Source organism: Echiichthys vipera (assembly GCF_963691815.1).
Source record: "Echiichthys vipera genome assembly, chromosome: 13".
NCBI lineage: Eukaryota > Metazoa > Chordata > Actinopteri > Perciformes > Trachinidae > Echiichthys > Echiichthys vipera.
The window spans coordinates 13,051,691-13,195,869 of record NC_139838.1 but is presented as its reverse complement, the minus strand read 5'-3'; the positions used below and the strand labels follow the sequence as shown (position 1 = coordinate 13,195,869).

General features: G+C 41.0%; 2 protein-coding genes across 2 annotated transcripts; both read left to right on the top strand.

The window, feature by feature from the left end:
- The first annotated feature begins 55,216 nt into the window (after positions 1-55,216).
- On the top strand, positions 55,217-102,048 carry col8a2 (collagen, type VIII, alpha 2). Its single transcript, XM_083925534.1, has 3 exons — positions 55,217-55,918; positions 90,268-90,459; positions 96,745-102,048. The coding sequence occupies exons 2-3, from the start codon at positions 90,297-90,299 to the stop codon at positions 98,646-98,648; spliced, it is 2,067 nt and encodes a 688-aa protein (XP_083781660.1). The 5' UTR covers positions 55,217-55,918; positions 90,268-90,296; the 3' UTR covers positions 98,649-102,048.
- Positions 102,049-103,495: 1,447 nt separating this feature from the next.
- ptp4a2b (protein tyrosine phosphatase 4A2b) lies at positions 103,496-124,462 on the top strand. The gene is made up of 7 exons (XM_083925021.1): positions 103,496-103,622; positions 119,498-119,790; positions 120,128-120,236; positions 120,348-120,440; positions 120,537-120,667; positions 122,199-122,273; positions 123,213-124,462. The coding sequence occupies exons 2-7, from the start codon at positions 119,786-119,788 to the stop codon at positions 123,322-123,324; spliced, it is 525 nt and encodes a 174-aa protein (XP_083781147.1). The 5' UTR covers positions 103,496-103,622; positions 119,498-119,785; the 3' UTR covers positions 123,325-124,462.
- The last annotated feature ends 19,717 nt before the right edge of the window (positions 124,463-144,179 follow it).

Here is a 144,179-nt window from a genome sequence, read left to right as displayed (position 1 = left end):
GAGCACAGGGCTGCCTAGAGGCTGCACACCAGCTGCACAGGACGGGATATCACCGCTTACCACTGCCAAGCATGAACCGACCATGTGTGTGTCACATTAAAATTTTGGAGTGACAAAACACACACCATATAGTGATTAGAGCAAAGTATTTCTGATGACGCATGTCTCCCAAGAAGGTCATCCATCTAACTTTTAAAGCATGATAGCTGAGCTAATATCACAACATTAATCCAGGCAAGCCCAAAGGCTTTATGTCTTCAGCAAGTCATTTATTATACGCTCCTTCAAGCACCTTTCACACTGTTCAATGTTATCATACAGGGGTCTGGATGTCCGATTATGCGGGCTAGGTATTTGAGTCTCTGAGTATGACTTTTCACTTAAAAACCCCTCAAACTGTCACACAGGAAAAGACGGACTGAAATCTGACGGTTGGAGTTTCATGATCAAATTCCCAGAGAGGGAGATGCATGATAGGGCATTATTGCTATCTATATTTTATACTATGTTTAAAATGCCTAATGCTTTTCATTGAAGCTAATATGTTTGTGTTAAGTTCATCACTGATAGGAAATGTTTTATTTTAAAAGTGAAAAAGAAATGCATTTGGGGATATTTCAGTGCACGAAAACATTACAGCTAGGCTAAGAGAAAAAAAAGCAACATCTGAAACACATAGTTGGCTCCTTATATTTCTTAATTTTTATTTGTTAATAAAACAGTGTCAAAGCTGATATCCTATCGTGTACTGTGGTTTACCCGTACAGTCGATGCGTTTACCGTTCACCAGCATGCACCCAGAGGAGAAGAACTGCGTGCACAGGGCGTCTTGGTTCCCACATTTGAAAAATTGAGAACAAACTTGTCATTAGTTTGAATTAATTTGTACCCAACTGTTGTAGTCTAATCCCAAACAATGTTGTAGAATTGATGATGCTCTGTTCATTCATAGTCCTTCTGCTGTCTCTCTTTTAAGCTAGTAAGCTAACAGTTATAGTAATGTTACTAAAAGACAGTTGCATTTTAAAAGGCAGCAAACTTACTTACTTACCTTACTTTATCCACAATTATTTCCTCCACACATTACTTCTCAGATAGTTTGGTATTATGCTTAGCCATTCAGCATTCCTTGCTATTAGTATATTTCTCATTTGTCCAGGTCATTGTTATCCCCAAAGAAATTTAAGTCAAAAGCAACTGGACTTGGCTGTTTGTCTTGGAAGACGTTTCGCCTCTCATCCAAGAGGCTTCATCCGTTAATATACGCATCTGACCAGGCTGGGAATGGTCCAAATGTCTGGTGTGGAGATCCAGGTATTAGTAGCAGGTTTTTAGAGACATTGCATTGAAGCTCACCGCCAGCCACACTTTGCCGCTGCTTGGTGTGTTTTTGGCAATATAACCTGTTGTGCTCATACTCTTTGGATTATAAATTTAAACTGGTCATTGGTCACTGCTCTTTAGCCTTTTGTCATTAATGACAAGGCCAGACAAGTGTTCACATTGGAACTGTAGGTATCATTTTTCATCAGGTGTAGTCTTTTTCCATCCCAATAGGGTTGGAGTCTCTGGTGGTGTATCTGCCCAACTGTAAAGCCTTCAAAGTCTTTCTGTTGTTGCCAAGTTCAAGACCTCTTGTTCACCTGCTGCACAGTGATATTAAGTCCTTGGGTGATGAGAGATTTATGCGTCGGGCCGTATTCATCGAACAGAACAATACAATATGCACAGAGCATGCCTCTTCACTGTTCCATGTGAAGTATAAAGTGCTTAAATATCTTAGCACAGCAAGAGTGATTGTCTGTCATGTTTATTGCCTGTCATTAAAGTACTGTGCTTCCAGGTGTATGCCATTGCAAAATGAGCAAAAAAATAAGGTTTTAACAAGATGCAATGTATTAATAATGCTAACTGTGGGTTTTGAGCAGCCCATTAGCACAAGAGAGGATGTTGTCAATACAGGAAATGTGTTGTACTTGCAAGAAGACACGTATACCTGTGTCTATTAATTGTCCTTCAAATACAGCGCATGCATACTGGGATACATAGTGTATTCTCAAATGGCAATGTTACTGCCAAACATGTGTAGCTGAATGTTTAACTTATGCCTTTCCCATTTCATCGCCCATGTCATTCAATGATGTGGGCTCTGTGCCAAAACGTCGTCATTTTATGGTGATTCATTTGTGATGCTTGTGTCTGTGTGCGTGCATATTGTAGAGGATTTTTCCCTACACGTGTACATATGTGCATCTGCCTTACCTATGTGCCTCCCTGTGTGATTTCGTTACTCATTCAGTGTGGAGGTGCTGAAAGCGCTCTCTGTGGGCCTCATAATGCACAAACCTTTTTCCAATTAGCCGGCCAGGTTGGGCTCAGTGTTGCTTAGATCTACTGTAAATCTGACCCAGACAAAACTAACACTGGGTCCTACTCCAAGGGGACAGATAGAAAGAGGAAGAGGGAGGAAGCTGTCAAAAGCTCTGTAGCATTTTGTTAGATGGTTTCCGGGCCTCTCATGCTACAGGCCAATGTCTGACCCTCTGACTGTCAGCATCCACATCAGTTAGCCAGTTAAAGGACAGTCATATGGTTTCATGCAGGGAAAAATTAAAAAGCCAGACGCATTCTGATCTCTGTGGCCATGTTACAACCATGCACATGTATGCATGCAGCCACAAACAGTCCCACATGCAAATATCAAACTGACTGGGCATGCCTCGTGTCAGCAGACGGGTCTCTTGTTTTCAGTAAACAGTGGGTAGCTAACTTTCACCAAGTGAGATTCTCTTTGTTTGTCTTTCCAGCCACTGTCATCTAGGCACACTGTGGTTTATGTTTCACAGTAATTATGAATCAATTTTGTTGTTAATATGCTTTAAGACCCTGCCATTATTTCCTATTTTCCCTTCTTTAATTCCATGAAAGACTTTCTTTGATTCTGAAATTTAACCATAATCACTTAAACCAAAATTGTACTCTGAAGAAACAAAGGAAAGTGAAACATAATCACTGTTTTCAGAAAACCACATTTGGTTTCTTTTGCACTCGGTATGCAGCACGGACCATGGAGACATTTTAAGTGGACATAAATGCCATTGGAGTGGATGAGACCTGGATGTCCTTTGAGATGTGCTTTGGAAGACAAAAGCTAAGACAAAAACTCCAACTGCAAGAGAGCATCCAACATTCATGTTTTTTCTACTCACTTTAACCTCTCCTTGTCCTTTTCTTACTTGTTGGCAGGTGTGAATGAGTGCAAATAGATGATGCAGTGAGAAAAATGTAGACATGTTTTAGCCAAGATAAAAAGTGATGACACTTGTTTTGAGCAGTACGTGTATCTGGCACGAGTAACCAGTTCATGTTTTTGTCGATGCGGCAGTGAATACAATTTTTTTTCTTCAAAGCCTAATATTCTTACCACACATAGGGATTATAGGGCTTATTGGTACGATTCTTTAACTATTTCCTCACTGATTCCTGTCCAATTCTATGTGTGGAAAAAAGTAGGGTTATGCCGTTTTTCAACTGTTTTATTATGTTTGAGTCTGAACACAATGTGGATGAAATTAGACAATATTTGTACAGCATTCATTTTCATTTAGGTTATCTTCGTCAAAGAAAAAAAATCTGCTTTGCCTGATTGCGTGGCGCTAATGTTATTATAACATAGGACATTTACCCTCGGTCACAGACGTTCTGCTTGACTGGAAACGAGCGGCACTTGTGCGTAGAGTTTCAAATGGCATTCCTGGAATTTAAGCCCATGTTGCGTAGAAAGATGTTTCAGTATATTGCTGGTGTTTCCACCCCTACTTGAAATGATAATTTTACAGACATAACAAGCGGCAACACAAGACTTTTTATTATGATTTGTTCCTTTTTAAATCTGAGAATCAGTTAGTGTTTATGTAAAGGTAACAAACACAATAGTATGAAAAAGTTTGATTATAAAATTACCAACAACAGCACTGTCTTTACCACTTACATGCTATCAGAGTTTAACCATGCTATCAGAGTTTGATCCAGACTGACTACTATTGGATGGATTGCCAGAAATCTTTTAAAGACATTTGCAGACCATAGAGGACATAATCTGTTGACTTTGGTGAACTCTTGACATCATGAGATCCACTTTTATAGTTTTGAATTTGATTTCTTGACAACTTTTTAAAGGATTGCCATGGTATTTGGTTCAAAGCATCTTAAATTGTAATCACTTTGGTGATCTATTGATTTTTTTACTCACATTTTTGTTAATGACGAAGTACCTGCTAAACGTTAGCATGCCAGTACTCTAAACTATGATGGTGATTGAACATTACCTGATGAACATTAGCATGTTAGCATTGTCACTGTAAGTATTTCAGCATGCTGACATTAGCTTTTAGCTCAATACACTGCTGCATGCTTTTAGATGATAAAGACTTAATCTTCTTTCACTGTATCAAGAGCATCTGTTTTTTTGCAGCACTTAACAAAGAGACTCTCTTTTCATTTGTGTTTAAATTAACCCACTAGTTTTACAGAATTTCCCCAGTAGTAGGCAGAATTAAAAATGATCTCACTGATGCTGCCATAGTTTGGAGTTGAAACACTTAATGTACTCCAACACCTGAGGCCAGAGGCAGCAGCCTTCCTGATGGCGACACCTCTACCATGAATGCTCGATCCCCTAGGGTGGACCTGGTAATGGAAGCTCAAAGAGTGGACTGTTCAGAGACACAACCCCCCATTCACGCCCACCACTGGTGCTGCATGGTCTGGTTCAACTTTACAACATGACGGGGGGTCTTAAAAACATGCCCTGTCACTACTCAACCTCAAAAAAATGTCACTGATTTTAACACACACACCCCTGCCCATGGCTCACCACACGTGCCGGGAGAGAGGTGGGGCTGTAGTCTTAGCAGGTTATTTATGATACCATGACATCATCAGACCTGGTGATGGAGTGCTATGTCATGCTTTGCTTGGTTTACCAGCGCTGACTGTATTAGAAATAACACCGGCCCTTGGAGGATGGTGGAGGATATAACTGGAGATTGGCACACAACAGTGAGGAGAGGAAAAAAACATAAAATAATAACCCAGGGGGTGAATGTGTTAGCCCAGTTTTAACAGTGTGAACGCAAATCACATACAGTATACTGCTACACATATAAACAAAGCATCTGGCATCTGGTTTTCGATCAAGAGTTAAGGTTAAGGTTAAAGCATGCAGGGGGGAGGACGTGACACGAATTACATCGCACTGATGGAAACGGTTTGTGGTTTGGTCACAAACAATCTAGTCTCTTGCCGTTCACTGAATTTCTCTGATGCTCCAGAAGTTCACAGATCATGTCGTCTCTCCAAAAATAAATTTTTGTTGCTGTTTGTTTAAATCAACCTTCTTTTTCATCATCGGAGGTTTGTTTTTTCCATCTTGGTCGTGGCGCCATAGAAACGTCATCAACATGCCCCATTCACTCTCTGTGAACACACTAGGGCTGGACCTGAATATTTGATAATTCAGATATTCGTTAATTGGGTAGGTATTCTGCGTTAAATACTTAGATTCGTATATTCGTTTAAAAAAATTCCTTTAGGGGTGGCCGGTGGATGAGTGGTTAGAGCAGTCGCCCCATGTACAGAGGCTGAAGGTACTTGAGGCAGCGGCCATGGGTTCGACCCTGACCTGCATTTCTTATTTGCTGCATGTCTCCCCCTCTCTTTCTCACCCCATTTCCTGTCTGTCCTAGGCTTGAAAAACTGCCCAAAAAATCTTTAAAAAAAAAATGCCTTTAATGAAACCAAAAGACATGTTGCAGCGCAATGTTTCCATTTCAGCTCAGTGTGTCTTTACTGTGTTTTGCTGTCAATTACAGTCACATTTCTCTCCTTACCTCATGACCCGCTACTTTATTAATTCCACTAAAACTCTGCAGCACAGAAGGGAGAAATGTCTGGCTGAGTCGCTTTACAAACAAGCAGTCTGAAGTGTATAGAGGTCTGTGTGTTTACACTGTAGCAGCACAATTTACCATAACTGTAACCGTAACCCAGTTCTCTGTACAAGAAAAACAAAACTGAGAGAGAGAGCACGACCACTGATATTTATGGAAATCTCGAAAATAATAGAATGCTTGTTGTAAGTGGTGCAAGGTGTGGACGCCTTTGAATCGGCAAGGAAAGAATGACAGGCGTAGTGGAGGGTTCCATGAAATGTGAGTCATTCACATTACCACCTCTGTATAGAGTTGTGTACCTCACTTTAAAAAAAGGTACACTGTACCTAAAAATAGGAACAAGTAACATGCTTGGAAAACATCATCTGATATTTCCATTTTCACATTTGGGCACTTATGTAAAGGGTGTGACAGTGAAATGGTCAAAGACACATCACACCACCTGAAGACCTGCCCTCACTACTGGTGTTCTAAAGGCCAAGTGGGCCTGTAACACAAACACAGCCCAAGCAGCCCAGGGAAATTTCTTCCAAGGGTTTGAATTCATATACATCCTCTTTTGTGTAAGTATGTGTTTGTACAATGTGTCCATATTTTTAATATCTCAAATATCTCACATCAACAGAGACCTCTAAATGTTGGAAGGATTGTGGGATGGTAACAATGTTTCCTGTCTAATGTTTCCATGTCAGGACATCCAGAGACTGAGGTGGGAGGAGTGTGGATGTCTGCCGCAGCTGACAGATGAGGTCAATGTAGGAAAAGGAAGTGGGATGCACTTTTTTGACCTGTCAACTGGGCGTAGGAAATGTGAATCGTCATCTGGGGCCTAGTCAGGCCAGGTCAGTCTGTCTGTGTCTCTTGCACCTTACAAAAGCCCATTCACAATCCGAAATTTGCATGAAAGTTAGAGTTTATCAAAACTAAGAAATGTAGAGTAAGAAATTGTGCGACAACGGGACAGCTCTGTCACAGCTAAACTTACGACCTTAAGCATTAATATTATTTAAACTGGAGAGACATCGAAAAAGTCACCAATTGTCATGACATGGGGATTGACTTGCTTTGGGAGCCAGCCTCAGGAGGCCATTTAAGGAACTTCTATTTTTGGCACTTGCACTGGCTTAATTTCAACCCTGGATGTTACCGCTTCGACAAACCGGGATGATTTTTCAAATTTGGACAATGCAGTGAGCCCTATACCATGAATTCATTTGAAACATAGGCCTTTACCGTTTTGCCTTCGGGAGTCGTTGCAAACCTCATTCAGCTAATAATCTGCAATGGAGGATCCCATTTGATTGTGCAAAAGAGGAATTTAACACAGAGTCTGTTGTCAGGTTTATCAATCTAATCTAATTGAGGGTCCTGATTGGTTTCTCTTGACAAAATTTGGTGGGAATGGATCTGTCACACAGACTCCCCAAGGTAATTATGAAGTCAGTGGTGCGAGTTAATAGGCTTCTATTATCCTTGTCTGGATGAGTGAGAGCAGACAAAGCTGTCCTGCAGCGGACGGGAACAAAGGTCATCCCACTGCACATATTACCTAAGCCACTTTTGAGGTGAAACTGGAGAAGACATCCCATGCTGTGGAGGATTTTTAGCTAGCTAGCTAAAGGGATCAGATATAGGACGAAGAAGTAATTTGGCAAAATTGTTTAATGGACGACCCACGCTAGATAGAGGGTGAATTAAATAGTTAAATTAGATGAGGTCTGGTCGTCTCTACGTGTAGAGAAACCACACCAATCCATATAACCATATAATATCCTGCTCCATCCTCATCTCCTGCTCATTCAGCTTCTTGCATAATTTTTACTCCATGGTATTATGTTTTTAACAGTGATAATTCCAATTTACCTTCATGGTTTGACACAGCATAAATCTCTTTCACTGGTGCACCATGCACTTAATGCAGCATAGCAGGCCCAACCCAAACTTACTTTCCTTCATAAACCTCTCCATCCCATTTCCCAGACTATTATGTTTGCATATTTCAATCGCCATGGAGCGCAAGTGAGGGTTGGAGGAGGAAGGCGTGAGAGGGAGGGGGGAGAAGGGAGGAATGAAAAACACAAGGAGGTCAACGAGAGAGACATTTCTTTCGTTCACACCATGTGTTACTGTAAGATATTAATTTCCTCTGCGATTCCTCTCCCTCCCTCCAGCCCTTTGTTTTTCTTCTACATCACTGTCAGTGTGCACTGGCTGAGGTAGTCCAGGTCGCATCAAGTCCACTGGATCTCGTCTCTATCTTGGATCCATCCCTCCAAATCGGTTTCCCAAATTGTGGACCGTGCAGAGTGCAGCTGCGGTAACCCGAGAGCTTTCTGTTGTAGTTCTAAGCTGCCAAAGCCCGTTAAAAATGAGCATGTTTGACTTCTGAGCCTGGTCTTGTGATTGAACTAAAGGGACAATTTTATTTATCAAATTGAATCTAGATGGAGATCTGTTGACTACATGTACGATTTCCAGTTAGGCTTGGATTCAATGTCAGATAACATGGCAGCAACACAATCTGCTAACAGGGCAGTGAAATGTTATTTATTTATGTCAGACAGTAATTAATAGACTTTATAGTAATCAAGGCAAATGGAAAAAAAACAGACTATTCTCCTGCATTTCTGTCTCATTCTTCATCTTATTCTCTTTGTTCATTTCTAACCCTTGGCGTGTACTGCCTCTCCAGTGAGCCTGGAGTTATTATTTAACAGTGCAGTATGGCTCTGACTTAAGACATTCTCATCATAAAACCATAAAAACAAGACTGTGGTTGTACTTCAAAATGCAAAGCTTTCTGGCAGTCAGAGAGCGGATATAAGTCTTTCCATGTGGAGGCGAGGGTTGTTGAGGCTCAAAGTGTCACATGCTTCTATTGCAGCTCTTTGGTTCCCATGCACAGTAGCCAAGGATCCTCATTAAATTGTGTGTTTTGTACTGTCACTAAATGGTTACATCATTGAAACCCATTGAAATAAGGATCAGGATGTTTTTGAAATCCAGCCTGATTCAAATGTAATCCATCTTTGTACCAGATGTACCGTAAATCAGCAGATCAGAGGTCATATAGACACAGGTGTTCACAAACACTCTAATAGTGGTATGTTATGCTGACAGGAAGCTGAACTGTTACTTAGGGTAACCATAAGGTGCCATGCCCTTCTGTCCCGCTAGTGAGCTTTCTTTGTGGTCATTTATGGATGCAGTCTTTTATGTGTGGTTGATGAGACACGTCAACTTTGAGTTCCTAACTCAAACGAACCCTGTAGAGCCCTGGGGTTGTCCAAACAATGTAAATTGTTCAAGCTGAATCTGTTAAACTACTCATCTTCTCATTTTCCTTTTGTAGTTAAAATTTAAATTTTTAGTTCAGTTATCAGTCCTTAATATGTGTTTTTTCATAGCTAAGCAACCATAACAAGGCACATAAGGCTTGTCAAGCTTTGGGTTTTCTCAGAATACCAAAAAGGCATGCATGACTCTGTAGCATAGACCGTATAAAATATGTCCATAGTCTCTATTATGTCACCCTTATGTTTCTTTCTCAGCATTTAAAGCGTTTGGAAGAAGTGAAAGTAATGTATTAAACAGTATATTGATCTGCTGTATCGTAACTATAAGCAACAGTCATTAACATGTTCAGCTAAAGAATTTACTAGGCTAGCTTCAGTAGTAACCAAGCTTTACTTATCATTAACCACTTGTATTAGTTTGCGGGGTTACAAGTTATAAATAAGCCCTGTTCACAACTGGTACTGTGTACTATTTCCCCACTGGGTTGAATCCAGTCCTATGCTATCACAATTTAGGCTAAGGTTAGCTCTTTCCCGCTCTTTATGCAATTTAGGACTTGCGGCTTTAGCTTTAGTTTTTTAGCATGGTATCTTGTATATCCATCAAATGCATACTTAAAATAGCAAAAAAAAAAGGCAGTTCGAGTTTTCAACCAACTCAACCCAAATGTAAGCCCAATTAGCCAACTGATACGTGATACCATTTTCAAGTATAAATCTGCCACTTTTATTATTGCGAACTGCATTCAGTATGTGCTGTTTGGAGAAGCACGTCGTTAATCACAAAAGGGAATTTGTCATCAAACGATACCATCGTATTTTCTGAGGAAGTCACCAAAGTATTGCTGGGATAATATTTTGCCAGGTGCTGAATGTGAACTGGGAGACGTTTATAGAGCTGAGTGCTTTATGGAATCCCTCTTTAGGATCAGAGCAGTAACGCAGAGGTCTACCTGCATAGTGTACCGTAGAGAGAGACACAATGAGAGAAAGGAGAAGATGGAGTAAAGAGGAAAGAACACCAGGTACAGACAGAGACAAATACCCCTGTGTCTGACAGTGACAGTTAAATCCAATACCCTGCAATGCTGCAAATGAGGCCCCGTACTCTTGCTATTTTTTAAAACAATTTGTAAGGGAGATATTTTTGGGTCGAAAGAGCTTCACGCCACAGTGAAGTAGAACTAAAGAGTTCTGCTAAATTCCTGCCTTTGGAATTTGGATTCCTGTGTTTGGAGACATATGCTTTATATACGAGCCTGGTGTGGGCCCACGCACTGCTTTATTTTCTTTTCCAGACACCCACTGCCGTGTAACGTAACTGTGGTCAAAAACTGGGAGAGGTTTCAGCAGTGTCCAGACCCCACCCCAACCGCCAACATCCATGCATGGCGCCTCGCCCCACATGTTCAGCTCGCTCTTATGTGTCCGTGAAAGTGAGAGGCTGAGAGATTCAGGAAAGAGAATAGTAGGATTTAGGCCCTACCAAAGGGCCACCTCGGTGGCTTGGGTTACCTCCACTCATTCTTCCCTCCCCTCTTCCCTCCTTTTTTCCACATGAACAGGAAAACCCTTGCTCTCCCTCCCTCTGAGTAGTGGTGTGTAACTGTGTCTATGACAGAGAGGTTGGTAGAGCCCAATCTGCTTGGCCTTGGAAAAACCACATTCTTGAGTGAACCTTACCTTCAACAAGCTTCCCACAGAGAAACGCATATCAGGGTCGTTCACAACCCCCTCATAAAATCTGCACCCTACTTTCATCTCCATTTTTTTCACGTCTTTCTTTGTTTCTGCGTGTCTTGCTACTATTCTTTCGATCTTGTTTTTCTTAGGGTTTCACCAAGTTTCGCATTCTTTCATTCCTTCTTTCTTTTTCAAACGTGCAAACATGTCAGTGGTAATTCATGTTGATAGCCAGTCCAAATATTTCCACTGTAACTTTAACCGAGAAATCAATGGTAAATCCTTTTAATCGAGCCGTTTGCTGAGGTGGCCACAAAGTCCAGCTTTCCTTGGCTAGTTGGCAACAACCTGTTTAAACATACGCCCATTTTTCTTTTTTGAGTAGAGTTTTGGATTTAACCTCTCAGTCCGCCATTCATCACACCTGATGGGAACAGATAGACTGAATCTGCTTAAGCTGTCAGTCAAGGGTTGGTCTTGGCTGCAAGTGCAGCATGTGTGGGTTGTGTGTATCTACAATGGATCTACAATGTGTCAGTGTGTGTTTGTATTGTGCAGAGGGTTTTAGGTAATGAATGCAGGGATCATCTGGGTCATGAATGTACAGTGATTATGTAGAGCGTGATGTATTTGCAGGGTGTAGGTTTGATGGCCTCTTGATAAGTTAATGTAGTGTGCACCGTATAAACAGTGCGCTTCTATAGTGTATCTTTGTACTGTTTGTAAATAGCATGAACAGATGTTTTCACATCTGCCACCTCTATTGTTAAAGTTTGATTAGATTTAGGCAATTAAAATGATTGTATGCATTATCACTTATAAGGAATGCATCATCATACCATGTTTAAGTACAGTAGCATGAATACATAAAAATTACTACAGGTTGAAAAATGTTTAATGAGGAAACATGCAGTATTACAGTAGCCCATTGTAACTCCATTATATTTTATATGCAGATCAGTCTGGTAACGTGCGGCAGAGAAAATTTGGAGAAGTTTGCCAAACGACAAATCAGTGTTGGTTTTGGGCGGGTCGAAGTGTGACCCAACAAGAAGCGACTGTAAACAACATTGCGGCTTCCAAGGATCAGATGAGTGCAGTTATCGAGCAAGCCACTCGCTAACGCTTTTTTTCTCTTGGATTCTTCTGTTGGAATATGGACTGGGCACATGAAATTGTGCCTTTTATCCGTAAATTTGCGTCACACAAACGGCGAATGTCCTTTACTGACATGTTGTTTACTTTCTGAGCTTTACCTCGATGCTGTTAGCATGTAATGCTCTTCGTTGATCTGATTGGTTGATTTGGCCCGTATGTTGGTGATAGACAGATAGTTTATCCTATCAGCAACCTATATTTGTGCCCCTTCCCAAAAGATCTCGTAACTAGAGTTCCCAGATGGATATGGTAAGCAAATGTTAATTATGCAAATCAATCCATCTGGTGGAGTCAGGTTAGCACTACAGTGCCAGAACAAAAAAAAAATCTTATTCATGTGTCTTTTAAAGTTGCTTTATGTTTCCTTTATATTCATTTATATCTTATATAAAGCACTTTGAATTATCTTGTTGTTGAAAGGTGCTGTACAAATAAACTTGCCTTACTGATTAACGGGCGAGGATGATGATGCTCCAAAAATGTGAATAAACAGTAAATCCATCATGGACACACACACACACACACACACACACACACACACACACACACACACACACACACACACACACACACACACACACACACACACACACACACACACACACACATACACACACACACACACACACGCCTCCTCTTGGTCTGTTCACCCATATGATCCAAATTAAAGAATTATATACTACTTCCACACTGACTGATGACTGTGAGATTTTAGGGAAATCAGAACTGTATCACAGGATACATTTCACGCATACATGAACTTAAATGCAGTTCGACATAAATCATAACCTACCCACCTATTCATTCAACCCCACACAACCACAATCTCTCTTCACATACACACACACACACACACACACACACACACACACACACACACACACACACACACACACACACACACACACACATACACACACACCGCAGTCTGTTCTCATCTGCAGGCCGTCCCGCCCACAGATGTTCCCTCTCAGGGTGATCTCCAGGATTTGGAGAGTGTTTTGAAGCGTTGGGCCAATGATGCGCTCCAAAGCCCTGGAGATTTCTGTGGCGGGTCCTAAAAGAGTATTTGCCCTACCTGCTGAACTTCACAGAGATGCAGAGCTTCTACTGACCACGGAAACTGAAGGGCCAAAAATGTTTGTGTGTATGAGTGGAAAGATGTATCAATTTTCAGTTTTTCTTTTTATTCTCAGGAAATATGTGTAGCACAGCAGTCCTGTGAGCTTTCCTTCTTGAAGTTTGTAGACCTTTTTTATATACAGATTACATGCTGGCAACCTGCCTCTGATACACATGTTTTCTGTTCCTTAATTGGAAAGACTCTACATTGACCCCATTTACATCTTTTTTTCCCCTGATAGCTGATATATTTTGTAGATTCGGTCTCTTAAATGTAAGAGCCAATGGGGAATGTTCTCAATAAAAACCTGAAAAACCATTTGTACACAAATCTGTGTTTGTTTTGGTCTGCTGCACACTTTGAACTTTTTTCACATTTGAATGTTTTTATGAAAATTTCCTGATGAGTGAGCATGACATATGGCAGACTTGTCCTTTATTATTCACTGGAATAATAACATGCAGTTTCAGCGTTATTTGTCATCCTTGCCCCGCGGGCGTTGCATGAAAACATTTAACCAGGCAAAATTAGCACCATATTACCATTTAGTTTTTTTCTGACATTATGTCTAAACATCCAAATGGTTTTCCTTTGATAGATACCACACATAGAAAGAAAAAAATGCTAAGACCATAAAACAAGTCCAGACTCAACACTCTGTCATAAACATTTCACTTAAATTAGGTTCTGGAAGAAAATCCGTGAATGCTTTTCCAATTTATTGCAAGACAGATTATTATCAATTTGTGTTTACTTTGAAGTATTTCATGGTCATTGCACAACAGGCGGAGTCTACAGCCATGCACATCCCACTCATGTCCTCTCAATCACCTTGGAGGACTCTGTAGTGTGCCCGACTCTGACTGCCTGGGTGTGACACTAGTTGACCAGCTTTTCTTCACTGCCAGCATGTCTGCAACAACCCACTCCTGCAGATCCATCCTCCACAATATCAGGAGAATACGCCCATTCTTCAACCAGGATGCATTACAGGTTCTGGTCTAAACCCTTGTCATCTCACAACCACCTTCCTCCTGGCTGGTCTTATGTGCCATCCAACCTCTGCAGCTCATCCAGACTGTAGCAGCCCAAGTGGTATTCAACTTACCCAAGTTCTTCCACACTACTTCACTCCTCCGCACCCTGCACTGACTCCTAGTGGCTGCTCAAATCTGACTTAAGACACCAACCACTGTCATGCTGTGAATGGCCGAGGCCCTTCTTACATCCAGAACATAATCAACCATACACCTCAGCACATCAACTACGTTCTGCTACATCTCTCTGCAATTCATCCAAAACTCAAGATATTTAAGTTTGGACCAAAGTGGTGGACCAGCTGACAAACCAACATTGCCATGCCTATGGCCACATCACCAACATGGCTAAACATAAACAAACTATGGGGCAACAGTGGTAACAAGAACTAACCCGGCCCTCAGTCAGCTCCATCAAGTGTGTTTCGGTTTGACACATGCCCTGATTCTCTATTGAATGCAATACAGACTCCCATGATGGATGATGGTATAAAAACAAGACATGTTTAGCGTCATTGTGATCTTGCTGTATGGTGAAATCTGACCGTGTGGTTTGCTTTAAATCAGAGGCAAGCAGGATATGCTTGTATGCAGCCCCATTTTGGGTTTGCAGAGTCTGCGGTCATTTTGGCTTCCTTGCACACTACATAGAATTGTGAATACAGAGGACATTAATGATTTGATCATTCCTACCATTACCATGGGAAGGGAACAAGAAGTGGTGGTTGTCCAACTGTGGCTGTGGTTTTTACAGAGCCAAACTGGCGCTTAGAGCCTATTCCAGACCTTGATTATACACTGCAAACTCCTTAAGAGGAGCAGAATATTAAGGCAGATAATTGTACTTCAAGCTTTCGGAAATAGAGAGCTCCAGAAACTTGTTTTCTCACAGCTGAAAGCAATAAAATACCTGTGCATTTTCGTTTGGACTTGAAGCGAGGCCGTCACACAATTGAGACGACCTGGGGCATTTTGTTGCCCTGAGCCTTTCAATTTCGCAACTTTTGTTATGTAACTCTTTCTGATTCAGCAGTGCTTACTGCCTATGAAGAATGTACACAACTAAAAGAGAGCTGGATCAGTACCAAGGTTTCAATATGTTTCCATTTTGATCCTCAGAACCCACACTGGAAACACAAGGCTTCGGCCAAGACCATTTTTGAAACAAGCGCATATGAGTGAATGTTACAACTTACAAACACGTTTGTAACATTCGAAATGGAAAAGGAAAGAGCAGATCACTTTAGGACTAACTAATAATGACTATCTTTAAATAGATCAATACATAGGAGGTTCAGGATTTTTTGGTCATGAAAACAACAATATTGGCTGTCAGACTACAACTTCATATTTCTCCACTTTTTTGTGTGTTTTGTGATGGTTGGAGTATATGAAATCTCTACATCAATAATTATTGTTCAAGGACCAATCACTTGATATACATGAGTTATATTCTCTGATTCTACTAAATGCCTTTGTTTCTGTGGTTCCTGAATTTTTCCACTGAGTCGACATAGTGTAACCATCTCTCCAGGCCATGGTGTGTGTGCTTGTGTGCTTTTAAAGGATGAGGATGGGATTCATTGAGGTTTGAAATGGGAAACAGACTAGCAGAGACTCTTCCAGGGGTGATTATATCTGTGGGATAGTCGGGTCCATCCAAATGTGTGTGGCGTCTTTGTCTCTGCATGGCTCCTTAATGCGACCCAGGGGTGCAGAGCTGCATAAGGCTGAAGGGTCCTGCTTCATACCTGTGTCTCTTGATATTCATATTCAAGCCCTTTTCTTCCCATGGAAGGATTTGGTATTCAGTAATGTTTATAATCAGACCTGATATTTACAAGAACGTAATTTTGTATTTTACCATGCTCAGACAAGCCGATAAGATATCAAGAAGCAGTCCAACAGAAACCTCAAAATTATGACAGAAGGATAGAGATTATTTTAGTAATAGTGTGGGTTCCTGGGCATGCCCTTTATTCTGACCCACACTTATGGTAACTTCCTGTCTGATTGCCCACGTGATGGTGGTGGTTCTCGTCTGGATGCTGGTGCCTTCTTTTTGCTTGGAGTTCTGTGGAATTTTTTGTTTTGTTTTCTTGCAGATCAGAAACAGGCCCTGCATACACCCTGGCCCCTATTAGGAACAAATTCATAGACTACTTGGCTTTGATTACTTCAAGATGAGAATTTGTGCCTAATCTCTGTTACCTGTTTATCAGCGTTGCACTAAGACCGCAGAAACAAAAACATGGAGCATTTGTTCAGGAAGAGGTGCGCCTAAGCCGTTATTCTCTTTCAAGTTCCCAAAACCATGAAAGCAACCTTTCCATCCTAATTGACATGACTTGATTACACATGATTAGACATTAAAACAATGAATAATTTAATGTTGTTTAGTGTATGCTGTTTGCAGATGACAGCTGGCTTTTCCAAACAGTTTATTTAAAGTCAGATGGATGCTGACCTTACGCAACGCAAAGAGGGAAATTTTGGCCAATGGGGGAGTAAACAGGTTTTGTTTGAGCGTGTAAATGTTGTTTGTGCAAAATGCTTCCCTGTAGGAAACAAATGTCCCTTTGACTGATTGAGTGGCATGGTGATGTTTTATCTACTAAATGAACCTTTGAAACTTTGCCCACTGTTATACCATGCTGCTAGTCATGCAGAATGCTAATGCCCCTTCAAATACCTCCAGCAACACATTGCCAGTTTTCTTGGATCAACACACGGCTTCTCCCATTAGGATGTTCAGGGCATCGAGTCATAATCTGAACCGCATGTCGGAGTCTTGGTTCTATTCGCTACTATCCTCATTCCTTTTCTCTTTCATTCCAACTTCCTCTTACTCTCTCTTCCTGACCCTGCAGCTGTTTCTGGGAAATAGTTCCTTTGTTTCTTTAATTCTCTTTTTGATCAGAGTGTCTTAATATATTATGTGGTTGAAGAGGTTATGTGATGCTTATCTCCCACCCTCTGAACCTTTACCTTGTCTAAAACCTCCCTCCCACTGGCCAGCAAAGGTGTGTATGTGAATATGTGCACATGTGTATGTTGTGTACTAGGTCTATCCACTCTATTCAGCACATCTGCGCTGCAGCTGAGCACTCCTTCGGGCAACGTCTGCACTGTTTGGTTTTCAACATCTTGTGTGTGTGTGTGTGTGTGTGTGTAGGGATGTGTGTGTGTTTATGTATGCTCTATAAGATAAGACGACCCTGAACAGGATAAGCTATTAAGAAAAAGGATGGATGGATGTCTTTTATGTCTAGGCATATGTGCTTGTGTGCTACACAATCATAATTACAGTGTGTTTGAATGTGTGTATGCCCATCTTGCATATGTAGAACACAGGTGGATGTCACTCCTTTATGAACCCACTCACCCCATACAGCTTCCATACAGCTCCAGGGCCCCGGAGAGCATATATTTTATGAGGTAGCCAAGCTCAGCTAATATGGGGGAACTGTACTGTACATTGCGGACATTGCTGTCTCTTTTATTTTTAGCTCCAGGATCAGAACTAGGTGATGGCTTTCAAAGAACAACTCTCACACGCAGCAGCCTTAAGACTCTCATGCAAAGCTTTGAGTCTTTGGCAGGTATCAGGGCCCGTGTGAGTATTTTTTCTGTATTCAGGTATAAATATTTATCATATGGAGAAACAGAACATAAGAGACTGTTTGTGTTCCCTCCCCTCAGATGATTTGCTTTACTCATGTGTTATGGATTTAGCTTTTGATAACTCAGAATTGTTAACACTTTAAAATCATAGAAGCAGTACAGAGCATGGGGTTTCGCTTTGTGTTTCCCCCCATGTGATGTTCTAAATAAATGCACTAACTATTGGAAGGATCTGGGATTGAGTTTCTAAAATTTGGCTGGTTCATACAAACACACAAGTGCCTTGTTTGCTATGGTCGTTGTGGGATGTTTAAACTTCCTGGCTAAACTGCTGTAATGTTTTGCATATCAACACAATGCGTGATTTTCTGTGATTTGTATCAAGCTTCACACTTTTGTGTTGCCTTGTGAGCAAATGCCAATTTCCTGGCTTCATGTCAGTGCTTACATTACAAGTGTTTGAACAAAACAAAGCTGTAGCAAGTATACACATTTTTAATGTAGCAATCTTTTCGATTTTGGGTAAGTTTAGTATACCAACACGTTCAGTGTAATCCCATGTGGTTTACTGGCCTAGTTGTTGTATTAGTATGATATCTGGGTGGGTGGGCAATACAAATAGTTTATGTCACCTAAATTCCAAAGGTATTTGATCAGCAGGAAGAACAAGTTTGTTAACTGGTACCAATCTTGGATTTGAGTGTTCCCTATTCAAATCACTTAATAACATAGAGGGTAGTGAGGTAAAGGACTACTTATTGCTAATGCTAGCTAGACCCCATCCTCCTAGAAGAACAACTAAATGTGTGGGAGCTGCCAATGACTTGAAAAAGTAGATTGAAAGTAACATTGTTATTGGTGCTATTGTCAGCAAGCTAAGCTAACTAGCTTCCAGTCTCAGAATGGAGGACAAGAGTTAATGTTAAATAGATATTTGTACATAACCAACACTATGTGGTCTTTCCAGTCTTTAGTACAGTTTGACTCCTTTCAGTTGCACACTATACCGCAAACAGATTCAACCTCTTTTGAAGATGAGAAAAATATGGATAATAGCTGCAGCAAAAAGAGTTAAGTAAATTCGAATGGGTTCAACTTTATTGAGAAAATTTTCACGGCTTAGTTGGTATAAACTGCTAAAGACCACTAACAGCTGCAGAACAAAGACAGTCCCTTAGAGCGACATGCCACATTGAGTTAGAAAGAAGTTTAAAACATCATGGAGTCATGGAGAAGGGGCTTTGTACATGCCAGGGCATTTACTACCAGTATACACTGGGCAAATGTTTTTCAGATTTGCAGTGCAGTGTTAAGTGACCTGTCTCGTGTCATGTCATGTAGATCTGTCCACAATCTAACATTTCTTTGCTCCTGTGGCAAAACAAACTGTGTAGCAACGGATGTGGGTAAGATGTAGGTAGAGGGACAAAAGACAGCTGATGGGGAAAACCGTTGTGTATTTCCTGAAATGGTCCCTTACACTTTCCGCATGATGCCTGTGATTAATGGGCAGGGAGCACATTTGATTTGATGTAACCGTGGCAGGGAATGGTGCTTTAATACATTCAAATTGAGATTAATGTTGATGACTTTATGTACATTGCTGAATAGGTGCCCTGCACTACCTCATACTGTAGGGTGGGTGAACTGCTCGCCAAGATTCTGTATGAAATTAAGTGATGTGAATGTGTGTAAATGTTGTATTTCACGATATATTGTGGTGTGGGCTGCATCACAAAATTCATCCATGTATGCTACTCTTAAGTGAAGTATCTGGATTCTACTCTCACATTTGTTAGAAAATATTGTGTCATAACTGTTTGGAGTATTGACATATAATTGACATAAAATTTATTCTCAGCTCTTACTTAAACATGTACAGTATTTCTAAATGGTCCAATCACAGATAGAGTTCTCTATATTTTTCTCTCAACCTTGTATTTGTTTGATCTTTTGAAAACTGTGGGAAATTAAAGATGCATAAGTGAAAATTTTGACCTCTCACTGCAGACACACACACGCAAAGTCTGTGTTGTGTTGATGTTAGCATGCTGCTGAGGTCAAGAAATACATCACTATCAAACCAAAATTTATGACAGAGTGGGTTTACTTTCTTCATATCAGTCAGTCCCAGGTGCCAGGCATTCATCACAATGAATGTCGCAATATCACACACATATGGGCACACAAAACTGTCAACACAGCGAGTGGACAGGAATACTAGACCAAACGAAAAAGGGTCATGCTGGGAACAAAGAAGAAAACAAGCCAACAAAGCAATAAACTGTATATTTTGAGTGTGTTCTGACCACTGGATGATGGATGCTGGCTGCAGTGCTTGTGTTTACTGAGGTATTGAATACTGTTTACGAGCGAGATGAGATCAGAGCACAGGGGTTACCATGGGAGCAGACCGACTATCCGGGGGTCGTGTGATGGATGCCTGGAGCACTCTGTCATCACCAAGTGGCGCTCTCTGCTTTGATTTCCTTTATTAGATCCCTTATGTTTGCTTCTGTGTCTGCGTGCATATGCACATGTATCGGTCGGGGTCGATTCACATCACGGGTGCATGAGTCCTCAGTGATTAATTTAAAAGTGGAATGTTATCCATAAAAGTTGAGTGACATGTTAAGTTTTTTAGTCCCAGCCCTCTGGTTTCCTCGGGCTTTAATCACATAGAGTGTGTGACAGAGTCCAGAGCGGGCCACTCATGACGCACACTGTAGACACACAATGTACTGCATGCTGTGGTTAGTACAATACATGGGCTAAAGTCTTTAATAAGCTCGATAGAGCTGTTTTTGAGTTAGTGCTTTTGTGTTGCCTGGTTCTAAAGGCCGGATATTAATTCATTCCAATGGAATTGCTGCAAAGAGTTCAACTCTGGTGAATTTTGAAATGCAAATTTTGCACTGTTGACGAATTGCAAACCCTGACCTTCATGGAAATGGAGAGAGAACTGGAGAGTCCTAAATTAGCTATTAGCTATTATATCAATTGCATTGCACCATCCGATTTTCTATGAACCTACACTGCAAAAATGCAAGCAATACTAATATCCATTTTCCATGAACAAAACTAACCATAACTTACTGTAACTACATGACTTGAAGTAGTCACTACGATACAAAGCTTTCAGCTTTGCTACAAATGGGCTGTGGAACATCTACAGATTCAACGTCTTGCCTATGGTTGCTGTGTGACGCACGCAATTCCCAGCAAAAAGAGAGAGTGACATTATCTTTCGTCAGTAATATTCAAATCATAACAGCAGGCAAAAAAAAAATAGAAATCTTTATATTTAACTCAAAACACTTCTGTTGACCAAATCTTAACCATTTCTGTCTAAAATAAAAAAATAATAATAATAAAAGAAAGATATCGCAGTGAACATTCTTTGCCAGCATAATTAGCTACACCAAAGGTTTTATTTACCTCAGTTTGCTAAAGCATACTTTAAAACACAAGCTACTCATATCAGTTATAGGGAAGCCTGCAGCTCAAAGCAACGTCACAGTCATACAGCAGATTTTCACAACAGTGGCAACAAGACCCCTATGTTTCCAAATATTTTTACATTCAACATTCATGGTCTTCACCATGAAATATGTCAATTACATCATTCAGATATGTACATTCTTCAGTTACTGGCTGTTACCTCGGCTAACTGCCAACTGGGAGAACAGCAGACGTTCCTCATCAAATTAACAGAGGAGAAGCGTCCCGGCCACAGAGTCATTTTAATTCAGACATTAAGTGAAAGTAGCTATCTACTGTAATTGTCAATCACAAGGCTTTGCCAAAAGACTAAAAACTAAGACTCAAGCTCAGAGGAGGTGTTAGCAAATATTAAGAAGTCTACAAATGTTGCCGTTACAGTAAAAATATAACCACAGTAATATACAGTAAATATAATTTAATTAATGAGGCAGAGGAGAGGAAAGACTATTTCCAAGAATTATCAATAACATGTATTTTCCATCTATTTACTTTCTTCTTTTTTCTCTTTACTTCCATATATTAATATTATTTTTCTGCTTTTCTTATAAGATTCGCCAGTTAGTCAATTTGCATTGAAAAACTAAGTCACTTTGGCTTTTATCACAACTAATGAGGTCACTTTTGCCTCCAGAGCAGTTTCGCCTCGGAAATGTTTGTATAACTAAATGTCCAATCTGCTGTTTGCGCCTGAGTGCAGACAGGATATTTTGATAGGCCCACTTTCACAAACAGGAAGCATTTTAACCCAAGCGACAGTGCAGTTTATTTTGATTATGATTTGTTCAGACCTCCACAACATTTCTTCCAACAGTATTGTATGCAAATGCAGGATTTATTTTGATACACTTGCTTGCTCCTCCAAGTGATGAAACATTGATGCATGGATCCATTTAATTTGGTGAAGATTGTTTTCCCATGTCAATCAAGCCAAGCAAGAGTTGAAATAAGCACTCTATTTTAAATGTGATATTAAGATAATATATATATATATGTAGATACATGTATATATCTTTATATAATATATTAGTATCAAAATGTCAGCTGTGTTATAAATAAAATTTGTTGTTCCTATAAAATACAGAAAGTCACATGCAACAAAGTGACTTTTTGTGAGACTGCCTAATTGCTTCAAGTCATGCTATTACACCAGTGCATTTTGTGCATGTTTGTGTTCCTGCTCTGCTTTGCCCTGTTGCGGCAAAATTGATTTCCTCAGATTGTCTCATCACACAGCAAGAGCAGGAAGCAGGAAGTGCTTGTTTGCTATGACGTAGCGTGAACGTTATGTTCTGACAAACACTGCTTATTGACACTTGGCAAAGAGCATTGTTAATGTCTTGAGTGGCCTGCGAATGCGCAGACGCATGTGTGTGAATCTGTGCGAGTTGTACTGCCTCCATTAATGCATTGTTTCCTCCGTCTATTTGTCTTCTTACAGACAGGCGGCATACTTTGCACAGGGGGCTCATGGGAGTAAAGCTTCAGAGGTCACAGAGTGCTCATAAAGCACTCTCCTCATTGACCAGTTTATCCAGCTCAGATGTTTCTAAAAAAAACTCTCTAAACTTCTAGATCACCAAATGCTACTAACAAAAAATTAATGAATGAATGTAGGATAAATGACAGGAATAAGTAAAAATTCAACTCATCTGGCTTGGAGAAGCATCACAATTGATCCCAAGAGAGCAGCATTACAGCATTAGTGCTACAGCATTACACATCTGACTGGAGCTGGGTTAAAGAGGCTGTTGTTGGGAAGATGGATGAAGTGTGGGCCCTGACGTCTGCCTCCCTCCCTCCCTCCCAGCAACACTTTCCTATTTATCCCTGGAAGTCACCCATATTTGTCCAATTCACGTTTGCTCTTTGTCAAAAAGGAAAGGAATGATAGGATGAAGGACATGACATAGGCTGTGTGTGTGTGTGTGTGTGTGTGTGACTGTGTGTCTGTGTGTGTCTGTGTGTGTGAGCGTTATGTAACAACAACACTTTGATATCTGCACCCATGAGCCTAACAGAAAGTGGTAGGTACGCTCAAAAACACATGCAGCAGACTGTCAAAAAGTGCCTTTGATTGCAGTAAAGCTGGCTAGTATCATGTACCCCAGTGTGGGTATATGTGAGGTCGACAGTCTAAACTACCCACTGGGGAACAGAGACTTTCTTACCGACCTGTAATCACCTGTCACCCCACGATCCTCTAACTACCTCTGAGGTCACACAAGTGTGCATATGGTTTTTAGTCAGAAGCAAGAGGCAGTAAGACACAGGGGAAGAAAGAAATATTAAAACTCATTTATCATCTAAATGACAAGACGAAAGCATGCAGTGAATTCGTATCAGCTTGTAATTTCTTGCTAGACAGCGGAGTGCAAAGTAACTGAGAGTCTCGAAAAGCATTTGGAATGCATAACAAATGTTTCGGGCGCCAATTTTCAGTGTTTTACATTCCAGACATACAGTGATGAGGGTCATTTGTCTTATGTGGTCATTTGTGTGAGTGCCTGAATGAATATGTGTGCGTAAATGAGCATTGGCGGAGCACATAGGATGGGAAACAAAGCCATTTTGGCCAACCTAGGGATTAGGTATAAATGAGTGTGCTGCGAAAGACAGGAAAAACAAAGTGAAGATAGATAAAGTGAGAGGGTGGAGTGAGGAGGGAAAAATTAAAGGAAAATAAATTGGAGGGTAGAGAGGCAAGTAGAAGTAGAGGAGCAGAATAGGGTGGAAAACAGTGGAAAAAATAAGGAGGGCGGGAGGGAGGGCTGAGGGCCTAGGGAGTGGCAGTGAGGGTCGTTTGAGTTGGAGCGGGAGGAGAAGGGGCTTTTGGGAGGGGAAAGGGAGAGAGGGACACTGTGAAATGTTCGAAAACCTCACAATTGATGGTGTTTGATTTCCACAGTAATTACCATTCCTCTGGCTCCGCGCATTCCCAATCTGGGCCTATCTTATATCCACGCCACATTCCGCAAATGATTAGCTGGCCCACTGCTTCTCCCGGCTGCCCACTGAGCAAGACTGCGAGAAAGACAGTGAGAGTATGGGTTTAGATGTTCCCCATTGAAATAAAAACAGATGAAAAGTTGGAAAAACGCCTTCAAAACTCAGTGGTCAAAGCCATCTTTTAAATCCCCACTGCTACCTTTAAATATTCATGTAATAAACTCACACCGAACACCAAGGTGCTGAGGCTGTCCCTAATTTTATGCCGCATGGTACGTAAGATCCTTATGGTGGCCTTATGTTGAGAAAACGAAAGAGAGGAAAAAGAAAGACAGAGAACACGAGGGCCGCTGTGCCAAGCTTATTTGCACACAGCTCCAACAGCAACCATGCTTAGCTGTGTGGAGAGAACTGGCTCCAGTCGTTAAGAAAACGTCCACATCACTTTTCTCTGTTGACAATTTTTCAGCAAAGGCACAGAGTTGGTTTTTGAGACATACATAGTACATAAAGTTAGGGTGTGAAAGATTTAATGCTTTCACATGCAGAAGAGTAGAGTGTAGATCAGAGGGCCCCCAGACTCCAGAACACCTGGAGGTCTCAGTGGTCCAGCCGCTATCCCATCAGCCCCATCATCAATCACTGTCCAGTTACACAGCAGGAGGCTTCACTGTACGTCCCAGAAGCCTGCGGAGCAATAAAGTTGCCCTCATATTTTCCAATATTACAGGGGGCAGCATGTGAACATTCACATACAGTAAGTGTTGAAGCTTAGTGAGGCTGTTAAATAGACACACACACATGCTGTATATGATGCAGACACAAACAATAACTTGCGCATGGATATATATTAATCGCCCAGGCAGTGTTGAAGGATGTTTTTTTTAATTTGTTGTTTACTCTTGTGGTTTCCAACTGGTGGATCTTGGACTATGGATCAATTATATGTGCGTGGCGAGCATATGGGCCAACTTTCTCGCACTGTTGTCGCATGATCTTTGCCTTGCATGTCCCTTGACTTTAGCAGTTACCTCAGAGTCTCAAATGCTCGTAGCAGACATAGGAGAAGCTCGTTCATCCCGCAGCATTAGTTATTCTTGTCTTAAACTCAGTCAACTTACACCATTCTGCGCACGGGGGCCCCCCATAGTTGTGTGCTCAGCCCCCTGCTCTTCACGATGGTTGTTATTGAATTCCGGAGCAGCCCAACCCCTAAACCCCCCCACCACCCTCAAATGTGCTGCTGTAGAGAGAGTGAGGAGCACCAAATTCCTGGGGGTGTACATCAGTGAGGACCTCTCCTGGACAACCACCACTGCATCACTGGGAGGTACGGGAGTTAGACTGCCTCCAACTGCAAGAGTCAGATAATTGGTGTCCCGCTCCCCTCATTCCTGGACATTTATGGAACCCACCTCACCCGCTAAGCAACCAGCATTGAGGGTGACCCCAGCCACCCCTCACACAACCTCTTCAGCCTCCTGCCATCTGGGAGAAGATACCGGAGCCTCCAAGCCTGTTTCCACCAGACTGGCAAACAGCTTCATCCACCAGGCTGTCAGGAAGCTCAACACTCCCCCCTCTCTCCCTCCCCTCCCCTCTGCCCCCAAGAACTCTAGACTTCGACACCCCCCATCCACCCATCCCTGCCCCCTCCATCAGGAACAGCACTTTCACTTCATCAGTGCCTTTGACTGTACATTTCAATTTCAATTTCAATTTCAATCTATATGGTTTCCTGTATATTGCACATATATTACAGTGTGTCCTTTACATTGCACACTCTCATCTCTTGTTTCTGTTTCTTTTGCACTATTTAGTATCTGTGCTTTCTATTTCTTTTGCACTATTTAGAATTTATGTATTGTATATATTTTATACATTATTATTGCAGCGTGGGGTCGAGAGAAACATATTTTCAATTTTTCTGTATCCGTCACATATTGCAGAAATTGACACTAAAGCTGACTTTGACTTTGACTGAAAAAGGCCTGGCTTGAAAGCCAGGTAGAAATTCTGATCTCAGTTAAGCGGCATGTGATAGTAGTTGCTAGTCCAGTCTCCACTGGGGGCTGCAGGTTTTCATTAAGCGTCACAAAACGCCACGATTTGTCCAGAGATAGGCAAGCAGCTGCCTGGCTGTTTCCATCAGGAGCACTGCATTTCTCCACGCCGGTCAACAAGCCATATTACCCCTCTGCTGTTTTCTGTGTCTGTCTGTTTGTGTAAGTGTATGTGGGTGTGTAGTTGTAGCAGCAGACACAGACAGCCTACATGTACATGTCCATCTCTGTTGCTCTCTGTGTAGACAAGTACGTAATAACACAAAACAGTCACAAACAGCAGTGCCACCAAGCAATTTATAAATAAATATAGTAGATGGGCAAAGCTATTGACCTATTATTGATCTTTTAGCAATATATTATTGATCTAGTTGCTCATGTGAAAATAGGGGTTGAAACTGTAGGAGAACAGCAGGAAGAGGTTTAAGGAAAATCAAAAGGGTTGCCAAGCAGGGGTGCATATTTTATTATTTATCAGAATCATTCATATCATATCTAATATGTATGTCTTATATTCTTTATAGCAGATTATCAGTGTTTTTTCTTAAAAAAGATAGACAATATACCAAAACAATTGATCCAGATCGTAGAGCTCCGCTGAAGATCTGTGGCTGACAGAGGCGGTTCAATATATCACAATATATTTACTCGTAACCCCTTGTATAATGATACGTATTGTATCGCCATGTTTTTGCCCATTCACAGCCCTAGACTCTGTAGTATTTCAGCTTACAAGTTGACAGTGTTATTCAGTCTTTCCTTTTGCCAATACTAAAAGAAATCATTGTGGTAGGAAAATACTTTGCTTTGTTTGTCCTTGAAAGAAATGCCATGTGAATTCTTACATTAAATAACAATGGAAACACATTTAACGAATAAGTAATCACACACCATGTATAACAAAGTGTTTCCTGATGCAGCGAGGTCATTTTTGTCCCTTCTATTTTCTTTTCCAGTCAAAGCACACCTAACTCACATCACATTGTTTTGTTACATGTGTATGTAAAATTGCCTGTACAGTTGCATGGAAACATAATTATAGATTAGTACTGCTACCCAGCCTCTTTAAACATGTCTGTGGTGCCTTTTGGTTGTTGATCATTTCTGACTGAAAAAATGACCAAATATGTTTATTTTACTAAAAGAATTTCACAATAGAACATTTTTCAGTGTGTTTTAACAGGCCCAGTTAAATCCATAGCTGCGGATTCCTGTTTAAATGGGAAATGAGGGATGAAAGCGACAGAGGTTGCTGCTGTTGGAGAACTCTTGGGCAGATTTTCAACATTTCTTCTCCCTGAGACATTGAATATTTGGAGAAGTGACAGTTGTGTATTTGGGTAAGGATGAGAAAATTCGTTTAAGCCAAAATAGAGGAGGGAAAATGAAAGTGAGAAAACAAACAGTGAATTCGGTTGCACACTTCAGTTGTGCAATGATTGCAAATATGAAATACATTTTCCCTCTCGTTCAAGGACAAGCTCACGTTTCCCCCCCTGCCTCCATGTTTCTTTCTTTTATACCTCTTTTATAATCTTTTCTTCCACCTCCTCTCTAGGGAGCTAAGATAAATATTTAGTATTTCCCTGTTCCAAGCTTGTGTCCCAATGTATCACATGCTTTTCCCCCCCGCAAATGGTCACAGGTGTAGCTGTGCAAGGTTTTTCCTCTATGTTTGATCGATATACCCGGAAGAAGCTCGGCGCGATGCCTCGGTCTGGGATAGCACAGGATTTGGGAATTATCTGCTGATGGGTTGCAAAGGGTCTGGTGAAATGCTCCTCAGCAAGAGGCTTTGATCAGGCTTGCCGGGAGAGGACAGGAACGCGCTGACCGAATATGTTTTGACTGGGCCAAGTGAAAAAAGGTTGGCATGGAGTGTTAGAACTGGCACAGCAAAAGAGAAAGTGTTAAACTGAGTTTGTCTGATCCAGGTGTGTCAGCATTTAAGGGACATTTTGGTTTCATACAGTCTGGTTTTTATTTTCCTAGTTGTGGTCATCATTTCTGTCTATAGTAATAACATAACTCACTAAATTACTTGCTAGGTCCTAGGAACGAGGAGACAAAGTATATATATAAAAAAAAGAAATCTGAGAAAACAAATTCGAACAACCTGTCTATTGTACCCTTCCAAGTTGACCATTCATCGAAATAACCCAGTGCCAAGTAGTATTGGATCTTCCTCAGTCAAACGATACATACCTTCGATCCTTTTTGTACCCACATCTAAAATAAAAAACTATTTGTAGGGTTTTGCTCACAGCCAATCACTTGAAGAGTCCTTTTAATTTAAATGTGAAGTGTGATTGTAGCAGCTACAACCCATACAGCCTGTGGTGTGGTGAAGTTGAGTGCAATGTACTTGAGTTGGCAGTTCAACGTGCCGAGATGCTTATATTCACAAAGGGAGTAGAAAAAAAAGTGAAAGTACTGTATTGGCATTGGTATCACTTTAAGGGTACTAGCATTGGTACTTGTATTGCAGTTTTTGAATGATACCAAGCCCAACTTGCCGTAGTTCTGAACCCATAGTTTTCCTGTGCAGTGATGGATTATTAGCAACATTTCAGGTGTGCTTGGTTTTGGTAGTTATATCCTCTTGTTTCCAGAGTGCTGCAGTTATGCTGATGAGGTCAGTATGATCATAAGTGATAGAAACAATGACAAAAAAGTAAGACTTAGGTCATAATTGACCAAAATATTCCTTTAAAGCGGCCGTCATTTCACCCAATTCACAAATAAGCATATTTTCTCACCACACATTTAGATAGTTTGGGTTTTATCGGCTATTGTTTTGAGCTGTCTGCCACTACCTGTGACATAATTTCTGGAAATACAAGTTGCTGCAAGAATTTTTCATAAGCTTGATTCGTTCATCATACTGAGATGGCAGCAGGACTTTCAAAGTGTTTTATTGTTTTGTAATTTGGGTGACATGCCCCTTTAACTTATCCTATACCGTATATACTCAAGAATAAAAAGGCTCTACTTTTAAAGCAGGTGTACTGTATGCCCTTACTCTGGAAGAATGATCTTTATCCCTGTCTGACTCCCAGCATGCAGTAGTATTTTCATTTAGGAAATTGAAATGACATTAGTACAGTGGTAAGCTGTGTATTGCTCTCTTAGGACAGCTTCATCATGGAACTAGACAAAGCTTAAGCAAAAGCCTCTCTCTTTTAGTCATAATACTTGACAGCAGCCACATGAAGGCTGATTAATATGTTTATTTTATCAGACAAACACTGCATTCTTCTGACTCCTCATGCCGTCCCACATTCACCTCCTAATCCTATCTTTTACAAAAACTATCCATCATAGTCCTTCAGGTTTCTTTGCTCCATTCTGAACTATTGCAAGAATGTGTCTGTGTGCTCCCTTTTTAGGAACTGGAAGGAATGCTCCCATCATTCTCTTTCTCCTCTTTTTTTTCCACCACCGTTCATTAACAAAAGAATAAGCAGTGATGAGGTGCATGTCTAGACTTCTGTGCAGCAATAGTAGTCAAAATAAATCTGGGGGAGATGTGCTGGACTAGACGAAGTTGAAAGGTAGACCGATGATTGACTATGAATTGCTCTGTTGTGAAAGGAATGGGCAGTGAGTGAATTGTTGGCGTTGTTGAGACAGCATGGACAGACCTTAGGGGATTCTGGGACGATAAAATAAATTCCCCAGTCATTCATCTGTTTGCTTTTTCTCCAGCAAATAATGTCGTCATACAAACTGGCCCTGTCATCCCCCCATGACTGGACCTTTTTTTCTCTTTCAACTCAAGCCAGTGGAAAACAGTGAACTTAATAAATTACCTTATTTTAAAATGCAGAGAATGAGAGAACAAAAGAGTGAAGGAGAGGACATGAAGGTGAAGAGGGTTCACACATGTGCTATCTGTTCATTTATTTAGCTCTGGAAAGTAGACGTGGAGGGAGAAAGGGAAAGCTTTCCAGGGAGCAACGTGTGTACTTGTTTTATCTGCCAGGTCAAATACAGGGCAGGGGTCAGGTGTATTTGAGTAGCCTCAGGCTGTTCTCACTGAAGTGGGAGAAGGGGAGAGAGATTTAATCTGGGTGTAACGGCACCCTCAGTGATCTTTTATCGCTGGATCTTCCGCCAAAATGTTCGACCTGTAGCCATCAATCAAGGGCTCTCATAGGTAGTCCAGAGGACACAGAGATGTTGAAGAGGAAGGGGAGATAGAGAGGTTGAGTCGCAGTGAAAGCAAAACAGAAAATGTAGTTTCCACAACCATATCCTGTTCTACAGTTGTATAAATAAAGATGCAATATTCACCCTTGTACTGATAGACAGTACTTACTGTAACTGTTCTTCCTTTTCTGTGTTACACTAAGTGTAATCCTCCGCTGTGCTTTGAGCGAGATGCTGTCAATGGCAACAAATTCCAACCTCACCCCCTGCACTCTCCGATCCAATCTTAGCAATTCCTCCACATAGTCAGCATTCTTTGCCCACACTGGCATACCTCATGAACCTTGAGCCTTTGACACAGACAGCTAGGGAAAAAGCCAAAGAGCGGTCACCCAAAGTTGGAAAGACAAGCATGATATTCAACAGGAGCAGGACGTCTGAATGTTTCAACCTAATGGCGCGTTAAAACACAGGTTATACGAGACCCTTGATGCACAGGCTCAGACATATAGGCCACAGACCTCAAATAAAAAGTATAAAATTATGGACATTGTTTCAAAATGATCTAATGCATGATATTTTCTGCCTCTGACCAGGCAGGTATTTGCCATAAGGTTCACAGCTTATATTAGCTACCAGGGCCTATAAAATGTGGAAATGTGGCCTGAGGTGTATTATACCTCCTAAGTGGATACACCTGGCTGAGCATTTGCATGTGTGTGTGTGTGTGTGTGTGTGTGTGTGTGTGTGTGTGTGTGTGTGTGTGTGTGTGTGTGTGTGTGTGTGTGTGTGTGTGTGTGTGTGTGTGTGTGTGTGTGTGTGTGCGCGCGCGTGTGTGTGTGTGTGTGTGTGTGTGTGTGTGTGAGTGCCAATAGTACAGATATTGTGCTTTTCTTCATTTTAGTTGTGTTTGAGCTGCTGGTTGTATGGCCAAGTCACAATGCCAGTTTAGTCTTAGTTTTCACATGTTAACATCCAAAATAATCACTAAGACCAGCACCTAGCCACACTTCATTAAAAGAGCATTATGGCAATAGGTAAACAGAACTTTGTCGAAGTTCACAGGACACTGGTTTACTCAAACTTTCCAATGGAGCAATGTTAAAAACAAATCCTCAGATCTTCTCCAAACAACTGCACAAAGTTGTTTGGAGAAGATCAACAAAACAAGTGCAATATTGAGGGCATAGATACAGGAATACATTCAGAATAAAATCATCTAAATAATAGTAAATGGGGTAACTTAAATTTCTTCACTCCATTATCGTGTTACACAAAGGCCTGAAATACACACATGCACAAAGAGGACATACTGTATATACATGCATTAACTTGAGAGATTATCGGAGAATCAGAGTCCCATGGAATGGTGCCCAGAGCATTTGGGGTTCAATGCCTTGCTCAAGGGCATTTTGGTAGTGTCCAAGAGGTGAACTGGCACCTCTGCACGCTCCAGATTTGGTCTGTACGGGGACTTATACCAGCAAGCCAAGCCAAGTCCCTATGCACTGAGCTATTTAATGGCAAAGTTGCATCTCTCTCTTCCTTTTTTTTCTGTCACCAAAAAATTCTTGAGATAAACAGAATATTTATGTAAAGCAACTTTCATATGTTTTTTGTCCATGTGGGTTCGTGAGAGCTCGCTTTGGGCCATGCGACATAAATGTCATAACATAATGATGTGGACATCGACATGGAAATGTTTGGAACGCAACCACCTCTAAATTGTAGTATGAATGGAACCGTCTGCATGGAACCCTGGAAGTATGTCAGAGCCTTAAGTTATCCAATTCATCTCCCGGTAGCAATGCTGTGATTTTTGCTTCAGTCAGAATGGCAGGTCGCATGACAGGATTGGGCCCAAAATTACTTCCTGCAGTTCCTCATTCCCACACACTCATTATGAAAGAAGGCTCTTTAGAACATTGAAGAAAATGTTCTGAGCATCACAAATTTAAATTTAGTGTGACAAACGATTCTCAACTCAGGGTCCACTTTACGGTGTTCCTCTGGAGTTTTCAGTCACTTTTTATGGCCTTTATCAAAGTTTGTTGAGTTGCCTTTGAAATAGTTGTCATCGCTTGAATGTATAGAACTTGACTAAAGTGGTCGTATATGTATGTATTTATATATGTTGTGCTATAAAATGGGAAAACATTTTACTAGTATTTACTTGGTAGCCTGACAATGGCAGACCAAATGTCAAATGCATGTTAGTCTGGAACCTCTCAGGTCATTATGGATTTCCAAGAGACGTTATCAGCGGTCATACACCAAAATGCCTGTCGACGCAATTGGCTAGAACTACAACCAATCTGAGCAACAAATAACACACTGCAGCGTGCAGTGTGCCATCAGACTTTGAAAATAGTACTTCAACAGAAAGATTCAAGATTTATTCTTGCCTTAGTGTCCCTGGCACAAGGGTGTGAAACATATTTTGCATCACTGCAAGGGCTCTGCAGGTTGTCAGTCATCATATTGAACCCACCCCATATGAGATAAATGGTTGTGATTGGTCCGGCAAGGGTCTTGTTGGCTGGAAGTCTGTCTAAACGGTCGGTGGACCAGACGTATCTGCCAGATCCTTATCTTGGCTAGGGGTTGGTTTGGGTTGTTTGTATTCAGTGTACATCCAGTAAGCCCGTCCGACTAATTGTTGACACTTAAAACGCTGCTGAACCAATTATAAGTCTTCAACGGAGACTTATTTTTCAATTTCTAAGAAGTTGATAAAACGTAGAATTAAGATTAACCGGGTTTTCTAGCAGTCCACTTTAACTTACGTAAACAGTCCTCTAAAGGACTTATCAACTTTTCGCTCGCAAAACTATCGAGTCCATCCAAACTCTTTCCCATCTAGAGATAACCTGAGTTTGAGGTGGTGATATGTATGTCAGTAAAATCTGACATGCTTGGAAATGTTTTCTCTCCCTGTCCTAAGAGCTGCAGTTTGATAAGCATCCAGCTACTTCACATGTTCTGAGACAATGATACACTGCAACGATGAATGTTTTCATTCCTTGCTGGCCTTTTGCATCGACCTGACAAGCATGAAAATAGGATTGGAAGTTTTACTTTGGCATCATGATTTTTTAAATGCAATTTGAACATATTCTGTTGTTCCACTTTAGTAATGAAAGACATGTTCGGAAAGAGTAGGGAGGATGTATGATCAGAATCCCATTTTCCTTTATTGGGACTTGGCTTCCAAAAGATCAACAAAGCTGCTCTCAGAGTCTTTCGCATTATATTGAGTTCAAGTTGGTTGCTGGCTGATCAGGAGGACGAGCTCAACTGTCAGTCATCTAAGTCAAACATATGACTCTTATTTTCCTCTGAGAAAGGAAACTCATCCAACATGCAGAATAACACCTAAACCAAGGCATCTTTCTGGCACTGTTTCCCGTTTCATTGCCTGAAAGTGGGGGAGTGCTTCATAGTTTGTCATGTCTAAATGGTGTTTTTTTCAATCCCTGAAATTATTTCAAAAGATGTAAGCAGATGGCCCACACCACAACAAAGACCCAAGGAAAACTGTGGGCTTCTTACTCAAATTATGATGTCAAGTGTCCTCTTTATGGCTTTTGATCAGGGGAATTAGTTTATACTTTCAGCTCCTCTTATTGCAAATTCCAGTTGTGTGATAGCCTAGAGTGTCTCCTTTAATATTTCCACACATACATTCATACACGCACTTATTCAATTAAAGAAACATCAGCAGATGTTTGGGTGCATTTGACTTTGTATTTCCATCAGTTCAGTGTGTCTTTTGTTTGATTTACTGCTAATCAGAGCTGATGTATAAATCACACAGAGAGGAAAATGTTGCCACTTTGGTGTGAAATGATTCTCTACTCCTGCAAAAGCTTTGGTGGCCACATTCAAACAGACTCCAACTATGTTTTCAGCACACATCATGAAAACTTGACATCTTGTTTGGAATTTCCACTGGAACGTTCCTCAGAAACTATGCATACACAGAAGACATGAAGAATGTATGAAGGTAACCACTGAGGCTGCAGCTACATGCTGTTTCTCCATTTGCGCAGATCCTCGTGTTCCACCCACCTTGTCTTTCTTCATGTAACCATTACACTAACCCCACTAATGAGCCTGCTGAAGACAGCATGATGGGATGTAGGTTGATGCAGCAGAAAACTTAAGTGGGATATTTTGATTCACATGATATAAAGTGTATTGGATGTGCACTTTTGTCTGTTCGTCTTTATGCGATTCATTCATCTTTTTTGGCTTTGTGTTATGTTCTCCATGGGTGTTTTGCATTTGGCTTAGCACTAATTTATGCATGTCTTGGTGTTCGTGTGTGGTCTATACAAAGCGCAACATGTGGCCGTGGTTAAAAGTGGATTATTTCAATTGTTCAAAAAATCGGAAAATGTCTTCGCCCACCTACCCTCCCTCTACTTGTCACCTCAGCAGGAAAAAAAATGGAGTCTAATGGCATTCTTTGGATTCTTGGTGTGTGGAGCCGCTGTTTCCGTATTTCACAGATCTGAATGGTGTGACCCAGGCAGTCTGGAATTCCTGGCTGGGAGATCAGACGCTTTGATTTGTCAGGATGTTCTGTCTGTTAGGTGTAAGCATGGTAGGGGAAACAGTGCCAAAGCCTCTATCAGTGATTTGGGAAGTGTCAGAAACAAGGTTTTATAAAGAGGAGAGAGTTCTTTGCTCTAAACAAGCATATAATAAGCTCGATCCAGGGTCACCCCGTGACTTAGGTGTTAAGATGATGACCTTGAAACGCACGGTAGGTTTAGGGTTAAGAAAGCCATATTCTACTGCTTACCTACACTGTCGTCGCAAAAACAGATCAAATTATTGCTTCCTTGATAAACTCCCGGGGATTGTAAAATTCTTATTTTTAAAACTATAAACCAGGGTGCATTGTTTTGGCAAGTCTTCATGCTTATTATAAACTCATGGATCTATTACTCAAACTGAACTTTCTAGATTGTATTTCATGTCTCTGTAGTGCCTAAAACAACACACTCCCACAAATGAAGCCCCATGCATTTTCTTAACATATCTGTCATGAATGTCCACCATAACTGTCTTAGTCTCCTACTGTACAACACTTTGGCGTGCTGAGGTCCCTTCAGTGTTTTTCTTCATGTGTCACTTTGGCTTCGTCTGGACTCGTTGACATCACTTCTCCAAGTGTGATGCTCCACTACAGTCATTGTTTTAAACATGGGGAAGACGTGGTTAATGATTTCAAACAAAACTATGTGGTTAGGTTTAGACAACAAAATAACTTTGTAAGGGTTAGGAAAAGATCAAGGGTGAGGTTCTAATAAGTATGACATGACCTGTGGTCTCCTAGGTGAAAGTCCTGTGTTTGTGTGACCCATTCACCATCTCCACCTCCTCCAACTGTTGGTCTTACTTTGGGTGCACTTGCTCTGAGCGTCCAATATGGCCACAGATGGGTTTACAGTAGAAAGGTTGGTACGTTTCGTATAGATGCCTAAGGGTGCTTGTGGGTCAGTATCAAATGCTGAGGGCTGTGACAAAGCATCAGTATTTGATTGTACCAGTGTGGTTAGCACACATCATTTACATGAGGGTGAATATGTTAGAAAATACTGATAAAAATAATCATGATTTAAGGCTTTTGACTGGCCATATTACTCTTTACTATAGATCGATTCATAAGCATACTGTATATTCAGGGTAATGATATGTGATTTTAGCTGATTATTTCTTTACATTAGTTCTGCCAGATGCAGTTAATTTGAGTTAACTGCTTCCAGAAGCATGTTCGCTTTAAGGCATAGGTTTTAAAGGCTCTGTTCAGAATGAGAGAATAGTCCCACATTTTGTGCCAAAATCACCCAGCTAAGGATCTTGTTCACAGGGTTGTTTCAAAGTGATAGACTGCCACTGTTTTATAATAACATGTGTATTTTTTGAAAAAAAAACTACAGAGTGTTGGTATATAAAGCTGCAACAGAGAGAAATGTCATGAATTTAACTAAGTTGTGAATTGGACATTTAAGCAGTAGTTCTTTGTTTAAAACAAGGAAACTAAGGAAAATAAAACATGTTGGTGAACTACAGTACCAATGCAACCAAAGGATATAGCACAAGAGTACAGCACACAGACTCGTCCACGCTTTGAAACCATTTATTTGACAATAAATGCTTTCACTATTAGCAATAGAGTGCTGCAGGGGAAAAGTGTTTTTGTAGGCAAACCCGGAGGTTAGCATCGTCCTGGGTTCCGTTGATTTTTCCATTGGATTTTGGATTATTGCAAAAAATAAGCTCTATGGTCAACAAACGTTTATGTTGCTTACAAGTTTTGTTCAGCAATATAATATTCACAAATGAACCCTACTTTTATGATTTATGAAGCTTATTTATAATTGGCACAAGTAAAAAGCTAACGTTAGGCTATTAACAAACTACACTACCCACTAGCTTCCAACTGATTTTACTTGTGCGGTGTGATGATGTTTGTAGTCTCATTTAGCCACTCGTTAACAACCGCCTTTTTAAACATGTGTACAACTTTCAAATTTCACGAGTGGTGTATTGACTGACTTTTATCTTGTAGAACAAAATGTTAAAATCTCTTAACCCTGTGTTACATTAACATATCTTATTTCAGGCATCTAACCAAAAACCCATTCAAAAAATCCTATTGACTTTGAGACGAGGGAACCGGGAGAACAACAATGCTAACTCACTTCAGGGCTTTGGGACTCATTCTTGTATTATTTTATTTACTGATGAGGGTATGTCATAAAGCCTTCTTTGCAGTGGGAATGTCAAAGCATTTATTTAGACCTGGACCAACTTGGATGTGTGTCCCTTCAGGGTGAATACAATCAACACACTTATGATGCTGGGGGCAAAATTAATCACCAAGTTTTCCACACAGGAAGCCTTTTCATTCATACAAGTCATGAGGTAAATGTTGAAAAGGTTCTGGCTGGGTATTTTTGGGAAAGAGCAAGCTCTTAACCTTTGAGGACTGACGTAAAAGAAAATGATGAGGGTAGCAACTGTACACTTTGCCGAGCTGTTATTTTGAAAAACAGTAACATTAGGGAGAAGTGGCTTGGGCAGAGACTCATAAGTGGTGTTCTGCAAAATTTGCTTGTGTTTGCTCGTAATGTCAATGACAGGTTTGACTTTTGAACACATGCCCTATTCGACGTTTTCATCAAGGTTAGTGTTGTTCTTTTTGCCTCCAGGGTGAAAGCCATGGAGATGACTGAGTCATGGCTTCAAGGTGGCTGAGACTTTAAAAAAACATTCCCATCACCTGTGATACCCAGGTCCCAAACCAGGCACTTTTGAATCAATCACAACCAGCTGCCCACGTCTGAAATCACACACTAGGCCACAAAAGTTAGTAAAAATAAAGAGTGAACCTGCTTTAAAAACCCCACGTGTATTAGCTGCATGCTGTTTTTGCTGAGGACCGGATCCAGCCCCAAAACACCTGCGGCTTTCAGGAGAGAGTGCTCTTAACAGGACTTTTAGTGCACACTTAGATGGTGCTTTTTGCTTGTTTTAGTAGCTGGAAAGAACAACTAAAGTACTGCTTCTAATGTTATTATTTATCTGTTAAGCGTATACTCTAGAACTTTAGATTCTTTTCTTCATGCAGATTAAAGTGCCATGGTTGGTAACACTGCACCATGTAGGAAAACAGCATACTTTTTCATTAACTTCAATTGTAGTTAAAAAAAAACAACGTTTTGGACACTTACCTGTTTAGCCATTAGAGTGAGCACCAAAAGCACCATGAATGTTGTGTATATTTTACTTGGATGCACAAACAAAGTCAGCAGACACATACTGAAGTAGCAGTAGCATGTAGATTATGAATAAAATAGTTCCCCAACTTGTGAAAACATTAGTTACCATACACATTTTCATCAGTTTAAACCCAGTTAGTTGGAAATGTTTCTCTTGACCTTTTGCATGATATTTGTCAGTTGCATTTGAGGACTTTCAATAGCCTCGCGTGCTCCATTCATGTATAGGCTATTTAGTTGAGATCATAGTCATATAAATTAATCCTGAACAGATTTTTGAACATAGCCACCGACAAGCCACACACATGCTTATAGTAAGAGCTATCCAGACAGAGGGTCTCACAGAAACCTTACTGTCACGCCGTCAGTCATTCAGGCAAACACACCTGCACACACACACACACACACACACACACACACACACACACACACACACACACACACACACACACACACACACACACACACACACACACCCACACACACACACACAAACACACACAAACACACACAGAGCTTTCAACAGGTTAAACTCACTAGGTAATGACCTTTAAAAAGAATTTTCATTATCCCTAAAAGCAAACGGGCATCCCTGCAAAAAAAAAAAAAGCTTCAGTGAGATTCCGTAAAGTCAAATATACATGTATTTTATGGCCTGCTATTGGATCCACATGCCAGAGCTAATATAGTGGGGAGAGCACACTTGTGCACATGTGTATCCCTATGACTTTTTGATTGTTATAATTACATGTGAATGGCTCTTGTTAAGGCTCCTGATCGTTTAGGGTTTCCGCCTGAGTACACAGGTTCAAATATTTTTTCTCCTCATTTAATGGGAAACATTAAAGGCCGCCTTTGAGGCCTTGCCACAGATGGCCTGAAGATCTGTACACTGTGGACCTGACACTGGAATATTTGTACCCTTTGCCTTTTTTTCTGCCTCTTCCGTCTCTTGCTCCTTCTCTGTATTTTGTCATTTCTCCTGCCAACCAGCAATTCTTCGCACCATGCAAGCCGTAAAACGAGTGTTTTAACAAAAAACACTGGCATGCCTTTACGCTCCTTCAAAGGGGACTTTTCTGGCTTTGGAGACAGTACAGAGACTCCGCTTATGTCTCATTGGATATTCCCAGACACATTCTAAATTGACAAACACAGAGGGGTGGGATATTCGCAGGGCAATTCCAAGCATCACCACAAACTTAAGACACATGGTGTATGGAGACAAAAGACAAGAGTGATAAGCCGTTACAGAGAAAAATAAATCACTCCAATCTCCAATCACCATAACTTTATACCTGAGATGGCCTTGGGATTGAGCATTCACAAGGCTCTGATGATGAGTGCTACGATTCCCAGGAGGTTGTGTGCTCCAATCTCTCTAATGAGAGAACCTTCCAGGCTAGACATTGTGGGCTCTGGCTCAAGCCTCCAGCCCATGATGTTCTCACCACAAAGAAACCAGCCAGTTATTCACTGATTCCTCTCTGACATCCCTGGCCAAAATATCTTCAATCCCATCCTCTTACTACCACCACTCTCAACTTGCTATCTGCCCTCATCTTTCTCTTTCTGTTCTTTTTTCAACTAATTTTCTCTTCTTAAGTGTGGTTGAACTTGTTTTCATGACTCAGATAACTACTTACTAACTTACTTTTCTATAAACAAGTGTATGAGACACACTAAAAGAGAATGTAAGGGCACAAACCCTACATGGGCAACACTTAGACAAACTGACTCACACGTTCAACCTCTTACAGGAGCGCTGCTGTGCTTGGCATGTTCAGCGAGTGTCAGTGTTTACACAGCATGTGATAGCTCAGGCTAATGGGAGGGAGGAAATAGCATCGACCAAAAGGGTGGCCAGTTCTGAAGGAGGAGGTCCATCTGTACAAACAGCACCTAGTTTAGGGAGTTATTAATTACCCTGGGTCACCGGCCAAACTTTTGGGCTGTCACAGGAGTGCAGAGAGGGGGAGAGGCAGGGTTAAATAACAAAGGGATAGAAGAAAGAAGCAGGCTAGAGAAATAGTAGTGAAAAATGTGATGTTCTAATTGCACCAAAAGTGGAATTATTACACCTTTTTTTTTATGCATATGAGAAGTTGTAAACGTCATTGGATCATTTGGAACACCTTGTCTCATTCCACAACACACACCTAAGCAGGTTTTTTTTCTCTCTCCAATCTCTACTTCTCTTAAATTTGGGAGAGAGGGGTCAATGGCTGTTTTTCTACCTCTCTTTTCTGCTTTCAAGAATGTCTGCAATGCTTCCCAGGAATCCTGCCTTGTTGACTTTGGTTTGGGATAAAAGGTACAGCCTCCTCTGTTCTCCATGCTGATCCGAAAGGTGATTAAGCTGGCCTCAACATGAGCCCGTGCATAGCCCAGAACACTGGCGCAGACAGATTACCCCACGTTCCTGTGTGCTCCTGTTATTGAGGGGACCGAGGTGAAGAGATAGATGAGAGGAGAGAAATTAAGGGGAAGAATGTCGGTATCTTGGTTGTGGTAGAGTGGAAGAGTGAAAGTTCAGATGCTTATAGTGTGGAAATGGTTTGCCTGGAGATGACGCTGTTGTGAATTATCTCTCTTTTCTTTGCCGATGACGCAAACTGTTTTATTCTGTTCAGTCCATACAGACATTGTTTATAAGGTTAAAACCTAAATAACCATGCGCCTATCTGCACCAGCCATCATCATTAATGTTTATTAGTGTGTTTTAAAAAGACAGTAACATACTGTATTTCATAGCTGCACAGCCAATAGCCCTTTCAGTAACTAATGACTAGTGAGTAACTAGCACTCATGTTAAAAGCTTTTCATTTAAAGAAAACCCTGTTCAGCTTATTTGTTTGTTAATGGACTGAAACACACTTTAAACCCAACCCACCCATCATTTAACTTTTTTCATTTAGCCACAAGTTGTGCCCTTGACATACAGAGTCACTGTTGATGCAGAACCTTGATGCCAGGGTAAAATCACATATACTCTTGGCTTTTTACTTCCTTCTGCAGTGGAGATGCCTTTATGTGTTCCCTCACTACTTCAGTATTCCTTTCCTCCCAAAACTGTGGTTACCCTTTCCCTCCTCTTTACCTCTCATCTCAAAAACTACCATCAGGAAGCTGTAAGTAAAACTCGTGTTTTGAAATAAGGAATATTTCCACAAGCACAATATTCTGATGCATGGGTGTGAGAAAATGGTGATTGGCTTGCATGGGCCAACAATAATATTGTGTTTAATCTAGATATCATTACATGCAAAAATGAGCAGGAGAAATTCAAGGGCACCATTGTTTCCTTCGGCCAATTTTCAGGGGTCCAATGATGGAGTGTTTCCTTTAGAAATCCGAACCAGGAAAGACGTGGAGGTGCCACTTATAGTGTTTCAGCAAAATGAAGAGAGGGACCTTGAATAAGAAAGACAGGAGGGAGAGGGTGAGACAGTAAGTCTAGGTAGAAGATGAGCGCTTTGTCATTCATTCCGTCATTCTTTTAATGGGATGTTTGATTGGCCCACTTTAACCCATACAGTCTGTGGTGTGTTGAGGTCAAGTGCGGTGTAGTTGGTGGAGCTGGAAGTTCACTGAGTCAAGATGTTTCCATTTTCATTATGGGTATTAAATAAATTAGAAAAAAAATATATCAAGAAAATGTGCAGTAACAAGAAAATAATTTAAACAATAAAACATGCTTCAAAGTTTGTTTGCTATCCCAACAAATGAATACTGTAATTGGCACATCTATGATAGATAATTGTGTACTGCTTTATTGTTGTATATTATTTATCCAAATCCATCCCAACCTCCATACTTAAAATCCCAAAACTGTGCATAACTACTTTGGTACTGGAATATTTAAATGATACCCAGGACTAGTTCTGTGTGACAGCAGGTGGATGTACCTATTTTTTTTCTTGCAAGCTAACAAGTAAATCATTGCTATTTTGGCCCCCTACTGTGCAAAACCAAAGTCAGAAACGCACTTAAAACCTGAGCCTAAATTACAGCCTGCAAGGAATACTCCCTTGAAATCCGCTTGTTTGCTGTCTTGCTGGAAATTAGATGAGAAGGTCCATGGGCTAATTTATCAATGGAGAATAATGTGCTCAGTTGTGCTGACTCCAAAGAATCTCACGCAAGCTTGTGTAATTAATAATGAATTACCTACAGCTAATAAACTCCACCAGTGACCTGTGAGTTGTTATTTCAGCCAGAAAATCCAAAAGCTGGAAGCTGAAAAATTAGCCTGGGACAGATTTTTCTTCATTGTAGGATTTCAGCTATACCAAAGGTCAGGAGAGGGAATGTGAAGTGGAAAACCCACTGCTTCTACTTGGCGCTGGTTTGTCCTCATGGATGAGGCACTGGGACAGAGGCAATCCTCTGCCGCCGCGATTCTCATTGCCTCCATCCAAGAGGATGAATCGGGGCCAAGTGCACAAGTGGAGAAACAGGAGGAGGAAACAGAGGCAGGACATCTGTACGTTCTCCAAATTGGGCCAGAAAGACTGATGGACACAGTGGAAAAGCATGTAGAGGAGAGCAAGGACTAACCCATTCACCTTTTTGGAAAGAAATATTGATAGATTTAAAAAACTGCATAACATAGTTAAGTGGCTTAGCTGCAAAAAAAAAACAGTATCTATAGCTGCATGTGTGCCTGTGTGTCTCCTTGTTAATGCAACCCATTAAGATGCATAAGATTACAGAATTGTCCCATAGTTTTTCCTTTATTCTTTCTGCATGTCTGACTTTGGCGACTCCCAGTGGTAGTATCTGGAAAGAAAATATTCCTCTTAAAGCAGCGTTAATTGATTTTTGGCCACTTAACTGTAAACATTACACTGAAATCAGTGTCGTTATGGCGTACATGTTGCTAAAAAATTGCCTATTTCCACATCCAGCAGACATGAAGCAAAGCTATCATTTATTTGAAGTCGTGTTTCTTGCCTCCCATCAAATGTTAGTCCAATATTCACTATCGTTTTAGCTCAGTTTTTTGTCTCCTGCGGAAAATATCTGCCTTTTTTAGCTGTTAAAATCTCCACTATGTCCATCAACTAGTTGTTAACTTTGTCCGCCTGTAGTTTGGTGCTGGGCAGGTAGTGTAGATTGGGTTCATCACAACCTGGCAGCTGCCTGCTGCGACTGGAAACAAGGTGTTTTGATAGTGAACCTAAACAAATAGCTGACAGAAGCTTAGATGCTAAAGCCATGTGATAATTACCTGTAGGTTCATCACTACAAGTGACCGCTCTCACATTTGATCCATTGTTTATATAAAAACATTCATTCCTAATCTCTGTGAATTTACCATATGTTTAAATATGTTGCATGCTTGACATTGTGACAACAAGAGACAAACATTCATGGTGTCCAAAGTGATATGTCCAACACCTGACTTGTGTTATAAATATTACATATGCACTTGTTTTAAGCGATGGTGTGTTTTCATTTTATGTAGTACTTAAGTGGATTTTTCTGCTCAGTGCGTTTATAGCATAGGAACAGAATCTCTCCCATATGTAATGTACAAATTACAGTCAGCCAATTTTGATTAATCAAACTCTAACCATAGCCTGTTAAACATGGCACATCAGCCATGCTGTTGAGAGACATTTTATAGCAATTGCAAAACAACACAACAGCCTTTCTATCTAGCTAATACATAACATTTCATTTATTATTATTTTTATTTATGGATTATTATTTATGGAAATGTAAAACACCTCCTCTTAGGGATTGGATTCAGAGGGATCAGATGAGCAAGAATATTTGCCAACCACAAGAATCTTGATCTGCTCGATTTCCACATGTGATTTACACCCTTATATTACACAGGAAAGGAAAAGATAGGATCAGCTAATGCTCTTTTGGTCTCACCATCGCCTTCTTAATAGCTCCTCGGAGACAACGGGAGGAAGAGGAAGGAGGAAGAGGGAGCTCAGAGAGGGTGAGAGTGCCATGGGATGTGATTAGGCTGGACCTCCCGTTTATGATTTCTGTATTACAGGCGCTTGGTGCCAGACATTCCCTCCATGGAAGGAATGTCTTCCTAACCAGTTCCATGTGAATGGTTTAGGAGGGAACCACAGCGCACTGGTTGGGTTGAGGGCCCAGCCTTTTAAAACACACCAAGGGAGAAATATGACGATGAAGGGCAAGAGGCTGGAGAGAAGTGAGTACAAGGGGGACATAGATGATGGACAAAAGGTCAGAAAAGTGTATACCACATGTACATACGTACTTCTCTATATTTACAGGGTTCAGTCCAATTTGAATTTTTTTTAAACTTCTATCCACTCCAACTGCTGTGGACATAAATTAACAGTTACATGATATTAAGTAGTGGTGGGGATTCAAATAAAGTTAGTGATGTGGCTTTAGGTTTCATACAAAACACAGGCTAATATCTTTCCAGGATTGCATGACTTCAGCTTTATAAGGCAAAAAAGCAGAGGAGAAGGAAAGACTAGCCCCAAGCAAAGAAAAGAAAGCATATTCACATCAAATGTGTTGGCTTTTTATAGTTGAAATCATCTGATATTCTGCAGCATCTATATAAATCAGATCCAAAGGTCATGCAGTGCACACACAGATATTTTGTTTGATTTTTCATTGCTATGACCCTCTATCACATCAACATCTAAACACTAAAACATAGTCAGACATTAAACAACATCATAAAAGCCCAGCACGCCGCCTGCGTTTAAAGCTCAGACTTCACAAATTCCACCGACTGCATTTGTGACAATTTTATGCAATTGCGCTGTAATTGCAACACAAACAAATCATTAATATGCTTTTCAAAAAGTTGTCACTCTTCAAGTCGTATTCTGCTTCTCTTCCCATGAGAAATTGGCCCGGAGAGAACATAAGTTATTTGCAGTTTACAGTCCAAGAGTAGCACGATGTTGGACGCAAATTGTGAACGTTTGTTTGTACTGGAATTTTAACTGGACTGGATTTGTCTCCTGATGATTTTGGCCATGTGTAATAAAATGATAACAGTGGTTTGTTGGGATCAGCTGCAGTCTCTGAGCATGCTGTGCAAGGAAAGGCTGCAGTTAGCCACAGGAAGAAACTGTTGTAAAGTACATTTCCTTGGCATCTTAAATTATGTGCTAAAAAAAAAAAAACAAAGACTCAAGTTTGGAGGCACTGTTGTTGGTGAATGTAACATCTAATTTCCTAATGTGTGCTTTCTTTTTTCTGTTATTCCATGCATTTAGACAGCACACCCTCTTTGCGTCTTTCCTGATAACACACACACGCACAAATGACAAAAGTCACGACCTTGTGCTATACAAGCCACTGGCCTTAGCTCCAACAATAATGTTTATTCGTCTGTCTCAGGAAAGAAAAGACACGCCTTCCGCTAGCAGCTAGTCAAAGCAGGAAATATATGAGAGAAAATATAGATGTCCTGCACATGTCCAATCATACATCTCTCACACATAAACACCCATAGGTGTGCGAACAGACAGACACAGATGTGCAGAAAGACAAGCTGTTGCCCAGGGCCCTGCAGCAGGAAGCTGTAATTGAGGAAGGCGCTAATTGGTTAAGTGATGGTGAGGTTCCTGGGCCCTGTGCAGGATTTGGAGGCATGCTACTGAAAAAGAATGCAGAGGATAAAGACCTTTGCCATGTCTCAGCTTCAAAATGCAACCCTATCACCAGACAAAAATGTTGATATTGGACAATTCTGTAAAACCCGGGATTACATTCAAGGATAAAGTCCAGCGCCAACATTTTAATGATTCTGTCATTCTACGATATCTTCATAGGCTTAGGTTAAGCCATGATTGTGGGTATGGCAAATACACTGTGATTATTTTACTTTCACCTTTTTCATGGAGAACAGGCCATTGTCCTCAGCTTTCCTTTCCAGCTGTTTCTGTGTCAGCCGGCTCTGTTTGATGTCAGTCTCGAGGTCCTTTCTTGGGCCATCCTTTCTTTCTTGTGCCCTAGAGGGTTCCATCTAAAGCCTTGCCTTGTGATGCTGGCATTGGTTTCTAGAGTGTCCAGTCAATCCATCCCCTTCTTCTTTTCTTAATCACCTTTTCTTTCTTCTTTCACATGTTGTTGACCTGTTCTCTGCCAGAGTTCATTGTTGCTGATGGTATCTGTTAGTATCTGGCCAGTTGAATGCCCAGACAGCTGTTGATGAATGTTTGTGCTTTTATCATTGTGGTCTTGTTTGTCCATGTCTCTGATCCAGTGAGTAGCACAGGCTTGATGTTAGAGCTGAAGAGTCTGAGCTTTTTCTGCTAGCTGATTTCTTTGGAGCTTCAAATATTCTTCAGCTGGATGAATGAAGCCCTTGAGTTGCCAATTCTGGCGGTGGTTCTCTGGATCTGCTGTCGACTTTGAGATAGTAAAGCATGGTCGATGTTGAAGTCTATAGGAAAGGTATTGCTTAAGGATTGTGGTTAAAACTCATGGATAAAGTTAGGCAAAGTTTATGGTTATGGTTAATGAAAGCAAACAATTGCAGGTCTGTGACAGGTTGCAAATTCCAACAGGGTTGGATCCACTAGACGCCCATCCAACACCTAAACCAGCACACCCTTACTTCTGCCTCGCTATAAAAAGGGCACATGTCTATCACACTACAAACATCAGTATTAGATGTAGTGCACATAATTCACAGGACATTGTTAAGACATCGCCACATCTCCATTTACTCACTTTTCTCTCCTCCTCGTCTCTCATATAACTGTTTATGCAGCACATCTCTCTCTGACTCTTGATCTATTCATGTGTGTTGTGCTCTTTATCTGGTAGCACCCTGATCCAAGACCTTGTTTGGGTGTTGGTAGCTTACTTGCCACCTCCATGGGTGGTCCTTTCTGCAGTTTTTCTACTGTGGTGTTTGTACAGTTCAGAGGTCTCTGTTTTTCTGGCATGTCTCTCCATGCTAACCAAAGCCGGAGGCCTGCTGCCTGTTTTCTTTCGCATAGCTGCACATCTGCAGGCTTTCGAGGGGAAACTGAGCAAAAAGCAAAAAAACAGGAGGGTGGAGAAGCAGGAAGGAAGAGAAACACAAGCGCTCTGCCTTCAGTTGCCACTTTCTCCTTTACGTGTATGTGAGAGTTAGTGTTAGCCCCGCTCCTCCTCTGACATAAACTGTGGTTTGTTGGCAAAGGCCTGGCACACACACCCGACAGACTCATTATTTATATTACATTTTGACAGCTTGTTTTGTGTTATATACACACACATCCGCACACTGCCCTGTCTTCTCAGTTTCACAGGAATAAGTCAACTTAATGAATTGTGTATGAAAAAACAGTTTTTCCCCCAAAGGGTGTGTTGTGGCTGAAACAGTCACTCAGTCACCAGCGCTTAATGGCTAATTCCCCCCACTCTGAACAAGGTCATATTGTTCCCTATTTATACTCCCAGAATGATCAAAGGCAAAAAATGATCCCTTCCGACGGTTAATATTTCTAAATGTCTCGCTGAGAGCCAATTTTGTGTTATTCAGACTATTTTCCCAGATACATTTACATGCATCGGGACATATTACCCATTCAGAATTCGATATTCATGATGTGATATCCACACATCGGGTGTGAACAGAGCTCTGAGACGGTGACTACAGCACAATTTCTCTGTTTCCTTGTCTTTGGAGGATAGTGGGTGGTGGGACATGTGGAAACAGCTGTTTAGGGAGGAGGTTCCTGTGAGCATCAAGGTCAGGACACGTTCACAAAGCTTGACAAGAAGTCAGGTAGGACAGGACACCAATATACTGTATATAAATGTGAGCGTGTGCGCCGTTAGCAGGATGCATATGTGTACGTGCACATGATTTTTTCACAGACAGCACTACTGACAGCTTAGCAGACAAAAGCTTCACAGTGGGAATATGGCATAAATTAAACAATGCCAGAATTTTCTCCAGGGTCAGCAAGGGGTCAAGTGAGCGAAAGAATTTATTATAATAGGACTAAACTTTCAACAGCAGGTTTGAGAGGACCACAGTGAGGCATTCGCAGTTGGATCACAGAAGCTCCTTAGTGTGAACACAGAGGGTAAAGGTCAGGGAGATGATTGCTGCCACTCAAGAGGTCACAAGGTTATTGTAGTGTTTTGTAGTTTAGTGTGTAGTGTAGAGCTTGTAGCTTTTAACATTTCCAAAATAAACACCAAAACAGCATAAAAGTGGCCGAACTTACAGTTTACAGTTTGAGCCTGTTTGTAGCATCATGACCAATAAGAAAGTCAGGCTTCCTTTACGTTCCAGAAATTCGAAGAAATTGCTAATAGCAACCGACATCCTAGCATTCAGAGCAACCCAGACAGTCGTCAGGGCTCACGTAAAAATGTGAGTACTTTTTGATGCTTTGGTATTGTTTACCATGACTTTAAGACATGATAACAACATTTAGGCATAATAGATCATCTTTACAGTTATTGGTTTAGGGGCAGCCGGTGGCTCAGTGGTTAGAGCAGGTACCCCATGTTCAAAGGCTAAAGGTCCTTGACACAGCTGCCCCGGGTTCGACTCTCTCTTCCATTTCCTGTCAACCTCCAGCTGTCCTAGTGTAATAAAGGCATGGAAAAGCCCAAAAAATAAAAAAATGTATCTTCTTTGATTGATCTATCTTTGGAAAATATCAGTTAGTTATCTTGAGAAAACACTATATTGTTATCTGTACATATCAAACATTGTTTGCTTGTGATTATGGCGTACATGTCTCATTATTTTTTGAGATACTTATATTCATATTTCTCAAGACCTTAATTGCCTTATTGAAGTCTATCCATCGGACTGACAAAATTGACACGCTTGCAGGGAGAGACCATGACTCACGAGCAGATTCAATTTCAATTATTAAGTGGGATCAGTAGAAAAAGGAAAATAGCCAAATCGATTAATTAAATTTTTTCACAATGATAAAATACTGAAATCACAATGAATTATGCAGACCATCATAAAAATAACATCTTGTTAACATGTTTGACATCTCATTAACAATAAAATTAAACTCTTATCCCTTATGGATTTAAAATGTATGAACATTTGCTATGTCAAGAATGAAATGAGATATTTACGATGTGATCTTGAGATAAAGGTCCTGAACACAGTGTGATCCTTTGTTGCTCTGGGCTTTAACAGATTGGGCGTTAAATATTAAACCGCCTGTACTGTACTGAGAATGTTCAAGAGTTAGTTCATTCTTGAGGGTTAAGACACTCATGAACAAACTCTGCCCACCCTTGTATCACAGTGCCAGAACCTCATATCTAACCAGGGTGGAGTTTTTGGATATGCCGCTGAGATCTCTAAACTAAGGCAGTTTACTTTATTTATTCTAACCTGATTGTTTGGGTTTGAGGATTCTGTTGCTCCTGTTGTGAAGGAAATTGCTCTCTTGCCTGCTGGTTCTGAAAAGGAAAATGGTTTTTAAAAACTATAACAAAACAAACCTAAACGTTTCTCATTGCCCTTTCAGGGCCGGCTCACCAAGACCAGTCTGTCAGCAACAAGGAGAAGAAAAACAGAATCTGAATCGTTGAATAACTGGTAGGGTGATGAGCTTATCAGCAGAGTACAGATCTCTGGGTGTGTTGTTTTTACTGTCTGCGTACAGAAGATTGGCAGGATATTGGTTAAAGTAGTGGCCAGGGAAATTAGAGTTACAAAATGTGTTTGTCTTTGCAACTGAAAGACAAAGAGGAATAATGAGCTTTAAAGATCCGGTATTGTAGAAATTGAGATTACCATGTCTTTTTTATTATAAAGCACGCTCGAGGTGCTATATAAATACTCTCCAAGTATCATAAACCTCAATGAATTAATCAAATCAATCCTCAGAGAAATGCACACAACCCTTTAAGCAAGCTGTCAGGTTGTCATGTCACAACTACTAAAAGTAGAAAGTGCAGCTACAGTGCCGTTACAGTAACAGACGCAGAGAAGAAAGATGGGGAAGGCATGGAAACGCTGACCAATCAGAGCAGATTGGACTTTTTCGGGAGGTGGGCTTAAAGAGACAGGCGCTAAAAAGGGGCATTTTAGACGGAGGGTGAATACAGATATATTCAGACAGTAGAAGACAAAACCCAAAGCCAAAATACAAGTATCATTCTGTTAATGGACCTTTAACTCAAAGCACTGGCGCTTTTGGATTCATGCTCCTGCACGCATCCTACAACCTTGCCTTACGAAAGCCTTTTTTCACCAAGCGGCCCGGTTCAGTTCAGTTTACTTGTGGATGGTACCAATATAATGGCTCCATTCAGTCCCTCATCACTAAAGGGATGAGCTGGAGGCACTGCATCACTGCGGAAAAGGTTTTTCAGCTTGTTTTTACAGCTGTCCATGGCTCTTATCATCCAGCAATAACCCTGATGGAAATGCAAACCAGATCTAGTGTTTAGTTTAAGGTACTACTGAAAGTGTTTGATGGCAATATGGCTATACATACGTACTCATGTATACAGTACACTCACAGTGCAATAAAATCTCTTCTGTTTGAGATACAGCAGCACTTTTGCACTGTGGAAACAATTACTGGGCAATAATCTAAACATTCTTTCATCCCACCACCAGCTCAGCTGATTAAGCTCTCCACTGGTACGCAAGGCTAACCTCAAACATGCTCACACACACTTGTGCACAGTCACTGTATAATAGAGTAGGTGCTCTTGCTCTGTCTTTGGTTACTGACCAACCCTCTTTTCTTTCTCCCACACACCTGACATCTGATTCCGGACTGATGATTAATGACCCTAGAAGTCTTTCAGCAGGGACCACCCAGGGTCAAAATAACCTGCCACAAATACAGAAGCAGTAAAATACCATTCAGTCGCCACTTTTCTATTTACACATGCTGCAGCGGCGTGTGTGTACGTGTGTACGTGCACGTAGGTGTGTGTTTGTGCCAGAACAAGAAAAGGTAGACTAGTTACTGTGGAAACACTTAAAAAATGTGCACCCCCTCCTACTGTCGTCAATCATTTGTGTGTGTGTGTGTTTGTGTGTGTGTGTGTGTGTGTGTGTGTGTGTGTGTGTGTGTGTGTGTGTGTGTGTAAAGAAAGTGGAGGGAACACCTTTCAAAATGCACAACCACCCTTGTGTTATTCATTCCTGCAACTCTTCTTTATTTTCTCCCTTTCTTCCTTTCTCTTTTCCCCAATATTCTCTTGCCCAGTCCTACAGACGGAAGAATTACCCTGGCTGTCCTCTAATCTCTCCGGAGAGCTTTTTTCCCAGGGTGGAAACACTGCCATCCTTTTTCTCTCTCCACTGTCTCCCCTTCCCCCTTTTATCAGTGTCAAATGATTACCCGAGGGGAAACTGAGCTCGGCAACAATATGCATCAGGTTGGCCAAAGGGAGTCTGGCCAAAAACATCTCCTCCTCTAGCTGCTCCATCCCTCCATCCATCTATCCATCCAACTCCCCTCCCTTTTCATGCCCTCCCATCACCCCCCCCTCCCCCACACACACAAACACACACACACACACAGATCCACCCCTGTGCCAGTCAAGGGGGGTGGCAGAGCCCCAAGCCCATCTCAGAGGAATTTCCCTGTTGAAATTTATATCAATTTCAGAGGCCTCAAGTTTTATCCACAGCGTGTGAAAAGTCTGAAACTCTCCTTTCCCTCTTGCATTCACTTTCCATTCCTTCCTCTTCTCTCCTTATTTAAATGTTTCTTTCTTTCCCGTCTCTAACTTATCCTCTTCACAACCTTCCCCTTTTCCCTTCCCCTTCACTTCTATCCTGCTCCTCAACTATCTATCTCTTAAAATTCTCTTTTCTTTTACCTTTTCCTCTCTACTTTACCTTCTTCCCTCACCACCCTTTTTCCAGGCCCTGTGTCGGCACAGCCTGGTGAATGCCAGGCATTCCTTTGTAAGGTTAGAACAGACAAAGGTGGACCACATCACCTGAGGGAAAACGGCCCTTTTGAATCGTCGCCCGGGGGAAAGGAGGCTGATAGGGAAGAAAAAAAGGGAGCATAAAAGCAGAGAGGAAAAGCAAGTGATGGAAGAGAGGAACACCTGTCCTCTGCTGTCCTCATGTGAACCTTCAACTCTGACCTTTGTTACATGATAATGAAGCCTTGTTTGAATAAAAGTGGCTTAGCTGAAGGAAAGTGCATTGGGTGTAGGTGCAAACCTTCAATCCACTATTTAAAAGTGGGAGCTTCTAAAGGCTTTTTGTGCCTCAGAGTAATAAGATTAAACACTGTCAAAACCACATAACTTTATGCTATCAACTCAGTTGCCACCATACAATACTTTAGTCACAGAACGAATGAACCAGTGACTCGAATAAACAAGGTCATACTGCAACCCAAAAGTTAATTCTAATCAAGCTCACAAACACAAACAACTCCACCCTTAAACACACTCCCACCATTCACACAACCCACTCAAGGAACATGCATGCTCAATGAACTCACCCCACCCTAAACACGCCACCTTTGAGTAGAACAGACCCCCATACGTTAATACATAGTGGGTTTATGTTTGCTGACGCTGGGTGTGGTGTAGGGTGGAGTGTATCGTGATGCCAACCCGCCCTCACGGCATATTTTTGGGCTTTTGACGAACATCAAGGGCAAAGCGGGTCTGTGTGATGCAATGCAATGCTTTTCCAGTCACTTAACGGCCGCTATTTGTTTTTACTCTTACTAATGGAACGGAGCGAAGGGGAAAAGTGGAGTAAAAAAAAAAGAGAGAAACTTATGACGACCAGGTGTTTTTTCCCCTCTTCTTGGGAATGTTTCACCTTGTAAAAGCAAGCCAGTGGGAGGGGACATGTGTACCCTGCTGAAGTGAATGGTTTTCAGCTTTTTTAAAAGGGTGTGCGCTGACCAAGGCATACTAGTGAGAATGAATATATGAGACTATCAGAGGGTGAGCTGAGATTTCTGATGAGCCAGAGGCAGAATTCTTCAGCGGAACTGCTGCATAGCCATAACTGGAAGAGGCGGAGGCTTTTTTTTTTTTCATGTTTGTGTGTGAGCCTCCACTGACCAATCTTTTGCCTCATTGAGCTACAGAAAGCTATTGCTTTTGTGGTAGGGTGTGATCAACAACACACATGCACACATGCTCACGCAGAAACACACCTGGGGGGTGAATGAATGAAGGCCCTGACTACCACACAGGGCTCCTATTGATGACATCATACTGGGCATCTGGTCACTCCACCCTTTCCATGTTTCAGAGAGCCATTCAGTAAGCTTCAACAGCACCATGGCTCTTTCACAGACATGACGCCTATTTGCTTATTTTCTAGTGATTATTCAATTTAACCGGCTCCAGTCATGAACAAAATACTTTGCTGAGGGCACAATCAACAATTGGTCATTTTATGCCCTTCCATCAGTACAGTACAGACATCTTTGAATAAAAAAAGAAACAAAATCTATTCCTCCCATGCATGTTTAATCACTTTGCTATCTTGATATTGATGGAATTTCTCAAAAGAGACTAAATGAAACACATAAAACCCCATCTGCATCGTAAATTTCACCATAATGACACTCTTCAAACAGTGGGTCCAATTTAATATAATAGACATTATCCAAATATGCCCTTGTTGAGATGTTGTTCTCATGCAAGGAAGGCTGTGTTCAGCCTAACTTTGATTCTAATGGTTGGAAGATTACAGTCTGGAGACATTTATTACTTTTCATAAGCAGGACATGAGAAGCAGGACTGCCAGTTTTTGGTAAATAGATGGAATTTAAACAGTGATTGAAGTTACGAATGAGTGGATGCTGCTGAAATGACAGGCCTTTTAATGAATCAGTCTCAACTGGCACAACGTGACAATGAATAAAACCACAGAAAACTTGGACAGACATTGAAAACAGCCAATTCTTGATTCTCTCCCTCTCCTCTTGCTGTATCGTTTCAAGATCAACTTGGAATCACAGTCTTTATCTGATCTATAACTCAGCCAATGGCTTAGTCCCAGTAGGTATTTCAGGAAAAGGCTAGGCCAGCTTTCCTCTGGTTTCATCCAATCACGAGCACGGAGCAGATTTCTTTTCAAGGTCCACTACCACAGCACAGGGCCAGCTAACACGGTGCCAATTAAACACTGAATGCTAAGCCTGTACTGGTCTTACTAAACCTCTGTTGGAAATCACCTTGTGAATGATAAGGAACCGCTGTAGTTCATCCAGTGTGTTAATTTAAATGACCCATGTTGATGAGAACTTATGCCTTCTCCCTGCAAATGCTTGGCATGTTTTGAATGTAAGGTCTATTTGATACACACGATACATCTTGTCGCAGTGAATAGTCAGGCTGTAGTAGTGAAATGTGAACCGATGTCATTTACTGCTGTGCTTTGGTGATTAACCCCAAGAGAGTGCTATCATGTAACGATTATACTGAAACAGCAGCGGGTTTTAGGCAACAACACAATGCCCCTTTATGTATTACGCTTATCCAGTGTTATGTCTCGCATGGAGATTATTAATTGACCGTTGGAGCTACAAGGCAAGGAAAGAGAAACGTTTTTGTGGGAGACTTTAGGATTAAAATCTCTTGGGTTTTTCAAGACCAATATCTGCATGTTGAGATGATTTGTTTTTGAATAGCAAAAGGATAAAGGGCAGGGTGATTTAAGGAAAGGTAAGTAACAAGAGCAGAAGGAGGCAGAACATGAGTAAGAGACGCCTTTCAAATTCTCCTCTATTCGTCCCCTTACCTCCTCTTCATCCTACCCCACCCCTCTCTGCGTAGCTGCCACCCCACCCCATCCTGCTCACTCCCCTCCCTTCTCATTGCAGCCAGCCACAGACACTTGCTTTTTGTATGAAGGGGTTTAACCCAATGAACAATCCTGTCTGTCTTTCCAAAAATAAGCCAGTGGGAGAGGGATCGCAGAGTAAGCGCGAGAGATTGGAGCAACGAGGTGCACAGCCCCTGGTTATAAGTCCTGGGTGTGCTGCTTGGACCCACAGCCTTTAGCTCAATATACACTGCCTTGCTGTCTGCCTGACTGACTTGACTGACTGAGTTTCACTCAACTGTTACTCACTCTCTCTCCCTCTCCTGCTCCTTCGCTCCTTCCCTCCTACTTTCCACCCTGGAGAGTGAGAGCGCACGGATTGGGAAGGTGCTCCTCAGACCTGCGTCTGGACAGCTTGAAGACAGCACAGAGAGGAATTTTCACCCTTCTCTGTCATTCATCCTCGCTCTCGATTTTTGCCACCTATGCCAAAAAGCACATGGATGGACTTTTTGTGTTTTTTCTTCAGAGGCAGAAAAATAGAAGTTAAACAGACAATTTGCTCCATCTGCAGTTGAAAATATCCAATTTCTAACTTTTTGATTGTTTTTCCCTCTGCACTTGTGATTAGCACTGGACCAATTCAGGGTGCAAGCTCTTTGCCCAGGAGGACCCCATTCCTCTTTTTTGGCTGCATGTTCGTTGAATATCTGATGCCATCGCATCCCATGGGAGACACGCGTGGCTGAAGCAAGGAGGGAGGTAGAAGAGAGACCCACCTGAAGCTCACACCTACCACTACCCTTACACAGTGCTCCCCCTTGCCCCTGCCCCTCAACGCTCTGAGGAGAGAAAGGTAAGCCCTACCTGCCCTCACGTTTATCTGGGGCTCTGTTAGCATCCTTGTGTTCTGCCGTCTCTCGTCTTTACACCCTCTATTGATCTACTTTGAGTGTCATGACTTTCTCTGTGGTCATAGTAGGACTTTTCTCTGTGTTTTTTCCCCGATAAGTGATGGTTTTGATTTTTGATTCATGTACAGGGCTGAGACATTGTTGAGGCATCCATACCCGCATAAAATCTCAGACTTTTGCTCATGATGTTGGAGTGGGCGTGGCATGTATTCAGAGTGTATATAGGGGTGGGGCAGTGGGCTAGTGGGATATGTACAGTGAGTTTGGCTCAATAACAGTTATTCTGATGAGAAGTGTCGTCCGTGTGTGTGAATGCAACTACCTATCATATCCCATGTCCTGTTGGGATGGACTGCAGTTTGATGGATCGTTTTTGATAGATTTGCTAGTCTGAGTGTGTATTAAAGTTCATACTGTGAGTGGAATGTACCAAGGAGAAGGAATACTGCAAATGGACACATGGTCCTATCATTTTTCCTCTTCTCCTGTCCTCTCCTCGTCCCCCTGTTGCTTCACTCTGTCCATCCACTGTGACGCTTCTGGCAAGCAACGCTGCATTCCATTGTAACGACATCCCTCAGTCGCAAACAGAGAGAGGACAGATTGCAGTGACCCCGAGTCCCCAGGTATTCCACATGACAAACTAACAGAGAGGTAGAGAGACAAGAGATTAAAAGTGGCAAAAAGAATAGGAGGTGGACTTCAGTGAAGCTTCAAAAAACGTATGCAAAAATAAAGAGAAGATTCCAAAATGTATGCTTTGCAGAGGAGATAAAATTTTCGATCACATGTGTTTCAGTGCAGCAACAGCAGGCTTTCTAAGCAAAGGATGGAGGGAGAGGGGTGTAGAGTGAGAGAAAGAGAGGAGGGAAAGAGTCTGGAAAAGACAGCGTGGTGGAGTTTATGAAATCCAAAAACAAAAACAATTGGCAGCATCCGCCTATTTTGCTGGCTTACGGCAAGAAACTTCCACACGATATGCACCTGTGTGTGTGCATGCTCCTAGGTGACCAAACTTGTGTGAGTATCAAAGTGCGTTACACAATTCTTCAAGGGGAGCGGGGGAATGGATACACGCTAAAGCCTGAAATCACCCCCCACCCCCCACCCACCCACTTCAGTATTTGCTCATAAAGATCATGGGCCCCTCATAGATTCAGTGGTTTCCAGTCAGCTTCCCACCCTCTCTTTGTTTCTATTAAACTACCTATAGGTCAGACGATTTATGCCCCTCTCTGGATCACTACCCTTTTTTTTCTTGGCACTTATTTCCATGCCTGGCACATGCATGATGGCAACATTGTGCTGTAACCATGGTAACCCCATGCCACTGACTGAGTCTCTCTGTTCTCCAGTGGGTGGCAACTGATCACTAACTTTGTCACACAGCAGTTCAAGTGCGTTTGTGAGCGCGGCACATTATTTAACCGCAACTAAAAGCCTCCACCGAGCTGCCCATTCAGGCTTTTTATACAGAGTGCCGAAGCGTGGCCAACCATACACAAACAACAGTCACGCTGAATGCGCAGCGGCACACACAGCCTACTTTATGCCCTGTGCAATACAAACACCTACATGGATTTAACACTCCTCGCACACACACACATTTCAAACAGATGAACAAGCTCACGCGGTCTGCTGCCAAACCGCCTGCTCATGTAGTTCTGAGACACTCGCGCCCCACTGCAGTAACTTTATAGGCCAGAACGTGTTGAAGTTGAGACTTTTTAAGACTCTAAACTCAACATCAGCTCTTTCCTCTTTTAAAACAAATATTTGATGGTAATACCTGTTCCAATGGCAAGGTGGAAGAACACGCTGTACTCTGGTGGAACCTTTTTGGTGAGATTTCATCCTCCTCCGAGCGGCATGACAGAAAGCTAGAGGGAAATCAGATCAGTCTTTGAAATATCTCTCGCTCATGCTTCATCAAAAAGGCACAAGTAGAGCAGATTCATACTCTCACCAGGGATTTAAGAGAATTTGTTTCCGCGACCAGAGAGGAAAAGAGAAAGACTAAGGTTTTTTAAAAGAAAATTATGATTTGAAGTTGTATTGGCCTTGATGCTTCTCTGTTTCTAACCCTTCTTGTAAAATAGTCTACACTTTGATGCCACAAGGGGGCAGAAAACCAGGCAGTTTACTGCCTCACACACACAAAATGAACTCAAACAAAAAGTCAAATGACACAAACACATGGTATGTTGTAGTGAAGAGAAAACCTGCTGCTGTATTTCTGACTGCTTTATTGAATAATTTTGACTCTTATTACATCTCAAATCTAATCCTGCAATAAATTATCTCATAACACCAAAGATACTCGAGGTAGTTTCTCATTTGTCTTTCACTCCTCGATCATTGGGATTTAGAGATACAAACTTGGCCAAAGATCTGTGTGCCTGTAGTCTTCTTTAATGAAGCCGAATCACTTTCACAAATTCTCTCAATACATTCATCTGTCACTTGCTGCATGAGTGGGACACTTCCCTGAATTGTACTCCCTAAAAGCCTTTTAGCGCATATTTGTATAAGCTGATGTACTGTGTGTGTGTTTGTCGGTGTGTGTGCGACTCATGTGTGCTTCTATTACTCAGTCTTATGCCCATGCTAGCAGGAAATGAAGGAGAATGCCAGTCATTCTCAAGGAAAGGTAAACGCCCACTTATTCCTTTATTTCACTGGAACCCTAACACCTTCAGGACACACACACACACACACACACACACACAAACACACACACACACACACACACACACACACACACACACACACACACACACACACACACACACACACACACACACACACAATTTTACGCTTTTGTTTCATAGGTACTCAAGCATAAAGAGGAAAGAGTGTGAAAACAGGACACTCCTTAAATGGCTTCACCAACAAAGACTGTGTTTTCTTTTCAGCCGGAAGACCATATCTGTAATCACAGCTATACACACACACACACACACACACACACACACACACACACACTCACACACACACACACACACACACACAAACACACACACACACGCAAAAACACACGGATAAACACACAAACACACAAACGCACACACAAACGCACACTCACTCACTCACACACACACACGCACGCACACACACACACACAAACACACACACGCACGCACGCACGCACACACACACACACACACACACACACATTCACTGTACGTACACACCCTCTTCAGCACATATTATAAGGCTTGCTAACTAGTGCCGCTGATATACACAATGAAGAATTGCAGTGAAGGGCGGTGGAAACAGAATACAGGCCCTGGTCTTAATCAGAGCCTGGACCATAACATTCAAGATTAATAGGCTGGATTTGTTTTTCAGCTCAGACGGGGAGAAGAAAAAGACAGAAACATATTGCTGCCTGCAGACGCATGCAAGATTTGCATCTTGTCTCCCTCTACTTCCTTTTGCCTCGTGTGTTTATGCTCTCTAAGCTTGTTTGCACATCACCACCAGTAGCCGTCCTGGCCTGGACATGCAGGTGATATATGTTGAAGTCAGTTAGCTATATGGCAGATAGTGAATCTGCACAAACCTACAGCCCTCCAGAGTGGAATGAGCAGCACATTATTAATCAGAGCCTTGTATTGGAAGACATTGTTTTGGCTCTCAGCTTTGCATGAGCACTGAAGAAACAGCAGAGTACTTTAGGGGGAGAAGGAAAACAAAAAACATTAGAAAGCTTTCTATCTAATTCTGTTTTCAAATTTTTGCAACTTCATGTATTTATTATTTCTCTCTCTGTCACCCTCTTATTCATTTATCCGTCTCCCTTTGTCTGTGTTTATCTGTCTCCTACTTGCTCTTGCTTGCGTTCTCTCATAACTGTGTCTGGACCAGAGGGAGTTTTTCCACTGGGCTGGCAGCATCAGGGGGACACAGAAAGAGAGACAGGGAGAGCAAGCAGTTGGGAGGCTTGGCAGACGCCCCTTGTTATTTTTCCTCCGTCTCCCATTGACTCTGTCAGCAGTGGCTCAGTCTTAGCAGGGCCTCGACAACATGCCCTTTTTAGCTTTCAGGGGGAACTTATCACAGGCACGCTTAGGAGACAGAAGCACTTTACTGCATTGCCACTTTTCCCCTTCAAACGTGCCCCTTTCTTCTTGACTTTGTTCCAGTTGTCCCAGCTTGTTCCCTTCTTTCCATCCTCTCCATCATTTTTTACTATTATAGACTACAAATCCTCTTGAATCAAATGCCCGCTCTTTGCTGAGCTCAAGCTGAAATCCCTGTGGTAAAACAACCTTGTTCTCCAATGTCAGACATTGCTTTCAGTCAGCGAGGCCTGAACAAGGTGCAACAACCAAGCCATGGACAAAAAAACTTATTGAGCAATGCTTCCTGGAGTCAAATCAATTTTTTTCCCAATTGTTTGCCGGAGCTTTTTGTTTTTAACTGGATGGCAGCTTATGTTTTCAAAGAGAATCCAACAGGAACAAACAGGATTGAGAGCCTCAGTTCTCATCCAGAAACAGTGCTGTTCCTAGTTAATGGGATGTGACTTCTAAATTCTGCTGCTGAGGCTGAGTTTTCCCTGCTTCAATGCTGGATTTAAGAAAGCCAGAGTTTCCATGTGTCTTCTGAGGATGTGAGCGACCAAATGAAGATTGTTTGGTTGGTTCAGGTAGTAGTACAAATGAGCATGAGTGTACAGTACATGCGGGTAGGTTTGTTTGCCTTTTGATTTTGTCTCGGTTCCCCCTCGTTCTTTGCCCCTCAGTTAACCGTCTGGCGAGAATTTTGTTTGGGGCTTCCAACTGCAGGACGCTTGGGCCAACTCTTACCAGGGGTCAACTCCTCAGTATAAAACTCACATTATCCCTCGTTTCATCTTTTTACAGACGTACTTCCCGAGCCAACTGTTTATTTTTATTATTTTGCTGCAGATGCAGGATGGATATATCTCTCTCTGATAGGTCTATAGTGCGTAAAGGATTGGAAACGGCTCTTCTGAGACCAAATAGCTCCAGACTATTATTATTATTGTTATTGTTCAGTCTGAGCTTGATTTAGACATGTGCGTAGGTGTTCGTAAAAAGAGACGGGGGTTATTGTGCCGTTATGGTTCCCTCAGTGCAGGATGATAAAAAGCATTTTATTTCACAGGGCCATAATTTTTTTTTCGGCTGGGGGGGGTAGGAAATGGTTACTAAGTGAAGAAAACTTTGTGGAGTTTTCTCCCCCCTCAATCATCAGTAGCAGGCACCATCCACCAATTACTTCAGTTAAACTTGCAACTGTTAAATGAATGGCTAAACTATACCATCTATACCAGTCTACGACATCAATCTCACTAATAAACTAGAAGTCGCTAGAAATCTCACAATGAAGCATGATGACACTGTAGAATAATTTGTGTATCCACTTCCTAATTTTGATCCACTTCAAAATGTAATGGGTATTTCTTTGGTCCATGCTCCATCCTTCCACCGAGTTTCATTAAAATCAGGCCAGTAGTTTTTCCAATGTCCTGTTGACAGACAGAAAAACAAAGAAACAAAACGAACTGAAAACATGACATCCTTGGCCTTTTTATGTCAATAAGAAACACACAACCCCTTCATGAAACCGCAGTGTCATTTTTACACCTAAAATGATGTACTAATTGAACAAACAAGATAAAATGTGTTTACTGGCCCTGGTAGGTGGATTTGTTTTGCCTTTGGATAGAGCTAGGCTAGATGTTTCCAGTCTGTGCTATGCTAAACTAAGCTTCCTATTTGGCAGTGAATGATAAATGTGAATAAGCTTTCCCTCAATGTCAAATGTATCAAAGAAAAACCCTTTTAACATGTCGCAATTTCATTATATTGTTGCGTAAATTCGATGGTCAAAATAAAAAGAACTGTAACCGAATTGTTCATTATATATTTAAACATTTAGGACATTTTCTTAACAGTATTAATATTTTGACCAATTGGGGGCAGCATATCAAATTGTAAACACAACATTTACATATTAACACTTTATAAAGTTGATAACAATCTGTTAGCAAGCAGTTGGATATTTATGCACAGAAACAGTCGCTAGAATTGAATCCAACATATACTTTAGAATTTATCAGTGAGGTTATGAAACATTCAAAACATTTGATACAGACATTTTTTTTAATATGACAAGATGTAATGTAAATGCTTCAGAGCATAATATGAAATGAAAGCACACAACGCTGTCAGTGTTTCTGATGTCCTTTCATATATAAATCACTCTGCGGTCTTTCAGTAGCAGATAGCAACAGGTGCCCACCACATGGCCACAAACATGTACGTATGAGCACTCTCTCTTCCAGCCTTGAACAAACTTTCTGCCCAGATAAACACCTCAAATTTAGCTTGGCTCACGGTGTTCCTTAAACACATGAATTTAAGATGATTTATACCCTGCAGTGGACCCCACAGGGTTATGACTTGTCCCTTTTTGCATGTGTATTATCCATCATAAGAGCACAAATCATGCCTCAGCGGTTCATACAATCTTGTGTTCATTGATACATATTTACGAAGCCTCAATCCCATGTTAAGACAACAGCTCAAAAAAACCTGTTGGACGAAACACCATCATTTTTGCTTCAGCCGTTACAGGGTCCCATTATTGTTCGATGCAGGGTGTCGGGTTCTCTCAGACTTTATTTTTAAATGGCCTTAGCTTAGAGACTTAATCCTTTCTGTACAGACTTTGAACCCATTGAGCAACATGTGTTTCATAATGCAACGCTCAGAAGCAGCGTATAACACAACCAGCGCTTCAAAGCTTTTCATTTTCGTAATCAGCAGCAAAGCAGTTAGAACGATCAAATGAAAAAGCGACTGTGCTCATTACAGCTTGTTTGAGGTGAACGCTTTGTGAGCATTGCTTTACTGAGTGACTAAGTATGTGTGCGTGTGTGTGCGTATGTTGTCTTAACTACAGTTCTCTCGTTTCCGTTTATCCGTACAATGTAACTAATGCTTCCTGGACTGAGACAGGAGAGGCTATGCATTTTGGCAGCATTATTAAGTGCTTAAAGAAGCTGTTGAAGAAGAATTATTTCATGCTCACGAGACAGGAAGGGTTGTTGCTTTGCCTAACAAATATGGAGGGATACGAGCGGAGTAGAGTTTCATGGAGAACATTTTGGATGCTGTACAGTGAAGACTAAGATAAACAAACAGAAGTCTAATTGGATGACAGCCTCACTGTTTGCCTCTCCATCACGTATTTGCTTGGTTTTGTCTGTCCACATGAATTGAAGTGGGTAACATAAGTAAGCATGCAAGCAAGTATGGAAAGATTTTCTTTATAAAAACTGGCATTTCAGTAAGTGCGCCTCATCATGAGTCATATATGTACAGTGATGACATACAGTATGTTTCTGCAGATCAAATACAATACTCAGCTCATGCTCATTCATTTATAAGGGTGTTGTTACCCTCTTCCATGTATGAGAACAACTTCAGAGATTACAGTAGGAAGGTACTGTTGGCTGGAGAACACAGCTGTAGTTGCATAAAGCAACACAGAAGTTAACTGCTTATTAAAAACTGAGGAAGGCCAAAGATTTACAAGACCAGAGTTGAAATCTGGATGTTTCAACATGATAGGTTGCAGAATGAACTGACGGAAATAAAACTTTGTCTACCTAACGTTAACCATGCAAGTCTGCGATTGTTTGGACGGCAAAAGCCACAGAAGTAAGACTTCTGGGAGGATGTTTTTTGGCCAACTAACAAAACACTTAATTAGTGAGGGCTTTGAATCAATTACCACTCACTATCATGTGGTTTGCAGATGGCTACGCACTCTCCCTCCCTACTTTTCCTGCTCTTTCCTCTGCAAGCCGCCAGCAAAAAAGGCCTGCTGCGTTGTTTCATTGCTAATTTGAACCAGAGAAGTGGTCATTTCCTAACCGTGGCCCCCGGCCTGCTCCGCAATCCGAACCAACAACCAGACCAGTGGAGCCTCAGCTGGACTGTTTCCAAAGCAGGGCAAAAACCACACAAACCCAAGTCTTCCTGACATGTGGTGAAAGTGTGATAGGGATATGGGAAACATCAGGAAGGGTTAGGAAAGAGGGATAGTGATGAATCCGTCTGGAAGAGAAAGAAAGATCGAAGTGAGACGTGATGAAAATGGGGATTGAAGAAAGTGGGCGGTATTTGCGGGAAAGAGGCAAGGAAAGGAGAAAGTACAGGAAAAGATTTGAAGGTAGAAGAAGCAGAAAAGAGAAAATAAGCTTGGTCTGAGGAGCTCTCAGCTTGTAGCAACCATATGGCGTCTTTGATCTGGCCGAGGATTTGAACCAGTGTCAACAGAAACATGTAGGGGCCGTCTGTTTGCTCCCAGACACAGATCATTCCTCCATGAATTACTCTGCTTCAGTTCCCCGCAACCTCTTTACTACTCCAATGTTTGTTTACCCTGTCGGGAACACCCGGCCCATTCCTCAAGTTGAGCAACAAGCTCAGTAATACCCCAGAACTCCTGCAATCAGCTAAACTTTCTATGCCGTTAATCTCCGGGGGGAAGCAGAAATCTGGGTAGTTTTGAAGATTTAAAAGATACTTTTGATTCAAACAGTGCTGCCTTTATATTCTGTAGTTTATTCAGTAACAGGGTAATTTCTCATTTAGTCCTGTAATCCATTCATTCTACTCCAGTGGCTGTCTTCCATCATAGGGACAAGGCATGTTCCTCGTAGTTTGGAGGGGAGAGGTGGGATAACAAGAAGGCAAAGGAAGAAGACGAGGATGCAGACATGTCCGCCAGATCGTTACAGTGAAAGGATGTGTCTTGAATGCTGTGTCCCTGCCATATGACAGATTCAAACCTCATGTTGGGAGTAGGGAGTCAATAAAAAGACGAGGGGAGCAAGAAGCTTTTTCATGGTTAGATTGCAAAAAAATTCTAGACAAAAGGTCATTGATAGCGTCAAGAAATCATGATTTTCTTAAAGCACCACTTACTGATATTCAAACCTGATCAATGGGTCAAATAACGTGACAAAACCACAGAGAGTTATCACCCAGCATCACCCATCCTCCCCTTCCTGTATGCCTATGGGAAATATAGGACCCAGCATCTTTTAAGCTTGAGTCGTCAGCAGGCTCAAGTCAGGATGTGGTTGTCTGTGCTGCATTGATTGTGACTATTCTCATTTTAATCTCCTGCAAACTCTATGGCAGTGCAATCCTAAATCACAGGAGAACCTCTTTAATAATAGTGTTTATTTAACAATATATGTGTATGTACCACAGTACATGAATACAGCAGGTTGTACACTCCAAAGTTACATCCTCCAGAATTGAGAATAAATATGTAAATGACTCTTTTATAAAGGATCTGTCATGGTGAGCAATATTCTATGAAACCAGCTAGCAGGAAGGCATGCACACGTGCAGAAATTAAATTTTTCAATATTTGAGCCTCGCCTCCATTTGCAGTATAAAAACAGACACTTGTGTTTTGTGGCAATGGTTAAGATATCAAAAACATAAGGAGAACGATAGAACTGTGTGCTTAATCCCTCTCTGGGAGTGGATCAGCCGGGGCATCTCGTCTTGAGGGACGCTTAGGAAGGCCAGCTCATGCAAACTAGGCGTAACACTACAAGGAAACTCACAAGCAACTGTCCACTCTCATGTGGACACAATGACAAATCCAGACCCCATCAACACTTGTGGGGAATGTGCGGAGACCCCCTCCAAGTCAGCACAGTACACATTAACAGCACCCTAATGAATTGAGGGCGTTTTCCCTGGTGGGCTGTATATGTGTTTGATCCGAAAACCAGGTTCACTGACATTTCTCTCTGTCTCTCTGTCTGTTCCCATGCATAATTCTGTTGATCACAAGTGTCTTGCTGTTTTCTCTGGAGTTTTGCTTGTCGAAAGGTTTCTCCCAGTGAGCTGAAAGTGATGAAAGTCGCTGAAAGTCTTTCCGAAAGACGGATAAGGTTCGTGTTGCTCAACATGTTACTCCTGTGGTCCAGCTGCTCCTGATACTGAGGGAAATTTTCACCAGTCAATAGTTATGTTGGCATCTAAATGTATACAGACCCAGACCTCTGACCTCATGTGGAAACTATCCAAAGATTGTGTAAGTTCCAACAGGAAGTTGCCCATGGTGAGGAGGAAATTGGGTAAATTGAGAGAAATGCATGATATTTTCTTTGCCACACATTATAAATCAATTTAGATTGATATTGTGATTTTGCAACAAGATATGAGGTTACAATATGTCATGTCCCTGACCATCTGCAACTGTTGGATATATAATTTATTTTCCGGGATTAAAAAAGAAAGTCAAGTTTTTTTTTTAGCTTTTTTGCTTGTAGGATCACAGCGATCAGCGTTGAGGACGAAACAGCTCAGTATCCCTTCAGAATTACGTCCATATTGGACATTTCCACACCTCACGATTTCCGTCCCGACTCAACATTCAGGGCCAGATTGGAAAGTAGTGTGTGCAATGTCCACGTTCTTGTCTGATGATAGTGTTGGAAAGAAACTGAGAATTTTGGTTCAAGAATCTGAGTGGCAGATTTATTAGGAGTAAGGCTGGCATTTTTTTTTTCACACATAAACACCTAGATACATAAACAATGGTTCTCAAATAACTACTGTGCTGGGGAACTATGGGGACCAAAACTTCACTCCATCAGTTATACAGGTTCAAATAAATGAGAGAACAATTATAAGAAATAAGCCGCATGGAAACTGCATCGATTAATCTGCAAATCTCCTCCTTGTGACACTCCTCCCGCTTCATCCCTACCCTTTACACTGCTCCCAATGCGATTATTCAGAGACGAGGGGGGGAAAGGAAAGCATTAGCTGTAATGCTGCCAGGGTCAAAAAATTGTCCAAATAGTTCTCAGCCCTGCCAGACACAATAGCATATTCACAGTCTTGGCTGCTGTGGATTCAATTCAGTCTGTCACATTTTGATCCCGTCTATTTTTGTGTCCTTGAGCAGTTGTGGCATTTTGCTAAGATACTGCCTACAGGTCTTTTCTGTCTATTGTCACAAGATGCCATAGCAGCGGCGTTGTCCTCATCCAGCGCCTGCAAAACACATATAAGCCCTGCTCTCTGTGCAGGAGTTGAACCGTTTGTGCCTCCTCTCTCCAGGAAGCTCCTTGGAGGAAGGGGTGTTGTAATGCCTCATCTGTAACCTCAGCTGCACTTCATCCTATGTCCTCCTTGCACCTTCTCTGTCCGTTTCTTCACTGGCTATCATTCACTCCATAGAGGGCGTCTGGAATGTGTCTGTAATCACTCACTGCATTTTTCTGCAACAAGAGGGGAGCTCAGACAGTAATGTAAAGTGTCCAAGGTGGGTGGGAGCATATGCAGAGATGCAGACAGGCAGACAAAGGAATGGATGGTGACATTTGTTGGCTGAGAAAACCATCTGATCTACAGATATAGAAATTAAGACTGGCCAGAAATGTACCGCTTTCTCCAAAGTGTGTTAGACAAAAAACATCTTTGTTCTTCTGTTGACTTATGATGCTTTGGGAAACCCACTTTTAAACCCATATGGAAAGGTTTTGTCTCCACTGTCAGTCTAGACTCCATTTATTTTCACATCTGTGCTTGTGCGATAAGCAAATTGTAGCCATTGCCTTATGAGTGTGAGAGGGCAATTGTGTTTTTCCCCATGGTGTGGATGAAGAAGGAGGGAGAAGAAAAAACCCCGCACATAAGCAAAAATTAGTGTTACCACTGTGGGAGATGTGGTGAACATCAAGAAGTGGGGATGGGGGGCTTGGTTAGGTGGGTGAAAGAAATTTGGCATCGCTGATGGAAACAGGGCCTGGAGTCGGCACACACTCAAGCGCAAACACATAACATACACAGTCAGAGTACAGACACCAGCACCCATCATTCAAACAGCATTTTAAGGGCCATTTAAGTAATTCCAATAAAAACTGCACCCATTATTATACATTGTCCAGAGGAGACAGAGGAAAAGGAAAGGTATGACATGGGCAGGCTCATGGTGAGGTGTAGTAGAAAGAAAATACAGGGGAAGAAAGTCAGACAATGTTTGTTTTTAAGTCTGTAATCTTTTTCATATCTATCTGGGGGTATGGAAAGGGAGGCAAGTCCTCCAGTCTGGGAAAATTATTTCATGACAGCAGGAAGGTCCTGCCAGTCTGATCAGTAATCAGTTAAGTTATTGCCTCAGCTAAAGTTGTGATATTTCCCATCGGTCACATCTGTAGGCTTGGAGACAGTGACATTTCCCAAATACTGATCCCATGTTGGCAACTTGTTGCCTGGAAACAATTCATGGGATGTTTGACCCCTGTGATGCACATTGCCACCTTTTGCTAGTGCTAATACCTCATGTATCACCCGTCACCTAGATGTTACTGTGGTTTGGCTCACTTACCCCTCACACTCCCACCCTTCCCAATGAGACCCTAGACTACCCTCAAATAACAACCTCCTACGAAGACGTGACAGACCAGGCCGACAGGCAACAAAAAAGTGCGTGTGTTTGTGTCTGTGTGTGTGTGTGTGTGTGTGTGTGTGTACGGGGGGGGGGGGAGTTTTCTGTCTCCCTCACAACCTTAAATCTCCATCCAAGGCCAACAACCAGCATTTGCAGCGTTGCATTCCGCCGACTGTTATTTGGGCATTATGTCTATTTGCACTGTTCTCAGCTAAAGGGCTATGAAAAGCCGTCTAAACACAGCTCTCTCATTCCATGCGATCCTGCTGTTAGCATTGCAGTCAGTCAAATATGGAGCAGTGATTGAGATGTCGGATAAACGCTGCTCTGTTTTGTGTGTCCTGATCCTTTTTCTTTTTTTTTCCATTGAGCCTCTGAAGCACACAAATCCTCACACATCTTCAGACAAATTATAAAAGACATTTTTTTTACTTGCCCTTTCGTGGTCTCTAACCATGCAGATGTTATTGGTTTCATTTGCCTCCACTCTAATTCAATGTTAATGAATAAACAATATGATACAATACGATATAAAATACTGTAACCACCATGCATATAGGACAGAGAGAACAGGTATGACAACAGTAGAAGACATGGACATCTCAAGGCAATATAAATTAGGGGAGAGCATAGCAGTGATGAATAGTGTAAACATCAATGACTGACTGTACTAGAATATCATTGTATTTGTGACGTTCACAGCAATATACCACCACATTAGTCTACATAGCTTAAAATCACTACACATAATGTGTAATTGTAATTTTGGTGAACTTCATACACCATATATATAGGTGTATGTGTATACATGCACATACGCACACCCACCTTCACAAATGTCCTGAGGCCCAGACCTCAGAAAATTTTTACAGAGCTTGTTCTCTTTTATACCAACCTACCACAGACATCACTCTCAACACACACTACTTCCAACACGTGTAAAGTTTTTATAAACTCATGGTTTGAGCATGAGTTGATGTCTCCTGTCCCCATCTTGTTTTGTTTTGCATAAAAAAAAGTATTGGGGTTTTCACTCCTACCTCTCCAAACCTAAGTAAACACGCTGGCTTCCAAACCATACAGCGTTGCGCTAAAGAGACGCGTCAGACGGGGCCCAGGGTTATGCTTTCTCAGCAGCAGATGAGTGATTTGAAAGGAAGGAGAGGTTTTGTGGGCAATTTACATACGTGGACTTTGAGTCATCTCGGGGTCGTTTGTGGGCTGCAGGCAGCCATACCTTTGGCTCTGGACAGACCATCATATCTCTGTTTGATGGCTTTCATTTACACATTTTCTTTCAGTGATGTTCTAGAACAATCTCACACTTCAAGAGGGAAAATGAGAGAAAGGTGTTTGTTGTTTCTCATTTCTAAGGGGAGAGTAGAGAGGGGACAACACACAGAAAGACAAAGACAATCAATTGCCCTCAAAGCATAGATCTTAGATTTGGTCGATGATGCTTTCATCCACCTCCCTCTTTTCTGCATTGCCCTCTAGCCTGGTGTTGCTCAACTGGAAAACAATGGCAGAAGTCCTCCATCTGGTTGCAGTTTGTATCCCGTGCCAGTTTGAGTTGGAGTGATACAGAGACCTCCAAGTGGCTTAAAACAACAACAGCTCGCAGTCAAGAAGGCTGTTTGCATATTTCTAGCTACTGTAGCAATAAACACATTCACACACACATTCATACGCAGAGAAACCCAAGTGAGTAACTATTAAATTAATATAATTATGGAATCTGTTGATTGATTACATTCAGGGGAACGGCGGAATGGCTGGGTATAGGAAATACATTCAAATGATGAAGTGTATGATGAGACAGAGGGAGAGAAAGTACGACATGTATTAGGCCCATGGCAAGTGCAGTGGTGGAATGTCCCGGGTGTTTTAATGGAGTTTGTCTGTCCACACCTGTGGAACTAATAGCCAGGAACTGAAGTCACAAGTCCTATGAAAATATTTGGTGGAATGAGAGAGGGGGAGAAGGGGGCGTGGATCAGTTGGAAGGTTCATATCTAGAGGCAGGCGTACCTAGTTTGGCTAACGCCTAGGATTTCCATTAAATGGCAGGTTTGAGGAACAAGATAATTGCTCTAGCAGAGTCAACAACCTGAACCCATTCTCCTTCTCTATCCCTGTTTCACATAGCCCATGTGCTGCAGAATCTTTGAGAGAAAAGGACAGTGTGTATGCATGCTGTGAAAACCGCATGTCATTTAGATGTCATATTGTCACTGTAGGACAAAAACATCAATAATTGAATGAGCATTTACATACTTGAAGTTCAAAGCACTTTGAGTAACGTGTCCTCTGGCTGTGTGAAAGCTTTTTTTTTAGCCAATTAAATTATTATTTTTTTTTAATGCATGGCTTTCAGGCTAAAAACACAGTTTTTTCGAAGACTGTGATACAAAGGTTTTATGAGGTCAATGGGGATAAGAAGCCAGAATGTGATATGGAAATGGTCCTGGTAGTATTAGAGGATTGGTTGAGGGTTTCCACTGATGCAAACACTCCCCCTGTTGCTCCCTTGTTTTTTTCTTTGAAGTCAGTGATGGCAGTAGTTATCACAAATGATGTTCCCAAGTCTCATTTGCAACTGAGGAGTAAGTTTCAGTGGGACCGGGTATTTTTTATTGCAAAATATGCATGCTATTATTTGTTCTCCTAAATATCTAATTGAGTGAGACAATTTTCATGTGCAATTCTACTTGTTTTGAAGAAGATTCTTTGATCACATAATTTGATTGAAGCCAGTGTTGTCAGACAATCTGCCTTTTAAGCCATGCTAGCGACATGGCACTAGTTATGACAATGTCGGTCATTAGATTGGTGCGAAATTGTAGTGGGGAATTTATTAATGCTCCAAATTTTTAAAAAACCTCTCTGCGCTTCCCGCTCGAACAGACTATGCCATGCACATATGCTGTGGTCCAGAAGGAGGGGCAAAGACAAGATTGGCTTACCTTTATATTCTTACCCTAACATTAAAACTTAAGCAACGGATCTACCAGTCACAGAAGGGTCACCTTCAACCGTTTCTCTGGAAATCCAATTCTAGCATCAACCTTTTGACATCTATGAAAGGTCTCAATACACATCCATGTCCCCCTCAGGATGTCTGAGTAATAATAAGTTTGGGGGTCCATCTATCTATCTAGCACTGCCATCATCTGTCTGTACTGTAGACTCTTATATTCTTGTTCAAGTGCAGATATACTTGTTTGAAAGGCAGTGGTTTTAGAAATTCTGCCTATTTTCAAGCTAGCAAAATGTTTTTTCACCAAATTATAAACCAGCATTGAATAGAATCATTACACTAACTTGGGATTTCCATTACTTTTGGAAAATCACCCTCTATTGTTATGTATGAGAAACGGCTGAAAATGTGTTGCAGTTTAGAATCTTTTCTTAATTTGTAAGGGTTTTCTGTAAGCCCTTCTGAAATCTCCAGCTCTGGCATTGAGGAAAACTATCGTAAAAAAAGGAAAGAAAACTAAACATTTGCTTACTGTATGAAGAAATAAAAAATCAACAGATTTTCTACCACAATGAACAGCCATTAAGTTCATGTATGTTTCTGTGTGTCAGCTGTAAGGAGTGACTCTCATTAAGGTCAAAAATACAACCTTTATTCAAAACAAAATTGTGACGTTTTAAACTTGCCATCTTGCAACCTGAACAGACTCAATGAAGATGAAGGATGATGATTGGATCGTTGCTACTTGTATTGTCAAATACAACTGAGTCATGAATGCGTCACAGTCTCCTTCATGGTTACACAAAACTACTCTAAAATATGTAATACAGGTAGGCAGGCAGATCCTAATGTAAATGCCATTCTCTCTAGACCAGCTGAGTGACAAGGGTAACAAACATGATCCTTAAAAAATGACTGGCATGGGATTTGACCCTCTGACCTTTCCAACTGCTTCATAATTGGTGACATTTCCAAGGTCATGGGGGGGGTCACAGTGTATTCTGATGGACAGATGCCAGTTGATAAATGTAAAAACTGGAGAGCAGGCTGGAGGTTCAAAGGGAAGCTTAGCCATTGCTTGCTTTTACAGTGCTGTAGGCTCACATGCCTTCCAGACTTTTAAATCCTTCCGGAGATGTTAGACTGTGAGGTGTGACTAGATAATGGAGTATGTCGCGTAAGTGTCGAGTATGTCAGCTTGGATGAGAGGAAACAAAAACCCTCCTTCATTTCCCAGCCATCTTCGGTCACCAGAACAGAGGTAACGGTGGGCAGACAGAGGGTGAATAACTCTGTGGATCAAGCCCCATCCAAAGCTGTGGCAATGTGCCGAGCTGCCCTATACCGCACGACTTCTTCCCCCTTTCCGAGACTTTAATCTTCATCCCACTTTCATATCAAAGACAGAATCGCTAATGTGGGAGGATTGGAGGGAAGGAAGGAGAGAGGTAGAAAGAGGGAGTGGGAGGTAATGGGGGAATAATTGGGGAATATGGTTTCCAAAGCTGTGTTATTTTTTATGAAGCTGAGAGATGTATTCAAGTCTGGAGATCAAACGGTGTGTGGTGCTTTTTATGTTCTCAGACCACAGTGAATGAAGAAGCTGAGGTTCCCTGCAACGGCCTGCTCTGTGTCACCCGGGGAACTCAAACAGCTTTGCCCCTCTCTCTCTCTCTGTCTCTTTCGTTCTGTCCCTGTACTGTTTCTCCCATTCTGGCCATCAAGCTGCTGCCGAGCCATTTGTTATAAGTCAGTCTGGATTTTGCTGGGTTCAGTGGAAGGCGTTCAAGTCCCTGAATCAGTCTGCAGATATTATCTTTTGCTGCGACAGTTAAAATGGCACACTGTCTGTACCTTTTATTTCAGAATAATATGAAAAGGCTGCCTCGAGAAAGCCTCAGACAAATCACAGATGAACTGACTGTATTCTGTAGCTGTTGAAGTATCAGGTGTTTAACAGGACATAAAGTCTGCTGTGTGTAAAATGTGACGGATCATTAACAAGGGTGTATCCCAGAGGAAATGACACATTTTCTCATCGATGATCTCACTCGCGCATTTGCACGTAGATTGGAGGCATCTGCCTTGGATGGACGAGATCACAACCTTATCTGAGTCAGTGTTCCCAACCCGTGCTGTTTTCCGACCACACTTGGCCCGGTGCCCCCTCGCTCCACTTTGCACTCATTTGCCAACTGACAACTTGTAAATAAACTTGGTGAGAGAGGTCACTCAACACCCACTTCTCCCTCAAATCTCCTCTTCATCCCTGTCATTCCTTATTTTGGCGAGTCGGTCATTTAGGTTTGTTTGGAGTAATAACACAGAAAAGACTCCCACCCTTGGAGAGATTTAGTTCCCTGGAAGAACTGAATATGACTTCATGGAGGTTACCTTTTCTCTTTATTAATGTTCCATAGTGGACCTTTTACGTGTCACCCTGTACAGAAGTTTTCTTGTGTTACAATGAATGCACTTTAAGATTTTTTGGCTTCATTTGGAGTTTTGTTTCTGGCGCCTGGTGAATTTAAGTCCAGTATCCACTCTCCTTTTAGCTCTGTTTTTTGTCAACCCCCTCCTGAGGAACATATCTGGCTGTTTAGCTGCTCTACTACAATCATCAGCTAGTCACTAACTGTGTCTGTCTGTGCTGAGCATGTAGTTTACAGATAGCATTTTTTGCTGCCTGCTTCACGCTGAAAAACCAAAACAATAAGATAAAAAATCATCAACTCCAGAGTTGAATACATTTTCAGTTCACCACTTAGAACTAAACAAACTATTATTGGTATAAAAAATAGTGTCTACAGCAGCTTTAAAGGGGACATGTTATGCAAACGTTCAGGTTTATACTTGTTTTAGCGCCTGTCTTTTTAAGCCGCCCTCCCAAAAAAGCGCTGTCTGCTCTGATTGATCAGCATTCCAGGTCTTAGGTATCTGTGCTTTCACTGTCTCTGCACCATCATTGCAGCCTTGAAGTGACTGTAATGGAACTGTAGCAGCACTTTCTGACGATACAGTCATGACATCACAATATGGGACTTTTCAGCACAACAGCTGCATCAACCAGATGTTTCAAAGGTCCAAACTATTTCTTTGAAGAACTTGTGCACCGTGTGCTTGCAAAGACAACAGCACAAGTCCATGAGTCTATTTTGATTTATTTGCTCTAGTTTAAGGAGGCCCTGCCTCTGCCGCCTTTCAGCGTCGCTCCATCCTCCCCCACAGCTCCTCTGGTGTCCAAGGATGTGTCTTATTCTCATGTCTGTGGTGTAAGTTTTATTCCTCTCCAACTCTCATATTCCACCCACCAATCCTCCCATCCCCTCCAGCTGCCAAGTGGAGACAAAGAAGTTGCTTCAGCCCTCCTTTGGTCTGGTGATTATCTAAGCAAGGGCCCATCAATCTAAACTATCTCCAGACTGAAGAATGTCCCCTTCTTCTGACTGCCAGGTTGGAGATAAACACATATCAGATCTTGAGAATCAGCCCTTAATGAACCATTAGATGCATGCAGACTGATCTGATCGTCTTATCATAACTTCCCAAACTGCTGCTCCGTCATGCTAGATATACTGATATGATCTGATTAAAGTCCCGAGCACAGATCCCACCATTCAAAAACAGAAAAATAATTCTAAAGAGTTCCACTTGATTTCAGCCATTTGCAACATAATGCATAATGAGAAGGTTATTATTGCGTCTAGCCTCGCAAAGGTTGAATGTGCTGTTTAATTGGCTCCTGGCAGCACTACAGGAATCTCATGAGGCAGGTGAACAAGGAAATGGAGTTCATTCAACACTACACAATTATCTGAATGATTGTTGTCATTAAAAGCTCTTTTTTTTCTCCTTCCTGATGAACAGCGCTCAAAATTAACATTGTGGGGAGCAGACCAGACACTTTACAGCCCATTAACCATAAATTTCTCTTGATTTTAAAATGTTTACAGCAGTAACAGATGTGCAAATAATTCATTTTCACTTGTTTGAATCATACTTAGGATATACAGTCTCTCATATAGCACGCAGGCATTTCACACAACTTAGAGGTCATATTCAGATTATATAAGTTTGCAGTTTTGATATGCAGCCAGCTTTTGGTCCCCCTAAACTGTCCCAGACTGACCATGTCGACTCCCGCCGCCTTTGATCGTCGTTGTTATATCTTGTCTCGTGGCAACTGGAACATTCCATTGTGTGTCTCTGATCACCTCCTGATGACTGCGCTATGGAGATAAGAGACAGGGAATGAGGAGATCTGGTTTTAATATGGAAAGGAGTCCCAATGAAATCAATCATACACAAGGGAACTGAACAGGGAGTCACCCCGACCGCGATTAGTGTCAAGAGAGCGGAGGGGTGTTGACAGGACGGGAGGGAAGGTCAGAGGGAGATACAGTGTCGTAGAGTGATAGAGAGATAAGTTTTTAGGGAGGAAATATAGTTAACTCCTGTATCTTAGAAGCACGCTTCGCTTGTCATGCTCCAAGCTTGGAATGATTTGTTCCTCTTCTTTTTTTCTCCATCTCACCTCCCACACTCCACTGTCCAATAACTACACTCTGTCCTCAGTCTCTCATTCACCTGGGTTTGGTTTAAAGGTCCCATATTATGGCCATTTTCAGGGTTCAATAATTTTATGATTGAAAGTATTCTGGGTTTCTACTAAAGCATGTTTACAAGCTTTAATGTACAAACTATAATATAATTACTGCTTTAAATCATGCTTTTGTAGAAAACCGGAATACTTTTAATTTTAATTGTATTTTTCTCATGTCTGTCTGAAAATACGTGTATTCATTCTCTCTCTGAAACGCTCCATTTTAGCCCCTGTCTCTTTAAGCACCCCCTCCTGAAAAAGCCCAGTCCGCTCTGAACGGTCAGTGTTTCTGGGTCTTCAGCATCTGCACACTTGGTGACTCTGCATCTTCATTGCAGCTGGGGAATGACCGTAGCAGCTCTGTAGCAGCACTTACATATAGTATAGTTGTGACATCACAACAAGTCCTGATGGCTTATTTAAAGGCACAGTTTCTGAAAACAGGCTACAGTACTTATGTGATAAGTGATATGAGACATATGAGAGGGACAGCCAAGACAGTTGCTACGGCTGCTTGTTACTTTACACCATATAACATATATTCTGTGTTAAAAACAAGCAAGCAAATTTTATTATGGCCTGTTTTCGCCAATGTCAGTTGTATAGCTGCCTTTGTTTGTGAAACAGTGAGGCCATTATATTGGCGCTGGTCTCTGTTTTCTTGGCCCAGCTGCAGATCTGCAGCATCTCATTCAGCCACTTTTTTTTTGTTTCCTCCTTTTCAGTGTGTAAAGTGTGATTATTGAAACAAGACGCAGTGCTTTTGGCAAACCAACATGTTCCTGTCTCCTTTTCCTTCCTTGATATTTAACAAACACGCCTGTAGAGCCGTACTGGATCACAAGCAAATTAGCAAGCAGCACGCCCCAATTTGTTCTCTGTCTAAAATCAGGAAGATCTCAGCTAATGACTATAAATATTCCATATATGATTTCACATTTTCTTTTGGAAGTTTTTTGTCATGATATTGCCAAGTTTACACGTCGGCCTGTTTCTAACTGACTGACCTGCACAACATGGTGTTTTTACACAAAGAAAATGTATGTTATTTCTACGAGGCAGATACTCATGGCATTTTTAGTATTCATGGGTTGCGCTAATACAGCGGGTATTCCATCAAATCCTGTACAATAGAAAATATCAGTTTTTCCGAATAAATCAAGTATTTATCAATTGTTCTCTAATTCTCTGAGTCTCCAGTGTATGTTCCTGGAGACACCTACTGTGACAGAGGCTGTTTTGAGTATTATTGCCATGTGTTTATACAGTATGTCTGTCTGTCTGTCACCATGATAGTGGGTTAGGGTTATTCATTCACAAACTTTACAGGTGTGTAGTGGAGATCAAAATAATGGTCAGATGTTTTGGTCCGGGCAAGGGTGCCTGAAGTAGGGGTGTAGGATCCCACATACACCGTTTTGCTGTCATAAAGACTCACTAGTATACTAAATGTGTAGTAATCCGCAACTGAAAATAGTCCCCAACAGATGCACAGTTTACTCCACTTTGAGTAATGTTTGGTTAAAACTAGTGTCCAGCTTTTTAAAAACATTTTGGAACCTTTTTTTAAAAAAAATGTAAAGAATGTACAGTATATGTGACCTGTTTTCAAAGATTTAAGTCTTCAGCAGGAACAAATTGTTTTTTGAGCTAAGTGGAAGCATCTATGGAACTCTAGTACTACGAAAAGCTACATTAATTTAACCATGTAATATATGTATTGACAGAAGAAATATTTTCGGTCATTGTAGACATTTTAAAACAGAACACCATATTGTAAAAAATAATCCAGGTACCATACATGGCAGAGTATACAGCTGCGACATAATGTGTCTCCTTACCTTCAAAGCAGTCTGGTAGTCTAACAACGAGTACAGTCTTGAAAACTCTAACTGTAATTCATCACAAGAACATAATGATTCAAATGAATGTAATTGTTGTAATATAGGTGGACCGACTCAGAAATTGTGGAAGTTAAAGGGTAAGAAGCAATGGCAATCCCAATGGCAGCGTTACTGAAATGCTTGTCGTAAAAAAAGATATATTTTGATTACTCAAAGGAGATAATCTGTGATTTAAAATTGGGCTGCAGATGTCCTCAGGCTGGGTCTCTCATTAAACATGTGAAACCTGGAATTATTCAATTTATATATTTTCTTTAGCAGATCAATACAGTGGAATTGATATACTGTCATACGTGCGCTTAAGGGATTATACTTATGCTGTTGCTGCTTATAAACACGTGTGGTTCAATGTACACTGTGTACGAATTGCAGGCACACAAATCACACATTGATACAGACTCTAAATCAGACGTCCATTAACATGCATTTTCCCTGCCCTCCGCTTGTCATCCTCCCCTCCCTATTATCTCACACTTCCAGTGCTCCTAATGACCTGTGCTGCTCTCTGGTGGCTCTTATAGCCGTCATAAGGCTTGGCTTGGGGCCACTGTACAGCACTCCAACGGGACATATTAACTCAGTTTTTCTCACAGTTTTTACATCGCCCCGTGGGTGCACGTCAGCAGCCACATAGCTTCTTTTATGTGTTTCATACTAGAAAAGCAGACTGATTATGACTGCAGAGACGTGGCCACCGTAAAAATCTCACTTATCACATGCTTGCTCCACTGACACTGCACTACTGTTCCAGCAAACCGTGCAAGAAATTGTTTGAAATGATTTAAAGATGATGGCATTATATGTGAGGGATGACTAGACATCAAGGATTTGTTTCCTGTCCTGTACAGCAGTCTGTGTTGGTGGCTCTTTTTTTGTTACTCTGAATCTTACAACTTAAACCATCTTTACAACTATATAGACAGAATTGTACACACACACACACACACACACACACACACACACACACACACACACACACACACACACACACAAACACACTCATGCAGCAGCTATGTTTATACAGCCAAGCGATGGATTTGGGGAGGTGTGAGGCCGGAACTGGCTGGGTCCTCTTACACAGCCAGTGCTCTTAGCCAGCAGCTAATAAAGACTGGCATTGATCCTGATGGGTGGGGTGGGCTTCGGCTGTGACCACAGTCAGACGGGGCTATGCATTATATGCTGGTGGCCTGGTTTATATGCATGTGTGTGTGTGTGTGTGTGTGTGTGTGTGTGTGTGTGTGTGTGTGTGTGTGTGTGTGTGTGTGTGTGTGTGTGTGTGTGTTTGAGGTTCTCTGTTGGCTCTTCAACTGGTTAGCTCTGGAGACTGAAACACCTTGTTGGGGTCAGCTGCTTTTTAAGTGAGTGATCAATCATGCAGAGGCCAATAAACAGTTAGTGGTCCTCAACTTGGATTCAAACCATCCAATGAATTTCCATTTAAAAACATATTACGAGGTGGAAAGGGGGGACAAGTGATTCCTGAGCAGAGAGGGATTCAGCAAATTTCCTTCTGCCCTCGAGAGCAGGTAGAAAGAGTGATGGAGGGGCGTGCACTGTGACCTGATATCCTCAACTATGTTTGGTGTTATATAAAGATTCCCAAGTGCAAATACACACACTGCACTAACCCCTGCCTCCACATACTATTGGAAAACAGCAACATAATTGAAATGGAGCTTACAGCATGATCCCATCCCACATCCTCATCCTCTGATGGCCCTGCGTCACGCTGTCTGAGTCCTTAAGCAACAACAATTCACTTGCTGGCTCATTTCCTCATAGTAGCTTTTTAAAGCCCACATTGCATTTAGTCAATCTCTTGTATTGTAGACTGTCTGTCAAGAGGAAGCTTCAGGCTTCCCATTGGCCTGAATAACTGCTGCTTCTGAAATCTTTTCTTGTTATTTTCTGAGTAATTTCCCTGGTGTGTATTTATTTATTTATTGGAACAAACTCCTAACACATATCAGACAACCACTTTTGTTTTTACTGTTTTATTTTTTATCATTTATTGTCACTTTTACTGTTATTTAATATTTCCCACACTTGTTCTATGTTGTTTTGTAAAATTACTAACATAAGTCACTTGTTTTTTACTAGTATTTTTCCTATATATAACATTGAATTATTTATTTTCTAGCTGTTTTATTTCCTGTTGTTGATTTATTTTGTTTTTTTGCAATGCACTTTGGGCCTTTCCGGGTCTGGTATGACTGGTTGCTTATGGTGGCTAATGTTAACAAACTTCAAATAGATGTTGCTGAGTGTGTTTTCAGACTTTATCTTATGTCACTGATCAACACTGCAATGGTTTTATCGCAAAGGTTCGGTGGCTATTGCTACTTATACTAACTCCCCCTTTTATTATTTATATTCCTGTTTGTCAAAAAGTTTTCCTCATAAAAACAGGTGTTTAGTGTTTAAAAATTAGGTCTTTAGTACAAACCAAAATGTGTCTGTATTGAAAACTTTCAAATTCTGAAAGCTGGCATCAAATGCTTAGTTAGGTCTTGTTAACATGAACACACATATTTATTTATAAGTCATCATTTTGGCAAACTTATTGTATGGCTGGATATGTAAATACAATATATCCCCCAGTATTGAAATATTTCAAACCCAATACAACCATAAACAAGACATAAAATGAATTGTGTTACATAAATCAGCAATAGAGGGAAGACAAACTGAGGAGAAGTACTCCTTGAAAGTTTTGGCATTGAGACTCATTCACTGACATGTTAATCACAAAATGTTTTACTGTGGAAGACAGAACTTACGCAGCTGATACTATGGATTTACAGATTCCCAGTTCAATATTTTATTTAGGCGCATGCCTTTACTCCTCGTCCTGGACTATTTCAGATTTTTTGGTCATCCGCCCTGCTGCCTGTGCCAGAGAACCCCATTCAGATGGAGCCCAGTCAGTTGATAGTCCAGTAGCCTCCAGCACGGAGACATTTCAGCTCCTTCAGGGGGATTTGACGAAGATTTCCTGCCCCTTATTAAATTATAATCTCCCTTCTACCTCTCTTTTTCTCCCCTTCCCTCCATTTCGGACAGAAAAATAGGCCCCCTTCTCTGTTTTGCTGCCAACTGATATGTGTGTTTGTGCGTGCACGACACGTGCATGTACGTGTGAAGCTGTTCTGGCTGCTAGCGGAAGGAGCATGTGGGATGATTGGCGGGGTACGCATCTGAAGTGGGTCAACAGGGAGATCAAGAGCTAAAGCTTTTACTTTCTTTCATTTTTTCTTCTCCATCTCGCAGTCTTTCTTTTTACCCATCGTAATGACTTCACATCTCCTTCATGGCTTCCTGGTTACTCTTCTCCTTCTGTTGCTTCAATTTCGTTTTACGGTCAATAAGGCACTTTTGTCTTTTTCTTCCTCTTCTCCCCATCCCTTGACACAAGTTTCCATCTCCCTCCATCCAGTGGCAGCCTTTGACAATGTGATCTGTATTAGCTTGTTTTTTTAGTGGAGTGTCAAACTGTGGAATCCTTTGATAGAAACAGGCTATGCAAGGACTTTTCTGGGCTTTTCCCTTCTGGAAGATAGCCCCAACTACGTGCAACTTGGGATTTTTTCCAGTCCTGGCAAAAAAGAATGGAACAACTGATGATGTGCGATTGTTCCGGGTTTAGTTGCCTTATTTAAGCGCCCCAGAACATTTCTCACCTTCAGAGCACTGAATCGTAAATAGACCCATGCACACACTCCACATGGGTTTGACTCCTCGCCACAGCCAGCTTTGCCTTTGGATGAACTGCCACCATGAATATTTTGACACACAGTCAGGAAATAACGAAGCCACGTTGTGAAAAAGCCCACTGTGAAACTCTTTATGAGGAAAATCATGATTCATTTGTGCTGTGGCATATTTTGAGCTCTTTTCTTTGTCTCACTTTTGTCAGTGTGTTCTCTGGCCTGTGTATCTACTGCACATTTCAGAGGCCCCATTCTGGCAGAAGTAAAGCCGCCCACCCAGTGAAGGGAGAGAGGTAACAGCTACTCTGAGACATGGCACAGAAACACAAGACATAACACAGATCAAGCCGAACCCAATACATTAGAGCCCTAAAAAGTCCTGCATCCAATCCCTGATCCTGCACAACACCACCCTATCCAGCTACTGAACAATTGATCATCTGCTCAACTCTGCAGCTTGACAGTGATTGTCCAATCAAAGCTTTGCAACTGTATTGATACGCACATCAGGACTGTTGAGCTTTGGATATCACCAAATGCCAAAACGCATAGGGCTCTAATAAGACCAATATATGAAGAGTTTGGAGTATGGTGTCTTATTTTAGCCTTTACAAATCAAAAATTCAATAACTAACCATACTTACCATAGACTGTTTAAGATATGGAAGTTAAGCTCAAAGTGGGTGGCTCCGGCTGTCTCCATCTTGGCAGGGCCTGATGCCGCCTAGTCTAACTATCAGGTTTACAGAGCTGTCATTTTGCAGACAAATCCATGGTCATTGTCTCGAAATAAGATGCTGATTTTGTTTTTAAAGAATGACTATGAATTATGCCTATGTAGGTACTGTGCTATAGAATGGAAACCGAAGCTTTACTTTTACTTCCAGTTACCTTTGCTGTCCCCACTCACTCCCATGTTTCTCTTCTCTTCTTCTGCCTAGACATTTGCTGTTATGTTAATTAAGAATAACAGAGACTTGAGTATATGTCAGTACCAGTGGACTTAAAGGAAAAAAGAAACGCCTTGCTTGGTCAGGCCTTGGCAGCACACAATAAAAGTATTCACACCAGCAATGAGCAGTGGGGAGAGCGGGAGGTTTAAGGAGGAGAGAATAAGAGGAACAAGAGAGGGAGAGAGAAGAGCTGAGGGTGCCAGGCGAGACCTACGAGGCAGGGAGGGACAGAGAAATCGTTGTGATTACTGGGTGTCCTCGAAGTTTTCCTTCTGAAGTGAGGTCATTTCCACAGTGCCCTCTAACATGATTCCCTTTATAGGTGTATTTTCCATTCCATAAATCTCTATTTTTTAATTAATTTGTCATTTTTCACATTTTGATAAAAATGTGATAAATGATTAAAAGATACTTTCACCAGTAATGTCAGTTTTTGACATATGCTTTCAATGACCTGTCTTGCTGAACATTTATTGCTCTGGAAAGGTGAAAGCAGATCGCCTTTTATGATATTATTTTGTTTTACTCTTTCTTCCGATCACCTAATCAGCTGCTCATATTGAGTTTAGGTGCACTGGCGGTTCAGCCAAAAAGGTATAGCATGGTTCTTGGCAGGTCAGGGGTTAGGCTCGACGTTTTGCAGACTTTCAATCTGTCTCCCTTGGCTATATCTTGATCTGAAATGCTTCACTGAAAGATGAGATGATAGAGCATGAATCGGTAAACAGCAGGGTAGCCAGCCTGGCTAATACATTGTAATTAATGCCCTTTTCCCTGGCCTGAAACTGTTCATGCAAGGAGCTTGATAAAAGGTCCCTATTAAGACTCACATGTAACTGTAAATGTGTAAGGTCCCTCAGGTTAATAATTCTGTGAATAATTAGCCTCACTTTGACTGCTTTACCTGTTGCCCCTGCACACACACACACGCACGCACACACACACACTTTCATATGCACGATGCATCACCCCCTATCTTATAATTAGCATGTCTGCTTCTGCACTTAGATAAGTGCCCAGGGGTATTAAACGTGTTCCTCTGAGTGAAGTCATCAAGAAATGGAAACCCTCTTTCTGACCTCTTCAGTCACTTCCCCTCCCCATGCTTTCTTCGCAATCTGTCCCCCCCCCCCCACATACACACACACACACACACACATTTTACAACAGCTACACCCCCCATTTCCTTTTACTCTCACTCGTTCGCTCTTAAACCATTCCATCAGCGTAAACTGACCCCTCTCTGACTGTCTCTTAGCCCTTTTCACACCAGCTTCAACCTTCAGGGATGTTAGGAAAACACAGCCCTGCTCCACAGATACCATTTCCTGAATCGATGAGATGCTTGTCTTTGACCTTTACTGTTTTATTAGGGCCTTTTTTTAAACTCCCCTGAAGCACTCTTTTCAATCCTGTCTTCAGTTCGGAGTTAATTTTTCATCTTCTATTTTGCTTCTTCCCATTTACTTTAAGATGGATACATTTGAAAACCAAGGGTGCATCTGTCATGTGGTTGTAAGGGAATCCTCAGGTTGCACCAGAAGATAACAAGCAAGACAGATGGCAGGCATATATGCAGACATGACAGATTACAGACTTATTCCTTACAGTAATATCAACTGCATGGTGAGCATATGGGCACATTGCACATTACATTACTGTGATTTTCAGCCACAAGAACATTAGCCAGGTTTGGTACGGATGCTGGGTGATGAGGACTAGCTCACAGTCGACAATCTAATTTATCCTAAAGGTGTTGGACAAGTTTTCCCCACATCAAATTCTGAAAACTGATTTTATGGACCTGGCTTTGTGCAGTTAGGTGATCGGCACGACAGAAAATTAATGGGCAACTATTTCGATAGTTGTAAGTTAGTCATCAAGGACAAAAGCCGAACATTTCCTAGTTCCAGTTTCTAAATTGTGATGATGTGCTCCTCCTCTTTCTTATGTAATAGTAAACTACAGTTGATATATTTGGGTGGGGGAGTGTAAGCCAGACAAAACAAGCAATTTGAACATGTCAACTTGGGTTTTAGAAACTTGTGACATTATTGTCAGTCATTTCTGACATTTTATGGACAAAACAATGCACTGATTAATCAAGAAAATTGTATTAATCAAGTCATATTAATGGATAATTAAAATAAGCATTAGTTGCAGCGGTAGTTGTGGCATTATGATTTCCCATAGTTGGAACTAAAAAGTCTGAGCTCAAACCATGAACAACATCACACCAGGGGAGTCCACATTCTATTGGTTGTATAGTGAGTATATACCTGTATATGTATAGTATATGTATGTATATGTATGTATATGTATGTATATTTTCCTGATGCATGCACTTTCCAGCTGGTGGCAACTGATATAATTCATGTGAATGCATCATCATATAAGCATTAGTTTTGTGGTCACTTTTAAACAAACACACACACACACACACACACACACACACACACACACACACACACACACACACACACACACACACACACACACACACACACACACACACACACACACACACACACACACACACACACACACACACACACAGACTTATATGTGAATAGCCACACTGTTTCCCCAGTGCTTTGGTGTTGAGTAATACAGGGTGCATTCAAAGCCACCTAAAACTGTGACCACTACTCAAATAAGTACGCAGTGAGCTGACACCGGAAAGGCGTAATGCTCCGAGTGCCATTCAAACTGAAAGAGCGATTACCTCATTGAAAAGAAGGTGATTCTCTAAATAAAACCCCACACGTTTAATTTCCTCTCCCCCCTCACACACTCACCCTCAGACTCACTAAGAGCTGTGTGGCTCTGGCCCCTAGCATGTTGTGTTACTGCGGGGCTCACTTTCTCCCTCCTCTGTCTTTCCCTCAATCTCGTATGTAGGTATAGAACAAGGTCTGGCGTTCACACAGGTCAATGGTCAATGAAGCTCTGTGTTGTCTGGAAGTGATACCTTAGCAATGTTTGGTCCTGTTTATGTATGTTTTAAGAGTTTGCTTAATGTTTGCAGGTGCATGTGTTTTTACTGCAAATCTGTAAAATCCGTTAATACTCATATGTCTAGACTACAGATTGAATAATAAACCACAGATGTATAAATTTAGTGTATTTTTAGTGTGCCTTTCTTCCTCTAGTGCTGGAAACTCTGTCTTGCTGTAAAAGGGAAGTTTTGTTTTGTGGTATTTACAAGAAGAGGTTTTGGTAAAGGAAGATGGCTGTGGTTGAATAAAAGCTGACCACCCCTGTGGGTTCATAGTAACAGGAATGGTTATGGTCATGGTTGTGGCTAAGGTGGTTAGTCAGAATTGGATGAATCAGCTAAAATATGTGGTCGGGTTTAACTGCAGTTCTCTACGAGACCTGTGGTCGTAACTAAACTATCTAACAATCATGGAACTCAGTTGTTGTTGAACCAGTTGGTGTTTTTGTAAAAGCTTGTACATGATGTTCAGGTGTTGATTCCTCCTCTCAAGGAGAGGCTCAAATGTTCACCACAAAATAACCCGTCTCCTCTTCCCTCCATTGCATAGAATCCTCACACTGTGTACCTATAATCTCTCTGCGGAATGTGGTTTAGGAAATGCCTGGCAGTCTGGATCCACACATGTACCGTTTAAGGGAAGTGGAGGCAGAGCACCTTCAACCTCACCTCCCCAGCGCTGTTGATTTCATTAGCGGCTAGATGGAGCAGTTAGGGAAGTGTGTGCTTGGCTCGCACTCAGCCGCGGTGTATGTGTCTCTTCTGCCTGTCTGAGCAGGCCACTGGAGATGTTGCTGAGTTTGGGTTTGGGTTTGGAGGCTGCTGAATCTGCTTTGGCGGCCCGAAAGCCTTCGCAGATTAACATTTAGGCTCCGTTAAAATGGCATGCAACACATGTTCGATAAAGATTCCAAGCTTCGGGTATGGTTTGCGTCTGTGACTTAGATTACCAGTTAGTCTGGAGACAGATCTGTGAGTTGTATTTTATGTGGGAAAGTGGGATGTCTGTCCATGTTCATATGCACTTGACTTGCGTGTCTTTGTGTTGTAGTTTCTACAACAGTACCATCAGCTACAGTAATAATAGTAAAGCAATTTAAATCAGTTTTCGACATAAAACAAATACAAAGACACGCAAAACAACCAAGATTCCTCTCAGTGTGCGTGGCCCCAAATGTAGCTTCTTCCTCACCTCAGGTCTCGGTGCCCAGCCATGTCTTCTCAGCGACAGCTAGTTTATGTAACTTCAAAGTGTCAGAAAATGACCAAAAAGAGACACAAAACACCCACAAAGAGCCACAAAAGTATTTCATCAAACAACCAAAGAGAGACACTCGCTCTGGGTTTCTTGCTCCTGTGTAGTAAGGATGGGGGCTTTTACATATTTGTGTCCAGGGGCCCATTTTCTCATAATCTATACATGGATGTGTGTGTCAGACATAGCACAGTTATTTAACAGCTGTCTGGAAGTGGGAAAAGAAAAGTGATGACTATGAGAATGTCATGATGGAGTTGGCGGTGCCCTTTTACACCCGAGGGGAAGACTCTCCCTTATTTCCTCATTAATGGTACGTTTCTGTTCTGCTCGTTCTGTCTTTGTGTATTTTTGGATCTGTTACCGTAATAATGTGTGGGGTGATTTCATTTTTTTTCAGCTAAATCTGTTTTATATAAAGTGTCACTCAGCCTGCCAGACATGACTTTTTCACTGTAACTCTGGATGCTGTTCATGTTTAATGACTGGGGCTGGCTTTGATTCACCGTTAGCTTTCCTCTCCTCTCAAACCAGGGCTTTTGTTTTATTTTGTTTTGAATGGACCCATTTTATGTGAAAGTGAGTGAAAGTTAACAAGTTTCAGCATTCTTAAGACACCCATGCAACGTAACCACTTACCAGAGCTATATTGTTTTCTCATGCATACTAAGAGTGTGTGATTGGTTATGTGGGTGTTTGTGTGTGTGAGATGTATGAGTCTCAGTCCAGCAGTGGCTCATAGTGACCAGCCATAGAGGATTGCGTGAGATTTTTTAATGTCTGCAGAGCTTTTTGAACAAAACCAGTTGATAAACAGCTTGTGAAGTTCTGTGAACCGCCTGTCTGCGTCTGATCCCTGTTCAGGCACGGCTTCTGGGTTTGAGTGTGTGTCGCTCGGGTTCTTGAGAGAGTTTGACGCCTGCAGAATGGTGGGCATCCAGAGACGCCTGTTAAATTACATCTGCACCAAAACCACAGACCCCCATACCAGACGAGCTTCCCCGCCAACCAGCCAGCAAGTCGGCCAACGACCGAATGCTGCCCTACCAATACTGCTCTCTCTTTCTCCTGTTTTGTTCTTTTAACATTTTTGTCTTTGTTTGCTTCAACAACACATAGCATGGCACCATAAACTAGCATAAACATATGCCGCAGACACACGTCGCTTATGAATAATAACAAAAAACTTTCTCAAAAACCTGGAGAAATACTAATTGACTGTAAAACAGGAATTTGACTACACAGCGATGTGGTTGCTAAACAATCACAGACATTGGTACAAGTAAAGCTATAAAACAGACCTCATCTCTGCACACACACATGGTGGCAATGAATACACCTTTTTCTAAATACGTGTGAGTTGAAGTCTGCGGTGAACTCCCAGATTACTCACAATCCCTGCTTCCAGTTAACTATAGTACATCATTTAATGTATTTTCCCAATTACAAAGATGCTGTTGCTCATTGTAAACTTTAAAAGGGAACTCTCCTGTAACTGTCGCAACCCAAACTCAGTCCATATTGATTTGGTTGATCTATTGATTTCTTTATCTTTGTGTCGTGCATGCATAAGTGCCCAACCCTCATGGGTTAGCAAGACTCCAAAATTACTGGTGCTGGGTTCGACATTTCATTTCCTTACAAAATTGGAGGTTATTTTACAGCTTGGTCTTAAACAAAATATTCTGCCCTCTCTCTCCCATGCTTTGCAAATAAAATATGCTCCGAAGAAGGTTCCCCTGGGGTACCCTGGTAGCTCAACTGGTAGAGTGTCACATATACAAAGGCCGAGTCCTTTTTGCTGCGGCCTGGCTTTCAATTCTAGAAATTAAATTTGCTAGAGTGATGAAGTGTTTCTCTCCTTTGTCTCATTTGGTTTGCCATATCTCACCTGTTCCTATTGTGACAAAGTGATGATTTTGCTGTATATATAGTCCTGTAAGTGTATGATACTGTCATAGGTCCCAAATTGTAAAAAGTGGGATTTTCATGTCTTTGTCTTTTTTTATTCTAAAGCAATTTTCTACAAAAATACTGTAAAAGTATCAAAACGCTCGATTCACAGAGGAATGCACACATCCCATATTCCGAAACTGTGCCTTTAAATGAGCCGTCAGGACTTCTGTACTGTTGTGATGTCACAATTGTAGGTAGAAAGTGCTGCTATAGTAAGCTAGTTAGCTAGTTATAAATTGTATGTCTCTCGTCTCTCATTTGCCAAATGTCACATGTATGTCGCTTAAATCAGATCATCAAAGCATCCCTGGTAGGTTAATAAACTTGCAGTATACAGTTTCTCAAAGCTATGCACCACTTTCTCTCATCCTCACACAATTTCAATGCCTGATATAAACATGACCTTTTGGGCATTCAAACAGGAACATGGTGAACCAGAGATTACATTTTGCATCCCACATCATCACAAAAAACTTCCGAAAGTCATCAGTCCAAAGAGAGCTGACGAAAACAGCTCAGGGGAGAGTTGCAATGAAAATCAATGCCATTTTGACAGATCATTTCAGTTAAAGTCCAAACCTGGACACCTACAGTTGCTCACTTATGACACACAAACACACTAACCATCCTCTGGTGGTTTCCTGTTCACACCTGACCACGGTTGTGAAAATATTTGGCAGTGGGTGATGTGGTCACGTCTTCCTGAAGTTAATTAAAGTCAACATATCTGGCGGTCACAGGTTCTAAGAGCCATCTAGGCTGAATATTAACCCAACCAAAATACTGAGCATACAGTACAGCAGCTGAGAGCAGGGGCATCAGCAATATGCTAACAGCGTATATTGGTGCATGCTTTCACCTCATGTTTGGAATTAAATTGAATGAATGAGATAATTTGAGTGTCCTTTACCAGTGCTGAAGTGTGTCTGTTGTTAATATATCTGCGTAAATGTAATGTATGCTTAAGTATCTTCTGCATTCCCTACTTTTAAGCAAGAAACATGTTTCCTCGGTTTCCGTTCGCCAAAATGTCTGTGGCTGGCTTGGCTAGGACATATTATGCTTGTATACAGACAAACTAAATAAAACTAAAAACGAATCTTCACAACAAAATAAATGCCATATCAGTGTATTACCTCAAATTGCGTGTATTAGAGTAATTGACTAGTTACAGCCAATAAACGGCAAATGCATGTTTTACAAGGGTACATTACTGTGTGCCTTGCAACTTTCAAGTGTTTCAAATGAAGGGTTTTTCCACAAATGTGTGGCATTGTGAGGTGTTTACAGTAGTAGATTATTCTGTCTTAGACCAGTATAATTCCATTACTCATTATCACTTTAGGTGTTAATGCCGCCTCTGCTTTATCCCATCATACTCTTGTGATGAAATTACACTGCTATTTTTCATTGAGTTGTTTTAAACTGTCACCTTTTCTCTTCTGTTTGTGCCTCCAGTTCTTTGTGTGTGACATCTGAAGCCTGGGATGCTCGTGACCATGCTGTTGGCTCCTGCCTGTGTGCTACTGATGCTGGGGGCACATGCTCTTGCTGGAGGCTATCCCCCCATGCCCCACATGAAGTACATGCAGCCCATGATGAAAGGGCCTATTGGACCCCCGTTCAGAGAAGGCAAGGGACATTACGTTGGTGAGTAATCCCTGTGGTGTATGCATGTCTCTTTTACTTTTATGTCTCACCCTGTCCTGCATTAGAAGACAGTATCTAAGAAACTTTTTCCAATTATCTGACCAAAAGTGAGCATGATGGGGATTGTATGGACATGCAAGCCCAAAACTACACACTAAAGAACAGAGACAAAAAAACAAACATCCTAGGAATATAATCGATCTCCAGCGTTGCAGTTAAAGATGCGATTGATACGGAGAACCTCTCAGGACAGACGTGTGTTCTACAGCTACTGGTTTAGGGGAATTCTTCAGGCAGTTAAAGGGCTCACTGAAGTGTGTGTCTCCTTGCCCTGCGGGTCCAGCGGCATTTGGCAGGTTCTCAGTTGGGGCCTAATGGAAGCCTGATTGGCCACTGTTTGCTGAGCTCCACTGGGCCAGTTGTTCCTCCTGCCATCTGGATGTTGTTACCCCACTGTTTATCACATATTCTTCAGCTGTGGGATGAAGGAGTGTGAAGGAAATAAAAATAGATTATATAAAAGTGGAGGCAAGGGGAACTGGGAAAGGGAGGGGGTGTGATAATCATCCTGAAAAAAATGTGCATGCTGTCATTATCAAATTTTACTCTAACTACCAATACAAGTTATGGATCATATGAGAAGTGTGAAGAAGTGTTAACAGAGGCCCCATCTTCAAAGTAAATTTCAAAGCAAATGAGAACCACAGTTTCATTTCAGTACCGTGTACTGTTTGTGACGTTCGACAAAGACAGACTCCGGGAAGTTGATTCAAGGAGAATTTTGTGTTGAAATTTTGCATTTAAATCCCTCACAGTAAAATCAAAGACTTCCTATAATAAGTTATGCTTTGAATAAATGGGATTTCAAAGTGAATCGAATGCTTTCTGTGGCTCAAATCAATACAACGACTCTACTGCCACTTAGTGGTCATATATCCACATTGCATCACCATTGGAACAGTCTCTCAACTATCCATATATTGTAAATATCATAAGATCTACTGTATCAGGTGTAGTATTAGAATTCCCATGTTGTTATACAGAATAGATAAAAGTATAAAGCATATGTATAGCACTGTATATATCGAACAGACAGACCAGGGCTACAAAATAACATGACTTCTATTGAGTGTAATATCTTGAAGAGTATTTTCTATAGGTCAGTGTGGATAATGTGGTCATTTGATGAATAACAGATGTTCCTGAAAAAAATAAAATAAAAAATAAAAGATATATAAATCAAATCAACCTTTATTTATATGGCGCTTTTCATACAGAAAAGTATCGCAAAGTGCCTTACAGAGATGAACAGAAAAAGAGAAACATCAAATAAAATCAGGAGAAGAAAGTTAAAAGAACCCAACCCTCCCACAGTCCTGCACAGAGACATACACAAATATATATATGTATATATATAAGACCAGAGACAACTCCCAAACTGGCAGGCCCCCTGAGGAAACACTGGAGATTAAAAAACTGTTGCCTAAAACAGTAAAGGGTTAAAATGTAGGCTAAAAACATGAGGGACTAAAACATAAAAGCATAAAAGCATAGAGGCTAAAAACATGAACTAGAAAATAAAAGCATAAGAGCATAAGACATGAGGCCATAAAAATAAATAAAAGCATGAAGGCTAAAACACAGAGATTAAAACAGTAAAAAAGGATAAAAAGTGCTCTGATTAGCACTGCCTAAAAGAAATCAATTAACTAAAAGCCTGGTTAAATAGATGGGTCTTAAGCCGCTTTTTAAAAACCTCAGCAGTCTCCGCGACTCTGAGGCTCTCCGGCAGGCTGTTCCACAGTCGGGGCCCATAACAACTGAAAGCCGCCTCCCCGTGCTTTTTTTAACTTACCTGTGGTATGGTTAAAAGGCCGGTGCCGGAGGACCTCAGAGTCTGCGGCGGCCGATAAGGTAAAAGCAAATCGGATAGGTAAGAAGGCCCAAGACCGTTAAGACACTTAAAAACTAGTAGAATAACTTTAAAATCAATCCTGAAACGCACGGGGAGCCAATGCAGCAACTTTAAAACTGGTGTTATGTGCTCTCGCCCTCTGGTCCTTGTAAGCACTCGTGCAGCTGAGTTTTGTAATAATTGTAGATTCGAAATGCTCTTTTTGGGAAGGCCAGAGAGCAGGGCATTACAGTAGTCTATACGACAAGAGATAAAAGCATGCATCAGCACCTCCGTGCTGGCCTGAGAGAGAAACGGGGGACCTATTTGTGTTATATTTTTGATGTGTGGAATAAAACTGAGCTCAGAGTCAAAAATCACACCCAGATTTTTTACAGATTGTGATAGTTTAAAATTCTTTAACTTTGGTAAAGGTTTCTCTTTCTGGCCCTCAGGACCAATGAGTAAAATCTCTGTTTTGTCCTGGTTGAGCTGTAGGATCTGCGAGGTAAGAAATGAACCAGTTAAGAACAGTACCAGAGAGGCCGACCAGGTTTTTCAGTCTATCTAGTAAAATGTGATGGTCTACTGTATCGAAGGCGGCGGTTAGATCCAGTAGTACCAAGACTGTGAATACCAATACCAATTACTGTTTCAGTGCAAGACATTGAATGTACAAAAAGGCTACCAGTCGTGTATCTAGGTTTTCTGGTGTTCTCACAAGCCTTCGTGTATCAATCTTAGCTGGACACGAGTCAATAGTGATGTAACGTTCGCAAATGGCCACAAACCAAGGGAACCGAGATGTTCTTAGTGAGAGCCATTCTATATATAGTTATATATCGTTTTTTTGATGTAACCAAGAAAACGTTTTCTAATATTAAGCGTTGCATGAAATGCATTCAAGGCACGGCAACTTTATGTACATAACACACTTCCTATAGAGGGTAAATTTAAATGAGTAAATTCACTGACAAAGCAGAGGGATATACCGTCACCCTGTGCAATGTTTACAGTGCAGATCATTAACATTAGGTCTGGCAAAACTAGTAATGTAGTGCTGCTTAATCTAGTCCTAACATGGGAAATTATACTGGTGGTTTGTTTGTTTGAATCTGATCCAAATCTTACCCTCTCATTATCCTAGTTATTATTTTGCAGAAAAACCTAGTAACTTAAGGAACATAAGAAATGACTCCCTTTAAAGAGCCATAATACCCATCACTACGAGTCGTTACTGCCCTTGAGCTTGCTTGGGTACTCCTGTTTGCTCATACGAGAACAGAGTTCAATACATTTCTTGACTCTATCAATTAAAATATATCTGAAAGCACAACTTTAGATTTTGACTCATGGTGAGCATTGCAAGAAGTAATAAAAAAGAAAGTATATCCTCTCAAGTGTGAAACACCTTATTCCCTCTCTCTGAGTGCTATATGAAGGCAAGGCAAGTTTATTTGTATAGCAAAATTCAACAACACGATAGGTCACTGTGCTTTACATAAAACATTAAAATCACTGGAAAGAAACATTAAATTACATTTAAATAAAGATAAAGCATATATAACAATATCCGGCAGTGGATCAATACTGCCTGCTAGCAACCACTACAAGACAAGTGGACTTAAACCGCAACAAGGGGACTTAACCCCACTATAAGGAAAGTGGACTTAAACCATTACAAGGGGACTTAAACTCACTATATGGCAAGTGGCCTTAAACCACTATGAGGGGAGTTTAAGAGTGGACTTAAACCGCAACAAGGGGACTTAACCCCACTATAAGGAAAGTGGACTTAAACCATTACAAGGGGACTTAAACTCACTATATGGCAAGTGGCCTTAAACCACTATGAGGGGACCTGAACCCACTATAAGGCAAGTGGACTTAAATCACTACATAAAAAAATAAATATTTGAGGATGAAGCCTTAAATGAGCACACCCAAAATCTCCCTTTTGTAAAAAACATGTACAAGGTGATAACTAGGAGAAAGTTATACCTGGAAGTCAGTTAGTACACACAGTCATAGACATTTACAATGCACAGATGCACAGGTATTAACTGTATTACTTATTTTTATACTTAATTAATGTTGGACTTTTTTGCAGCATTGCTGCATCCATGGGTTTGTCCACAACCACAAAAATAAAACCTTCATTGTTAAAACTGGCATTTTGCTTTACTGTAAGTTTATCTCAGTTTGCACCCATGTCTTGATAGCCTTTGTGTTAATGGTCGTAAATGTATTTATAGTAACACCTGCAGAAATTGTCATGACATGACTCAAGGACATAATTATATTTGTATAAAACGTGTATCTTTGGGAACTTTCCAGAATATTTGTAAGACTTTAAACTACATGATGCAGGCATCTAGCATATGTGGTGAACATAGGAACATCCACCATGGACAAGATGCACAAAACTGGATTCATATTATACTATTACCCATGGGCTGTTTAGCATCATTAAGCTTTTTCTTATCATTGTGTTTGATTTCAAATACTGATCTTAAAAAAGCTGCATTCTTGTTACATGCCAGCAGGGGGAGGTAGTGGTCCATGGTTACGTTCTTGGACATAATGGGAATTCCAACCTGAATTTCCTTCCATGATTGTTGTTACAAGGAAGGGTAAAGAGTTTATTTACCCCTATCTCATTTATTGCTGTTTAGCTGCAAGTGCATTGACAGATCCCAGGTTTGAGAGGCCATGTATCTCATAACACTTTCTTTGGATATGGTAAAAACAAAATATTACTAAACTACTACTAAATAAATAAACTGACTTGGATTGTCTTCACAACTGAATCTTAGCTTTCCTTTGTGTAGGTAGGCTGAGTAAGGGCTTGCTTTTCTGACACACTACAGTTTTATTGTTATGTGTGCTTTCTTATCAAAATGAATTCAAGGTGAGCTGCCCTCTGGCCATCTGACCTTACAAGACAAGTATCATACAGCTAAGGTGTTGCTGAAATGAGGTGGTGAAACAGCAGACCAGCTGAAATTGTCTATGGATGATTGGGCTGCTCTACGGACCAAGCTTGTGTTTCTGCTCTGTGTGTCCTGGCTGTCTTCTGCTTCACTCTGCTAGAAAAGAATAATGAGGCAGTTTATGACATGTAGCATACTTATTCAGTCTAGTTTCCTCTTAAACAATAAAAAAAATAGCATTTCACAGACACTCTCAGACCCAATTAAACCTTTTGTCAGTCATCTGGAAAACAGAAAAGTTAATTCCTGTCCATTGTACTATATAAAAGAACAACTGCTGAACTCAGAAGCTTATAAAGTCAAGTTTATATGTATGGATTGGAGACCTGAGCCTTCTGCCCAATCTGAGCTGGGATAGGCTTTAGCCCTTCGTGACACTGAACATACACACATACATAACATAAATCATTTAAAATATTATTCCAGTAAAATGTAAGCAGTTGAGAAGAAAAATAAAGGCCCTGAATATTAAAAAAGATATACTAAATGTGAATTCAGAGGACTTGCCTTCAGACATTATTTTTTGATGCAATGTCGAGTGTTTCTTTTGTGTAGCTACTTAATTCATGATTAATTCCTTCTGTCTGCATTGTTGTTTTTCCATGACAGTAGACATGTACTCAGACACTCCCAGGTGTATTTTTTTAATATATATCTTCCTGCTTTGGTGCCTTTGTAGCTGCTAGATTTACTGTCTCTGTATTGACATGTCAAAACTTAAATAGCTTATCAAAAAAGACTGATATTAAAACTTAAAACCTTTAATTATTTATTATCTAATCTGTTCAGTAGTGCATGCTCTGCTGTGATGACACTGTAATCTAATCTAACTGCTTGACAAAGATAGATATAAAGATAGACAAAAGATATTCCTTTTTCAAATCTTGATCATTATAGCTTATCTTAATGCAGACTTGATTGATGATTTTCTACAAAATGTGTAGGGTTGATTGATAGTATTTTTGTATTTTGTATACTTTTACACGCTTGATACACTTACCACAAAGTGGCAGTAATGTGTCTAGTGTTCCAACAATCTTTAATTCTTACATGAGCATGAAGCAGTGTTGACTTTTGAGTAGAAAACAGGTAGTTATCTAAAAATGCCTCTAATGCTGAAGCTGCTGTTGCATACAGTTAGCAGCAGTGTTGATAAAAAATTGCATCCTCTAGTTTTACGTTTAGTTTCGAGTTGCTGTTGGGTTTTTTTAATCTATTTGACCTACAGTAGTTTGAAAAATTTGTTTTTGTTTTGCTCAAATGCATTGAATACACTACAGACAAACACCTTTGTATGTTTATATGTTATAATTGTATTGATTTTTTTTTATTATTATTTTTTCTACTTCTTTTTTGTTTTTAAATATGTTATACTAAAAACATGATCTCTTTTTCTAGATATGCCACCTATGATGGAAGTGAAGGGGGAACCAGGACCCCAAGGGAAACCTGGACCAAGAGGCCCCCCTGGGCCAGCAGGACTTCCAGGAAAACCAGGACTGGGCAAACCAGGTCTCAATGGCCAACCAGGCCCTCAAGGACCTCCTGGCTTTCCAGGAATCGGTAAACCTGGACTTCCAGGTCTCCCAGGAAAGATTGGGCCAAAGGGGATGCCAGGGCTAAATGGAGAGGTTGGCCCTCGTGGTGAACCAGGTCCCAGAGGTTCTCCAGGGCAGCCCGGCCTCCCTGGCCCCGCTGGCCTGTCTCTAAATGGGAAACCTGGACTTCCAGGCATTAGAGGTCCTGCTGGAGCTCGGGGTGAACCAGGACTAAAGGGTCTTTCTGGCCAACCAGGTGAACGCGGGCTTAAGGGCGAGAATGGAAACGGGAAGCCAGGGCCTTCAGGTATAAGGGGTCCTCCTGGGCTGAAGGGCAGTTCAGGGCCACCTGGTCTTCCAGGTATAGGAAAACCAGGACTAAAAGGTTTGCCTGGACTGCCTGGTCTTAAAGGTGACCAGGGACCCTCAGGGGAACGAGGAGAACCAGGAGAGGGTGGAGCTCCAGGTCTACAAGGTCTGCCAGGGCCAGTTGGGATAGGGAAGCCTGGGATGGATGGACTGCCTGGAGGACCAGGTCCACTGGGTCCAAAAGGTGAGCCAGGGCTTAGGGGTTCTCCTGGATTTCCTGGGACTCCTGGCTATGGGAAACCTGGTCTGAGTGGGCCAAAGGGAGAAAAAGGTTATGGTGGGTTGCCTGGTCTCCCAGGGGACAAAGGAGAGCAAGGAATGGTGGGCTCAATTGGGGAACCAGGCCTTGATGGACAATCAGGACCACCAGGACTTCAGGGCCCAATGGGCCTCCCTGGAAAACATGGAATGCCAGGACAGAAGGGTGAGCTGGGTCCCCAGGGCCCTCCGGGACTGCCTGGCCTCAGAGGTGACCAAGGCCCCAGTGGATCATTTGGAAAACCCGGCATCCCTGGGGAGAAAGGCATCCCTGGGTCTAATGGTCCTATTGGAAAACCTGGACCCAAAGGGGAGGCAGGGCATATTGGCCTACCTGGCAATCCAGGGCTGACAGGTGCTTCAGGACCTAAAGGTGAGACAGGGTTTATTGGGACTCCCGGCCCCAGGGGCCAGTCAGGCATTCCTGGTCTACAGGGGCCCATGGGTCCCATGGGGCCACAGGGTGCCCCTGGCCTAAAGGGTGATGGTGGACTTCCAGGTCCACCAGGACTGGGTAAGTTTGGAGAGAAGGGAAGTATAGGTCCCCAGGGTCCTCCAGGGAAACCAGGCCCTGCTGGGCTCAATGGTAACCCTGGTGTTCCTGGTCCTCCAGGGCCCCCCGGTCCTCCAGGAAATGGCCAAACAGTTGTTGCAGGGCCAACTGGTTCCCAGTTGGAAGGAGATGAGGTGCCAGGGGACAGGAAAGGGCCTGCATACAGTCAAGTCCCACTCTCTGCCTCTGTGGCACCAGCCTTCACAGCCATCCTAACTACACCTTTCCCTCCCTCTGCCATGCCAATTAAATTCGACAGGACCCTGTACAACGGGCAAAATGCCTTCAGCTCTGCCACTGGCATGTTCACTGCTCCCTTATCTGGTGTCTACTACTTTGCGTACCACATGCATGTAAAGGGAACTAGTCTGTGGGTGGCACTGTACAAGAACAATGTACCAGCCACTTACACCTATGATGAATACAAGAAAGGCTACATGGACCAGGCGTCCGGTAGTGCTGTCCTGGAGCTGAAGGAGGGTGACCAGGTATGGGTCCAGATGCCCTCGGATCAGGCAAATGGCCTCTATTCTACCGAGTACACCCACTCCTCCTTCTCAGGATTCCTTCTCTGTCCCACATAACCCTGTCCTTTGATTCAAACATGTTCCTGTATTGGCACCTCAGAGGAGCCTTAAACCTAAAATACCTGCAGCCATAACAGAAACACAAAACCAATAGAATTCTCAATATTATTGCAATCATCTTTATCTGTCTCACCCTCGGCAACATCAGCAAAAGAAAATAAAAACTTTGTGAAAGAAATATGGAAAGTTTTAAAAGGCAGGGGAAGGGATTTCATACTGTGTTTCAATGTCCTTCAAATGTGTGTTTTGGGTTGTATTTTATGTTGGTGTTTTTTAGCTTATATTATTTTAATTATTGTATTGTCATAATTTTATTGTTATTATTTGGTCCTTGTCATCATTGTTATTGTTGTTTATCGGATTCAGACTATTAAGTGCCTTACTTTGTAATGTGCTAGTAACAGACCTTCCCATGTGACTGCACATCCTGCCCACATGCTCTGACATCACCAGACCCTGGGGGGTGATTGATTCTTCTGGCTGCAGTCACGTCCCCCTTGTGTTCTTATTTAAACCCGTGAATGGTAATACTGACATAAAGAGTGCCGATACAATGTAAAAAATATAGACAAACAATAGCAAAACAAGGCATTTTGTGCTGTAATAACATTACTTTTAACGTTTATTTTGTTTGGCCTTTTTGGTACTCTAAACATGTGCTACGTTAAAATTTTTAATGGGATTAAATCTTTGTTTCTAGAGTGAGATATATATTTTGACAATTAGTCGACATCTGTAGGATGCTTATTTCTCTGCTTCTTTCTGAATTTAGTAGGCAACCATTTAAGATTACCTTTATCGTTCTTATAATTTATTGAACTGTCCAGAAATGCAATCTAAGAAATACATTCCAAGAATAAATATGACCTCACAGTATTAGAATTACAAAATGTAACTGCCCTTTTAAAGAGGATAATGCAAGAACAATATTAATTAAGGATAATATGTACGCGTAGAGACAATGTTTATATGGCATAGAATAGATACTGAGAGCAACTGGGAAATTAACAGTAAGGGCACAACTCTAGCTGGATCGATGACGGCCTGTTTTCTTGTACAAGTCTGATTTTTCCAATTTGCACTGCAAATCCCATCAACTTGTTGCAGGAATCCCCTTCAGATGATCTAACCATGACATTACTGCTTTCTAATGGTTTACTACCTATTAATAAATCAATATCACATTAACATTCTAAGTGAGCAATCTGTGCTGCCATACTATTGAAGCCCCATTCTGACCACATATTAAAAAATCTGTGAAGATGCTATAATTGGTTAGGAAAATAGGGATTCAAATTGAACGAGAAAAAAAATACATCCACTTCTTCCTTAAATGCTAGTTTCTATGTGATTGTTGCCGAGCAAATGAGAGCAATTCTGTTTCATTTGTGAATGAAAAGAGTTGCTATTAATTCCCAAACCATTGTGTCTAAAATAGCTGACTGATTGTTTAGCTTAATGGAACATCCGTGGCAAGGACAAGATGTTTCTGAACTGAATGATGTCAGAAGTATACAGCCGGAAATGAGAATCAATTTGCATTCACTCCATGAATAAGTAAAGGGACTGACTGGGGCCCACAGGTTGTGAAATACAGGTTGTGTAACATTTAACAAACCCCTGCCAGATTTCTGGGAGAGGTGGTGAGCCAGAGGTGAGAGTGGTGTATTTACTCATTTCTGTTGGATGAGGAATTAAAGATACATGCTGTGTATGTGTGTATGTATGCGTGTGCTTGTATGTTCTAGTAGGCGTACCCTTCTGTCTGTCACTGTGTGTCAATGTTTTTGTGTGTGTGTGTGTGTGTGTGTGTGTGTGTGTGTGTGTGTGTGTGTGTGTGTGTGTGTGTGTAGTTCACATTATCCTCCTGGTATTCAGGTCATGAACACTTCAGCGAGGATAATAACAAACTTGAATGAAGTTAAAAAAACCTTAGGAAGAGTTTACAGCCCTGTTAATGTTCCAAAAGTAATCTGACTTCAGAATCTTCCAGCCTGCATTTAAGAAAAAAATCACACTTTAATGTTGTAAAGAAACACGTTATAAAATAGGTAGATGTAATGAAAAGGTTATGGGAGACGGAGAAAACTGAAATTAAATCAACCTTATCATACAACATTTACTAAACAGAAATTACTGGTCAACACTGAACACTTTTGACTATTTTTGCATATTGTTCCAATGAGTCGCATAATGATGTGCAATAATTTTTTGTTGTTCCAAGTCATAAAAAAACAACAACAACATTCTGGTGACGTATACAAGATCTTTTATCAATGGTTGCAGTTACAGAAGAGAGAAGGTTTGGGAAAAATTGAGAAAACCAGCTTATTATACCATCTCCATGCCTTTACTTAATGCTGCCCAAATGCTATCATTACACTGAATTTAGGACTACCTTACACCTTGATGGAGGAATGTCAATGTACAGGAGGATTGTGCCAAATATTGAGCGTTGCAATTAGAATGAATGTATACTGTTCAACTGATTTACAATAGTTCCTCTACGGTAAATCATCTATCATGCTGTGTCACTATACATAAACAGTAACTCTTCTGGAAAAGCAGTGCTAGGATAAGGCCTAATCAGTATTTTACGTCTATGTAATGCAAACAATGCACTTGCTCTTGCCCTTTTCGTCTCATGACATGAACACATCTACAACTGCTACATATCATTATTGTTATGTGAGTCTACAAGACAAGTCCGAGGCTCGTTATGTACTGTATTGCCTTTTTTTTGTCGCTATCTATTTTTAGACATATAAAACGGTGATGTGAGTTACATGTGGCTATAACAATGTGACTTGCTTGCAGAGTTTGCCCTGTGTACAAATCATTTAACAAGTGTCAGTAAGATCCATGTAAAGTCTCGTTTCCAAATCTCTTTTAAGTGTTTTCTGTTTTTCTTTAAAAAAACAAACACAAAAAGATTTAAAAAAGAAAAAAGGAAAAAAAAAGCCTTGCTTCGGTTCTTAAGGGATATTTGTTTGTTTTAGTTTCAGTAAATACAAACGACCATTCCCATTTGCACATGAAATTAATGAAGATGTATTTATACATTTATGATAATTTAATAGGGATGCCAAAACCGACCACCGAAGCCTAGAACGTATAATGGTATTTAACAGCATTGATGAGTTAAGAGCATTTACAACATGTAGTTAGCATTCTAGAGTTGTTTGTGAAGGATTATTTGTGGACTTTTATTTTGTATTCGTGTAATTTACAATGTATCAACGTATAGGATTTTTGTCATACAAGGCTATTGCGTGCACTCTATGCAATAGAATTTGGGTATAAAATGCACTCTTTTTGATTGAAAATGTTTGTCTGCTTATACAAAATCTACAGTACTTGATTGTATTGATACCACATCAATAAAAAACATCTTGTATATTGGTGTCAGGTCCCATCTTTCTATTGTATCTGCATGTGGACATTATAAAGAAACTGTAAAATCCCTGGAAAACATATCATTAGTGGTCTATATTAATAGCATGATTAGTAGTGGTTGTAAGTGATTTTATTTTTTCTAGGTAAAGAAATCTACAGTACATCTGCATCTGAAACTGTTGCAGGTAAAGGAATGAACACTAGAGGGAGACATACAATATAGTAAAAAACAGTATATCAAGCCTGGAGATGTGATCGATCCATGTCTGATCTGCTAGTAAGCTCAGAGCTGCATTGACAGGCTTTTGCTTGTGTCACTGAGAAAACAAGTGTGTGTTAGCCAGTTACCTGGAATGCACATTCATTACAGATAACGGAAAATAGTTGTCTTAAAGCCTGTGAATGTTCTCATTGTTACGAGTTGTCTTAAAATAAAAAGATATAAACAATAATCCCAATATTTGTCTTAGTTGCTGTGTTTAGATGCCATCTGAAGAGAAACAAAATGTAAAGGGTCCTAGTGGCAAAGAAATCTTTAGTGGGACTTAGGAACAGGATATTTGTGCCTAACTTTATTGCTATGATACTGGTATCCATCTAAAATATATAGTCTTAACATAAATATAGTTTAATATATACACACACTCTAACAAATAAATAAATAAACGTTTGATTAATATAAGTAGCCTAGAGTGGATCCACCCTAATGTACACTGTGTGTATAGACTTTCTGATTCATATAATATGCATTTCTCAAGTGGCTGTTAGAGCTATACTGTTATTGGACAACGACATTAAATAAAATTCATGTTGAAAAACAACTCGTGAGCGCAGGCAAAATTTTATGAGGTTATTTTCTGGAACTGTCGTCACTATGGTGAGCTGTCATCGTGCACCCGGATTCTTCTTACGTCGTACTGACGCCAGACCCTCCATGCTGCATTTGCGTGGTTCGGTGAACTCGTAAATCTAGCATGGGTACTCAAAGAATACGGCTTGACGTGCTCACACGTGTTGTTGTCCTTTATGACACAAGCGACAGCGGCTTATTTAATCAACCTATTGTTATAATAAATAAATTAAGTGACAGTGAGCTACAGTGTGCCCCAGCGGGGAAGCAAAGAGAGAAGCGCGCCTCAAACAAAGTTCATGCAAATGTGGCTAGGTATGTCACTTAAAAATGATTGCCGGTTTTTATGCTTCCTCCAAACAATTAAAATATGTCACAACTCTTCTCCAATAATTTGCCTCGCTGTTTTTGCGCGCGTTTTCAGACTGACAAAGCAGACATAAACTCGAGTTTCATAGAAAGCGATAGACTTCCCAGTTGTTTTCCCATGTGTGGACATCATGGTTGACATGCAATAAACTTGGGCCGCCTCGGAAGTCATATTTCCGACAGTCCATGAAGGGACCAAACCGAGGAGGCTCCTCCCCAACAACAGTTCCCGACCTCCGACGAGAATTCAAGCTGCCACATTGAAGAGGAACAAAAAGGCGACCTGGCAGCGGTTTCTACACTCCCTCCACTTTCTCCGGAGTAGTCACGGGATTTCAATGTTCAGCTTGCTCTTTGTAAGTACATTAAAAACCTATTACTGACCCCTTTTACACGTGTCGATTGTACACGATTGCAGCAACACAGATCCACAAGAGCCTGATTAAAAGTTGGGGCTAAATAATGTTGGGTGATTAGCACAACACAAGGAAGCTAAAACTAAGTTATGAGTGGTTGAATAGACGAACCAGTGTGTAGCCACGTTAACGTTAGCTCGCAGAGCGAAAGCTTAAACGCTCAAACGGTTTGCTACGTACACTATTAAAAATGTCTTAACATCACCCTCCATTGTGGTCTTACCCACCCTCAAGTTAGTTACTCTAATATTAGCGAGTCTATCTCTGGGCAGGTTGCCAAACGGTGTTGGGGAAAAGCAAAGTGACGGAGCCGAGTTAGCTAGCCTGCTAGCTGATGAAGCTACGTTAGCTTGCTATCGTGGCTAAGGCTATTTTCTAGAATAATGATAAGAAATTCCCTCTAACATGACCACGACCTCGACTAGCATGGGGCCACTGGGTTTTATTATTATTCTGAGATAACATTTCAGCATATTAGATGTTGTATAACGTCATGGTATTGTTAAAAAACGTAACGTCGTCCGCAATTTCATAAAAATAAGGTGCTAATGTCGCTCATAGCTGTATAATGAGCTCTTGGTGTAACGTTATCAGTGAATGTAGCTTTTTTTCTTGGACTACATCTATCTCAACGTTAACGATGCTTTGCTTAACGTTTTTACTACTGTCACGTCGTTCACGACAGCAGCACCATTTAGATGTTTAAAATATAACCCGTGGTTCTTTTGTTGTTTGGCGGTGGAGACGTCTGTAGTTGTGAGAAGCTGGGCTAACAGAGGTATGGATGGCGACTGAGCTATCTAACTGCCTTCCGCCCTTTGTGACAAATCCTGACCCAGAGCATGGTTGAACCATTTATTTGAAGCTACATGCCACGCTACCATTTGAATATCAAAACTAAGTGGTCTATAACCCGATATTTTCTGTCTGTTATCGTGTCTTGGGCGTTGATATCGTCAAAGTGCTGTCTTTATTGTTAACCAGCCGGGTAGACTCAGTAAATTCATCAGCCTTTCATGTAAAAATGTAACTAGCACTGAGGTTATGTGGGTCTATAATTTACCCATGTGTGGTTTCTCAAGACCGAAAAGACCTAACCATTTGGATAAAGTGAATTGAGGAAATGCACTTTGTGGAGGAAGTTGACTATAGAGCAGCTGTGAAAGGCTGCAGCACATTCCCATGCCTCTCAGTTTTCAATTTATGACCTTCCTATGGTTAGAGCCTCCTCTCTGTAATACATTCTAGTAGGTAGCTAATACAAATGAATAGCTTTGAACACTCCTTCCAACATGGGTGGCTGAGTCAATGAGTAACTGGTGTAACAGGTAAGCTAATTACATTCCTGCTTATGAGTCACTGCAAGGTGACCCAATTTGCCTGTAGAGAATATAAATGATGTGTGTAATATAACCAGTTATCAAAACACACTGAGGGTATGACAATGTACAGTAGAAGTAACAAGATATTATTGTTATAACTCTTCTATTTGTATGCAAATCACATGATTGTACCACTTTGTGTAATGTTCGCAATTATGACAGACCTGCTTCAAGACTAGGATTTCACAACTCCTACAGAATACCCCTGTGACGTCTTTATGCTCTATTCACATTTTATTGTGGAAGTAGGTCACTGATACTCGCGACCTGCTTTATGTTATGGCTTATAGACGCTTGGTGCACAGTCCAATCTGGAAATGGTATTGGTCCTGTCAGTTTAGAGCACACCCTGCAGCTAAAGGAGGCCCATGCAGTGGAAAGCCCACATTCACGACATACCATACTTTAAGTCAAACTCCCTTTACCTGTGCATGTTTGTAAACTTGAAACGGCAAGGCTAATCCTAGCCTTCATTATGCTTTTTTCATTTTACATTGCTGTGTTCTGTTTTAAAGTTATTTGGTGTTCAAGATTGAAATATGTCGTAGTAGGCCTAAATGTAGCTTGGTGCCTGCATGACACTTTACACTTACACTTAATTGTGCTTCCTCTGTCTACATTTGGCATAAAAAAGGCAATGTGACAAGTGGATAAGTTCTCAGCCTTGGTTACCGTAACTGAGAAAGATGAACCGCGTGTACAGTAACATGACACCAATTTACCAAGGAGGTTACTAGGGGGAGAAGAACACCTATGCTGTAGCCTGCTGGCATTCAGCCCAATCGAGCCACAGGGTGGCGGTGAGTGTTGAAAGGTAGGGTTGAAAAGGTCTGTTCCAGAGTGACTGATTTAACAGATTTGGCCAATTTAAAAGTGTGTCTGGCTGCGGTGAGAATGGAACACATGCTTTGGTTTTACTATGTGTTAGCTTGCTAAGATCCCTGACTTCATAGCAATTTTCTTCTATTGAAATCAACCCAAAGTTGAAAGCTAGGATTAGATGGCCACCCATTTTTTCTTATTTTTTCCAGTCGAGAAAAGCCATATATAGTAATGCATTAGTAGCCATGGGTACCATGTGTGTTTCTTGTGCTGTGTGTTAATGAATCATGCCATAGTCAACACAGCGTTCGTTTACTGTTGTTGCCACAGTACTGGGATAAAGCAAAGGCACAGGCTCTGTAGCACTGGCAGTCTCTGACAGATTGACACTTCTAGATGCTGCTGCAAAGCTGCCTACTGAAACTATAGCAACAGGTAGGAATAGGATCTTCCTTTGTTATTTGTGTTTACAGCTACCTTGTCTAACAACAGCTGTCAAAGCTACAGTTATCAGGGAAAAACACTGTCCTTTTCCAAAACACGCTATAGTTAAGCATGTTGTTATTGTTATTAGAGCTGTTGTTTGTAGGCATATGTAGCGGCTCACCTTTACTGATCCAGAAAGCTTTGTAGTTTTGAAGCAATGGTACTTGTTTGATAAGCTTGCTCTGTTTTCCTATTGTCTGGACACTGCTTTTTCATCATTTCCTTAAGCAGATTATTAAACGCATGAAATGTGTGACCTCCTCTCACAACATGACCTCAAACTAATTCATTGTGGCCATAATCTGGAAGAGATGATTTTAAATCTCAGGATATATTTTATGTCTGTGGTAAGGGACTTGGATTTCGTAGGTTAAAAAAAGTTTCTAATTATGTGTACTGTATATGGGCATCCTTATACTTTGAACTCTGATATTCCTCAATGCTGAACCTCCTACTGCGTCTTCAGCTTTGCTCTGTGAGTGTTTAAAGAGGACCATTGCTCTTCTCTGATCTCTTCACAAGGGATACCAAAATTCCCAACAGGAGCACTTGTTGCTACTGCTGAGATAATTGTTGGTATGGCAACAGGCATCCCCCCGATGCTGCTGTCAGAAGGCCAACTTAGTTTCCAAATGTCAGAAGAATATATGTCACAGTGGGAGTCTGCACCTCTCAGCAAGAATGTGAGCAGGCATTCTCATGTCACGGTCGGCCTGAAACTTATTTCTGTTTTAGATCAGAAAATGACTATGATTTCAGTCATAGTAATTACTTATTAGAAAATGACATTGCTTTCACTCAGTAATTACTATTATTTCAGTGACATTAATTGTGTCCTACATTGACTGGTTTGCATATTGACATCAACATACTTGGACTAACCCAAAATCCATACACACAAGCACCATGTGTCTCTATAAAACTAGTTTAGATCCACAGTAAGTGGCTGTCAGCTTTTGCCAGAATGGAAGTAATTGTGAACTTCTAATTATCCATGTCTTCATGTGTTAAACAGGTGTTGCTCACTACTGTGATGAATGTATCTGGGTGGGAGATGTCATCCTGGAGCCGATTTAAGGATTATGATTTATCAAAGGAGCTCAGACATGACTGAATATAGTCCCTCGGCCCATATTCCAGATAACAACCTCACTAGAACATAACAGAAAACTTAACTAACAAACAATAATCTTGATATACGATACAATTATTAAAGCATGCAGTTTAAAGCATTTATGCTCCCATTTGGTGTGTAAATAGAGATGTACGTTATCAACGCTGTAATCGTCACTGCCCTCATGCTTTCATGCTTCCTTTAAGTTTTTTGTGTACAATGCCCACACTGCCCCCATTATTTCCTTTGGTACTGCAACGTTTGGTCCGTGTCCGTATCCGCAAGCTTGCAGGATACGTGCAGAAATACAGACGAAATATGCGCAGAGTATGGACAGCAGGCTCCGTCCGTATCCAACAAGAGCATAAAGGAGCCTTAACAGGGACAGATGTGTTGCTAGTACATCAAAACACCCTAACATAACCGTCTGTACTTGTACTAAACACTTGTAGGCTGGTGAAAAGTGAAGCAGAATCTTCCTCCCATCTGCTGATTTACTTTAAACTTCGTTGCAAAACCATATCCGTGGTTGTTCTAAACTAATGCGTTTTAACAGTCATTTAGTGATCCATTGAAACAGTATGAAAAATTTCACACCACTGAGGCTCAAACAGGATAATGTTTCAATTGTTTAAGCTCTAACTATGCGTGTCCCAGTGAATGAATGAATTTTTCCTTACCTCTGACCAAAGAAGAACCAATTAAATTTTGGAGCAGATTTGAATAACAAGGCAAATACACAAATTATTTTAAGCCTTTTTTAAGACTACAGCATAAGGCATTTGGCCTTAGTGGGGGTCTGTGCTCTTTGAGTGCCCTTCTACTTTAAATATGTAATCCTGAGTGTAAACAAATTGTTTCATACTAGATTCATTCTATAGGCAAAGCATGAAAAGCCCTCGATATCACAGTGCAATGTTTTTCTTTGTCCTCCTTTGCCTCTTTAAGTTGTTGGCTTATTGTCATTTGCGTCTACCGTGCAGGTGTTTCATTTTGTTGAAAGCGTGATTAAAAGTGCCACTAGGCCAAAGTGAGGACAGAACAAGCCTTTGTTTGGATATGTTTTCCTCTTTTCATTCCCATTTCTAAGGTACTGAAGCCCTGGTCTCTTTCAGTCCTTTCCAGAGACCGATCAGTCCTTGCTCCCCCTCCCCCTAAGCGACATCAGAGGCCTTTGATCGTCATACTGTTTATCTGTGCTCACTCAGAGACTGCAAAGCTGTGTGATAAGTGGGCTTTGCCATGTGCCAGTACGTACGTCTGTTCATGGAAATAGGGAGGTTACATATTCTCTCACCTCCCCTCTCCAGCCCCATTTACACGGACACAAGAAGCAAGAACAACAAGTACTCTGCGGGAAGATTAGGTCCTGTACTCTGGGAGCAGAGAGAGGTAGTAACCTGTTGTGCTGAATAGAATGAGGACGTTCATTTGCCAAAATGTCAACAACATTTAAATGGACAATGAAACAACTGCCATTGTAATGGCTTTCATAGATTTTCTCAATTTGTACAGAACCATGGACCACAAATGGTCTAATGATCCAATAAATTTAGGCATGTCACGGCATCACAAGTATTAAAAGCCAGTGACAGTTGCTGTTTATGAAGAATACAGTATCACTTACTGTAAGTGGATCGAATCAGAAAAGTGCAAATCATAGCAGCGTTTTGAAAACTTGTTTTGCCGTCTTCGTTCAAGACATGACTTTTTTATAATATGCAGATGGCCTGTCAGAAATGTTTCAAAGACGTTGCCAAAATAATAACAACAGTGAGCCATGTGTCCTGTGTATTATTGTTAGGCGTTCAGATACCCCAAAAGACACACATTTGTTGAATGGACGCAGATTTAACATTTTCAACCAGCAATTGTTTCTGTGATTGAAATAGAAACTGTTGACTTATGTCTAGTTACTGTGGTCTCTGCAAAACAGTGTCTGTACTGATCTATGCTTGACCAAATTGTTTCTAGAAAAAAACTGTACTGTGATATTTCAAATGAAAGCAAGTAGAGTGTTATTTTTATTGTTCATACAGACCAAAAGAGTCATGAGTCATTCTTGGGGAAGTAATCTTGCATTTAAATTGCCACTACACACAGCATATCAATATTTTAAGCCTGTCAACGTCAAAGCAGAGTCAAAGTTATTCTTGTCAGGGCGTCATATCATAGCCTGACTGTCATCATTTACAGCCATTCGTTTACTTCTAACCTTTTATTTTAGGAAGTTGGCTTAAATGAGTCTTCTGCTTTCTTGCTGGAGTTTTGTCTGTAACAAAATACTTTTAAAATGAAAAAAAATAGAGCACTAATAAACGTGGGAAATATACCTTCAATTTTGCCCTACAACAGCAGCCTTATATAAAGTGAAATTCCGGTGTAAAATCATCCCTGTCTCTTTTTAGGAAAATACACTCATTCGGGATGTAACGATACACTCCTCCACGATTTGATACAGTTCACGATTTTATGTTCACGATACGATACTTACATTTTTTTTAAATCAAGATGAGCGTCAGACAGATTGACCAAATAAAATGTTTTATTCATAGGAAAAAAATCAGAGGTGCTTTCTTTACAGAAACTCTGTTTCAGTTTGTTCCTCTTGTTAAAAGTGCAACTTGGAGTCATCTTAAACAAAAAAATACATCAAAAATACCTCCTTTCTTTAGAAAAAATCTCAAGTTAACTGCTGTAATTCAATATCTTAATGGACAAAAGAATATCAAATCTCCATCAAAAAAGAGGTTCTTTCTTTACAGAAACACTGTTAAACACTGTTTTTGTGTCTTAGAAAAAAGTGCAACTGAAGTAGTTATTCACTTGCATAACAAAGAATAACTGAATTTTTAAAAACAAATCCCACATCAAAACATAAAATCTCTAGAGATATCCACCCGTCAGTTGTGATAGATACAGTATCAGCCCTGCGGAGAACCATAACCACATGAGCTCTTACCTCCTGGTAGAGTTTTGACACCACGACCTGAAGTGCTGTCAAGATGGGATGCCCTGGTAATTTCTTGCGCTCTTGCGTTTATATGGGGAGAGAAGATGCGAAGCCTCTTGTCAGGGTGGTTTGCTTCTTTGACAATTTTCGCTCAAGAGGTGGCGTAACATTACTTTGCTTCTCCCTGTGGTGGCGGCTAATACGCTGCTGTGTGTTGCCGGTATATGTTTGCAGTCTCTTGCAATATTTACATGCTGTTTTGGTTTTGTCAGTCCATTTCTCACCGGTTGTATTCACGTATTTGGGAATCCAAAATGCAACCAGACAGGTGATTTAAAACCACTCTGTGCATCCTCTATTTCATGTCTTCCCTCGTTCTGTGCCCTCTGACATAAGTCATGTGACTTGACGTCAGACGTTGAACAAATTAACCACCAACCAGAGACTTTTTTAAGATAACGTAACCTAACAACAATAAAAGAACGAATCCTACTTCTCTCGCAATCGTGATTACGTTTTTCTGTCAACCGGTGCCAATTGTCACTCATTTGTGCCGATTTGTATTCGGGTCACAATGCATTGTTACATCCCTAACACTAAACAAAAAAATGTCTCGATGGCTTATTTTCTTTCATGTATCAACTGAAGAGTATGAAAGAGTCGCTAACAGTGAAAGAAAAGAACACAGAACCTGTCCATCTTTGTGCAAACATCGCTCCAATGTCGTTCAAAATTAGTTGGCACCGAGTGTGAAAGAGAGACTGAATAAGTAACAGACATAAAAGATAAGTAATGACGCAACATTTTTTCTTGTGTCCATGCTGCTTTCTGTTGTTTACAAATCCTCTTTTCCAGCACATTTGTAATGACACCAGAAAAAAAATTAAAAAAGAAATGCTCACTTACAGGTTATGGGCAAGGAGTCTATTGCCCACTTTTGGCGGGTTTTCCTGCAGTCCCACATATACATGTGCTAATTTTGGTGGGATAAGGGCATATGTAGGCACACATGCTAAGCCATTTGTCAGTAGCCTTGATGCATCTTGTTTTTATTGTATACCCTCTCTACAGACTTTCACTTTTGTTTTGAGGACGTCTGCCGATATTCCTCTAGCCACCTAACTTGTGAGCAGCCTTGAGGGTTTTTGTTTTGCATCTTTTGGGTTGAGGTGTTGCATTCATGGAGGGTCATTCTGCACCCCCAATCTATTTCTAGGCTTGACTAAACACAGTCCACCCACAGACATGCTTAAACAGGAGGGATGCTTTTTCTTCTTTGCAAGCAAGTGTAAAAGGAATGTCTTACTAAAAGTTTAATATATATCTTTGTGTTGCCTTCTTGGTTTTCATTTTATGTTAATGGTTATCTGACACTAAACCTTTTGGCTTACAGGTTTTTAAAGGCATTTCCCAGGCACACTGTTTTGGTTCTATTACCACATTTGAATTTTCGAGTGAGAGCACATAGCTGTCTTCCACTGCAGAGACGCCTTTATCTGTGGTCAGTCCATTTTCAAGTATTACTACCGAAAGTGGGTATCTTCGGAGTCTGTGGTAGACGCCCTATGAAAAACACAGGTTTATTATATTTCAAACGTAGACTGCCATAAGCCAGAGTCAGACTGTCTGTGTTTACCTGTGTTAGAGAGGAACTACGCACAGACATGACTAGTTGTGACTCATGTCCCAATTATAAGACTCTGATTAGGCGAGACTGAAAGACAGGTAGCTTTTTATTTATGCTTATATTCACTGATTCTCACAGATTTTTTTACTGTGCCACTTTTGTTTGTCCATCTATACAATTATAATGAACATATTTTCAGGTTTAGACTGGCTGTGCAACCATATTCACTATACATCCTATTTGTACAAGAAGTTACTGAATTTGGCTTTATCTAATACAATTGAAGACAGGACATTTTCTAGATTGCATGTCAGATCTCAGCCATTTATTTTAAATGCACGACGAATCTTTTAGCTATTTAAAATTGGGCTGAGATAGCGAACTGCGTGCCGATTGACAACATGAAACCGGAGCTTGCAGATGTCCCCCTGTCATTCAAATCCCAAGTGTGAGATAACTTCGGATTCCAGGTTAATTATGAACATTCACAATCCAGGTGTTATTATCACTGTAGCTTTGGAAAAAAAACACGCTGTGCAAAGCGAATTTCAACAACCACTACCAGGGAATTCAGAACGGACAAATGCCATAACCTAAGTTAATGCAGCAGTTGCACTTATTTAAGAAGTATTTTATTTATTGGAGAATTGTAGCAGTATTTTTTTTACATTTGTTATAGATTTTATTTGTATGTTTCATACTGACAGCGAAAACTGTTTAACCATTGTTTTTAATTGTTTACTTATTAAACTTACATTCGTTCTGACAACAAAGCAGTTTTTGTTAATTTTCCCCCTTAACTAGGAACCATACCGTCCTGTACTGTACCGTGACTTTAGTGTACCGTTACACCTCTGGGATGAGAATGCCAGGAAAACAGCTGTGCGTGCGTGTGTGTGTTCGTTCTGGAGTCTGAGGTTTGGTTATGGTTCGGGTAGTGGTGACAGCACTTACCAGACAGCTATAATTAACCTTTACATCACCAACCCTTCTCTACCCTACAGCAGGTGAAATAAAGGTGCTGTTCTCAGAAAAGTTTTCAATGGATGTGTACCAGTTCTTCCCTGCTCCCTGACTATATTCTCAGAAACCCATTGGTTGGCACGTTATCTGAATTCAGTCAACAAAGCGTGAGGCCATACAGAATCTACTGGCTTAAAGTATCACTTTAGCCCGAGGGTCCTGTTTGTCAACCCCAGGGGTGTGCAGCTCATAGGAGGCACAGCAACAGTTAAGGATCTCTGTTTGAGTTTTGCATCTTTCTCTCAATGTCGTCTTGTCCGGAAGATTTGTCTTGCTTGTTACACTAGATAACTAGTGATGCTCAGAAAAAAGGATTCAAAGCTTAATTAGTGTAGCTTATTGTAGTTTTTTTTATGTATGTGCGTGTTTGCTTTCTTGTTTGCCTTTCTGTTTGTCTTTTGGTTGTTTTCAAGCATGACTGATAGTGGGTGAGAGCGCTGAGCACACTACTTCTTTTATGTGTGCACTGTTTGCTGAATGGTGTGGTGACCTGTTACGATACCCCACATTGACTGGCCCCTTCTTGGACTGTGTCACGAGAGCCCATAACATGCTTTTGTCTTTAGTGCTGCAGCTATTGAATTTTAGTAATGGAGTATTCTGATTATTTCAAAGATTAATTGAGTAATCAGAGAAGAAATACCTTTGCTTCATTAAAGAGCATTAGTAAATACACAAGACAAAATAAGATGGATCTCCCAAAAAGAACAACTAAATGGTTACATTTGTAGAAAAATCTATATTTCTGTTGCTTAAATGGCATACAATAATATTTTCTGTCAATAAACTATTGTTCTGCCCAGAGGAGTGAGGCAGAGCCAGTTAAGTCGTCAAAGTTTCATTACATTGTAAGGGCGTGAATGTTACCTTGTATCTGGTCATCTCCGTGAAGACTGGATACTTTCTGCTGAGATGCTGAAGCATTGACAGCGTGCAATTGTGGTAAAATAGTTGGGTTTTACAATAGACAAATTGTACAGAGTTTTTATTTTCAGCTTCTTTCTCTTCCTCCACTTTGTAAGCTGTGCCATCACACCTTCTTCACAGCATGTGTCCACCATGGATGTGGTGAAATGTGTGGTGTCCACAGCATAAACCTGTTGCGCGGCCGTAATTATCATCTCAGCGGAAACGCAGTACGCTGTTTATTAAACAAGTTACGCAAGGACTCGTTTAATCCCTTCATTGAATGTTACATGGAATATATATGTAAGTCTGAACAGACATGGGTGTAAACTGCAAATTGATTGGTTGGTGGAGGCATACAACTGCCAAGGTGGTAATTCTTTTTTTAAATCTGTTGTTTCCCGCTGACATGCAAAAGAGTTAAAAACTATTCATGCATGTGTGTGGCTTTTCATAATGCAGAACCTTTAAACTAGGCTAATTTCCAGGTGTTTAAGTGCTGGGGTCTTGATTCATTGCAGTGATCATTGTTATCGAAGAGTGATTCTTTTTTTTTTTTTTTTTTTTTCCTTATAGTTCGATGGTGTATACCTCCTTACTGTAGGATTGGATGACTGTAGCATATAATCATGTTAATTAGCTTTCAGCGTGTGCAGTGGTTGGTGTTCACATTTGAAGATGGAATCTAAGGGAGTTCACTTTAGGTGACCCCCCGCCCCCCCAAAAAATACCACCGTTTTGAGGTGGACAAGAGACTGCTTGTCCGGCAAAAAATGCCAAAGAATGCCCAAAACGTAGGCATGTGTCTGTCAGTAGAGCTGATTTGGCCACTGTCCAACTTTTACTTCCGCTGAAATATCCCAAACCAGCTGTTGCTTTTTTCTCTGCATGTCCCAGCACTCATTTGAAATGAATGAATGGTGGTTTCTTCATCTCTTTTTTTTTTTTCGCGATTTGTCTGATCATACAGTTTGGTTGAGAACAGCTCCAATTTGAGGTGAGATCTGCCCACCCAGCCTTTCAACAGCATTGACGTCACTGCAAGGCACCAGCTGGACCATTTGGCAGGTGTGATCTCAGCCATTGTAACTTTTAGTAACTTAGTAACTTTCTTTTTGCTTTTTTCTTCGCTTCTTCTTCTTGATGATTTTTCTTGCCATCTTACCAGCTTTCTTGTTACTTTTCCTTTCTCCATGTCCTCCTTGACATTTCAAAACATATTTGTTATCTTTTATTTGGCATTCACAGAGGCCACAGCAATGAAGACATGCCCCTGTGACATTTGGCCCCATTTCTTTTCTCACTGATTGATGGTTTCTGTGAGTTTGATTGCGACTATCAATGGTTTCTCCCTGATTCTCCTGTGAGTTTCAGATCAGTGCTAGCTATATTTGGAAGCTGAAAGGAGAAAATACCAAGTATGTGGGGCAAGAGTGTCAGACATGGTGTTTGTGCTTCTCTTACTTCAACGAGAGAAGGGTTTCCTCTGTCCTTTCCATCCTGCCATGAATGACAAGAGCCCCCTCTGCTTCTTGACTCGGTTCTCACACGGCAAAGTATCCCTTCAGCTGCTACAAGGCAGAACAGTCTGGTCATGCCCAGTCTGGCTCCAGACAAAACACCAGCAAGACTCAGGCACAACCTCAGACCACCAGACAGGGTTGCATGTAATACTAACATCTTTCACAAGGGGGGAAGAAGATGAACTCAGACGTTCCACATTTTGTGTTAAAGTCTGACATATTACCACCATGCCCTGTCTGTCTGTGTGTGTTTTCTAATTGTAGAACAACCCCCTTGTGGCAAATGTATTACCCCAGCCAGCTTTTGACTATCTCCACTATGTACATGGTGCACATAGTTTATGCATATAGCAGTGGAGGCGCGCGAGTGATGAGGATTGGCCACCCGACAGCTATCAGGTATCAGCTAGAGCTGTCTATGGCCTTAGCTCTACAATTATGCAGTCCCATGACAGTGAAATCCATAACAATGTTGAAGGCTTTCAATTAAGGCTCTCACTGTAGCAGATGTCTCCATGTACTTCAGCTGTGATATCTTAACAACTTCCACGGGCAGTATTCCAATCTATTGCTGATGGTATGAGCTCTGTCAATGGAAAATATTGTTATATAATCTGCTCCTGTATAATTATGATTGATATGACAAACGGACAGCTGTCTCATCTCTTACACTCAAATCACTCAACAGTTGTAAGTTTTTCATTCTGTTTGCCATTAAAGCTGACATGGCTTTAAATACTTGACAGACAGAGGGATGAATCACCCTAAAATGATGAGTTAGCAGTTGCAGGATACCCATGCCCCTATTCCCATTCTTTTGGGACTGCTATCACCTGTTTAGGTTTGCCTGTCCCTTTCTGTACTGAGATACTGCAGTCCTTATCAGCTAGTACTACTTCTCCCTGCTCTCTCACACTTCCCATTTTAGTTTTTCTCCCTTTGTACTTTCTCCCGCGTCACTGTAGGAAGTTTCTGGGAGAGGCATCGGTCATTGAATTTTGAGATGCTTGCAAATGCAGCTTTGCCAAGATAATCAATACAATGACTGTGATGAATGAAGAGATGAATAATGCCAGTTTTGTGGCTCCATCTTCTCAAATGTGAATTTCTGCTAGGTTTTTGAGTCTACTGTTCTAGTAAACTCACTAAATTTGGGCTAACGACTGTTAGTTCGACAAGACAAGCAATTGAAAAATTTTGTTTAGACATTTAAGACCAACTGATTAATTTGTACAATTATAGATGGACTAATCTATAATTAGCCTAGTTTACCAGATGTACAGTGGGGCCTGGCACTGTCTATGCATCCTGGACTTGGCACCTCCCAAAATGACTGTGAATGGTTTAAAGAAAACAAAACAAGCCAGAGAGTTTTGTTTTTATTGCCTATCCAAGAATGTTAAATTATGCAGCCACATTGTACCTAGGCACTGCAGCGCCGTGGAGATAGGTAAATAATAACATTTGTCCTCAGTTGCAAACTACTTGTCATACGATGTTTGTGTCAAGTCAAAACAAAGTGATCACTCATTCATGTTTGACTCAGCTGAAGGTTGCTCAATGTGCAGATCTGAGGCTCTTGTATAAGATTTTTTCTTATTTCCTGTGTGGTTAAACGTGTTTACTTCTAGAAACAGATTGGGTGTCAGTATGTGTGTTTGTTTTGTTCTTCCTGCATCTGTGCAGTGTGTAACTGCAGAACCAGTTTGCTAACTTCAGAGAGATTTGCATGTGTTCCCAGCAGCATAAGCCTGATGCTACCGCAGTTTACTCACTTCTCTGTTGACAAGCTCACTCAAAACTGAGGCCATGGGTTCAATTGTCTACAGTAGAGTTGTTGTTTTTTATTACAATAACTCAACCCAACTGTGAATATGGACAGTTTAAGAGTTGACTAGTAAGCTAGACAAATCATTGACACATTTTTTTTTCACTCTCATAAGATCAGTGAAGGAGAAGTATGTTGAACTTAATGTTAGTCATGATAGGGGAATGGCAACCAATACAGATTGCGTTGTTGGTCCCATTCAGTGTTATACTAGTTCATTAACGACTGCTTCCCTTAGCCCAGCCCAGATTACTTCATGTACCAGTGTGAACTTTGAAATAGTCTTTTGCGTTTTTGCTCTTGGTAACCCTACTATTGACTTAATTTAAAACGAAGCCTGTATGAAGTCACTTTGTGCATCTGGGCAACCGTCCACAAACCAGCCGCTTTCATCTTTAGCATACGCTGTCATTGTGGCGTCTTTGCTGTGTCTCTTGGCACTTTTGTGCCTCAGTGTTTCCTCCATGTTTCAGTCTCTCTTAACTATTTGCTCTCCTTTCCGCAGTCAGGTTTCACAGGTGAAAAAACATGTTTACTGCCCCCTCTAGCCCCTTGTCCAGCCTTTCTCATTTCTGGAGGATAAGAAGCCAACAAACCTTTAAAGGTGTGGTTACCCCTTTTCCAAGCTTCAGTCAATTGCATTCAGTAATGCCACATTGTGTTCAATAAAATTAAAGGTGTCACGGATGATCTCGGCCATCATGCAAGAAAAAAAAAAATCAAAGCTGTTTTGAGTGCCCCTGTTGCCAAGTATGAAAGACTTCATAAAGAAAATTATGGAGGGGAGTGGGTTGATACATCCCCTTGACGGTGGCTCTTTGCTTGTCAGTTAACTGAGAGGATAAGCGACACTGGGGAAGTGGGTAGGAGCAAGACAAAAAAAGGAGAAACTTGGCTTTCTTTTGAAGTTTCAAGCCCTGGGTTTCAAAAAATTAAATATCTTTAACAGACTCTTAAACTACTAGAAATCAAGCAGGTGGGATTAAGAGACACTATAAAATGGTATGTACCATCTTCAAGTCAAGTTTAATACGCTGAGTCAATTGTGACTGAGTGAAATAGAAATAGAGAGTCAAAGGCACATAAAGTCTTGTGTCAGTCTCAAGGAGGTGAAAAGAGAGAGCATGGGACTGAAATGCTGGGGCTGTTTGAAGCTTTGCCCACCCTGCAATCCTCACCTTGTGACTACAGCCTGTGGCACGGTGCTGAAGTCCAAGCTCTTTCTCTCTGTTTCCCGCCCACCACTTGTGTGTGTACGTACTCAGTGTAGCGATAGCCAGTTCTTGTCATTCACTACCGCCCCCCACTCCACCCTCCCTCCCCTTCCTATGTTGCTCTGAGATGGTTTCAGCCAGTTTGTGGCGGCTGGGTTTAGACTGACAAGGACTTGGCACAGTTTGACTGCTTCCTGGCTAGTTACAAAACCAGACATTACCTGTTCTGTAAGACACACTTGTGAAGCGCGTGTGTGTGTGTGTGTAACACACTGAGCGTATTATTAGTTACATTTTTTGTGACTATGGTGGTGAGTTGACAGGGCAATGTAATCCAAAGGTGTAGTCAGTTCCAAGACTGGAACGTGGACACGATAATACCTGTTTTTGAGTTTCTGGGCTTAAAATTCTGTGTTCAGAAAGGTGAAATAGATGCCTTGTTTATACATTTTTGATAGTCATATAAAAATTATCCAGTTGACAATTTTTGATGTTGAAGGTTTCAGACCAGTCAGAGAAAAGTCAAGTCTTTAGGTAACTTGGTAAGCGCTCTGTGGGGGGAAAAAATATTCAAATAATTTAAGATATTACACTTACTGTAAACTTAACATTACTTACTTATTGAATATAATTTTGTCATGATTATTTGAATATTAACAACTGTATATTTGGCCCACTAATAATGGCAATCTGCTGGGAGGTCATGCCTGATAATGTTTTTGCTACCTGAATGATTGAAAACTACTGTTGACAGCTCTGTACTGTAACTTTGTTACGTTAATGATGGTCTTAAAAGTTTGACAGGATAGTCAGATGACTCTCTTCACCAGCTGTCATTTACTCAACCACTTCCCACATTGTTCTTTTATGAACCCGCAAAACATGTGATTATCATGTAACCTCACTCTCATCACTCATCTCTCTCCTCTCTCGGCAGGGTTTCTGTGTTGACTTGAGCCGTACCTATATGGCGTGTGTGAACGGAGAATTTTGCCAGGCACAGCACCTCACCTCCGTGGAGAAGTGAATCGGCCGCCCCCTGAGGGACTACGCTACCCGGAAGCCCCCCTGACTGCAAGCACGCGAGGAACTGCTGATTTATCCTAAGTCCCCCTGGGATTCTGCGTAGTCCTTGGCCCGACTGCCCTGCCCTGTCGCAACCAATACGACAAATCTTTGCTCTCCACTTTCTCCTTGAACAGCCAATCACAAACAGCTCTCCTGAATGGGGTAAACTGATTGGATGACTCCTGGATAGTCTCTCCATCTTTTTTCTTTTTCTTTTTTTTTATTCTTTAAGTTTTTTTTGGTTTTGTATTAATTCATTTTTTTTTAACATCCCGGAGTACTGTGGACTAGTTTATCCTTTTTGTTCCCCTTTTATGTGTAAATCTTCCATAGTTAAACACCTGTTGTCCTCCTGATCTCCATCCTTCACTACGTGTTGTCATTTTTATTTATTCTACCCTTTTCTGAATACATAAATCTCCGATAAGTCTTTGCTGACTTCTGAGCCAAAAAGTCGCTTTTGTTTTGTAAGAGTATTGTATTGTAATTGTTTTTTAAGCCGTCTCGCCAACATGAACCGCCCTGCTGCAGTCGAGATTTCCTACGAGTGCATGAGGTTCCTCATCACCCACAACCCCACCAATGCCACGCTCAACAAGTTCACGGAGGTATGCCTGCATCTGTCTATGTTGGTATCGTGTGTTTAAAATCATTAAATCATTAATCATTAAAATAAAATTAGTCCTGTGTCTAAACTCCTCTCTTTTGATGTCTGTCAGGACCTGAAAAAGTGTGACGTAAACACACTGGTGAGAGTTTGTGATGCCACCTATGATAAGACTCCAGTAGAGAAGGAGGGGATTCAGGTCCTGGTAAGAGTTTGCACATGCACACACGTGCGGCAGCCTTTCTTATTGTATGTTTATCATTTTCAACCTACACACTCACTATTCTTTTGTCTCCTCCAGGACTGGCCTTTCGATGATGGTGCCCCTCCTCCCACACAGATTGTAGATGACTGGCTCAAGCTGCTCAACACCAAGTTTCGAGAGGAACCTGGCTGCTGCGTCGCTGTGCACTGTGTGGCAGGGCTTGGCCGGTGAGTGGCTAGCCGCATTGTTTTGTCTTAGCGACGTGACAATAACTCAAAACAGTGCAGATTCTCTGAATTGTTGTATGGTAAACTTTTGAACGACCTCTGGTCAGTGTTCAAGTGCTGTTCTAAGATCCGTAACATTAAACTCCTTGCTCCTTTACACCAACTCCAGTGGCAGATATGCCACTTAATGTAACAAGCATCGAAATGCAATTTGTAGAAAGGATATTCCCATTCAAATCAATGTAGCAAGATGGTTAGAGTTGCAACCATTTTTATGTATATTGTTGCCAATGCAATGGGTTAACTTCCGTATAGTCTGACTTGCAGCAAGTCAGTCAAATCAGGGAAGGTTTTGCAGTAATGGCCAAACAAGCAACTTCATGCTTCATTCAGACACCTTTCGAAGCGTAGGAAAGCACATTTGTATTGCCAGATGAGTGACAACTTTGCATTGCTTGTTTTCTGTGACCGGTGTGGTGTGGCGGCACGTCAAAGGTATTTAAGCACCATACCGACGTATTGTCACTAAAACTAACAACAATCACCATTTGCTTTTGAACTAGTTAAATTTCCACAGAAAACAGTTAAATGTAATTTCTGCTCTATTTCTGTGGTTTGTGTCTAGTGTCTAAATAAGTTGGTTTTCTTCTTCATCTTCCCGTCTTCTAGCCTTCCTCTCAAGCCTCCTCCTTCCATCCTATCTGTGCAGATATCATATTCACAGACCAATGTGCCAGTGAATTACAGACACGTAATGCCGAATAACAACACAAGTGTGAAAACAAAGAAGGCCGAAGCACATGACGTGGGCGAACTGGTGTGAAAATGTCTTTCCTGACCATAAAGGCGCGATGAGCCTATCAGTTCTCAATGGCTTTCACCATTTTGCATTTCTGTGGCATTCCAGAGGTCTTATAACTACCAGTTTTGGTTAGACTGGCATTTTCTGTGTTCTGTGTGACTGCAGTCATCTGGGTTTTCCAAACCCTTACGGTCTGATCTGCTTTACACTAGCAAGCATTCTCTCTAGGCCCTTAGTGTGGGAGGCTGCAGCAATGTGCCTTGTTGTTGTTTGTCCCTTCTTTAACGATACTTTCATCCCTCGTTCCACACTATTGCGATTTTCTTTTTCTTCTCATTTTCTTTCCTTTCTCACATACTGTCCCTTGTGAATTTTGTGTTAGAGATAAGTCACTGAAGGAAATGCTCTGTCAGCACTGAGATTTGACCTGCCAAGTGCTCTTGAAAGTTTTTATATTTATTTTTTTTTCTCATCGGGTGAGATAGGAGAAGGTTGTCTTACTGTTCTCACACAGCAACATGCCCCAGCAGGGCGATAGTGACAGTGGTTGTGCACCCCTGTTGATTTCCCAGGCCTCTTTCCCAGGTTTAAACCCACTCTCCCTCCCCCCCACCATATTACTATGGAAGCATGTGAACCTTGGCATTTAATCTTCTGTTCTCCTTCTCTCTTTCTTTGATTCTCTCACTGTCTCCTTGTAATGGTCCATTGGATTTCTTTACCTTTCAGAGCTCCAGTCTTGGTGGCCTTAGCCCTCATTGAGAGTGGGATGAAGTATGAGGATGCTGTGCAGTTCATAAGGCAGTAAGTACCCTTTTGCTTTTGTACTTTAAGGTTTTAATAAAGTTTGAGTCTTAAATCAGTAAATGGTGCAGTTTGTGTGAATAGAAACGGGGTGCATGTGAAATGAACAACATCTTGGTTATTGTCATTATTACACTGTAACTCTTAATTGGTTATTGTCATTTATTATTGTTGTAACTGTAATTTAAGGTTGTCAACAGGGTTATAATCAGTTATGCATTTTTGTTTTGTCGGTTTGTTGACAGTGTATGAATTTTGGTATTTGTCTGTGTGTGGTCTGCAAAATACGAGGAAGTGGTAAGTCTGGTACTACAACTAGAAACAAAGGTGTCTGGCGTTAAAGGAATAGTAAAACACTTTTGGAATCACAACGTTATTCGTCTCCTGACTGGCTGAGACTCCAAGAAGTTACTGCTCCCAGCCAAGAAGTAGTTCGGCACACAAACGTCCCTAAAATGGCAAATCAATTTTTGTACTTCTGTATTTGTACAGATTAATCAAACAATCTGTAACATTTCAATCATTGAACTTTAGAGGTGCTGGCAGGTGGATTTTTGCCTTTGCACAGAGCCGTGCTAGGGCTAGGTCTTTCCCCAAGGTCTTTCCAGTCCGTTTTAAGCTAAGCTAGCAGGCTGCCTGTCTAGTTGTATATTTTACAGACATCTCAAAGGGAAATTGATCTTCTCCTCTAACTATCTGCAAGAAAGCACATGAGTATATTTGGCAAATTTATGAACTATTCCTTTGATCCGAATCAGAAACAGGTTTAAGTACTGCAAACAGTCATGAAGTATGATACAATAAGATATGAAAAACATAGGAAAGTGCAAGAGTTCACAGTATAATTTAAAATAACTCTTGTAGTGTTGGCTATGGTGTGCTCTTTGCCCTTTTTTTTGGATATCATTATTTTAACCCCCCCCCCCCTGCTTTTCACAGGAAGAGACGTGGAGCCTTCAACTCCAAACAGCTTCTTTACCTCGAGAAATACAGACCCAAAATGCGTCTGCGGTTCAAGGATACCAACAGCCACAACTGCTGTGTGCAGTAGGCTGCCTGTCAGTGCATCTTTCTTATGCGCATCTAGTGGGGAATCTTCCAACAAGGGGAGATTAAAAAAAAAAAAATGAAGAGAGTGCTATCAGTAATTATTGTGATGATTTGTAAACACTGAGTCATGGTTAATTGACCAGAGAGCAAGCTAGTGATCGAATGAATGAATCCAGATCTGGGGATCCACCAGCCGAACCAATGAATGGAAGGTCAAAGCACACAGAAGGGCCCGCCTCCCGGTTATACTGTTCAACCACGGGCCATCATTTTTTCAACTTGAGTCCATCCTGTTTCTTTTTTTTTTTTTTTTTTTTTTTTTCGTTTCAGTCGTAATTATGGAATAACAATTTCCATATTGTGAATTTTTTAATTTTACACAAACATAGGTGATGAAAAATGAAATGTTAAATGATATTCTGATTTTTATTTCCCACTAATTATTGATATTATTAATTATGATTAAGACAGAATAATGTACCTTTTTAAAAAACATTTTTTAACTTTGAACACATTGTGACTGTCCCTTTTGGTATTGGGGTGTCTTTTTTTCTTTCTTTTTTTTTCCTTTTCGCACAAAAACTCAAAGGTTCACCAGAAAATGCAGTAATGTTTTCCTTTTACCTTTCACTCGCTTAAAGTCACTTTCAGTTTAGGGGTTCACTCAGTTTGAACATGTCTGCAATATTTATTCACATGATATGATGTGTGGCAGTTATGAGTTTGGCAGGGGCAAGGACACTTTGTTATCCAATACTTTTGTTGTTTTGTTTTTTTTATCCTTTGAGAGCCATGTTTTTTTTTTTCTTTTTTTTTTTATATAAATCTTGTTGGAGTGCAATAATCAGTCCACCTCAGATAAGCCCACCAAACCCTGCTGAGCATCCTAGACACACGCATACATACACTTGAGACCACCTCATCCAGGCAGTTAAACAGGAAGAAACTCAGCAACTCCTACAACAGGTACTTCTCCTGCTTTCAATCATTCTTCTTAACGGGGCTACAATAGGACTTCCCTAAATATGCATATTTAAACAACACACAGAGCCTAAGATTCAATCTGAAAGACAAGGTGGAGAAGAATGAAAATGGTCAGTTTTATATCATTGTACCCATTTTGGAAATATCCCCAATTCGTATTGGTTCTTTAAAGATAAATAAATTGAAATAAAAATCATATGTGTCTTTTTTTTCCTGCAGTTTGAATGCAGCTCTTGGGTTATTGTGTGGTTTTGCATTTCTAAAAAAAATGGTGATAATGTGGATGGAGTATGTCCCTTTTTATGTAGTTGGAGTTAAAGGGTTAAAAACATAACTGGTTGATCTTGCTAGAAAAATGGCTATGAACCTTCTGTCTAGGCTACCGGCTGCTCTGTTATATTCAAGTAAGTCTGTGTGCAAGAAATGTGTTGTACCAGTCCTTAATAACAAAATATAATTTTATCCTGTTTTGAAAATGAGCCCTGAGCTTGAAGTTTGTGATTGACACCATAGTGTCTCCCAGACCATGTGCACCCATGAGGGATTTCAGTCAAAGTCAGTCTTGCATATCCTTTCTCCACCACAGAGTGAGTCAGCACCACGTGGAGGGCACAGGACACAGTGATACTGAGAAATGACTCACCACTGTTAATCATGATACCAGCCATTACTTGAACCACTTGAAAGTGCCCCCTCTGCTGCTCAGATCCTGTTATAGCCAAAGCCAGAAAGAAAGTTGCTATGAACGTATGGCTAACCTCATAGTGTTATTGGTATTTAAGTCGCTCATCAAAACAACATGGCAATGGAGACTTCTTTTGACTGAATAAGCACTATGTTATTTATTGTCACTTCCTAAAAGAATGTAGCGGAACCTAAAAAAAATGGGCTTCTGTTAGCAGTGCAGTGCTGCATAACATGCTTTGAATAATATGAATATCATCAACAGTGAAATGTGACAACCAAAGCCTTACTGTAGATATAAATCTAACTTTGTATTCATTGTTTCACTTGAGAAGTTTCCTTATTCTGACAACCTTAAAAATGTTGCCCTACAATGAATATGAATCATGAATGAAAATGATTGCCTATTGGACATGTTATGTTATAGAATGACAGTGTAGGGCCGGCCAGTTTAAGATGAGTCCAAGATGAGAACATTTCTTTCTAAACACAGCTCCTTTATTACTCGCAAATGGATAACAAATACTTCTCATAGTGTACTGTAGACTGACTGTGTGTCGTGCTCACCACCTGCAGGTGTCACTAAAAGCTAACGGGATCCGGTAAATAAATGACTCAGTCAGTATGTTGTCATTTCTGGTAAGACAATGATCAAAGCCGCAAACCTGGGTTGAAAACACAAGACAGTGGCCTGCTGCGTCTCTCCCTCTGCAGGTGAAGAAGACTCACCAGATATTTTCACCTCGGATTTTCCAAATACTTGACTTTTGGACTGGGACTATCCCTATCCTGGTGGTGTCGAGTCATTCCTATCTGATATCTGAGGGAAAATACTTTCAGTCCAGTGGAATTCACAGAAAACGTGTAAAGTTCAGGTACAGGCACCTCACTGTCACATTCACTGACACTTAGATTTCATGGCTGGTTAATGCTAATGGATACCATTAAGCACCATAACCAACACAACTGTGCACAACAATATATATTATGGGACACCCACAGACAGGGGGAAAGAAGCAGACCTTCCCTCCGCGAGGCAACAGTGCCAACCATCATTGTCAGATATTACCAAATAATGTAATGTTACACAATAAAGGCTCAAATGTGTATAATACACTTGTTTCCTTTGAATGAAAACAGTACATTTAATTCAAAATAGTGACAATAAGCTTTTCTCACAGCAGACATGTTAATTAGGAAAGACACAGGTGTAATTAATTAAACCAACGATGTTGCATTTAATTTAGCTGCTTCCTAGTACTATTACACTTTAATAGAACTAAGCCATTGTTTATACACCTGTGCTTTTTCTGTGATCATTCATATTTAAGGCTATGTAAATGAAAAATAAGAGCCATCTTGGAAACGGTCATTGTAAATACTGTGTTTTTTAATGGTAGCTGGAGAGAAAAGCCTGGAATTTTAGCCAGTTTGGTTTACGTGTATATCTTAAAACATTTGTAAATTAAAAAACAAAACAAAAATGTTAACTTACATGACAGGCACACCTTTATCAGAACTCTATCTGTAAAAGCAACTATGTTGTGTTTGTTTATGCTTTGCCACCTCAAATGAAAAGAAGTGCAGCAGCAGTCGCTAGCAGTTTGACACCAGCATCAGCCTTTGATGTCGTACACAGTGACCAATGGAGCGGACATTTTCAACATGCAAACACATGGATACAGGAGCAAAGGGCATGCAACTCTGGATGTAACTTCATAATTTAATGTTTTATTAAAGCTGAAGGATGAGGACTTCTTCAGAAGCCACAAAAACACTGGACACATCCGAACATCAATGCAGGGGACTGATTTAATGAAGATAAATCAACAAACTAAGTACAAATGACTTCTATTGGAAGTGTTGTTTATTGTTTGTGTTTTGATGGCTGATGTGCTGCCAGCCAGTACTTACTTTTTGGCTGGGTTTTATTTGTAAGTCTGTGCTGCTAATTAAATGTTTTGGGCTTTTGCATTTGCTAAGTTAAGTGCGCTTGTGTGCATGAAAACACCTGTACTTTTTCTTAGGTTCATATTTGTATATTTTTTGCGTGACACATTTCCTATCCTTCCTTCTGTCTGGCTGGACTGCCTGACTTGGTAGGCTATTAATCACACTAGTTAAAGTTGCCTATATTGCTGTGACATCTGTTCTTATAGCCAATAGTTATTTAAAAAGAAGTATCTTAGTAAGTAAACACAAGTAAAGTATCAAGTAAAGTATGTATGTATGTAGGTCTATTTAGCTAAAACTAGCAAGTTGTATAGGCCCAATACACAGACTTTCACTTTTACCTTCTTTAAAATATCATATATTTTAAACAATATGTTGGTCTCTTGAGTACAATGACCATTACAATACAGGCCTACCAGAGAACAAGTTGGCATTTAAAGGTCTTATGTGCTATTAAAACTCCCAAACCCCAAAACATTCAGATCACTATTACACTAGACTAAGAAACTGGATGCATCAGAGATACATTTTTACACAAATTTATACTTAAATTTTTACTTAGAAAATGATTGCAGTTTAGTTTTAACGAGGTTTTAATCATTTTGGAGGCTGTAGATTGTAGTGCTTTTGAATTATTTGTGTTATACTGATATATGTTTCTTAATTTGCCATTATTAGTATACTCTCCACCTAGTCCTGGGTCTTCCCCGAGGCCTCCTCCCAGCTGGACGTGCCTGGAACACCTCCCTAGGGAGGCGCCCAGGAGGCATCCTTACTAGATGCCCGAACCACCTCAACTGGCTCCTTTCAACGCAAAGGAGCAGAGGCTCTACTCCGAGTTCCTCACGGATGGCTGAACTTCTCACCCTATCTCTAAGGGAGACTCCAGCCACCCTCCTGAGAAAACCCATTTCGGCCGCTTGTACCCGCGACCTCGTTCTTTCGGTCATGACCCAGCTTTCATGACCCTAGGTGAGGGTAGGAACGAAGATTGACCGGTAGATTGAGAGCTTTGCCTTCCGGCTCAGCTCTCTTTTCGTCACAACGGTGCGGTAGAGCGACTGCAACACCGCCCCCGCTGCTCCGATTCTCCTGCCAAACTCACTCTCCATCGTCCCCTCACGTGTGAACATGATACCGAGGTACTTGAACTCCTTCACTTGGGGTAAGGACTTCCCTACCTGGAGTAAGCAATATATCTCCACACTGACCTGGGAACGCCTCAGGATCCCCCAGTTAAAGCTGGTTAATGTGGCCCTCGAAACAGAAGTTTGGGGTCCCCTGCTAAAGCTGCTGCCCCTGCGACCCGACCCCGGATAAGCGGATGAAGATGAGAGAATGAGAGATGAGAGTATACTAAATGAGATGAGGCAAAATATAAGAAACACTCTTCAACTCAAACTGAATTAGTTTTAGTGAGGTGGACTGAGTACCCCAAGTCTAGCCTTTTGTGATTAACACTTGAACCAATGCCAGTTCATTGTTTGTAAGGGGGCATCAAGAGCCCAAGAGGCACTTTTATGTTTGCTAGAAAGGATGTAGGGGGGAAAGGCCAACAGGTTTTGATTCATCACAAGAAGATCTTGATCTAATGCAACACTCAGCCTTTGCATAGCTGATCTAGGCCACACTACTAAGCAACCAACTCTGCGATACGCCATTGTGAATCGTGGCACTTTAAAAATGCATGTTCGCTCTTGGCTCTGTATCTTTAATGAGGTGTGTCTGAAATATTTGATAGCCTTGTGCTCATTTGAAAAACAAATACGTTTATTTTCATTAATATTTGATACGGAAATGAATATATGTAAAACACATACATTAATTTGTCTGTTTTGATCAATTGTCTCTGTCTAATGCAGAGCGAGTATTTCCGCACAGTAACTCCCCACAGGCTACACTGGTGCATATCATTCTCTGATGCTTCAGAGCAAAACCATTTAATTTTCAAAGTGGGATTTAGCATCTTTTAAGACTATGCACCCTCAAAGAAATTATCATTTTTCACTCATCGTTGAGGCACATTTGTGAAATGGATGTTTGCCCCATTAAAATGTGCTGCTTGAATGATGAATGAATAGGGATGTAACTCACAAATGCGGCATTGCGCGTGGTAACTGTGACAAGTGAGAACTGATTGTGTCTTGGGAGCACATGCTGGGACTTTTTATTTGTGGGTAAGGAACACATTACCAGTTAACTGAACTTCCAGTTACAGTATGTTCATATAGTATATTATTGCATATTAAAGACAAGACATGTCTTTAAACTGATTTGATATGACATTATGAATACTGTGAATTCACTCATGGTACAACATTAGTGCGTGTGTTCCCACAGTTGAGCACATGAGGCCTGTAAGGTAAAAAAAAAAAGAAAAGTGTAATGACTCCCCTCCCCACCAGATGGTAATAGAGATCTATTTTAACATTGCAGTAGTGCACGTAATGACCAACAGAGAGCAGTACTAATGCACCAATCCCTCAGACGTTACTGTTGGCCTGCAGTGTTGAGAAGTGTGAGTTATTCCCTCTGGCAGCACCTTGGACCGCGTCAATCTGGTGAGTCATACTGCCACTGTATCAAGGATGTTTGGATTCAGCAGCAGAGGCTGTGCAGTTATTCATTACCACAAATTTACCGTTTGTGGAAGATGCAAACTGGTGGAAAATGGTGGTTTCTTAACTTCTTTGTAACTCCCTCCTATCTAACTCTGAGGAGAAACTGCAACAAAGCGAAGGTGTTTCTGATATATTCTTGCCAGATTAGAATAACATGGATGTTTAGTGAAAGAGCTGAGCACCAGGAATTGCATTTTTTTTAAAAGTGTCTTTTATGCAGCACAGTCGTTTGGCATGGAACAACTTTATGTTGTTGAATCTTATTGTGTAGTGCTGCTTTTCTGCCCTTGGCTCTGCCGCAGGGAGCCCAGCCAGTGTTGATGAGTGTGAGTGGATGGTGAATGACAGGCCAAGACACTGCCAGTCAATCAGCAGGGTAGCCTGGCCCCTCTCTTTCACTCTCTAGGGGATGAGATATGTGTCATCCTCCCATGAGGCATATCACCACGACGCTACCTCCATACTCCCTCTACTGTGCCAAGTCCTCCCCCGCCCCACTCTGCTTCGCCATGCTAGTTTCCCTACACAATTCATCCCCTCTGGCTTATCTCTATGGAAGTGTCTTCTCTTCTACTGTCTTCTTCCCATTTCTTTCACCTGTTTGCTTACCAACCTAGTTCTTGTGTTCAATTCCAGCTGCTTCTTTCCAAATTCCCTTTTTTTCTATCTCCCATTCATTCTTCTTGCTTTCATTTTCTATCAAAGCTTGCAATGGGCAAAACAAAACTGCACGAGTGGTTTGTGGTTGCTGTTGTTCACCGAAGACGAAATAGTTATCCAGAGCAGAATCATTTTTCCTCTCTTAATGCACTCGTCAGCAGCTATATCAATAGCCCCAAAGCAGCCATGAAAAGCCAATCTATCCTGACACAGCATGCGTTAAGTGGCCGGTTTAACAAGCACCTCTACTAATTGGCTATATGAGCTCTCTATTCATTAGCAGTTAGGGTCACGTAATTCCAGTAGGAAGGTGTGTGCATTGCTTTGTTTTTCTTTGTTATCTCCCCATACCTCTTTTTTCCTGTGGAACTTTAGCTCTGTGGCTCTCTGTGATTTGCAGGAGCTGTCCTTCCAGCTGTTCTTCCACTAGGTTAGGAAACTAACAATGTGCAAAAAGTGCCACACACACACAAACACACACACACACACACACACACACACACACACACGCACACACACACACACACACACACACACACACACACACACACACACTACATACAGTACATAATTAGAAACCATCCCCTGTACCTTTCTCACCTGAAAAATAAGACAGGCGGTAGAGCAGGTCTGACCTCTTGAAAGATGTATGCGCACATCCAGGCCAACAGTATACACACTATATGTAATAATTCAAACATGAATATATGAATATGAATATATGTCTGGTGGTTGAATATTGTTTATCAACCTACAACGTATTTACCAATCTTTTTATTTGCTAAGTAGACCCCTTTTTACACTGGTTTAAATCATAATCATGATTATTTTGTTTATTTTGTAATCATGTATATTGAGATCACAATTATACATGATTACTCATTGCATGAACTGGCGTGCAGCCATACATTTTACTTTTGAACTACTGTAAAAATAATAATTGGGCCAAAAGAAATTGGATCAATCAGATATGTTGTAGTGCACTGCGTTCTGAAAACTCTTGGACATATATTTAACATTTTTATAAATTATTTTCAACATATTCCAGTCAGTAACTAATCAAAAGGTGCAGTAAAGGAAGTGGTGCGCTGGATTTAAAACACAAAACAAAACGGGAGCATCATTGTGAAACGGAATGCGGCACAATATTTGTATTATCTTGTTTTCACAATTGTTAGAAGCCAAAACTGTAATTGTAAATCAAATTGAATTCATCGCCCAGCCCGAATGATGTTTGAGAATGTAATAACAAAAGGTTTGTCTGTGGCCACAAACTCTTCGAAGCACTTCTAGGACGTCAATGCTCAGTAAACATTCAAGACTGGGTTCCTGTCGGACCCATCTGTTTGCAATCCTCAGACTTTAACCAATGTTAAACCTAATGTGTATTTATTCTGCCCCTCACTTTTGTCTCCATGAGAGATCACTTTTTTCCTGGGGTCAGCTGTCAAAGCACTCTGGAGATGGCATCAGTATCCCAGGTGTAATCTGTTCTGGCAGACAGTTGAGCCCTGCTGAGTGACACAACTGCCAAGGATTGGTTTGAATGCCAACGCTCCCCTCCAGTCCTCTCACTAACAACAAGTGAGCCAAGTCCATCTCAGGGGTCAAACTGCTAATCAAAACAAAGGCCTTAGCTATTCTTTTGCAACATTACATCCTTTTTTCACAGGAGCCTGTCTCCTTGATAGTCCTTGTTTAGTCTCAGCATTGAACCACATAGTAAGTAATGCTAATCTCACATTAATGGTGACTCAATAATGCTTTCTCTTCAGTGCTGCCTTTTTTTCCACTATTGACTCTTGATACAAAGCTTTGCTCATTGACTTCTGCCAGAGTGATATTCCAGGGAGTGGATGAGAGGGGGTTGGAGAGGTGATCTCACCATTATCCCTAAGCTACTCTTCCATTGTGGGAAGATCAAAGTGGTATTTATGTTAGGCCTCTGGATATGTACATGCAACGTTGCTGTGGTGAAGTATACTCAAATGTAGTATGAAAGCCTCTCCATTAATGGATGAAAGCTTGTTGCCCCAAATCGTCAGATGGAATTTTAAAAGGGCTAATCAGGCCCCCAGCAATCCAGTGAAACGCTATCATGGCAGGGTACCAGCCACATGTATAAGGCACTTTGTTTAAAAGGAATAGTTTGACATTTTGGGAAATAAGCCTTTCTTGAAGAGAGTTATATAAGAGAATTGATACCACTATTTGATCTGTGTGTCTGGTAAATATGTTGTCAAAACTAGCAGCCAGTTAGATCAATAATTAACACGTTTTAAAAATGATAACCCCCTGTAAAACTACAGCTATTTTTTAGCCAGTTGTAGTAACCTTCTGGTGTCTCCACTGGTTGCCTGGAAACCTCACAATGATGAACACAACCCAGGAAGTTGCCAAGAAACGGTTGAGAACATAACCCCCCTTTTTGTACAGATTTTACTCACAAGATATATTGTGTTAATTTGTGATGCTCAAAGGAGATTTCATTATCTTAAGTTAGTCAAATTAGCCTTTCCTCCCAGTTTTCAGTATTTATGCTAAGCTAAGGTAACTGAAATTTACCACCAAGGCATGAGAGTGATATCTGCCAATCTCGACAAATAAATTATTCCTTTACATTACCTACACTTTTTGATTTGAAAAAAATTGCATCACTATTTCTAAAATCTAGGATCCACCTGTGAAGTAGTCATGTTGTCAATCAAATATTAAGTCATTACTTTTGCTCAGATACTTTTTATCGTGTGTACTTTGCTTTCTAAGAGAAGTGCATGCAGTGAATGAATCATTTAAAGAACAAAGTGGACTAACCTACTCAACTGTTCAAAATTTGAAGTTATTTAAATGCGGGCTCGACTGAAGCTGTCACAGTTGGAGGTACACATTGAGCTCATCAGTGTGTGAAATTGAGGCATCTGTAGATGCTCCGCAGCTTCTCGCGGTAGCTGTGATCATCAGTGACGTCTGCCTGTTCAGAAGATGAAAGTGCAGCTGATGTTTTCATTAAACGACAGACAACATGCATATGTCTGAAAGCATCCCTTTAATCTCCACAAACCACCAGAATCTCATTCTTGGTTGCATTACACTTCCTAAAAAGAAGTTTAGACAGCAACCTTGTGAACCTGTCAAGAGCCGCATCACTGCTTTTCTGTAATTCTGCAAGGCTTTTCAAGAAAATGTCCAAAAGCCTGTTAAATTGTCATAATTAAGAATAGTTCTTAACTGAAGCGGCCTATAGCACAACTGGTAGAGGCTTCCACCCCAATATAGACCTTTTTTAATGGAATTCCATTGCTAGGCAGCCTTGGTCCTTGTTAACTTCCTGCCAGCTGATGTCATTCACACTCACTGCAACAGGAAGTAAATTTGGACACATTTAGAATGTTTATGTTTACATCTTTGCAAAGGTCTATAGGCTGAATCCTTTACAGCAGCCCAATTTGATCTGCCCTTTGCTGCATCACCCCCGCTTTCCTGTCCGTCTACCACTGTCTAATAAAGGCAGGGATAGACAGACACAAAAAATATTTTTTAATTGTTTTTAAAAATGCATAATGTAAGATTCGTAAATGTCATGAGATAATGAGTTGACGGGTGTTTTTTCTCTGTAATACTGACTGTATGGAATTTTTCTCACTGTGGCAAAACATCACCGCGGTTTACCGCACCCCTGCACCCTTAAATAAAATAGTTCTTATTTTAGTTGACTTGACGGTGCATTTGTGTTATTAAATGACATGTCCAAACAACATAGGCACAAGAGAGAGAAAGAGAAAGATAGTGAATGCACTCTGGGCAGACAGGTGTCAGCGAACTGAGCATTTAAACTGTCCAGTGTAAATGTACAGTATAGGTTAAAGTTTGCCTATGAATAAACACCGCAGCTCCCCAAGACCCAAGAAGTTCTGTGTTTTGCTTCCCAGCTGCTGGGCAAAAGTGAAGGGAGATTCAGTGGGATTAAACCAGAGCAGAGTGCGCTGCTCTCTGTGCTCCCTGGCTCTGTACTGCTCTGCCAAGTTTTTCTAAAATATAGATATTAGAGTTATTTAAGCAGTACTCTTTTTGTTGGGCATCAACCTCACATGTACTTGACGTCGCAGTTAGAGATGGTGCTGTGACGAGCCTGTACGCAACCGCTGGTGCACACATGGATTAAAATGAGTGCATAGGCTGCAATCCATAAAAATAATTTTTAGAAGCTTTTTTGACGTCCATCACTCACGCATCTCACTGAACACATCCACTTCAATTTTATGAAATGCATCATGAGCCCAACATTTACCGCTTCAAGTCTAGCCTACTTTTGTCGCGTTTAGTGAAGTGTAATCTGTATGTCCCACTGTATACGTTTTAAACATACTAACCGTAACTACATCGATTGATCAGCTCCCAGTCAGTGTGTGAGTGTGTCACTACAGGCAGGTGGTGCTCACTCCCTATGTGGGCAGGGAAATCAATTCATCAATACCTAAACACTGTTGATTTCTTATGGAGCCAACATGAATACTATCTTGGAAGGATGGCTTCACGTGACCACAGTATTGCAGTGATGTGGTTGTCGTCACAGCCCTATGTAACACCTGAGTTGCACAATAACAGGTGTGTGCATGTAATTGCATGTCTCCATTCGCAATGATAGCTTTTTATATCCCATGCTGGATTTACTGATTGCTGATAGCGAATGTGCTGCATGCAGTAGGGCTTGCATACTTAATGTCGGAAGGCTGGAACTCCTCGATTGCAATCAGGGGGTTTGAGTGAGTTGATGGGAGAGAAAAAAAACAATAATGCATCCAAATTTGACAAATGCAGTCGACGGAGGGCACCAGTGACGGGAAGAGGATTGGGTGAATATGAGACCAGTGTCTCTTTGATTTTCTCTCCCTCTCTCCACGCACATACTCAAAGTGATCTCCAAATACATGCATATTCAACCCTGTTTGAGCCCATTTACATAGAAACATTGTATAAACCTATTTAGTATATCAACCGGGGTTTCTGTTATCCGTAAATTACCTTTTGTACGGGTAGAATCTGTTGAAGTCTAATGGATTCAAATCTCTCTTGTCAAGATGTCTGGTCAAAAGAATTCCTTCTAACCTGTATTCTTCACTGCCGTAAAAAAAAGGTAGCCTTGGAAGAAAAGTCAAATGAGTCATCAATGGGTTATGGTTACTTTTCCCTTTGTTTTCAAAAAGTCTATTATATTATTTTATCTGATCTGAGAAAAGGCTTATGGTGAACTATTTGATTTCCAGTCAGCAGCAGCACACTGTGCTGTTATGAGTCAAACAAGAGAATGCCACTGTTTCATAATGAACAGAAAATGTTTCCACTTCTCAACGGGTGGGGTCCATGCAGTGCCTGGGGGACTCAGCTCGGCGGGTCACGGTGTACCACAGGTAGTTTGGTTTGGAAAGACCCGGGCTGAGATGGAGGTGGCTCGCATCTCTGGCTGACCTCGTCACTTCCCATGGAGCTCCCCAGAGGTCCCATAGGAGGAGCGGAGGTCGCGGCTTTTGTGTATTTCATATTAAATGAAAGCCTTCTAAAATCAAAATCTTGAAGGTACCCTGTAAGGTGGTTTGTTATTGGACCTCACAGCTTACCAGGGCGTGGACTCATGCCCACTGCACCCTCCGGAGCGTGGCCCACTCAACCTGCATAATATTCATTCATTTTTTAAATAGTGTTACTATGTAGGCAAGTCTTGACAGGACTTATTTAATTTGGAAAATAATTTAAGCAAAAGAAGCTGACTTTTCAGTACAAAACAGTACATTATTATTATTATTATTATTATTATTATTATTATTATTATTATTGTTATGCCTTGATGGTGTCCTTCTCTATATAGCCTGCCTATCAATCATTTTTGAGCTCAATGAAATATTTGTCTGGAATTTTGCCCATTTATCTGGGACAATGAAAGTATCAAGGACACATGGAACAGAAACACTGATTCTAACAATTTACTGTGCTGGCACACAAGCAAACAACCTCCACTGTCAAGATGCACAACAGGTAACTGGAGTGGCAGTGGACGAAATCAGAGGGTGACAGGAGGTTAAAGAAGTGATGAACTGGTCTTCATGCAAATGCACTAACTATTCACCGTGTGTTTCCTCAAATTTGCATGTGGAGGACCATCTTGATGGTAATGCACACAGGCTAAGACTCGGAGGCAATCTTCCCAGCAAACAAACGGCGGGGCATAGAAATAAACTGAAGCGAGAGGGCAAATCAGGATAGTCATGCCTTTGGGGCTATTTGTTTGCATACATATGTATAGAAAAATGTGATGCAATGTCTTTGCTAAATAAAGCTCCATTGTCCCAAAGTGTGTACCGTTAGATGACTGTTCTACATTCAGGGCAATGCACCTAAGGGTTTCTTTTCAGCTGTCTCAAGTAGTGAGAAGAGGAAGACAGGAAAGGTCTTGGGAAAGGTCTGCCGAGGGCTTGGCCTCTTGTAGCTAATCAGGCTCTCTCACCAGGCTGCTTGTCCATTCAAGGCCCTTGCCTCAATCCGACTACAGACAAAGACTTGTTAGGAGGACATAAACTCCTGGTGACAAACCGTGTCGCCACCCTAGGCAAGCACACATGGAGGTTGGTGAATAGTTTGCATGCAGTACACTCAGTCATGCAGAAAGGCAACAGTATAATCAGTGTACTTTTTTTTTTTTCTCATGCCACCTTTTCTTCCTACCCACCTTTTATAGCGTTCATAAGTCTGGCTTTAAAGACTTAATTCTCCATTCTCTTTACCCATCTTTCTCCCTGAGGCATGCATTCTATCCTTCATTAGTGAAGCTTGAGTGACATGGATTCATTTTAAGTGACAGGATTCAGAGGTCCTGGGTCCTGGAAATGCTCTTTTCAGCACACTCGTTGGCATAGTGTGGACGTTGACTTGATCGAGTGTGGCTCTGACAACTGTAATTATCTACTGACCAGTTGCAAATCGGTGGCCTTAAGGGACAGACTTTTGAGGAGAATGTTCAATATAAACTTGGAATGGTAGCATTTTTCCTGCCTTTATACAGCGTAGGCGCACCACCTAAAAATCCTTAAGCCCCTCCTAACCTTATTAACATAAAACTGACGTGGAGAGCATCTGGATTAGCCACACACAGGACTGGTATCCGTTATACAAGTCTCAGTCGGTGTGAGGCAGGAAGGAGGACACTGCTCGCTGCAAGTACCAAGCTACAACTCAGTGTGCCATGTTAGCGAGTGTGCGGTGGAGAGACAGGGAGAATGAGAGAGGGAGAGTGTGTGTATAGCAGTATGCTTGTATACAGTTTATTTGTTGGTGAATAAATTTTACAATTCTTCAAGTCAAAACAAATCCCACTGTTTTGCTTGCTTCCTGCTGATTAAAGTGAAGGGGGTTAGCACCAAAGCTAGCAAAAACTTCAGCACAGACCAGCTAACTTAAGGTGGGCTGACCTTTTTAAGGGGGTTTCAAGTTTTGCATTTGGGGGATCTCTCCGTCATTGCAACTTATGAGCACTAAAATGTATGCAAATAACTGTGTGATGATGTCACCCATATGCTTATGAGCCTACAATGTCAATTACACCTAAGAACTCTAAAAACCTAGGGAAAACCTGTATGATTAAATGTTTTGCAAGGGGATTCTATACTGCAGACTATTGTGTTGCAGGGCAACACACAAGGGTTATCTGATCTTATCATCAGACTTGACTGAAAGAAGTCAAATTCAATTTTGGAATCACGGTAACACAAAGCAGAAAAGTTTCCTTTGCTACTTGCAGCGCCAATACCCCTTCCACAAGCTTCCACAAGAGCTGCAGTCAATAAATATCGTAGACAATCTCTCCCTTCCACCCTTATATCAGGCTGACTCTAAATCCAGTCTGGGATGCATTCACTGCTATCTGATCCTAGCTGTCACATTCTCTGCAACACACGCATACACACATTTCACTGCCAACACAGTACCTACCCAGCTTGCATGGTTAACTCTATATTTCATAATGCGTCATGTACCAATGTGAGATATGGTCCCTGATTTCATTTATATGGAGCAATGGTGGCTTTCTTATCTGTGCTGGAGTGAAATAGCTGTGGATCAACGTCGTTAATATGTCAGTCTCAAACTGATGGAGGGTTTACATGCTGCAGAGAGCTACATTGGAGCATTTGGAAGCTGTGGCGATATAGGAAAGTTCCGATAAATGTAGAAATTTCTTAAGTTTTACATGCTAATATTTGCTCTGAATTAGGGCTGGGCGATATGGCCTATAAATGTCATTGCAATATACAATATATACTTCAATATTTTGAAATGTCCACTAAATGATTTCATTATATTAACCCTTTATGGCAAACAATCAAACTAGTATGACAATTCTAGTATCACCTACAATTTTAAACTCTTAAACAAATCACAACCAAGTTAAATTTAACAAAATAGTATTTATTCAAACCAGGCTGTACACATAGGTTTAACTTTAAATGTGATGTTATCTGCCTATTTGTTTCTAGTCTGTTCACTCAGAACTGTCTTATACATCGAATCACGCAATCTTGTGAACATTCATCAGTTATCCCTCAGCCAGCAATTTTCACGTTTTCACATTTTCAAGTGCATTTACATCGTCCTTGACAAATCACCTTTGTAGAGTGTCAGTTGGATGAATGTTTATACAAATGTGTGATAAAAGTGATGTGCAGATGCAAAAGCTATGGATTCCTGAATTTCATTTGATATTGGATTGTGTGAAAGGTTGCCATCTTACATTTCATATTTCTGTGGAAAACAAGATTTCTGTTTGGTAAATTTACAAAGCTTTCACTCTCTAATAAGCCAGGTATTTAGTTGTTTGTCAAGCTAGTCTTAAAGTTTGGTATGTAGACCATTTGTTGTTTTATTTTCAGATAGGTTAACAATGGTGTCAACGTTTTCAACCTTTTCAACCCAATTTGTAATGTCCTTGATTAAAGTTATGTTCCAATTAATTAATTCCAACAAGTTCACACGTACAAAATGATATTTGGCTGCAGCTGTGAGTAAGAGCCTTTCTTCATTCTTTCAGATCTTAAGACTGCTACTAATCACAAAAAATCAAATGGGATAGAAAGATGGATAGAAAGCAATCAGTAGATATTTTTTAATCAAAATATCTCACAAGCCCCTTTCCTAGAGTTCCCTTTTCTTTTTTTATAAAAGCATTTTATTTATTTCTATCCATTATTGAATGCTTCAGGTTATGTGTCGCTGTGGGCTTTGTGCTCCAGTAATTGAATCTGAGGGTCTGGTCCGGATGGAAACTTTGTATTCTGAGGAACAACAAGCTGAGCTGTTGGCTTATTGAGATGCTGAAAAGAAAGCACGGACATCGAGCCAGCCATCCCAACCCCACAAGCATGACTAATCATTGCACAGCTTACTGCCTCTCATCAAAGCAGCAGAAACATGTAGGGATTTTTAAGTTCACTATACTGATTTATATCTGTGAGATGTGCAAGTAGCAATGTAAATATGGACCGGCACAGCCAGGGCTCCAGACTGACTATTTTTTTTACCAAAAAACAACTTTAAGTGAATGTAAACCGTCCGAAAATCAAAACATTGTTTCTGCATTTTGTTATTATCATCTATAGCTGTTAGTGGCATATTAAAAACATCATTAAAATATTGAAGAAATGAAGGATAATATTAACTTTGCTCCATTCAAAGAAATAGGTTTAAAACAATACAGAAAAGTTATCTGTAAAAAAACAAACCAAAAAAATGTGACTGGGAAAAAATTCTGTCTCAGTTGTCTCATTTTTTTGATCTGAGGTCTCAATCAATCAATTTCGGCCTGAGCTGGAGTGTAATGCCATAAATATAATCATCTTGGCATGTGCTATCTGTCACAATCAGCAGTAAGCTCACAACAGCATCAGAATCTCCACAATGTTTGACATATGACAAAATGTCAATGTATGTTGAGCTAGAAATCAGTTCTGCTTCAAACTGTACATGCAACTCTCCATCATAGCTCAACTTAAAAGACCTATTGCAAATGCTTCTTAGTTTCTTGGCATTATAAACTTCTCTCCATTCACTAGTTGTCATTCATGTTCTACATAAGCAGTCCACTCATTCCCTAAGGTTCAAGCAAACTGCATAATAATAACCCTGAATACCGATATTGAGTTTTAACATTTGAAATTATTCCATAATTTCTGACTAATGCGTGACTAATAGCTTTCTTGCTCTTTCCGTCTTGTAGCCTATCTCCTACCCTCCTTCCTCCCTCACTTGGCTCTTAGTTTCTAATAGCCTGCTTTCACTCCTTCTCTCCTGCAGTTTGTTAAGAGATGTGGTGTAAAAACATTGAGAAAGCGATGGATAAAGCTGCCACTTTGCCAAAGGAAGTTTTAATTGGGGCCCAGGGGAAAAGAGCTCCTCTCGCTTTTGCAAATTCTCTCTGCTCTTTATGGAAGAAATGAGCAGCAATCTCATGCCCAATAGGGAAATGGGATGCAGTTACGTTGACAAATATTCAAAAATAAGATGCTTCTGCACATGTTCATAAGACGCCTGCTTGTGTTTGTATTTATAAAACAGCAGGGCTTTCTTTCTCTCCCTAAATGATGCAGCCCTTTTGAAATCAGCCACAGTGTTCCACTGTCACTCAAAATTTCATCATGTAGTCTGAGATGTCTCGGAGAACTTGGATGGGGCTAACTGAGGAATAATATGTTATGCATGTAAATAGAAATTAAAAGAGATTGGCATGAATAAACCATGACTGGATTTCACTACAACCTCGGAACAAAGATTTTTTTTTTCTCAAGTCTGGGAGTCATTTTAAAAAATCTGTCTCTCTCCCTCTGTATCACTTCTAAAGCTGTTGTCTCACTCCCTCGCCCTCCAGTGCGTTTGTCCCTCCTCCCTCAATCTCTTTCTCCAAGTTCATTCATACAAGCACTGGCCCATATTGAGTTTCTGTCCAGGCGCAGCCACAAACTGCCAGCAACGCTCGGCCTAAACTCTAAAGAAATGTCTATCAAAAGTCGGGTGAACGCGAGGAGAAGCGCATACCAACAATGGCGGCGGGAGTGACCCCTTGACAGTGACATCACCAAGAGTAATTGCCTGTCATGTGTCTCACTGTTTCACATTTCACATAAAAGCAACCTCTGTTATTCATTTAAAGTTAAGCCGGGGTGGCCAAGGTCGCTGCACTTGTCCTGTAAAGAGAGGGATAATTGAACACCACACCTTTTCTCCAGTCTGCAAGAGGATGGAGTGATGGCAGTGTCAAGACGACTGGAGGTTAAGAGGAGAAGCATTTGAATCTGAATACACCTTGTGAGATGTGTTGGTGTTTCTGGAGTGTTTACACAGTTGTGCGTGGGCTCACGGTAACTCTTTATCCTGCTTGTCAGTTTCTCTAACTCTCTCTCTCTCTCTGTCCCTTATCTTGCTCTGCTTTTCCGCCAGCCCTGCTAACGGGTAAAAGCAAAACGAGTGATGTATTTTGAACCCTGTCCAACTTTAAAAGATAATTTACCAATGCGCATGGAAGGAAATTCATGATATTTGGTAAATTCCTCTTTAGGCCAATGCCCCTCTTGATCTTCAAAAAGCCCCATCCAAAGAGAGGGCAATGCCTAATCAATGGATCATATTCCTCCTATGCTGATTTTTTTCTTTCTTTTTTTTAAAGTACGAGTTTGAAGCAGCATCAAATGTTCATGACACACTGCTGCATCACTTATCATTTTCTTTGGTCGTTTTCTTCAAGCTTTGTTTTGCTGAAACAAATGTGTACAGCATACAGTATGATAATAAAATGTGAAATACCTCGTGTGTATAGTCTATTAAAGTCTAACTACTGGACTTCCATAGATGCACAACTTCTTGCAGGAATATGTGAATAAAAAGGAAGTCATTAAGCACTATGCGGGATTAACATATACCTTTTATTCATTAGAAGTTTCAGTAGGCATGTTTTATTAAAATCCATGTTCATGAAAAATGTCATTGACCGTCATAAAGTTTTCAATAACGCAATCAGTGCACAGCACAATATTCTTTCAAAATATTTCTTATTTATAAGCTCTGCAATAATTTTCCAATTCAGCTTATGGGTTGCTCTGAGGTAAAGATGTACAGAGTTTTTATGGTGACTTAAAATGCTGCAGTTTGAGACTGTGGGAACTAAAAGTAAATTAAAATGTTAGACTGCCCGTTTCTCCGACAGTGTGTCATATTTTCAAAGCGATCTTTACAAACCAAATGCTTTGATTTTGTGTACTCCCTGTGATTAGAGTGCACAAAATCACTGATAGATCACAGATATTACAACTCTGTTACCAAACAATTTGGGATACTGTGTAAAATGTAAATAGAAGCAGAACATGAGGATTTGCAATACATTAAAACTCCATATTTAATACAAAATGGCAAAGACAACATATTAAATGTTGAAACTGAAAAAATGTCATTTTAATTTTAAAAAGATGGCAACACAAGACAACACAAGACTGGAAAAGGTATGAAATGTTAAAAAAAAAAAACACCTGGTGGAACACCTTACAACTATTTAGGTAAACTGGCAACAGTTGAGTGACATAATTGGGTATAAAAAGAAAATCCAGCACATTTGTGAAGATATTAATGCTACATTAATGCTAAGGCTCTGCTTATTTCAGCAAGACAATTCCCAACCACATTCTGCCTATATTCCAACAGCATGGCTACGTAGTAAGAGTCTGTTGCTGAACTGACCTGCCTGCAGTCCTGTCTTATCACCCATTGGAAATGTTTGGCACATGACACAGACAAAATACGACAAAGGAACCCCCAAACTGTTGTATAGTTCTTTAAGCAAGCACTTTAGGGGTCAAGATCTGGTTCTGTCAGTATCCTCCTCTCTTCCTTTTTGTGTGTTTGTCTCCCTCTGTCTGTGTCTCCCTGCATGTGTTCTTTCCCTTGTCTTTGTCTAGGTCCGGTAGGCGTTCCCCCCAAGCTGCAGCCTTTTACGCTGATCACCTGTACCACCATATATACCTTGAGCTGACAGGCATGCAGCGTCGGACCGTTATGGACCCAGTTCTGGTAAAACGGATTGGAATCCCCTTTCTCGTTGTGATTATCACTCTCCCCGTCGTAAGTTTACTAATCGTGTTTGTTTTCTGTTTTCTCCGTAGGTTCACGTGTTCCCGTTTCCCGTCCATCTCCTTGATCTTCAGTCGTCTCCTCGTTCCTGTTGTTTTCTGTGATTGTCTTGTTAGTTATAGTATCTGTTTTGCTGTAGTGTTTGTGTAGTGTAGTTTGTTTATATTATTAAACGTTGGGTTTGTACTTTTACTTTGTGTCCATGTCTGCATTGGGTCCACCATTTTTGTGTTATACCTGAACCGTTCATGACATTGAGCAAGAATGGGCAAAATTTCCACTTTTGTTAAAATCTTTTCTCAAATCAATTTGATCAAAATAACAGCAATTGGTCTCCTCAGTTCCCAAACAATTAGAATGTTGTTAAATGAAGAGGTGATGCAACAGTGTGGTTAACATGACTCTGTCCCAACTTTTTTGAAATGTGTTGCTGGCATCGTAGCCAAAATGAGGATATCAAAAAAGAAAAATTCAACAACGTTTCAACATCTGGAATATTGTCTTTGTGCTGTTTTAAATTCCGTATGGGGTTTCAATGATATACAAATCCTTGCATTTTGTTTTTATTTATTTATTACAAAGCGTGTAAACAGGGATGCATCTTAAACACTAGATGGTGAGTAAAGTATGAAAGGAATGCTGTAATGTGAAACGAGGCTACGTTAACACACCAAGTTTTTTTGGGGAAGAATTGTAAAAAGGAGAATACTCACAGCCAATCAGTAAACGGAATCCTGTGACATGTTGATATATGTTACAAAGAATGTCATGTAACATAAATGGACATGCCACAGACAAC

Excerpts from the sequence above, each read along its gene's own strand:
- col8a2 (XM_083925534.1), top strand. The coding sequence starts at position 90,297 with ATGCTCGTGACCATGCTGTTGGCTCCTGCCTGTGTGCTACTGATGCTG. Across the intron at positions 90,460-96,744 it reads AGGCAAGGGACATTACGTTG|ATATGCCACCTATGATGGAA; the intron begins GTGAGTAATCCC and ends CTCTTTTTCTAG.
- ptp4a2b (XM_083925021.1), top strand. Across the intron at positions 120,237-120,347 it reads CGCTCAACAAGTTCACGGAG|GACCTGAAAAAGTGTGACGT; the intron begins GTATGCCTGCAT and ends GATGTCTGTCAG. Across the intron at positions 120,668-122,198 it reads TGTGTGGCAGGGCTTGGCCG|AGCTCCAGTCTTGGTGGCCT; the intron begins GTGAGTGGCTAG and ends TTTACCTTTCAG.